Source organism: Chiloscyllium punctatum, chromosome 32 (genome assembly GCF_047496795.1).
Source record: "Chiloscyllium punctatum isolate Juve2018m chromosome 32, sChiPun1.3, whole genome shotgun sequence".
NCBI classification, from domain to species: Eukaryota; Metazoa; Chordata; class Chondrichthyes; order Orectolobiformes; family Hemiscylliidae; genus Chiloscyllium; species Chiloscyllium punctatum.
The window spans coordinates 44,630,716-44,737,875 of record NC_092770.1 but is presented as its reverse complement, the minus strand read 5'-3'; the positions used below and the strand labels follow the sequence as shown (position 1 = coordinate 44,737,875).

The window sequence follows — 107,160 nt, the reverse complement described above, 5'->3', positions numbered from 1 at the left end:
AATGACCTAAGGGCACAAATAAAAATAAATGGGTATGATCTAATTGCTATTATAGAAACATGGCTGTACTGTGAAACTGCAAGTTCAAGAATAATCAAGAAGGAAAGAAGGTGGACTTGCACTGATAATTAAGGAAGGAATTGTTACAGTAGTAAAGAAGAATCTTGGATCAGAAGAACAGCATGTACAATCTAGACAGGACTAAAACAGCAAGGGGCAGCAAACGGTTGGAGGTAATTATAGGCCATCAAATAGTCATGACAGTGTGTGGCATGATATTAATCAGGAGATGAGAGAAGCGTGCTTAGAGAACACAGCAATCATGAGTTACTTCAATCTGTGTATGGACTGGGTAAACCTGTTGAACGGGCTTGTGAAGACCCAGCGTCAATATGGTTGGATATTGAGGCCTCCCATGCAAAGTGTACTCTTATTAGCCTGTTCTTAGATAAATGAAGACAGTTGCAGAATACTTCGTAATCCAATAATTATTAATACTGTCAAAGTGTGGAGGGCAATGCAGCAGAGTGAGGATAATATATCTAAAACTTCTTTTCGTAGCCTAATAGTTGGTATGCCGGGGTTCCAGCCAGGGATAATGGACCCCGGGTTTAAACTCTGGGCAGCTAGGGGAGTCTTCCTTGAGGGTGAAACAATGATATCCTTTGACCAACTAAGCCACAAGTATGGATTATCTAACAGAGACCTTTATCATTTTTTCCAGATTAAGGAACTGCGCTTTTGACTAACTCCTACAGACCCGATACAGAGAAGAGAGTGCTTCATGCCAAGAGCATGCATTTTGGGAAAGCAAATCTTAGCAGGACTTATACACTTAATGGTAAGATCTGAGGGAGTGTTGCTGAAGAAAGAGACCTTGGAGTGCAGGTTCATAGCTCCTTGAAAGCAGAGTCACAGGTAGATAGAATAGTGAAGAAGGTGTTTGGTATGCTTTCCTTTATTGGTCAGAGTATTGAGTTGGGAGGTCATGTTGCGGCTGTACAGGACATTGGTTAGGCCACTGTTGGAATATTGTATGCAATTCTGGTCTCCTTCCTATCGGAAAGATGTTGTGAAACTTGAAAGGGTTCAGAAAAGATTTACAAGCATGTTGCCAGGGTTGGAGGATCTGAGCTATAGGGAGAAGCTGAACAGGTTGGGGTTGTTTTCCGTGGAGCTTCGGGGGCTGAAGGGTGACCTTATAGAGGTTTACAAAATTATGAGGGGCATGGATACGATAAATAGACAAAGTCTTTTCCCTGGGTTTGGGAGTCCAGAACTAGAGGGCATAGGTTTAGGGTGAGAGGGGAAAGATATAAAAGAGACCTAGGGGCAACTTTTTCACACAGAGGATGGTACGTGTTTGGAATGAGCTGCCAAAGGAAGTAGTGGAGGCTGGTACAATTGCAACATTTAAGAGGCATTTGGATGGATATATGAATAGGAAGGGTTTGGAGGGATATGGGCCGGGTGCTGGCAGGTTTGACTAGATTGGGTTGGGATATCTGGTTGACATGGACAGGTTGGACTGAAAGGTCTGTTTCCACACTGTATATCTCTATGACTCTATCTGTTGGGGGGGGGGGGAGATCTCCTCTGAGATATGGGAGGATATTTGTGAAAATGCAAGAAAGATTTTGATTTGTAATAGGACCCATGCCATGCAGCTGAAGATACTTCACAGGGTCCATCTAGCCCCAGATCGTCTCGAAATTTAAGGTGGGTGTATCCTCCGTGTGCCCCAAGTGTAAAATAAGTACTGGTACTCTCAATCACTGTCTGTGGTCCTGCCACAGGCTTTGTATACACTGGAGTGCTGTGGTAGGAGTAGTAGGGAGGGTCTTGGGGTCCGAAGTTAAGATGGACCCAATCTCTCTTCTCCTGGGACTGCCCAATTTATCTTCTTTAGAAATTCACGGGAGAAAACTTTTTAATATCCTTACTTTCTGCATGAGAAAAGCACATTTTGATGTATTGGATGTCCGAAAAGCACCCGGTCCTGTCGGGTTGGCATAAGCTAATCATGGAACATATCCCCGTGGACTTTCTCACAAATATGGTGCAGCAAAAAACTGAACTTCTGTAAGACATGGCAAACCATTTTGGATTACCTAGATGCAGATTTGTCTGCCATTTTGATTAGGGCTTTTGTGTAGCCATGGCAATCTGATTAGCGAGCTTGGTACTCCGAGAGGAAGAATTTTGAATAAGTGCGTGTGTAAAATTCAACACTCTCAAAGGTCGGGAGCTACTGTTTTGTTGCGCTGAGTAGTGTTATTTATTTATTACTTCTACTGGGCTGTCTATCTGCACATGAGTATAGTTTTTGTTTGTTTTGTTCTTTATGACTGATTTTTTAAAAATTTCTTTTTTATAGAGTAATGTTGGTTTATTGTGTAATCTTGTAAGTTTATTAAAAAAATCATTTTTCTCAATAAAAATATTTAAGAAAGAAACCAGTTGAGCATTAAAATTGTGGAAGATGTGTTTCTGGAGTGTGTTCAGGATGGTTTTCCAGAGCATTATATTGAGGAGCCATCAAGAAGATAGGCTATTTTAGATATCACATTATGTGAGTAAACTTTTGTTGCAAAACAGCCTTTAGGGATGAGTGACCACAAGATGGTAGAATTTATATGATGTTTGAAAGTGAGGTTATTCAAACTGAAGCAATGATGTTAAATTTGAATAAGGAAAATTATTAAAGCATGAGGCACAAATTGCTCAGAAAGGTAATCTCTGCTAAAGCTACAAGGAGATGTGTTTGCTTTCTGGTAATCCTTCCATTATCAATTTATTGAAAGTTCAGAGAACAGAATGCCAGTTACAAGAATTAAACTAATATTCCTCAGAGACCACTGGAAGCTATTTGCACTGACCAGTGTCTTCAGAAAGCAAGTAAAATACAATCCCATGTGCCTGTGCAACTGTGCATCATGGAAACTACTTAAGTGAACCTTCCAGTTACTTTTCCTTCATTTTCTTTAATTAATTCCTTACTTGTGTCAGCCTGTCTGTCTGTGTGTAAGTGGGGGCTAGAATCAAAGAAGATCGGTCTTAAATCATAAATTATATTACCTTGTTATTTAACTTTGCTCCATTTTGGCTACTGCACTATTAATAAATTGTGGTCCTTTGCAGAATTTATAAATCTGGTGTCTGGTATTGATTACTCACAAAGCCTGATATTGGTTATTCAAATGCTTTAATTTTATTGTGTGGCGAATGCAGGGATAGGGAGACTGATTTAATTTGGTTGTCTGTCTCTGACCTCCCATGTAACAAAGGGAGGTCAGAGACAGAAACAAGTTCATTTAGAAAAGCAGTGTACATGTTCCTTTCAGAGACTGAGGCTGTGAGTATATCTAGGAATATGGTTCAAAGTGAAAATTAAACCAGTAGATCTTTTTCGGTTTCAAATGTGGAGTAAAAGTCAGATTCAGATGTAGAATGAATAGCTATTGAATAAGTTAAAATAGTTCATAATAAATAATTAAAAATCAGAAATGCAGCCAACAGATAAGTGGCAATTATCAAACAGTCGAATGAGGTGATGGAGGCAATGAGGTGGCGGGAAGCAAAGCTAAAAGATAACCATCAAGTCATAAGAAAGGGATTTTTAAGCACATGGTCAGTAAAGCACGGTCAGAGTGAAGGAGTATTTGAGTGAGACAGAGGTCAACTGAGAATTTCATTCAAAGTTGGAATTTGGTGCTGAGAGGGATGAAAATGCTTTAAATAAGATTTACTGCAAGAAGTAAAGTCCCCAGAGAAATAAGTGAGCAGGTGAGGATAAAAGGCACAGACCAAGAGGCCTGCCAGCAATGGCATGATGTTATGAACCACAATATGATGTGACTGCAAGGAAGACTGTTGATTGGTGAATAAGATTTCTGGACATTTCTAGTCTTTAAAGTGATAGTAAGGTCTTCAGTTTTTTTTCCCCAGTAAAAATAGGTTGTTGAGAAACTGGTGGCACGGAGATCCAAGATGGTGGTGATCAATTAGGTCTGCTCTGCTGAGCTCTGCACTATAACCCAGGCAAGGTAGTGCATTTACCCTCCCTTTTTTAGCTATTTCAGCAAAGATAGGCAGTCTTGGGTCCCCAGAATTGCTGTGTATTAGTTTAATTGATCAGGGAAGATGTCTAAGGGAAAAGGGCTGCGAGGATCGCAACAAGCAGGGCACTCCCCTGCAGCAACTGACATGCCCATGGCTGTAGCGTCGGCCTCTGCCAATGTTCCTGTGAACTTAACTGTGCAGAGGAGCCTGGTCTCAGAGTTCGTGAAACTCCAATAGAAGATTGATTTAGTGATAGAGGAGACCCGGACCAGGTTGGAACCGATCTCAGCCATGCAGCAAAAGCATGAGCAGGAGATCCAGCGTCTCGGGCAGCGAGTGGAGGAGGTGGTGCAATGGACTGCAGTTTCTGAAATTGCAGCAGAATCCTCGGCAGGTCGGATTCAGGCCGTGGAGAGCAGGTACGCACCTTATTGGAATAGGTCAATGACCTCAAAAATTGAGGCCGTGAGAAGAACATCCATCTCATCAGGTTGCCAGAATGGGAGGAAGGAGGCCAGCTAATCAGCTTTGTGGAGCAATGGCTCCCGCAGTTCTTGGAGGTGAAGGTGGAGGCGGGCCGGGCACGAGTTGAGCAGGCCCACCAGGTCACAGTGCACAGGCCTGAATTGGACCAGCGCCCCCACCTGGTCCTAGAACGACTCCAGCACTATATTGATAAGCAAATGATGTTGGAAGCCTCTAGAGCACTGAGGAAGGATCCACTGGCCCTGATATACGAGGGATCAAAGATTATGTGTTTCCAGGACTTTTCTGCAGCTGTGATCTGCAAGAGGAAGGTAAAGAAAAGGCTGAGAGACTTGAATATTCAGTACTCTGTAAGATATCCGGCAGTGTTATGTTTCAGCCACAGAGAGTCCGTGTATAATTTTGATTCGTTAGAAAAGACAAAGGACTTCCAGGGCACTTTAAAATAGACTGGTTGGTTCAAATAATATGGACAATAGTGTTTTCTTTGTTTTCTCTGTGGTTTACCTTGTTCACCTGGTTTTGCTCTTTTTTCTTTTCCCTTCTTCTCTCCCATTGTCTTTTTTATATTATTCCCTTTTCCTTTCTCTTTCTGGGTCTAGGATGGGGTGGGGTTTGGGTTTTTTAAATCAATACTGACTGGGGTCAAAGTACGGGTGGGACGGGTTGAATACCCCCTTCTAATTTTCTTGTCATAATGTCCATGTTTTTCTTTACTTTGTTTTGCCTGGGTTTGGGGCACAGCTTCAGCTTGAAGGAGCCATGGAGGGGGTTAGTGGGTAGTGTGAGTGCCCACTGTGGGCAAGGAAGAAGTCTCCTCTTGTTTTATGTGTTAGTTCATTATAGAAATAGTTTTTAGAAGTTTTGCTCTGGTAGATTTTGTAGTTGTGTTTTCCAGTTTATACGAATCTTATTCGGTTTTCACTCAGCGCATTATAACCTTTTGGGGGGTCATGGGCTGTCTTGGATGGCTATGGCTAATTGCCCGTTTAAATGGTGCACCTGGAATATTAAGGGGAGCCATTCACCGATTAAGAAAAAGAAGATACTTTTGAGCCTTAGAAAAGAGAGGGTCAATGTAGTCCTGCTGCAAGAAACACATTTAGGCAATAAGGAGCATTTAAAGTTACAGCAGGGAGGGTTCGGCCAGGTGCTTTTCTCGTCTTTTAATTCTAAAAGCAGAGGAGTAGCTATACTCATTCAGAAGAATCTCCCATTTCAGCTGTTTGACCAAATTAAGGACGAATATGGTTTGTGATCCTCAAAGCTTTAATACATGGAGAGGAGTATGGGATTTTGAATGTATATTGCTCCCCCGACACACACCTTTAAATTTTTAACTGATGCATTTTCCAGGTTGATGGCCCGTGGAGCACGCAATACAATTATAGGGGGAAACTTTAATAGTCTATCGACCCCAAGGTAGACAGGATGCCCAGGGGTCCTGGAACCTAGACTACTGGTGGACCTGAGTGGGAAGTTGGGGCTGGTGGATGTGTGGAGATGTCTTCACCCTGAGGGTAGGGACTTTATCTTCTTCTCTAATTCACACAAGTGCTACACTAGGATTGACATGTCTTTTGCTCCACCGGCCTTTTTGGATTCAATGCTGTCCTGTAGAATTGGGAACATAGCCATTTCTGACCATGCGACAGTGTATCTGGAGGTTAAGGCCAGAGGCAATGGGACAGGCCTACAGCATTGGCGCATGGATCCTTTCGTCCTGAAGGACAGTAAATTTACTGAGTATTTTTCACGGGAATTAAAATTTTTTGGATATTAATTCAGGTACGGCCAGTAACCCATTCGTGCTCTGAGAGACTGCCAAGGCCTATACAAGGGGTTTGATTATTTCTTACTTGGTGACCCGGAAGCGGTAGAGGGGAGGGCAACAGTATATGCTTGCGGCCCAGTTGAAGGCAGCAGCGACGGCATTCTTTGATAGGCCGCCTGTGACCAAGTTGCAGCGGGTTATAGCCCTCAGTTATTCAAGTATGGTGATAAGCCGGGTAGATACCTGGCATACCTGACCAGGAAGAAGAGTGCCCCAATCTATCACATCCATCAGAGAGTGTGCCGGTACTCTCACTTGCGATTCCAAAAAGATTAACGTGACATTTAGGAAATTCTATTCTGAATTGTATGGGTTGGAGGGCTGTGAGGACAGGTTGGCGAAGATGGAGTCCTTTTTTAAGACCTTGGACCTCCCAGGTGTAACTTTGGAGCAGATGTCTCTTTTGAATGCCCCTTTGACAATCCAAGAGATACTGGAGGTGGTGAGGCAGCCCCAGAGTGGTAAAGTGCCGGGCCCAGATGGATTTCAGAGCGAGTTTTATAAGGAGTTTATAAACATGTTGACCAGGCCAATGTTGGACGTGTACAATTATTCATACAGTCAGGACTGCCTCCCATTCTCTCTGAGAGAAGCTAATATCTCCCTTATTCTCAGGAGCGGGAAAGCTCCAAGGATTGTGCTTCGTACTGGCCCATATCGCTATTAAACATGGATTTCAAAATTCTGTCGAAAATACTGGCGTTGAGGCTGGGGAAGGTCTTGCCCTCCATTGTAAAGGAGGACCAGACAGGTTTTGTGAAGGGTCACAGGTCCTCTAACAACATTAGAAGAGTACTGAGTCTGGTCCAGGTATGCCAGCAGGGGTCAATTCCGGGCTTGGTGGTCTCCCTGGATGCAGAGAAAGCGTTTGTCCAGGTGGAGTGGCCATAGCTCTTTTATGTCCTGGAACAGTTTAGTATTGGGGGTGGGGAGGGGGTGGGGTCTTCACCAGGTGGGTAGCAGTATTATATAGTGACCCTAAGGCAGCAGTTCTCACCAATAGAATGAGATCTGAAAATTACCATATTGGTAAAGGCAGCCAACAAGGGTGACACCTTTCACCGCTGCTGTTTACACTAGTGATTGAGCCGTTGACAGAGGCTATCCAGAGGGACCCCAATATAGTTGCTCCAGAGGTGGGATCAGGGGGCCATAAAATCACCCTTTATGCAGATGATATTCTTCTTTTTCTAACTAACTCGACAATATCTGTGCCCCGTTTAATAAAAGTGATGAATTTATTTGGTTCTTTCTCCAGGTATAAAATCAATTTTATGAATTCGGAGGCCATGCCTGTGGGGGGTCTTGTCAGAGTACCCGATCTTGGGGTTGAAATCTGATTCCCCCTCAGGTGGTCACAATGAGGTTTCCTGTATTTCGGTATTTTTATTGCTCCGGCCTTTAATCAATAATATAAAGCTAATTTTTGTGCAGTTACTGGAGAAGATAAGGCAGGGCCTTCAGCTTTGGGAGGCTCTTCTGATACCTTAATTTGGTAGAATAGCTCTGGTTAAAGTGAATGTTCTTCCTTGTTTATGATATCCCATGTGAATGCTTCCTTCGATGCTACCTAGGCAAGTGCTATGGAGGCTTAACAGATGGCTCAGCTCTTTCATCTGGTGTCACAGGCAGCCTCTTATTAAGCTTGTTAAAGAGCAGCTTCCACAGGCAATGGGGTGGGGGGTGTGAACTTTCCAGATTTTAAGAAATCTCAATTAAGTTCCCGATTATCCTGTGACTGATAGGGCTTGCCACGACCTGAGTTCAAGTTGGCTGGACGTTGAGGCCTCCCAGGCAAAATGCCCCCTCATTAATTGTTGTTTAGGGACAAGATGAGGACTATCATGGAGCATTGCAAAATTTTGGAAAAAAAAGTCAAAACAACAGCAGTTTTGAAAGGGAGAAGAACAGACAAAGGACACACATGGTGAGGACAGTGCAGGAGAGAGAGAGAACCTGCACAGTTACTGCCTTTGCTGTTTTTGAATTCATGTATTACTGGACATCAGAGTGCATCTGGGAAAATTAACAAACAGTGAATTTCACAACTAATCTTGGAAGAACCGGTTTGGGTGAAGTTCACAACGCAGAATCAGATAAGTTAATTGTTGTTTTAAGTCTGTCCAAGAAAAAGGCTATATTAGTAAGTACAGTAGGTTCTTTCTTGATTATATGTTTTTGGAGATAAGTGTTTTGATTAAACTTAAAATATAAGCCATAGCTATTAATTTAACTTGGTGCAGTGTTTTGTAGAGGAATAAGACGGTGTTATTTTCTGGGTCTGTAGATTGTGAAGGAACAAAAATGGCCTTTGCAATGATGTGTACTTCTTGTCAGATGTGGGAGTTTAAAGAGAGTTTAAGGGTTACTGCGGATTATATCTGCCATTAATGCTGTTGGATGTGAATCTTATCAGATCGAGTGGATCGGTTGGAGAAACAGATAGAAGCGATGAGGAATTTGCAACAGCAACAGTATGTGACGGATGGCAGTTATAGGAAGGGGGGAAAGTCTCAGATACAGTCACATAGATGGGTTAACTCCAGGAAGGGTAAGAGAAGTAGGCAGCTAGTGCAGGAGTCTTTTGTGGATATACCCCATTTCAAACAGGTATGCTGTTTTGGAAAAAGTAGGGGGCGATGGATTCTCAGGGGAACGTAGCACGAACAGCCAAATTTCTGGTACTGAGACTAGCTCTAATGCAATGAGGCATTCATCGGCTTCCAAGAGATCAATTGTATTTGGGGATTCTGTAGTCCGAGGTACAGACAGACGTTTCTGTGGCCAGCAGGGAAAAAGCAGAATGGTGTGTTGTTTCCCTGGTGCCAGGATCAAGGATGTCTCAGAGAGGGTGCAGAACATTCTCATGGGGGAAAGGGGCCAGCAAGAGGTCATTGTCCACATTGAAACCAACGATATAGGAAGGGAAAAGGTTGAGATTCTGAAGGGAGATTACAGAGAGTGAGGCAGAAATTTAAAAAGGAGGTTCTCAAGGGAAGTAATATCTGGATTACTCCCAGTGCTACGAGCTAGTGAGGGCAGGAATAGGAGGATAGAGCAGATGAATGCATGGCTGAGGAGCTGGTGTATGGGAGCAGGATCCACATTTTTGCATCATTGGAATCTTTTTTTGGGGTAGAAGTGACCTGTTCAAGAAGGACAGATTGCACCTAAATTGGAAGGGGACTAATATACTGGCAGGGAAATTTGCTAAAACTGCTTGGGAGGATTTAAACTAGTAAGGTGGGGGGGGGGGGGGGAACCCAGGGAGATAGTGAGGAAAGAGATCAATCTGAGACTGGTACAGTTGAGAACAGAAGTGAGTCAAACAGTCAGGGCAGGCAGGGACAAGGGCTAATAAATTAAACTGCATTTATTTCAATGCAAGGGGCCTAACAGGGAAGGCAGATGAACTCAGGGCATGGTTAGGAACATGGGACTGGGATATCATAGCAATTACAGAAACATGGCTCAGGGATGGGCAGGACTGGCAGCTTAATGTTCCAGGATACAAATGCTACAGGAAGGATAGAAAGGGAGGCAAGAGAGGAGGGGGAGTGGCATTTTTGATAAGGGATAGCATTACAGCTGTGCTGAGGAAGGATATTCCTGGAATACATCCAGGGAAGTTATTTGGGTGGAACTGAGAAATAAGAAAGGGATGATCAACTTATTGGGATTGTATTATAGACCCCCTAATAGTCAGAGGGAAATTGAGAAACAAACTTGTAAGGAGATCTCAGCTATCTGTAAGAATAATAGGGTAGTTATGGTAGGGGATTTTAACTTTCCAAACATAGACTGGGACTGCCATAGTGTTAAAGGTTTAGATGGAGAGGAATTTCTTAAGTGCATACAAGACAATTTTCTGATTCAGTACGTGGATGGTGCAAAGAGAAGGTGCAAAACTTGACCTACTCTTGGGAAATAAGGCAGGGCAGGTGACTGAGGTGTCAGTGGGGGAGCACTTTGGGGCCAGCAACCATAATTCTATTAGTTTTAAAATCGTGATGGAAAAGGATAGACCAGATCTAAAAGTTGAAGTTCTAAATTGGAGAATGGCCAATTTTGACGGTATTAGGCAAGAACTTTAGAAAGCTGATTGGAGGCAGATATTCGCAGGTAAAGGGATGGCTGGAAAAAGGGAAGCCTTCAGAAATGAGATAACACGAATCCAGAGAAAGTATATTCCTGTCAGGGTGAAAGGGAAGGCTGGTAGGTATAGGGAATGCTGGATGACTAAAGAAATTGAGGGTTTGGTTAAAAAGAAGGAAGCATATGTCAGGTATAGACAGGTATAGATCGAGTGAATCCTTTAAAGAGTATAAAGGAAGTATGAGTTTACTTAAGAGGGAATCAGGAGGGCAAAAAGGGGACATGAGATAGCTTTGGCAAATAGAATTAAGGAGAATCCAAAGGGTTTTTACAAATATATTAAGGACAAAAGGGTAACTATGGAGAGAATAGGGCCCCTCAAAGATCAGCAAGGCGGCCTTTGTGTGGAGCCACAGAACATGGGGGAGATACTAAATGAATATTTTGCATCAGTATTTACTGTGGAAAAGGATATCGAAGATATAGACTGTAGGGAAATAGATGGTGTCATCTTGCAAAATGTCCAGATTACAGAGGAGGAAGTGCTGGATTCCTTGAAACGGTTAAAGGTGGCTAAATCCCCAGGACCTGATCAGGTGTACCCTAGAACTCTGTGGGAAGCTCAAGAAGTGATTGCTGGGCCTCTTGCTGAGATATTTGTATCATCGATAGTCACAAGTGAGGTGCCGGAAGACTGGAGGTTGGCAAACATGGTGCCACTGTTTAAGAAGGGTGGTAAAGACAAGCCAGGGAACTACAGACCGGTGAGCCTCACCTCAGTGGTAGGCAAGTTGTTGGAGGGTATCCTGAGGGATACGATGCACATGTATTTAGAAAGGCAAGGACTGATTAGAGATAGTCAACATGGCTTTGTGTGTGGGAAATCATGTCTCACAAACTTGATTGAGTTTTTTGAAGTAACAAAACAGATTGATGAGAGCACAGCAGTAGATGTGATCTATATGGACTTCAGTAAGGTGTTTAGTAAGGTTCCCCATGGGAGACTGATTAGCAAGGTTAGATCTCAAGGAATACAGGGAGAACTAGCCATTTGTATACAGAACTAGGTCAAAGGTAGAAGACAGAGGGTGGTGGTGGAGGGATCTTTTTCAGATTGGAGGCCTGTGACCAGTGGAGAGCCACAAGGATCGGTGCTGGGCCCTCTACTTTTTGTCATTTACATAAATGATTTGGATGTGAGTATAAGAGGTACAGTTAGTAAGTTTGCAGATGACACCAAAATTGGAGGTGTAGTGGACAGCGAAGAGGGTTACCTCAGATTACAACAGGATCTGGACCAGATGGGCCAAATGGCTGAGAAGTGGCAGATGGAGTTTAATTCAGTTCAATGCGAGGTGCTGCCTTTTGGGAAAGCAAATCTTAGCAGGACTTATACACGTAATGGTAAGGTCCTAGAGAGTGTTGCTGAATAAAGAGATCTTAGAGTGCAGGTTCATAGCTCCTTGAAAATGGAGTCACAGGTAGATAGAATAGTGAAGAAGGCGTTTGGTATACTTTCCTTTCTTGGTCAGAGTACTGAGTACAGGAGTTGAGAGGTCATGTTGCAGCTGTACAGGATATTGGTTAGGCCACTGTTGGAATATTGCATGCAATTCTGATCTCCTTCCTATCGGAAAGATGTTGTGAAACTTGAAAGAGTTCAGAAAAGATTTACAAGCAAGGTGCCAGGGTTGGAGGATTTGAGCTATAGGGAGAGGCTGAACAGGCTGTGGCTGTTTTCCCTGGAGCGTCGGAGGCTGAGGGGTGACCTTATAGAGGTTTACAAAATTATGAGGGGCATGGATAGGATAAATAGACAAAGTATTTTTTCTGGGGTCGGGGAGTCCAGAACTAGAGGGCATAGGTTTAGGGTGAGAGGGGAAAGATATAAAAGAGACCTAAGGGGCAACTTTTTCATGCAGAGGGTGGTACGTGTATGGAATTAGCTGCCAGAGGATGTGGTGGAGGCTGGGACAATTGCAATATTTAAGAGGCATTTGGATGGGTATATGAATAGGAAGGGTTTGAAGGGATATGGGTCGGGTGCTGGCAGGTGGGACTAGATTGGGTTGGGATATCTGGTCGGCATGGACAGGTTGGACCAAAGGATCTGTTTCCATGCTGTACATCTCTATGACTCTATAAATCAGATTGTCCTTAACACGGTTAAAGCATGGAGAATGGTGCAACAAAGTGAGGGGAATTTATATAAATTTTCCCTTTATACCCTCATACTAGGAATGCCAGGATTTCAGTCATGATCGATAGATTCTAGCTTTAGGCTCTGGGAGGTCATGACACCTTTTGATCAGCTGAGCCAGAAATATGAATTGTCCAGTAGGGACCTCTTTCATTATTTTCAGATTAGGGACTTTATACAGAAAAAGACTACATTATTGGTTAATCTCTATAAGTCTGATGTGGAGAGGACAGTCTTTCAGTACACAGGTACTCTCTCGATCAGTCCTCTAACATTTACTAGGAGGTAGTGACTCAAAGGACATTGAGCAGTTGTGCGGGATCTGGACTCAGGAATTGGGGCTGGAGATCTCATCAGAGGCATGGGAAGATATTTGGGAGAAGGTGAGGAAGATTTCGGTTTATAATAGGACACATGTTATGTAACTGAAGGTTCTCCACAGGGCTTATTTGACACCAGAGCGGCTTGCGAAATATAAAAAAGGAGCGTCTCCAATATGCCCCAAATGTAAAACAGATGTTGGCATTCTTACTCATGCCACAAGCTTTGTAGGTATTGGGGTGTCATAGCGATTATTTTGGAAGGGGTCTTGGGAACTGAGGTGGAGGTAGATTCAAAGTCCCTCCTCTTGGGTCTGCCGAATCTCTAAACGCTTCGTATTCATGTACCCACTCAGATGTCTTTTAAATGTCATAATCACAAGCACCACCCTCTGTGTGTAAAAGTTGCCCCTTAGGTCCCTTTTAAATCTTTCCCCTGTCACCTTAAACCAATGCCCTCTAGTTTTGGACTCCCCTATCCTGGGAATAAGACGTTGGCTATTCACCCTATCCATGCCCTCATGATTTTATAAATCTCAATAAGGTCACCCCTCAGCCGCTGACCCTTCAGGGAAAATAGCTCAAGCCTATTCAGCCTCTCCTTATAATTCAAACTCTTCAGTCCCAGCAAGATCCTGGTAAATCTATTCTGAACCCTCTCCAATTTAGAATATAGAATTACCTTTGTTGTCACATGCACTGAAATCAGTACAGTGAAAAGTTTACAAGCTAAAAGGTTCCAATCCCAGCAACATCCTTGCAAACCTTTTCTGAACTCTTTCAAGTTTAGCAACATCTTTCCTATAACAGGGAGACTCAAATTGGGAATGCAGTGTTCCAAAAGTGGCCTAATCAATGTCCTGTACATCTGCAACGTAATGTCCCAACTCCTATACTCAATGCACTAACCAACAGAAGCAAATGTACCGAACACCTTCTTCACTACCAAGAATGTGGTGCTGGAAAGGCACAGCAGATCAGGCAGCATTTTGCCCAAAATATCAATTCTCCTGGTCCTCAGATGCTGCCTGACCTGCTGTGCTTTTCCAGCACCATACTCTCAATTCTGATCTCCAGCATCTGCAGCACTCACTTTCTCCTACCTTCTTCACTACCCTGTCTACCCGCGACTCCACTTTCAAAGAAATATGAACCTGCACCCCAAGGTCTCTTTGTTTGGCAACACTTCCCAGTATTAAGTTTATAAGTCCTGCCTTGATTTGCCTTACCAAATCCTTGGGACAGGTGAGGAACTTGAAGTGGAAGGGAAGGGATTTTTGTTGTACATGGTGTAACCAATGACATTGACAGGGTTAGAAAGAAGATTCTACTAGAAACATTTGCAGAGTTAGGGGCTAAATGATTAAACAGGGCCTCCATATTAATAATCTTCGGGTTACAACTTGGGGTACAGGCAAATAAAGTCAAGGAGTTAAATATGTACAGTCAGTTCTGCTATAACATGGCAGTTCCGTTCTTGTACAATTCTGTGTTATAAGAAAATCATGTAACAGCAGCACCATTTAAATTAATGGGGCTGGAATTGCGTTATAACCAATACATGCTTTAAAACTTCACGCTTGAGAAACAGTATTCCCAATTCGTCAATCATGTTATAGCAAATTTGTGTTAATGAAATGCGTGTTATAGCATAATGACCTGTAGCTCAAAGATTGGCGGTGGAGAAATGGATTTGAGTTAATTGAATACTGGCAGCTGTACGGGGGGAGAACTGGCATCTGTAGTAGGGTAGAAGGGAATTGTTCTGTTGGGATAGGCTTCAATTGAACTGTGCTGGGACCAGTGTCCTGGCAAATCATATAACTGGAGTTGTGGAGATGGTTTTAAACTAAATGGAGTGGTTGGGCGGGCGGGGAGGGGGGGGGTGGGGGGGTGGTGGTGAAATGATGGTTTCTCAAGGGGGACTACATAACCTACAAAGCAAAGGGATAGGGCAGCATTGCAGATCAGCTATTAATGATAGCCAGAGTTTGACAAGGAAGGACTGAGTATGCAAACATAAGGAAAATAGCAGCAAATAGGGTCAAAGGGAGACAAATAGCAAAACAGCAAAACTAATGGCTATTTACAAATGCACAAAGTATTCAGAACAAATCAAACAAATTAATAGCACAAATAGAGGTTAATAGGTTTGGTCTTATAGCCATTACAGAATCATGGTTATAAAGATATCAAAGTTGCGAAGGAAATAGTAAGCATAACATTGTAGAATTATTTATCATTCAGTTTCAGAATGAGAAACTTGGATTAGAAACAATTATGCTAAACTTAAATAAGGCTTATTGCAAAGGAATGAGGGCAGGGTTGGCTGTACTGTACCGGGAAAGGGGTTTAGCAGGAAACACAGGTGATGAATAATGGCAGATGTTTAAGAAAATAGTTCACAACTTGCAACAAAGATATATACCAGTGAGGAAGCAGGATTCTAAGAGAGGAATAAACTAACCTTAGTTAACCAAGCAAGTTAAGGATAGCATCAAATTGGAAGAAAAAACATTAAAGGTGGCAAAGTTTTGTGGAAAACGAGAAGATTGCAAAAGTTTTAAAAACCAGCAAAAAACTTAGCAAAATGAAAAGGCAAGAACACAAAATTTGAGGGTTAACTAGGCAAGCAATATTAAAAAAGGTGTTAAGACCCTGTCGCAATACATAAAAATGAAGAGGTACCAAAGTAGGTCCCTTGAATGAGAGAATGAGGTTGGGGAAACAATAATGGGGACGCAGGAAATGGCAGAGAAGTTAAATAAGTACTTTGCATTAGTCTTCATACTAGAAGACACTAATAGCACTTGAAAAATATTACATGTCCAAGGGACAAACGGTGGAGAAGTAATTAAATTAACTATCGCTGGAGAAAAAGTACTAGGGAAACCAATGGAAACTAATGGTTGTTAGATTCAGTAGATTAATGGATTGTATCCTAGGATATTAAGTGAAGTAACTACACAGATAGTGGACACACTGTTCATAATCTTCCAGGAATCCTTAGAGACATCCCAGAGGACTGGAAAACTGCCAATGTAAACCCCTTATTCAAAAAAGCCAGTTAGTTTAACATCTTAAATTTTAAAATGTTAAAATATTTGATTCTTTAGAAAGGATGTAATGGCAGAGGATTTAGAAATATATAACCAGTCAAGCAGAGTCAAAATGAAGGGGAAATCATGCCTAACAAATTTATTAGATTTCCTTGAGGAGTTAACAAGCAAAATAGATAGACAACAATTAGTAGGTGCAATCGAATTGGATTTCTAAAAGGTGTTTAATAAATTACCACACATATGGCTTCATAAGAGCCCATGGTTTTGGGGCAGGTATGTCAGCATGGATAGAGAATAGGCTAACTAATAGAAGACAGAAAGTTGAAATAAGAGGGACATTTTCAGGATAGCAACCTGTAACTTGTGAAGTAACACATTGATCAGTACTGGAGCTCCTTTACAATTTATTTTAATCTTTTGGATATGGGAAGTGAAAAAAATGAACTGAGACAAAGGCTTGTTAGCTTGAAGTTTGCTGCTCTGTCAGGTTGCTGTTCTTCCATACTCGTATTTAGTTTTGCAATAGGTTTTGATTTGAGTGTCAAATGAAAGATTGCTGGTGATGTGGAGTCCAATTACATGAATCTACTAATAAACCTCTATTGCTGTATTGCTGTCAAACAGCATTGACAATATCTTGAAATGTGACGTTTGTCTTCCTTGATGCTGATGGTAAAGCCAAATCCTTTACATGCATGCATCTGTAAATTTGCAACTGATAGGTGTTTTATGATGTGTATATTAATGTTGTATTATTGGCATAAAGCATTTATCTGATGAGATCTTGCATTTGTCTGATGAGATCTCATGTGGCCAAGGCTCAATGGCTTTCTGTCAGCTATATCAGTTCTGAAACATTTAATTAGACATTTTTTAGCTGAACTGAAGGCAACAAAGAAAAGCTAATGCCAACAGTGTTGGTGCCAAAACCCAACCTCGTTTAGCCTTGCTGTAGATTGCAAAGAGTTCCAATGTTGTCCCAACATAGCTGACCATATGTTGTCACAGAAAGGGATCATGCTTAACCATTTTGGTGGGCAGAATTTCCTTCAGCATCTTAAACAAGCCAATTCTGCTCACATGGTTGAATGACATAGTGAGAATGATGGAGACAATACACAACTATTGTTTTTGTTCATGGCATTTCTCTTGTTATTTTGACCTGCTGTGCTTTTCCAGCACCACCCTTTTCGACCGAAGTCATGTCTACCAATCGTGCAATTCTGCTAGTGTACTGAGATTCAAGACAGGTCATTCAACCAGGATTTTAAATTTGGCTGCAGTAAACTAACTAGACCATTGTTAGGTCAACTGTCATATCACTTGTCATAAGGTGGTTTCACCTTACCATGTTAAAGAAATAAAAGAAACAAAGAACATGCGTAGGTGATTCAGCCCCTCGAGCCTTTTCCGCCTTTCAATGAGATCATGGCTGATCAGTGGCCTAGCTCTATATCAGTGGCCTAGCCTTTGGCCTATATCCCTTAATATCTTTGCTTAACAAAAACAATTTATCTATCTTGGATTTAAAATTACCAACTGACCTAGCATGAACTACCATTTGTGGAATAGAATCCAAAACTTCTACCAGTCTTTGTGTGTAGAATTGCTTCATAACATCTCTCCTGAACAGTCTGGCCCGAATCTTTAGACTACACCCTTTGGTTCTAGAATTTCCAACCAGTGGAAATAGTTTATTTTCATAGATTATCAAATGTTTATTTTTAATACAAGTGATCGGGACCAGATTTTTGATTGGTTCACTTGGAGCGCAAGACACAGCCAAGTTAGTGAAAACAAAGAACTGTGGATGCTGGAAATCTGAAATACAAATAGAAACGCAGGAGAAACTCAACAGGCTAGCAGCATAGGGTTACTGGACTGAAAAAATGTTGCCAGACCTGTCAGGTTTCCCCATCATTTTGTGTTACAGCCAACAGTTTGTTTTGGTTTGTGTAATTTGATCCTATATGACCCTGCTGAACAAATTCAATATTCTTTGCAATGTATAATTTGATCTGATGTCACAGTGATAAGCAGACCTTGACACTCAGTGCAGCTGTGACTGAACAACGTGACTGAAGAAGTTCAGAGTTATGCATGAACAGTGACATAGAATGCACAAATTTGAACTATCATTAGTTTTGTGAAGATCCATCCCTCTTCTCTCATTTAAAAGCAAAATATTGCAATGTTGGAAGCCTGGCGCAGCTTTGGAGAGAGAAACAAACGTAATAGGTCTGATTTTAACGTGCCCACAACCCATACTTTTATCTAAGATTAAAATAAGACCCCAAAATATCACAGTCACAAAAGGCTAACTTTGTTTTTTTCACCACAAATGTTGCATTTCTGACCTTATGGGTGTTGGGAAAATCTGGCAAGAACAGAAAGATTAGATTCTCAATGTTGGGGAAAACAAATCTCACTGTGCTACCATGTTTTGAACTGCTAGATGAGAATCTCACTCAAGGATAGTGAGGCCTATTTGTAAGCTAATCTTGCCTTATTGATATGCAGTTTCCTATTCTCCTACTCATCAGATAGAAATTAGATGGCAACAGTTCCCAAAAACATCAGTGATTATCCAGTGACTCCAGCTTGCCAGACACCCCTCCAGGTCTCCATTTTGGACAGCAGTCCCCAAAAGCTCGACATGCTCCGCAGGCAGCAAACAACAGGATAACGGGCCAGAAAATGAAATCAAGTAGAATGGCTGACAACAATGCATCCCTCCCGATGAGCTCAATGCATTCTATGCTTGTTTTGAACAGGTCAATGAAATCATGTCACCCGCCTGACATCTGTACCTATAGTTACTGCCACAGATATCAGATTGGTCTTCAGGATGAACCCTGGGCGGCACGGTGGCACAGTGGTTAGCACTGTTGCCTCACAGCGCCAGAGACCCAGGTTCAATTCCCGCCTCTGGCGACTGACTGTGTGGAGTTTGCACGTTCTCCCCGTGTCTGCATGGGTTTCCTCCGGGTGCTCCGGTTTCCTCCCACAGTCCAAAGATGTGCAGGTCAGGTGAATTGGCCATGCTAAATTGCCCATAGTGTTAGGTAAGGGGTAGATGTATGGGTGGGTTACGCTTCGGCGGGGCGGTGTGGACTTGTTGGGCCGAAGGGCCTGTTTCCACACTGTAAGTAATCTAATCTAAAAAAAAACCCACAGAAAGCAACCTGCGAGAATGCAGTTCCCGGCTGTGCACTCAGATCCTGCATGGACCAACTGCCGGGAGTATGCACAAACATCTTTAACCTTCCCTTACTAAGATGTGAGGTTCCCACCTGCTTCAAGAAAACCACAATCATTCTGGTGCCAAAAAAAATCAGGCAATGTACCTTAATGACTACTGTCTGTTGGCTCAGTTGTCCATCAATATGAAGTGCTTCAACAGATTAGTAATGGAATATATCTATTTCAGCCTCCCGAATTGCCTTGATCCACTATAATTCACATATTATCATAACTGGTCCATAGCAGATGCCATCACCCTGGCCCTACACTTATCTCTGGAACATCTGGATGACATGGACACCTATAGCACTTTCCTACTTATTGATTTTAGCTCTGTCTTCAACATTGTAATTCCAATAAAACTCATCTCCAAACTCTGAGATCTAAGACTTTGCTACCCTCTCTACAACTGAATCATCGACTTCCTAACCACAGACTGCAATCAGTAAGGGTAGACAATAACACCTTCTCCACAACAATCCTCAACACTTCTGCCCCATAAGGTTGTGTACTCAGCTCCTTACATTACTCCTTATACATTCATGACTGTGTGGCCAAGTTCAGCTCTTATTCCATTTATAAATTTGCTGATGACATGATTATTGTGGGTCAGATCTCAAACAATGACAAGACAGAATATGGCAAAGAGATAGACAGCTTAGTGTCAATCCAACAATCTCTCCCTCAATGTCAGCAAAATGAAGAATTTGGTCATCGACTTCAGGAAGCAGAGTGGAGGACACAACTTTGCCGATATCAATGGTGCTGAGGTAGAAGTGGTAGAGAACTTCAAGTTCTTAGGAGTAACTATCACCAATAGTCTGTCCAGGTCCATCCACATCGATGCTGCAGTCAAGAAAGAACCTCTACTTCCTCAGAAGGCTAAGGAAATTTGACATGTCCACAAGGACTCATATCCATTTGCATAGATGCATCATAGAAAGCATCCTATCCAAATACTCCATTACCTTGGTATGGCAACTGCTTTGCCCAAGACCATAAGAAATTACAGAAAATTGTGAACACAGTCCAGTCGATCATGAAAACCAGCCATCCTTCCATTTACCCCATCTACACTCACTGCTGGTTCGGGAAAGCAGCCAACATGATCAAAGACCCCTCCCACCTTGGTTTTACTCTCTTTTACCCTCTTTCATTGGGCAGAAGATATAAAATTTTGTAAACATGCACCAACAGATTTAAGAACAGCTCCTTCCTTATTGTTCTCAGACTTATGAACAGATCTCTCATAAACCAGAGTTGATCTTTCTCTGTGTCTTCTCTGTAGCTGTAACATTATATTCTGTATTCTGTTCTATTACCCTGATGTACTTATGGAAGGTATGCTTTGTCTGGTTAGTACGCAAAACAATATATTTCATTATATCCTGGTACATGTGACAAATAATAATAAATCAAATCAAACACTTATACCCTAATAGTGGGATTTTGGTCTTTATTGTTAGAGGGTTGGAGTTTAAAACTGCTGATCTCGTTACAACTCTGCAGAGTATTGGTGAGGCTGCAACTGGAATACTGTGTGCAATTTTGATCTCCATATTTAAGAAAGGATACATTGGCATTGGAGACCGTTTAGAAGAGATTCATTTGGTTGATTCCTTGGATGAAGGAGTTGACTTATCAAGAATGGTTAAACTGGTTAGGCCTTTATATTTATTAGAGTTTAGAAATATACAAAATTCTGAAGGAGTTTTAAGGGAACCTATTGAGAAGATAGTGCACTGGTGGCAGAATCTCAAACTGGAGATATTGTTAATGAATAAGGGAGACTCATTTTAAACTGAAATGCAAAGAAATTTTTTATCCTATAGTAGGGTAGTGAATGCCTGGAATTCTCTACGGAGTACTGGACACTGGATCAAGGAAAATATTTAAAGCAGTTAATAGATTTTCAAATGTCAAGGAGTTGAGGGCTATGAGGAGCTGAGGCCTGAGACAGATCAATTATAATCTTATAGAATGGCATGGTAGAATTAAGGAGCTGAATAGTTGACTCCTCCTCCTACTTCTTATGTTCACATAATTGTAATGCTGCTAAAATAACTTTGCGTGCAGAGACAAGCACCCATCACACGAATTGAACCAGGGTGCATGTCAGGTCTATTCACCTGAACTCTGAGCGCTATTCCCTTTGCACCTATTGGATACTCACAGCCTCTCTGCCCTCTCTTGCCTTGCTTTTTTTGTTTCCTTTGACAGCGCTGAAAGGCTCACTGTACTTTTGGTTTGGCCTTGCTTTTTAGTGCAGGCACAAAACCAGGCAGCTTATCATGACTGTCAGCTGTGATCAGTCAAGGGGGTTGCCATAGTGCTGTAAGGCAGTGTGTTATGTCAATCCCACACTTGCACTGTGTACCAGTAGCTGCAACAAACACATTGTATGTACGTCAACTAAACAGCTATGCCTCAAAGTCTAAGGGATGTCAACCTCAGTCAAGTCAGAGGCTGCATCCACTATCAGTCCAGGAGCTTGGACATGCTTATTCGAGGTGTCCAGGGACAGAGTTCCCTATGATACCATCTGGGGAATGGACCATGGTCAGCCCTGAAGGTCCAGTGCAACCAATCTGGGGAGCTGTAGTTAGTTAGTCCAGGAGCTGCACAGAGGTCAGACAGAGCTGTTCATCCAAGTCAATCAGAAGAGGAGGTGGGGAACAGTTAGTCCTGGGGACCTATATATTAAAAGTCAGGGACAGATTGTCAGGGGCCACAGGTGTGCGAAGAAAGTTAGGCCCAACGGGACCACACCAACCCTCCGAAGAGTATCCCATCCAGACCCATTTCCCTACAACCCCACATTTCCCATGACTAATGAACCTATGGGCAATTTAGCATGGCCAATTCACCTAACTGCATATCTTTGGACTGTGGGAAGAAACCAAAGTGCCTGGAAGAAACCCACACAGGCACAGGGAGGATGTGTAAACTCCACACAGAGAGTCACCCAAGGTTAGAATCGAACCTAGGCCCCTGGCGCTGTGAGGCAACATAGCTAACCACTGAGCTACCATGCCACCCATTGAGTTGGCAGATTCACCATCGACGGTTAGTCCTTCTTGACCCTCCATCTTGACTGTAGTCTCCCCAAGACCAAAATCACAATGATTTGCCCGGACACTTACAATCCCCAACACGGTCGATTCAGGCCTGAGTCAGACTGAATGATCCTGATCCTTCTTTTGAATACAGTAAAGCTCCTTTGATTCTGTCCCCTTTTATAATGATTCATATCAACAGTATAAACTGATCAGACATTTTCCTGTTGTTTATTATGTTCAGAATGTCTGATAGCTAAATAAAAACTGAAAGAACTATGGATGCTGTAAATCAAAAACAAAAACAGAAGTTGCTGAAAAAGCTCAGCAGGTCTGGCAGCATCTGTGAAGAGAAATCCTAGTTAACGTTTTGGGTTCAGTACTGAGGAAGGGTCACAGGTTCTTGATATATTCTGCACAGTCCGAACCAGTATGATCAGTGAAACAATGCAGGCCTTTCCAATAAAAATAGGTCCAGAGCAGTATGATAAGTTCACAATGTTCTTAAACATCTCTCCTGCGTATGGAGATGTAGGACAATAGCACTTGGAACCAAAATGGACAATAGTATGAAATATCCATTTCTCTCTTCAATGGAAACACATCACAGTAACAATGGCCAGTTTTCAGTATAATATAATGTAGTAAACAATTTCTTGATTACATCAAGCAGGTAGACAATGGCATTTCGCTTTACCATTGAGCATAATAGCTGACAAAATTGTATTCCTTTTGCTGAGCCACTGTGTTTTACTTAATATCTGGTTTTACCTGTTTATTGCATTGTCCATATCTGTATATTTGTGCTAAGGGCTGTCTTTCATTTCAAAATTCTTAGGTCCATGTGTTTTGAGGTTTTTCATATTCCACAAAGACAAGTTGATCCCACATTCCCCTCACCCTCACTTCAATATAGCGAATACTAGAGATATTATTTCCGAGGAAATCTACTATGTTGAGGGAATTGCAAGTCTCAGACAAATCAAAATCTAAACATTTGAATCCATTATCTGATACCTTCTTAATTATTCTGCTTTATTTTGCCTTGTTTTATGCAGTTTACATGACAATCTTTACGCATGCTATAATCACTAGTACATGTGAAGCAACTCATATCGAGGAAGGGAATTCAATATTGAAACCAATATCTTAGCAAGGTGCAAAGGCTATTTCCCTGATCTCATTTTCCCATGTCTCTTTTTCTTTTTTTAAGAGCATAATAGTGCTTTTGAGACAGCTCTACCTCCTTAACTAATTTCACGAGATGCTTGGAAGGTTACAGAGTATCATGTCTGAAATGTTGTGTATTCTTGGAGTTTCTGTTACCCACCCTTGATCTCTTCATTTCCAACTGCCACTACAACAAAGACCACCTCAACCTGTCCACCCCTCACCCACTCCAACTTCTCATCCTCGCAATGCTCAGCCTGCCAGTCCCTCTGCTCCAACCCCAACATCACCATCAAGCCAGCAGACAAGGGTCGGGGGGGGGGGGACACGCTGGCGCTGTGGTAGTTTGGTGCACTCTACACCACTGAAGCCAGGTGCCAACTCACAGACACCACATCCTTCTGCCCCCTCGACCATGACCTCATCTCTCATCACCAAACCATCATCTCCAGACCATCCACAACCTCATCACCTCAGGGGATCCCTCACCCAGAGCCTCCAATCTTATAAACTGAGAACCCTGCACCACCCAATTCTACCTCCTCCCTAAAATTCACAAACCTAACTGCCCTGGTTGACCTATTGTCTCAGCCTGCTCCTGCCCGACTGAACTCATCTCTGCATATCTTGACACCATCCTGACTCCCTTAGTCCAGGAACTCCTCAGCTTTGTTCGGGTCACCACCCATGTCTTTCACCTCCTCCAAGACTTTTGTTTCCCTAGCCACCATGCCTTATCCTTACCATGGACATCTGATCCCTCTACACATCTATCCTCCATAACAAAGGCCTCCAAGCCCTTTGTTTCTTCCTCTCACACCGACCTAACCAGTACTCTTCCAGTGACACCCTCATCCACCTGGCTGAACTGGTCCTCACCTTTAATAACTCCTTCCAATCCTCCCACTTCCTCCAAACCAAAGGGGTAGCCATGGGCACCCATATGGGCCCCAGCTATGCCTGCCTCTTTGTCGGGTATGTAGAACAGGCCGCAGCTACACCAGCATCATTCCCCACCTTTTCCTCCCCTACGTTGATGACTGTATCGGCGCTGCCTCGTGCTCCCATGAGGAGGTTGAACAGTTCATCAACTTCACAAACAGCTTCCACCCTGACCTCAAATTCACCTGGCCTATCTCGGATACTCCCCTCCCCTTCCTGGACCTCTCCATCTCCAGCGACCGATTAAACACGGACATTTACTACAAACCCACCAACTCCCACAGCTACCTGGACAACAACTACTCCCACCCTCCCTACTTAAAAATGCCATCCATTATTCCCAATTTCTCCACCGCATCTGCTCTCACCACTAGGGATACATTTCCCTCCCCATCCCATCATCATTCCGGAGAGACCATTCCCTCCATGACTCTTTCGTCAGATCCATGCCCGCCACCAACCTATCCCGGCACTTTCCCCTGCCACCATAGGAAGTGCAAAACCTGTGTCCATACCTCCGTCCAAGGCTCCAAAGGATCTTTCCACATCTGGCAGAAATTTACTTGTACTTCCATGCACATTATTTACTGTATTCATTGCATCTGATGTGATCTCCTTGACCTGGGTGAGACAGGACACCAACGTGCTGATCGTTTCAGAAAACATCTCTGAGATACCCGCACCAACTAACCCCACCACCCTGTGGTTGAACATTTCAACTCCTCCTAGGACATGCAGGTCATGGGCCTCCTCTATCACCAAACCATTACCACCGGACGCCTGGAGGAAGAAATGCCTCACCCTCCGCCTTGGGACTCTGCAACCACAAGGGATCAATGTGGATTTCACTGGTTTCCTCATTTCTCCTCCTCCCACCTTATCCCAGTCCTAAGCCTCTGACTCAGCACCATCCCTTGACTGGTCTTACCAGTCCATCTTCCTTTCTTCCCACCCATCCACTCCACCCTCCCCTCCGATGTATCACTTCCACCCGCACCTTGATATATTTATCACATTCCCAGCTACTTCCACCCCCCCCTCCCATTTATCTCTCAGCCCCACCACATCGCACCCCCCCCCCCTCACAAGCCTCATTCCTGATGAAGGGCTTATGCTCAAAATGTCAATTCTCCTGCTCCTCGAATGCTTTTCCAGCACCACACTCTCAACTTCTTGGAGTTTTAGATGGGCACCGCTGCTGTCAGAACAGTACCAACCCATTCTTGGGCCCAGAAATTGCTGTGGCACTATTCTAGGTTTTAGGGACAGTTGGTAGGAGTCTTTTTCATATGTTACTAGATAGTAGCACTTAGTCTGAGTTATGACTGATAGCAATTTAAATGAATGAACAAATCGTTTTACTGTCATGTGCCCTTTACAGTGAAAAGCTTTTCCAATGTAGCCATGATCCAGCACCATTCTGAACAGTTTAAGAATAAGAAAAAAAAATTGAAAGATTTTGCTTAAGGTCACTTTGTCAGTCTGAGCCAGATCATCATCAAGGATGCCTGTACTGCCATCCCTCCTCCACCCCCTCACTGCTGTTGACACCGGTCCCAACCAATGTTGGGGTCGCCACTCTTCAGGAACCATCTTTTGCCATTGGGCCTATTCTCCTCTGCCACCGCCTTAATGGCACCCGTGCCGGACCCACTAACGCCAGAGTCACATCTCTCACCACTGGGCAAACCTTGGCAATGTCACCGTGATGCCCCTCCACCACCACCAGATCTAACCAATGACATAGTTGCCTCTTCTCATGCCACCCTTTGCTGCTAGACCTACTTCGCCAACACCACATCCGTTGCTGTAACAGCCGCTGGTTCAAATGCCAAGTTCCATGCTCACCCTGGAAAAGTAAGTCAGGGCTCACTCACCGCCCTCAGTTTGCCCTGAGGGTCACCATGATTTGGACTCTCTTCAAGCTATGAACAGCAAATTAAGATGGCAAAGTGTTCATGGTGACTGCAGCTGGCATGGGAATTGAACCCACATTGTTGCCGTCACTCTGCATTGCAAATAAGCTGTTCAGTGAACAGAGCAAGCTATCCACCCACATACAGTGTTTGGAGGATCTGGGAGTATGAAAGAATCTACACTGACTCTAGTCTGTTGTGGTTCTGTTCGCCGAGCTGGGAATTTGTCTTGCAAACGTTCCGTCCCCTGTCTAGGTGACATCCTCAGTGCTTGGGAGCCTCCTGTGAAGCGCTTCTATGCTGTTTCCTCCGGCATTTATAGTGATCTGTCTCTGCCACTTCCGGGTGTCAGTTCTAGCTTTCCGCTGTAGTGGCCGGTATATTGGGTCCAGGTCGATGTGTTTCTTGATAGAGTCTGTGGATGAGTGCCATGCCTCTAGGAATTCCCTGGCTGTTCTCTGTTTGGCTTGCCCTATAATGGTAGTGTTGTCCCAGTCGAATTCATGTTGCTTGTCATCTGTGTGTGTGGCTACTAAGGATAGCTGGTCTTGTCGTTTCGTGGCTGGTTGGTGTTCGTGGATACGGATCGTTAGCTGTCTTCCTGTTTGTCCTATGTAGTGTTTTGTGCAGTCCTTGCATGGGACTTTGTACACTACATTGGTTTTGCTCATGTTGGGTATCGGGTCCTTTGTTCTGGTGAGTTGTTGTCTGAGCGTGGCTGTTGGTTTGTGTGCTGTTATGAGTCCTAGTGGTCGCAGTAGTCTGGCTGTCAGTTCAGAAATGCTCCTGATGTATGGTAGTGTGGCTAGTCCTTTGGGTTGCGGCATGTCCTTGTTCCGTTGTCTCTCCCTTAGGCATCTGTTGATGAAATTGCGAGGGTATCCGTTTTTGGCGAATACCTTGTATAGGTGTTCCTCTTCCTCTTTTTGCAGTTCTGGTGTGCTGCAGTGTGTTGTGGCCCTTTTGAATAGTTTCTTGATGCAACTTTGTTTGTGTGTGTTGGGGTGGTTGCTTTCATAGTTTAGGACTTGGTCTGTGTGTGTGGCTTTCCTGTAAACCTTTGTGGTGAATCCTCCGTTCGGTGTTCTCTGTGCCATCACGTCTAGGAATGGGAGTTGGTTGTCCTTTTCTTCCTCTCTAGTGAATCGGATTCCTGTGAGTGTGATACGACCAGCTATCCTTAGTAGCCACACATACAGATGACAAGCAACATGAATTCGACTGGGACAACACTACCATTATAGGGCAAGCCAAACAGAGAACAGCCAGGGAATTCCTAGAGGCATGGCACTCATCCACAGACTCTATCAAGAAACACATCGACCTGGACCCAATATACCGGCCACTACAGCGGACAGCTGGAACTGACAACTGGAAGTGGCAGAGACAGGCCACTATAAATGCCGGAGGAAACAGCACAGAAGCGCTTCACAGGAGGCTCCCAAGCACTGAGGATGTCACCTAGACAGGGGACGAAACGTTTGCAAGACAAATTCCCAGCTCGGCGAACAGGACCACAACAACGAGCACCCGAGCTACAAATCTTCCCCCAAACTTTGACTCTAGTCTGTTTTGGATCCAGAGTGTCACTATTTCTATTTAAAGGGAAGACTTGCTCTCCTTTGAATTTATGCTGTGACACTTTCATAAGCGCTCATCTGATAAATTATTCATAACCATCCCTCACTGTCACCCTCCACAAGTATTGTCCTTCCAGTCTCTCATCACAGAGCAGGACTCATTGAAAATCATCAGATACAGAATGCCTGTTTATTGGATATGGGAATTTGTGGGTTTCCTAGATACCTGATAAGAGAATCAGAAGTCCTCAAACATTTGTGTTGCATTTTACTGAAGGTCTTCTGAAAATCCCATTTTACTCTTATTAGTCCACAAATATGGTTAGGGAGAATCAAAGGGGTTCCACAAATATATTAAGGACAAAAGGGTAAATAGGGAGAGAATAGGTCCCCTTAAAGATCAGCAAGGCCATCAAAATGTGAAACCATAGGAGATGGGGAGATACTAAATGAGTATTTTGCATCAGTGTTTTCTGTGGAGAAGGATACGGAAGCTAGAGAAACATATAATGACATCTTGAGGAGGAGGAGGAGGAGATGCTTGATGTCCTAAATCGCATCAAGGTGGATAAATCCCCAGGACCCGATCAGGTGTACCCTAGTACTTTGCAGGAAGCTAGAGAAGTGATTGTGGTCCTCTTGCTGAGATATTTGTGTTATTGATAGCCACATTGAAGTGCCACAAGACTGGAGGTTGGCTAACATGGTGCCACTATTTAAGAAAGGTGGTAAGGTAAAGCCAGGGAACTACAGAGCAGTGAGCCTTGACTGGTAGACAAGTTGTTGGAGGGGATCCTGAGGGACAGCATTAACATGTATTTGGAAAGGCAAGGACTGATTAGGGATAGTCAACATGGCTTTGTGCGTGGGAAATCATGTCTCATAAATTGAATTGAGATTTTTGAAGCAACAAAGAGGATTGATAAAGGCAGAATGTTGGACGTGAATTATCGGGACTTCAGTAAGGTTTTCGACAAGGTTCCTCATGGTAGACTGGCTAGCTAGGTTAGATCACACAGAATAGAGAGACAACTAGCAATGTGAATACAGAACTGGCTTGAAGGTAGGAGACAGAGGGTGGTAGTGGAGGCTTGCTTTTCAGATTGGAGATCTGTGACCAACGGAGTGCCATAAAAATCAGTACTGAGTCTACTATTTATTTGTCATTTATGTAACTGATTTGGATGTGAACATAAGAGATATGTTGAGTAAGTTTGCAGACAACACCAAAACTTTGTGATCTAGTGGACAGCCAAGTTTACCTCAGAGTACAACAAGACCTTGATCAGATCAGCCAGTGGGCCAAGGACTAGCAGATGGAGTTTAATTTAGATAAATGTGAGGCAAATCAGGCTAGGATTTATACACTTAACAGTAAGGTCCTGAGGAGTGTTGCTGAACAAGGAGACCTTGGAGTGCAGGTTCATAGTTCCTTGTCAGTAGAGTCACAGTTAGATAGGATAGTGAGTGTGGCTCTGGAAAAACACAGCTGGTCAGGCAGCATCCAAAGAGCAGGAGAGTCAATGTTTTGAGCATAAGCTCTTCATCAGGAATGAAGAGCTTATGTTTGAAATGTCGACTCTCCTGCTCCTCAGTTACTGCCTGACTGGCTGTGCTTTGCCAGCGCCACATTTTTTGACTCTGATCTCCAGCATCTGCAGTCCTCACTTTGTCCTCGATTAGACGGTGAAGAAGGCGTTTGGTATGCTTGCCTTTATTGGTCAGTGCATTGAGTATAGGAGTTCGGATGGCATGTTGCGGCTGTATAGTAAATTGGTTAGGCCACTTTTGGAATACTGTGTTCAATTCTGGTCCCTGCTATAGGAAGCATTTTGTGGAACTTGAAAGGCTTCAGAAAAGATTTATAAGGGTGCTGCCAGGGTTGGGGGGGTTTGAGCTATAGGGTGTAATGAAAAATTATCCATTTGCTGTGAAATTTAAAGACAATGCTTCGTTTAAATCAATGCTGTGCTGAGCTTTGTAAATGATGCTTTGATGAAGGTTTGCAGTTAGCTTATCTCTGTTTGAATTCAGTAAGCATTCAACTGACCTTGCGATAGTCGAACTCAGTGAAAGTTGAATAACTTATGTCTAGGACCAGGGGATGAGAGGATAACAACTTGAGTTTCCCCAGTGTCTGTCCTTGAGAGTGTGATAAGGAATGCTATAAGGCAGGCGTCTGTGTAATTTTTCGGTACTCATTGCATTAAGGCATCTGACTTGGTGTAATGAGTCAACCTTACAAGATTTTTAATAAAGACCTTTGCTTTGCTCTTGCTAATTATTGAGTCAAATCGATTTAATTTCCATGACAAGGGAGAAGCTGAATAGGCTGGGTAGCAGAGTCCACAACTAGAGGCCTGGGGTTTAAGGTGAGAGGGGAAAGATTTAAAAGGGACATAAGGGGCAACTTTTTTAAGCAGAGGGTGTGCGTGTATGGAATGAGCTGCCAGAGGAACCGGTGAAGGTTGGTACAATTACAACATTTAAAAAGCACCTGGGTGGGTATATAAATAGGGAGGGTTTAGAAGGATTTGGGCCAAATGCTGGAAAATGTGACTAGATTAATTTAGGATATCTGATTGGCATGGACGAGTTGGACCAAAGGACCTGTTTCCATGCTGTACAGCTCTATGACCTCAATTTGTCTGTTAGTTATCCAATCTAGGTATATTAGTTGATCCTGTGTCTGTTATTTTTATTCCATTTGATTAGCAGCCATGTACTGATAATCCTCAAATGGTGAGAGTTATGGGATGGATAATAATAGAAAGTGAGGACTGCAGATGCTGGAGATCGGAGCTGAAGAAGGGCTTATGCCCGAAACGTCGATTCTCCTGCTCCTTGGATGCTGCCTGACCTGCTGCGCTTTTCCAGCAACACATTTTTCAGAGGGATAATAATCCACAGTGTGACTGCATTTGGTGAAGAGACAATAGAGTCACGAGGAGGACCTTAACATGCAGCAACGGATGGAGAGCTGCAGCAGGAGCTACGTGATCTTGGCTTGCTTCAGAGAGCAGGCCTCCAATCCTTGGCCTTGCCCAATGCCGCTGACTGGGTTTTGAGATGTTGAAAGTGATGCGCGAGAAGGCGGAAATGAGGTAAGTGTGGAGGAGTTCTCGGCTTGCTGCAGAGACCAGGCTCCCAGTCCTTGGCCTCGCTTGATGCCAGAAGGCAGGGAAGCGTGGTAAGCATGCAGGAGCTCCTGCTAGGCTTAAAACAAACCCTAGCCAACCAGCTCTCTCATCCATTCTGCTCTCCAATGTCTGCTCCCTGGACTGGAATGCATCCGACAGTGGCAGACATCTCAGCATGAGTTGAGAGATTGCTGTGTCCTTGTTTTCACAGAAACATGGCTCAGCAACAGAGTTCCAGATACTGCGACCCAGCTAGATGGGCTCAACTTATTTCGTGCCGACAGAAATGAGCTCAGTGTGGTAAGGCTTGCGGGGGGGGGGGGGGGGGGGGAGGAATGGTGCAAAGACTCCGTGCTAGTCTTCAGTTACTGCTCATCACTGGTGGAGTTTGTGATTAGACGCAGACCATTTTATTTGCCACGGGAATTCACTGCCATCCTTATGGTTGGGGTGTATATTCCTCCCGCTGCTAATGTGAAGAAAGCACTCTGTGAACTATATGGGGCTATTGGTGGACTGCAGAACGCACATCCTGACAGTCTGTTTATTGTGGTTGGAGATTTCAACCTGGCAAATCTCAAGACTGTGCTCCCTAAATTCCATCAGCATATGGTCTTGGCAATGAGAGGGGAGAACACGCTGGATCTGGTTTACACAAACATCCCCTATGCATACAGGGCCGAACTCCGGCCCCAGCTCAGCTCCTCAGACCACATCTCTGTTAATCCCAGCGTGCAGACCGCTCATCAGATGTGTCAAACCAGTTCTGAAGCAGGAGAAAACCTGGCCAGCAGGAGCCATTTCTGCTCAAGACTGTTTTGAGCATACTGACTGGCGCGTGTTCAGGGAAGAGGCAAACAATGGTGATTCCATCAACTTAGAGGAGTACACGGCGTCGGTGATTTGCTACCTTAGCAAGTGTATTAATGTCACTGTGTTCAAGACCATCACGTCTCGCCCCAACCAGAAGCCGTAGATGACTGCAAAGGTGTGCGCACTGCTAAAGACCCATGATTCCGCCTTCAGAGCATGTGACAAGGTGGCCCTAACAACAGCGAGGGCCAACCTGACCCAGGCCATCAAAAAGGCAAAGCGTGCATACTCACAGAGAATACACAGCCACTTTCAGGACAGCGCTGATACACTGAGCATGTGGAAGGGCATCCAGGCCATCACCAACAACAGAACAGCATCGCCTGCTTGTACTGGTGATGCCCTCCCTCCTGGATGAGTTGAACCACTTTTATGCATTGTCTGAGGCACAAAAGTATGTGGCAGCAAGGAAGTTCCCCCCCAACCCCACCCCAATGACCACGTGCTGAGCAGAATCAACCCATGGAAGGTGGTTGGACTGGATAACATCCCTGGTAGAGTGCTCAGAGGATGCTCTGACAGACTGGCGGATGTTCTCACGGACATCTTCAACATCTCCCTGAGCGGGGTCATAGTTCCAACATGCTTCAAGGCCACTACCACTGTTCCCGTGCTGAAGAAGTCTTCAGCGTCCTGTCTCAACAACTAACACCTTGTTGCACTTACACGCATCATCATGAAGTGCTTTGAGAGACTCGTGATGAAGAATATTAAGACACTGCTGCCCTCCTCACTGGATATCCTGCAGTTCGTGTATCGACCAAACTGCTCAATGGATGTTGCTATTTCCACCACCCTCCATCTGGCCCTCATCCACCTGGACAAGAAGCATATCTACTTGCAAGGTTTGTAGCTCAGGTTGAGGTTTAGGGTGAAGGTTTGCTCACTGAGATGTAGGTTTGATATCCAGACGTTTTATTACCTGGCTAGGTAACATCATCAGTGGCGACCTCCAAGTGAAGCGAAGCTGTTGTCTCCTGCTTTCTATTTATATGTTTGTCCTGGATGGGATTCCTGGGATTTGTGCTGATGTCATTTACTTTTTGCTTTCTAAGACTTCAAATTAACACTAGAAAAACGTCTATCATTTATTGTTGTTCTATTACACTCGAACTTGTGTGTTTTGCACTTCTTACGCACTTTATGCCATGTAAGAGTATGTAGTTTGTGCTGTTTATGTAGTACCCTTTGTCCTGGAGGAACACTGTCTCGTTTTTACTGTATCAGTTGTATATGGTAGAAATGACAAATAAAAAGCTACTCTATTCTAAAAATTATTGTGTGAGAGTACGGTGATGGCTGAAACAATTGAGGCATTCAAGACGGAATTGGATTATTGTCTGAACAGGGAGAATGTGCAGGGTTATGGAGAGAGACGGGGATGGCACGAGGTGCATTGAGACTGGCAAAGAGACAGCAAGCTGAAGAGCCTTCAGTAACAACTGTGTGATTTTGGGTTTGTTAGGATCCAGCTATAGATGAAGCAGCTTGAAACGAAAAGATAAATTCAGCAACTTAAATTAAGAAAATGAGATTCAACCTACAACAGGAAAACAGAAGAGAACATTGCTTGAAATTGAATTCCAGGGTCTAATGCTTATGCAGATTGTGTGTTTTTTTTATACTTCTTTAACTAAAATAGTCTTTCTGTTGGCTAGACTGCATTATTCCAGCATAGATGAAAGTTGCATGGGGACCTTACAGAAACCCACTGTCGCACTCTCTAAAGGAATTGCCTGGGAAATTCAACTTTCAGCTGTCAATTCTACTATGCCATATAAACCTGAGAATTTAGATAGTTGCAATGAAATTTAGCAAAATAGTTACTCAGAACTGTTAAATACGTTGCATAACTCCTGACCACACATTAAACAGACCCATACACAAATCCGAAACAGCTTACACTTCAACCCTAGCTAAACACTCCTTCGAGACCTGACACCTCACACCTACTGACATCCAAAAGCCAACCCTTTTTGGCCCTGACAACCCTTCCCCAGACTTAACAAATGTCCTTTCACCAGGTCTAACATACCCCTCCCTCAGGACCCAGACCTGATATCCCATTAGGTCTATCTTCCCAAACTGGCCACTGGCATGCCACTGCCACTGTACTCGACCAACCCACTCCCTACGCTGCCTGATGTGATTATCCATTCCCCTGTGCCCCACTGGACTGGACAAGACCTGAACCCTTCTGCCCTCCAGACACCCTAGCCCTTCCCCACTGCCAGCCCCGAAGCCCGAAGGCCAGACACGTTTCTACCTTGCGCTGAACCTACTCATGTTGACTTACCTTGTACATTTATCTACCCCCTTGCCACCTGGCACTCTGACCTAGGAGACAGTTGGGACTACAGATGCTGGAAGTCAGAGTCGATAGATGTAAAGGTGGAAGAGCTTCGCCTGCTGTGCTCCTCCAGCTTCACATCAACTAGCACTCTCGTCTACCCTAGCTGAGATCCTACCCAGCAGGCACCTTACTTAGCTGGCACCCTGTGTGGAGGCACCATTTTGGCATCCTACCAGCTGCGACCCAACAATCCTAGTGTCTAGATTAGAGTGGTGCTGAAAAAACACAGCAGTTCAGGCAGCCTCCGAGGTGCAGTAAAATCGACGTTTCGGGCAAAAGCCCTTCATCAGAATGTTTTTACCCAACAATCCTAGCACCCTGACTTCACACTTGACAACAACTATCAGGATCTTTAATTTTCAAAACAGGGTAGCTGACTGCTGTGAAAGTGGACCACTATGAGAGAACTGTCAGAATGGAAGTATGGCTCCCCATTTCTGAGAGGCCCTGAGTGGAATCTCTTTCTCCCATAACAGAAGGGCCACGCTCCTCGGAAAACCAGGCCCTCACAAAGTGGGGCTTGCCTCTTTCAAATTTCTTCGTGATTTGTCGCTTACTATTAATGCATAACATCATACTGTAGAACTACATTCCATCTTACAATTTCAACACAAGGTGTTCACGTCTTCCTTAATTCCCTGGTACACTGGGAGGTTGTTGTACGCAGCCAGCAAACATACTAACAACCAGAAAATATATATCTCCTTATGGTGCCATTATATACAAGATATGATGTAGGTTGTGATGATAAATGACATCGTATCTACGTTACAACCTGCCGTCTCCTGTTTTGAAATTGAGGATACAACAACTTGACTCTGCCATCCTCTGCCCAATCGCTTTCATCTCGTGCGCATGCGCTCGCAGCCTCCGGAAAGTACCGAAGGCGACCAACACTCTTTTCCGGAAATTACCGATTACATTTTCCCGGCGGATCCGGGAGTCAACAGTTACCATAGAAACCTGGACCTATATTGTTATTCCTCATCTTCGTCCTCCCTATTTTATTCACGGTCTGATGCGTCTTTTTTTAAAAAAATCTTTTCATCTTTTACATTCTTGACCCCGTAAGCAGGCGGACTCTGTGTGATCGGAACGAGTGATCCACAGCGGGGGGACGGGACGTGGCGCTCGTGTGGTTTTTCTCCCCCCCCCCCCCGGTCTGTTCTCTCCGGAAGTATCGGTCAGCGTGTTCTGGAGACGGCGTGCGCGGCCACGAGCTCCGGAGGAAGCTTGAGACCCCGAGCCTTTTCCCCCGGAAGTGGTGGCGCAGGGGCCGGTGGGAGGCCCCGCTGTAGCCGCGCGGTGACTGTGGTGGATAATGGCGGAGGCAGCGGCATCCATGGGGACGGCGGCGGCGACAGCAGCACAAGCAGTAACAGTAACTCTTGCTGGGGGAGGAGGTGGCGGAGTTGGCTGGACAAAGCAGGTCACTTGCAGGTAAACGAAAAACGACGGTTAGTTTTTCTGCCACCACCTAGCTTTTGTAGAGCCGAATGTAATCAGCCACAGAACGATAAAAGGCCTTTCGCAGGTGAAGTGTTTTAACATCAATTGACACTGCGCGTAGCAACAATAACAAAACGATTGGCACTGTTCCCAGTTCGACTTGTCCCCGAGATGAGGCTTTTAGGTATGTTTTACATCAGGGTTTTCTTGGAGTAAAAGAAATGTGTTTTGTGAAACTGCCTCTTGATTTCGGAATTCCTGAAGTGTTCTGAATCTTCACAGGTTTCTTTCAATGTAATTTTTAGAAGGAATGTATTTATTGATTGTGAAGTGCCTTGCAAAGTTGTAAAGAAACTTTGGTCATTGTTGTCGACTGAAAACTGCAGTGAATTTGTTTTCTCGATTTTCGTAAGAGCTTAAAATGTATTGTACATTTACGTTTTAAATTGTAAATTATTGTGAGCGTTTTGTATAACTTTTAGGAAAAAAATGATTAAAATCTTCATCGTTTCTATTTTACTGCAGATTCGAGAGCGCTTATGGGTTTATCGTTGAACTTTTTTTGCATCTCCACTCAAATTGCGAATTTGTATGATTTTGTATGGTCTTCTGGATTGATCAGTCAGATGCTTTAACTTTGGATACCTGAAACAAGTGTGTAGTATAATGCACAAATATCTTGGAGATGTTGTTTGAACATATTTGGTAAAATTGCAAATGCATGTTAGAGTGGGCAAGATGGCAGAAATGAGAGGAGATCCACCCAATTTGGATCTAAGGATGTAATTACAGTATATAAATGGAAAACTGAGTGCAGAGATTTGTGGGTCCAGCACAGTGAGTTGGTACAAATGTAATACTTCTGTCATTTCTCTCAGCTGGCTGAAATGCAAAAGGGTGGAAGTTGTATTTTTACTGTATAGGACTCTGGTTTAGACACCAGCTGTTACGTTCTGTCCTGAGGACTGCATCTCAGAAGGCTATATTGATTTGAAGATGATGAAGTACAGATTAGAGACTTTGCAGCACTAAAAGAGTTGAATTGTAAAATACAGTGGGGTAGGGCGTATCCCTTTAAATATAGAAGGTTGAGCACTTCCGTTGAGGCATTTTAACATAACCATAGAAGTTGGTGATTCCTATCCTTTCCTAGCTCAATTCTTCAGGAGGGTGACTCCAGAACAACATAAACTTTGAGTTCATATCATCTTGGTGATGTCAGAAGACACTTTTTCAAATAAAATACAACAGAAATCTTGAATAAAGCTGTTGAGGTATGCTCAGTTGAATATGTAAAAGCTGAACTTGTTAGATTTTTGTAATATGAAGAAATGTGGATGTTAGATTTTTGTACAGCACTTGCTTAAAAATATGGTATTTGTTCATAATAAGTGTACATTACTGGCATGGCCAGCATTATTACCTATTTCTTGATGAAGTGCCTTTTTGAGTGGCTGGAGTCCTTGTGCTGCAGATGTTCCCATGTATTATGAGACAGGATGCTCCAGGAATTTGACCTAAAGATAATGAAGGATTCTTCTGAGTCAGGATCATGTGTGACTTGTTAGAGAACTTGCAGGTGGTGGTGTTCCATACATCTACTGTTTTTGTTTTTCTAGGTTGTAGAGGTCACAGGTTTGGAAGGTGTTGTTGAAGAAACTTTGCCAAATTGCAGTCAAACTTGTAGATGGTACGTATTGCAACTGTAGTGTCCTCCTGTTACAGGGAGTAAACGTTTCATGGGTGGCTCGTGTTGATTAAGAGGTTGCTTTGTCCTTGATGGTGAGCAGCTTCTTGAATGGTCCGAAAGCAGAAAGTATCCCATCTCACTCAAAACTTGTACTTTCTAGATGGTAAGGAACTTTTTTTTTAAAAAGTATAAGAAACGCTGCCAATGTCCTACAAACCAGAAACTAAACAGGATCAGCTATATATATGGCAATAGAAGCAGGTCAGAGGCTGGAAATTCAGCAGCAGGTAAAACTTATCTCCTGACTCCAGAAAGTGTGTCTACCATCTACAAGACATAACTCAGGCCTATGAAGGAATACAATGGAATCTCGATTATCCAAACATGATGGGTGGGCGCGATTTCATTTAGATAATTGATTATTCGGAAAATTGATTTAAATGCCTTTCCTCTGGGGCTTGGAGTTTTAAAGTCTGCTCCTTATTCAGGAGACTGCAGCAGTGGACTGTCCACCAGCAACAAGACTGCTGCTGCTGTCTTTGTGTGCTAAGTCTTCAAATAGCGCACAGGTACGCACACACCCACGACCCCCACTCACAACTTTTTACTACAAATTTTTGACAGGTTCCATGTTTGTCCTGTACAGGACAATGTCAGAGAGATTATTCCTGGGAAGCTGGGTGTGTGTGTGTGTGTGTGTGTGTGTGTGTGTGTGTGTGTGTGTGTCAGGGTACACCCCTCTGTAGATCTCCAGGGAAAGTGTGGGGAGACAGACAGGACGGGAGGTCAGTCATTTGGAGAAGGTGCCTGTTTAATCACTGTAAACAAAAGATGCGATCACTGCTGGAAACACATCTTTGATGTAATGTTTCTATCAGGACCTCGAAATCTCTTTCGGATAATCCGATTTTCGGATAATTGGTATTCGAATAATCGAGGTTCCGCTGTATTCTGCAATTGGCAGGATCGGTGCAGCTCCCAGTTACATTTAATAAACTGCATGCAATTTGGAACACCAAAACTCGTTTGATTGGTACCACCAGTGCACAATGGCAGTTGTGTGTACTATATGCAATTACATATATGCACTGCAGCAACTTAGCAAGACTTGTGCAATAGCATCTTTCAAACTTATGACTTCAATCATCAAAAACTACAGGGGCAGCAGATGTATGGCAATGTTGCCAATTTTAAGTTCCCCTTCAAGGTGCACGCAATACTGACTTGGAACCATTTTGTCTTTCTTTCACAGTTTTTCAGTCATAATCCTGGAACTCCCTTCCTAAGAGCACTGTAGGTGTACCTCATGGTCAAAAAAGTGGCTCACCACTACCTGGCAAGGAAAACTAGGACTGGCTAACAAATGCTAGCATAGCCAGTGATGCCCAAGTATTGTAAAATAGGGGTGAAAGTAGACCATGAGACCCATTGATTCTGCTCTACCTTCAGTATGATCAAGATTAATATTTTGCCTTGACTCTATTTTTCTGTTTACTTGCACATCCCTCGAATCCTTGAGAGATCAAGGTTGGGACATGAGTTATGTGCCACCGGTCGCTGAGTCTCTGACTTGCTCTTGTCACTACAATATTTCAGCAGCTTGTCTTCTTGAGTTTCTTATCAATAGTGACTCTACCTGAATGTTGGTGTTGGGAGATTCAGCATGATAAGCTTGTTGAATGTTATAGATAAGCTATCTTTTACTGAAATTGGCTATTGACTGGCACCAGTGGTTCTTGCCACTGAGCAGCCCAACCTTGAATGTTGATTGGGTTTCTCTGCTTGTGGTCTTGGACTGTCTCATAATGAGTTTAGAATGATGCACATGTCAACAGTCAAATCATATCCCTACTGCTGAACCTATAATGGAGTGAAGGTCATTAAAGAAACAGTAGAAAATTTTGGGCCTATAACAGTGAGCTCAGTAAATCCCTGCAGTGATGGCCAATCACATCAGCCGCACAACTCTAACTACTACCATCATCTTGCTTTATAGATATTGCTCAACCCGTGGAGAGTTTGACATCAGTTTTACTAGGGCTCCTTGAAGGCACACTTCTTCAAGTGCTGTTTAATTTTCATGTCAGTCACTCTCTCTTGACTCCTGGAATTAGATTCTTTTATGCATGTTTGGATCAAGTTTGGAATGAGCTTTTGAGCTGCGTTGCACTGGCAAAACCCAGCTGAGCAGGTTAATGCTACATATGTGCCACTATTGCTGACGGATGGGCCTGTAATTGGCTGGATTGAAATTGTCCTTTTTTGAGGAGAGGGCATTTTCTTTTAACGTTGCCAGGTAGATGCCGGTGTTGAACCTTTATCAGGGAGATGGCTAGTTCCTACACTTCTATTGTGGACTGTGGAATCAAGATGGGTAGATGGAGTTTAGATACAATAATTGATTGAATGATGTAAATGGTGCAGCAAGTTTTGGCTTAATAGTCTATTCCTGTGACCATGTTCATAGCCAAAGAAATGGTAGTATCAAAGAGAGAGAATTTACAACATTGCAAGTGATTTTGTATTTATTGAAGTTGCTTTGCAATGTAATATATATATATTTTCACAAAAATCGGAAATGTAGAGATGGATTTCTCCCAGAACTTTGTGATACCTTATCGTTTTGTTTTCAACTCTGGCCAGAAATCGACTGTCACAGCAAAAATAAATCCCAATTTCAAGCTTGGGAATATATTGTTTGAGTTATGTAGATACTTAAAAATTAATTTAAATTTAATATTGTCCCTGCAATTTTTTTTAAGGGTGAATTTTTTACTAAAAAATGTTGGTCTGTAGGGTATTAATTAGACCTGTCCAAAACCAAGTTAACGTTATTTGTACTTAAACTTAATATTCACAGTAATATTCAATATTCCTCAGAGCTGTGAAATGCAGTTCCTACAGGTTGTTCCTGATTGCATACTTGCCACTCACTCATACCTTTTTATCATTTGAGTGTTACTTGGTCAGCTTTATATGGTTGTGTGAATTTTGTCATCCTGTTGACGTGACACTTTTTTGCAAACGCAGATTGAATGCAAATTGATCTTAAATACAGTCTTCACATCTGACTTGGAACTTGAAACTAACAAGCAATATCCCAGATTCATATTTGATCATGGGATGAAATAATGTGGACCTGTGTTTACTCCACTTTGTTGCTTTAAGAGTCATTTGCTAGCGCAAAATTAAAAATCACACAAGACCAGGTTATAGTCTCATCAGGCTTATTTGGAAGCACTAGCTTTTGGAGCACCGCTCCATCGGGTGGTTTTGGAGGTTCAGATCATACTCACAGAATTTATAGCCAAAGGAGTCTAGTGTCATGGATATGTCATACAGTAAACAATCTTAGATTAAAACTTTCATCTTTCATAATGGGATATGCTGGTTTGTATCACATTGAAACATTCATCTTTTATAATCTAAGATTGTTTACTGTATGACATCTTCATGACACTAGACTCCTTTGGTTATAAATTCTGTGAGCGTGATCTGAACCTCCAAAACCACCTGATGGAGTAGTGCTCCGAAAGCTAGCGCTTCCAAATAAACCTGAGAGATTATAAACTGATGTTGTGTGATTTTTAACTTTGTCCACCCCAGTCCAACACCAGCACTCCCAAGTCACTAGCACAGTAATTCTTTGTTATATTCTATATCTTTTGGAATTTTGAATTATACATGGATAAAAATCATTCAAAGTCATTCTTGCAGGAAGACTCTAATCCTCGCATCACAGCATATGGTTGCAAAATAATGTCAAAGTTTTCAGTCCTGTGTCCTGCCTGAAAGTTCTTTGTGTGCTTATCTTTCGAAGTGTATAGGAAGACTTGCTAAAATCAGTCCTAATTTTGTCTCTTATTAACTAATAAGTTACCTTGCCATTGTCACAGGTTAGTTGGAAGAAATGTACTTCTGTAAGGTAATCTTTTCGGTTGTTCCCTTTCTGTTCTGAAGTTGAAAAGCCAGTTTCTGTAGTTATTCAATTTAGTTCTGCAACTCTTGGCTGAAACTGCTTTGAAGGCCTCAACATCTGTCTTGTGTGTCAATAACTAGAACTAGGCACGTTTTTTTAACGAAATCACTAATCTGTTGGTTATATGTTCACTGTAGTTGAATTGTGACTGATAGTGTTCAGGAATTTACCAAAGCAGTATGCACCTAGTCTAAAGGGGGAAGCTTTGTTAGACCTAGTTCTTGGAGATAAGGTAGGCAAATTACAAATGTTATTTGGTGAATATTTAGGCGGACAATGATCATTATATCATAAGGTTTAGGATGATGGTGAAAACGAAACAATGAACAGTCCAGAATAAGAGTGGTTAACTGGGCATGATTTTGATGGGCCAGATAGGCATGCCAAATGTTGGTGAGAAAAATTGTTCCTGAAAATAAACGACTTGCAAAAAAATCCAAAGATCCTATGATGTAATAGTAGATACAATTTTTCTTCATCTTAATTTATGTTTACAGCAGATGTCAGGGAGAAAAAAATGAAAACCTAGTCGAATGCAAAGTATTCAGAGAGGAGGCACAATAAAATAAGATAAGCAAAGAAGAGGGGTTATGAATAAAAACAGGCAGTTAATATAAACTGGAATATCAAAGTCTTCTCTGTGTGCATAAATAGTAAACCAGTGGTAAAAGGAGGAATATAAGGGTAAGGTTTGTTCTCTGGGACTATGGCATTGGGCTGCTCTCTCATTTGAGAGAGGCACCTGGTGGTGGTTCAACCGAAGAGTTACTACATCTCAGGCGAAGTTGAGAAGATGGGATCTCAGCTGGTGCAGGAATTGTACTGGTGTTGTTGGTCTCATTCTTCATTGCAAACCAACTTTCCAGCCAACTGAACTACTGACCCCATGCAATGTGAGGAAAAGCATTTTTGCACAGAACATCGTAGTGTGTTGGAGACATGTTCAATTGAGGCATTCCAAAGGGTGTTAGATGATTTTAAATAGAAGTAATATGCTGTGTTACAGAGAAAGAACAGGAGAACCACACTGAGTCATGAGAGCTGGTGTAGACACGATGGACTAAATGACATCATCTGCATTGTAACAATTCTGTGAAATCTGGGATCAAATCTGTTAAAACCATTTGAGCTTATTGTAACCCTTGTAAGTTTGCTTCCATTTATAAAGTACTTTGTCGTCATGCATTGTCGTTTTTCCTACAAGCAAAATTTGTATCAGTAAAGTGTTTTCTTTATTGAACATCCCAAACATTACTATGCTACCAAACACTTTAGACATCACACACTGAAGATAACACCGAACCATAGAGTCAGTGTCATACAGCATGGAAACAGACCCTTCAGTTCAATTAATCCATGCCAACCATGTTCCTAAACTAAACTAGTCCCATTTGGCCGCACTTGACCCATATCCTTACAAACCTTTCCTATTCATGTACTTATCCAGATGTACCTGCATCCTCCACTTCCTCTGGCAGTTCATTCCACACACTAACCACATTGTGTAAAACTAAAATGTTGTCTGTCATGATCTTTTAAAAATGTTCTCCTCTTACTTTTAAAATATGCCCCCTAGCTTTGAACTCCCCCACCTTAGGGAAGCAGTCTTTGCTATTCACCTTATCTCTGCCCAGTTTCCAATCTGCAAAGTTTCTTAAAAAAATGAGAAGTGGAAGCAGAGGTAGGCCATTCAGCCCATCAAATCTGCTTCATCATTTAGTGAGATCATGGCTGATCGATCTGATAATCCTCTACTCCACTTTACAACTTTATCCCACAACTGTTGATTCTACTACTGATTTAAAATTTATCACAGTCTCGAATATACTTTATGACTCAACTTCCACAGATTCATAACCCTCTGAATACAAGTCCCTCCTCATCTTTATCTTAAATGTGTGATCCCTTATTAAGATTATGCCCTCTGGTGTGAAACTCTTCCACAGGTGAAGCAGCCTTTCCACATCTACCCTGTCAAGTCCTGTAAGAACCTTGTATGTTTCAATAAACTTGCCTCTCATTCTTCTATATTTCAACAAGTACAAGTCCGGTCTATTCAACTGTTTCTCATTAGACAGTCCGTCCATATCTTGAAACAGCTTAGTGAACCTTCCATGGACTGTCTCTAATGTCACTGTATCTTTCCTTAGATAAGGGAGCCAGAACTGTTCATAGTATTCCAGCTGTGGTCTGATTAGTGGCTTGTTTAGTTTTAGCAAAACCTGTCCACTTTTATTCTCCATTCCCTTTTGAAATAATAGAACTTAATTGTACTTAGTTTGAGTTCCATTATAGATGAGCAATACCATGCGGTGCATTTTATACTAATTAATAACGTTCCTACTTGACAGCGTGATTTTGATTTCATGTGAGCTGATCTTTCAATGCCCCTTTAGTCCTGTTGTTCAAAATATTGATGCCGGATGACAAGGTATCGATTTAAGCCCTACTTATGAATTACATATTTAAGTGGGCTGACGTTTTCAATGGAGTAACTAATGTGGTCATATTGCATTGACACATGAAACTGAAGGAGTTCTCTGCCTGTTTTGCTAATAAAGATTCCGTTGCACTATCTAGATTAATTGGTCATATATTTGCTCTGACGCTTTTTGCAAAATAGCATCTGTGATTACCCACAAATCATTGCACATATCACTCACTCTGGTTGAACCGTTTCTCGACCTTTTGAGAGATGAAATGTGATGTGCATTTTTTTTCCTTGTGTTTGGTGGATTTGTCGCATTCTAAATGTTACACCAATGCAAAACCATTTTTTGACCTGGAAACTTGCTGATCTGTAATTAACCTAAAAAATTTACTTCGCGTGCAACTGTTATCTGGACTCCCACAGGGTGTGGTTGAACAGTGAAGCATCAGCTGGGTTAACTGCTAAACATAGTAGTTGTTCTCCAGAAGTTCGCATGACCTGAGAACAATACTACAGCTGATTTACTATATATTATAAATGTAGAAAATGTTTTTTTCATGGTAATTAAGTCCGTCTTTTCTAGCTTGAGCATTTCTACTTATAGCTAGTGTCTGTTTCTTGCCTTCAATTATGCACAGTTACTAAGAGACGAATTTATTTTTTTAAAACTATTTTGCAACCATGGCGTTACACATGCTAAGTGAAACTACTATTTTAAAGGATCAGGAATGTATTATTCTCCATAATGGAGTTCTCCAATTTCAAATAACCTCTCTTCCCTTCCCCTTTTTCCCCTTCTCAGTCCGTCCCCTTCCACTCCTCCCAGCCACCTATCGGATTCATTCCTCCCATTGGCAAGCCAGGTTGTACCCTCTGCCTGTCTTCACCTACCCCCACTTCACCAACTGCCCCCGCCACCCCCTTTGTCTGCAGCTCTCCTTAAACCCACCCTCAGTTCTGAAGGAGGGTTACACCCGAAGCTTCGACTTCTCCACTTCCTGATGCTGCCTGGCTTGCTGTGTTCTTCCAGCCTACTGCCTGTCCACGTTTCCTCTGGCAGTTCGTATATGCATTACCACTGAAAAAGTTGTCATTACGTTCCTTTTTAAAATCTCTTCTCTCTCACTTTAAACCTATGCTGTCTAGTTTTGGACTCCCCTACCCTAGGGAAAAGACCTTGGCTATTCACCCTATCCATGCCCATCGTGGTTTTATGAACCTCCTATAAGGTCACTGGTCAGCATCTGATGGTCCAGGGAGTATAGCCCTAACCTATTCAGCCTCTCCCTTTAGCTCAAAATCTCCAACCCTGGCAACATGCTTGTAAATATTTTCTGGATCCTTTCAAATTTCACAACATCATCTTTCCAACAGCAGGGAGGCCAAAATTGAATGCAGCATTCCAAAGGTGGCCTAACCAATGTAAGTACTTTGGTTTTGCAAGATATCTCCTCTGAATCCTTCCATATTCACCAGCTGTCAGTCTAGTATTTGATTGTATTTTTAGATTATGAATTTCTATATTATATGTTTGAATAATTCATACTTGAAATTTTAGGAAACATCCAAGATTAGAACAAATTCAATTATATTCATGGTGCTGAAATCTTGTTTGTGCTTTTTTAGTGCTTTGCCTTTTCAGCAAGTTTGGTCAGATTGTAAATCACCAAAAATAAAGGTAAACTGTTTCTGATGTAAATAAGTTCTGCCTGGCTGGTTTGCGTTTCTTCAGCAAATATTAATTTGACCTATTTGTATCTGCAATGCAGGCTGAGCCTTCAAATAATTTACTTTTAATTGTGTTATAATTTACAATGTTTTAAAACCCTATTTGTTTTGCAGCAATAAAGAGTCTTAGTTTTATAGTTGTAATGATGTGGTTGGTTTTCGCTTGTTGATGTGTAGTACAGATTTACCATTACTTTGTGCTGTAAAACGTCTCTTATAACTTCTCATTGTTAGTATATTGCTGTAGTTTGCAAGAAAGGTTGAGCTATTTGAAACCTTGTTCGGTGTTTTAGATATTATTAGGAACTTTGAAGGTTCTATCTTAGCTCCTGTCATAAGGTAAAAATAGGAAATTGATAGCCCTTTTAGGGAAAAACAAATTGTCTTATTTCTTGGTTTTTAATTATGCTACATTGGAAATATTTTGCTCCAGGAGTGTGCCATTACATCTCTGAAGAGGTTGATTAAAAATATCTGAAAATGCTACTTTTAAATTGTGTATAAATCTGAATGGGTCAAATTCATTGAATTGGGAAATGCAGGTGATGACACACATTAGGTCTTTGAACCTTCCTGGTGCTGTGGGATGTTTCTATTTATGTGAGCGAGCCTTGCTGACCATATATGCTTAAAATAAGTATGAACCAGTTTGACTATCAGGCCTATTGAACTCTTAAGAAATTGTAGGTTTTGTCCTGTGAATATGCTGAGTACAGAAAATGTTGTAATTGGCCATCAGCTATGTCTGAGGATTAGCCTTGACTATTGTGGGGAATCCACTTCTCTTGAGCCGAGACTCAGAAATTTGATAGAAAAGCCTTGAAGAAACCCATTATTAAGGGTAATGCAACATATATTGATTTTCTTGTTCTAGGGTTGGTTAATTTGATTACAGCTTTTTGTACATTTATTTCTTGTTTTAAAATGCTGCAGCTAAATGATTTTTCACACTAAAATGTGTCAATGTACCTTAAATAAGATTCTAGAAGTGCACTCGACCATGTTGTTTAGTTCAATTTACATGTCCATGTATTGATATGGCTCTGTTAGATTACACTTAAATGTGGGGGAGTTGAAGAAGTTTTGGACTACTTAGCTAGAGAATTATCAAAGCTGTATCACAGGTTTAAAGTTTTGCATGACATGTAAAGAGCTGCCTTAAATTACTTGCTAATCAATCTGCTCAGAGTTAAAATTACACAACACCAGGTTATAGTCCAGTAGATTTCTTTGGCAGTCCTAGCTTTCGGAGCGCTGCTCCTTCATCAGATGGTTATTGTCCACCTCCTGTGGTAGTGTCCCTATTATCTTTGGGGCCAGGAGACCTGGGTTCAAGTCCCACTTGCTTTAGAGGTATGTAAAACAATTTCTGAGCAGGTGGAACCTGAACCCAGACCTCCTGGTGCAGAGGTATTGACACTGCCACCGTGTCTCGAGGGCCCTTGTATCACAGTTTTTGTTTTGATCAGGCTGTTCACCTGAGACAGTTGGATTTTGAACCCAGGCACTATAGCTCAAAGATGGGGACACTATCACTGTGTCACAAGAACTCTCAAAGATGTTTTCCTCCTCAACCTGTTCAGTAACAGTGACTCTCCCTTTAAAACTTCAAACCATTTCACACTATTTTTATAAGTTGAGTAAGCATTCTGGTATGAAATATTTTTGATACAGTGAACTTGGGTGTCATTTGGGCACTCCATGAGTGCTGCTTTTTGATTTTATTGTATCACTGACTTTTGCATATTGCTCAAAAATGTAAATATTGGAGCGCAATCTGGATACAGCAAGATTATGTTTTGTAAACATCAAAGCTGTAGTATTGAATCCTTATGCTTCAGGACTATGTCCCAAGTCAAGCATTTCAGGACAACTACAAAAAACATTTGAAAACAACAAATGCTGAAGATCACAGCGGATCAGGCAGCATCCCTGGAGAGAGAGCAGCTAACGTTTCAAATCTGGATAACCTTTGTTCAGACTTCACATCAGCTCTGATGAAGTGTCACCTAGATTTGAAATCTTAGCTTCCTCTCTCTTCATGGATGCTGCATGACCTGTGGTCTCCATTTGTTTTCAGTGCCGATTCCAGCATCTGCAGTAATTTGCTCCTATAAAAAGCATTTGCTTGAGTGTGTGGTAATTACTCAGAAAGCTGTATCTAACAAAGGCAATCCAATTTGGCCAGTAACCAACCATCAACCTATTTACCATTATCATTAGAATGCCGTTATTAGTGCTATTTATCAACAAAGTCACTGCTGCTCAGTTTGGTTCTGCTAAGGTCAAATTATATATTGCCCATACAGCCTGGTGCAAGCATGGACAAAAGAGCTGAATTGCAGTGGTGAAGTGAAAATGACCATCCATATCAAGGCAGTATGTATTCGAGTGTGTTAATAAGGAAGCCAGACAGAATTTGAATGGGAAGCATCTTTGGTTGCAATCTTGCTTACACAAAGGAAGATAGTTATTGGAGGTCAATCCCCTCATCCCAGGACAATGCTGCAGGATTTCCTCAGACTGGTTTTCTAGTCTTAACATCTTCAGCTGCTTCATAAATGACTTTCCCTTCAGCATAACATCAAAATTGGATATTTTTGATGATTGTACTGTGTTCAGTACAATTTGCAGTTAGATTCTGAAGCAAGCTCTGTCCAACAAATCCTGGACAATATTGAAGTTTGAGCAGATAAATGGCAACTAACATATGTGCCACAGAATTACCAGGCAAAGGCCATCTCTTATTGCATTCAAAGCATTGCCATATGCCAAATTCCCAACCTTCAGGATCATGGGGTCCCAGTGACCAGAAAATGAAATGGACAAGCTAAATGAATACTATGTCTACAAAAACCGGTCAAAAACTGGGAGTTGTGTTGCACATAACTCACCACCTGATTGCTTGAAGCTTGTTCTTTCTCTACAAGTCAAAATGTGAATCCAACAGAATATTCTCTCGATGCTTATGAACCTTGAGAACAACCAGGATAAAACAGTTGATTAGCATCCCACCCAATACTTAAAACATTGACTCCCTCCACCATCATTGAACCCTGTGCCACCTATAAGCTGCCATGAATCCTTTGACAACACGTTCCAAATTGATTATTTTTACCACATAGAAGTGCATGGGCATACTACCACTTACAATTATTCTTAGTATTCCTTCATTCTAACTTGGAGCGATATTGCTACTCCTTCACTTGCTGTGTCAATATTCTGGAATTTTAAATCTATAGGTTTGAAGATTGTTGCATGTGATTGGATTAAGTGAATACAGGAAAGTATGGAATGAGAAAATCAATTCCAGATTATTTTTCAGATAAAATAGTCTTGAATGCGTCTCTCTCTCTCTCTCTCTCTCTCTCTCTTACTGGACCATGTTTGCATTTGTATTCCCTTGATTTTACCCCAGATGAAATGCCAAAAAAAAATCCATAAATGACATTCAATCCTGGTAATTGCCAATGAATGTAGACATAGCTGGCATCTTTCTCCCAGCTTTGGGAGCCATGGTAGGATGACTTATAACACTTTACAATGTAATTTTATCGTAAAAATACATATGACAATAAATTCTAATTATCTGGGGCAACACAGACCTTTGTAAATACTTTATTGTTTGGAAACTGATGTGGTATATTTCCCATAGTGATTGAATGGCCTAGCAGGAAGACCCAACCTAGCTAGTCTACCTCATAAAATGTGTGTTCATAAATGAGGTGCCATAATGTCCAATATGTTTTAGTAGAAAGCAGAAGGTTCCTTTTGCGTAAAAACAATTTCACTAGAGTCACTGCCTTCAGTCCAGTTGCTTTTAATGTTTTCCAGTTCTTCAACACTTGAAATTTCTCCTGCCATGATTGCTATAATTAATCATACGTAACCCTACTGTGATATAACAGAAAATAGAAGTCATATCTGGAAAGACAACATCTATAATTGGATATTTTCAGTGTTCAAGTGAGACAATTTGAAAGCTTCATGCCTCCTATTGTGTATGGCTAAAAGCAGAGTGAGTTGCTTAAAAGCCTTATTTCTGCCTCAATATATTATTCCATTGAAACTAGTTTAAGACTAGAATTGGTTACAATTCATGAAACCATCCTTGTTTTTTGTACTCTGAAATCCTAACCATGCTGCAGATTTTGGGTTTCTCCCAGTGTCCTTTCCAGTCTAATAGCTCTGATGTACATCGCTGCACTCTTTCAGACTTCTGCTTCAAAAATATTCAGTGGTACTTTGTTCAGTGTTGGCAAATAGTAGACCTGCTTATTATCTCTGTTGCAAATATGGTTTTCGTTATGTAATAATGTCAATTCAGCAGGTAATTTAAGATCCATGATGGATGTTCATCTTCTAGACAAATGGATCTTAGCCACACAAATCAGCAGTAACAGTCAGTTTGAGTAATACAACACTTTGAGCCAGTTCATCAAGTGGCTGAACATAGAAACCAGTAAGGTGAGTATTTTTGAAAACATGTCTTTTGCAGGATCTACAAGCCATGTGCAGTAACGTCACATTAAATGGGTCCACTACTTAAATAATAAGCAGTCATTCTCATATTGCATGTACAAAGACACAATGACCAACTGATGACTTTTTCTGGAACTGTACTAATAATACTAGCTGTTTGCTGCATTTTAATTCCAGAAATGTGGGTTGTTAATATCAGCATTATTATTTTGGCACCCCTTTTGTTTTTTGACACATTTTGAAGGACAATTAAGAGTGGCAATTTCAAGGTCTGTTTCTTTCTTAAAAGTGCTTGTAATATGGCAAGCTGACTAACTACGGATAAAAAGTCAAAGATCCCACATCTATAATTGTGAAGTCTTCATATGGATTGAGCAGTGGTGACTGTAAAGTTAAATAAATTAATATGATTTGATTGCCCAGTGCACTAGTATTTGACGACAATCGATTTTGAACATAGGTGATGCTGAGGAGTTACAGAATCTAATCAGGGAGGATTGGAACAAATATTTGAAGGCTTATGGAGAAGAACCATAGTTTTCTGTCTGTATCTAATCATTTATATGCTTGTTCTGTTTTTGTGAATATTTATTATATGTCTGCTCTGAAACTATACAATGCTAAATTCAGATCTTTCATAACATAAGAGGAAGTACAACACAGTAATGTAATCTGCCCAGTCTCTCTGTTCAACATTGACTCTAATTCTATTTCCCAATCCCATTCCAGGATGCTTTTTTATACTTCAGTCAAATATTTATCGAACTTACTTTTTACATTTTTTCTGTGATGCCCTTTTTAAATTAATTTTAACTTTAATTAGAAAGATGAATTATTCTAACTTTTCCCAGTGTTAGTTATCTACTTGCAGTTTGTTAATGAATAATCAGTGAAGATAATGTTTCACTTTTGCCCGCTTGAAATTATTTTTCTTTACAATCTTTCAAAAGAAAGCTGGATTTATATTTGAAAGTGATGAATTTAGAAGGCTGTGGTGATACACCTGGAGAATGGTACCAGCTGGCTAGCTCTTTCATACTGTAAAATTCTGACTTTGTTTTTTTAATTTCCTGTTTTAGTAAAGCATCCCAATTCTTTGAGCTTTTAGTAATGATTGCAATTATACTATAAAGTAACATTATAATTAATATTTGCATGTATTCACAATTGTAAAGATAGAAGCAAACAATGTGGCGTAATTGTGGCATGAACAATGCATAATATAAACCAGCATTACCTTAGAGGTGGTAAATATAAAAGCACTATCTGAATAAACAGATTTGTATTTTCTTCCTTGAACTACCATTTTCTTCTTGTACCTGGTCTTTAAAGACCTATGCGTTTGCAATTCTAAATCTTGTTCTTCCCCTTGATTAGAAAACTTCCTTTCAGTACACTGATTTATTCTTGGAGCCCTTCTTGGTAATTTAATATCTCTAGTTTAAATTGGTATTTAATGTTTACAAAGTTTGACATCATGCCTATTTTATCAATTAAAGAGTAATAAATGATTAGTTTGTTTCAGGCTTTAGTATTGTTATATTTTGTAGCTTTACTTAGTGGTGTAGAGGGACTTCATTAATCACTTCAATAGATATATCTGCATCATCATATTCTATCATACTGTATTGAAAACTGAAGAATGATTCTTTGACTATAAGCATACCATTGTAACAATGACTAGTGAGGAGATAAAAAAAAATTACGGGGAATTAGAAAGTGCAATTGATTTTACTGAAATAAATAAGAACTTTTGATAAATACAAAAAATTCCAAAGATGTTTAACTGGTCTTTCTGCACCTGTGGAGGAACAGAATTAATTCTTCAGATCGAGGTCTTGCATCAGATTCATAAACTAATAATAGCTATAAAACTCTACTTGTAGGTACTTCATGCATGGTGTTTGCAAAGAAGGAAACAACTGCCGCTATTCCCATGACCTTACAACCAGCAAGCCTTCACTGATTTGCAAATACTTCCAGAAAGGATGCTGTACCTATGGAGATCGCTGCCGGTAAGGGCCACCTTGTCGTGGGAATGTCACCCCTTTTAATCTTGAATGATTTAAACTCTCAAACTTTCAGAAGTGAAAGTGTTTTTGTTAGTCGGTAATGAATTGTAATGGTGCTTTAGCAAATTATAAAATGGTACAATATTACACACATTTGTTCTCATTTAAAAAGCCAAATATTTTTAGCATTTACTTAGATATTTCTGTAATGCCAAAATCTCCATAAGTTCCATTCACTCCACGTTGTACAAATAAATATGTGCTGTTGGGCAATTGATATTGCTTATTATCAAAAAGGCCGCTTTCTTATTAATTTAACAAATTTTTCCAAGAACCCTCTGTCTCCTTGTCCTCAGCTAAAGAATAAGCACTAAATTGAACTGTAGATTATAAGCACAAACTATAAATACAATTTAATAGCAATAATAATTGCAGAGGAAAATCAATTCAGATTTCACTTGGTTGCAAAATATTCAACTTGTAATTTGGCTGTATGAAAAAAATACATAATTTCTAACATTGAGTAATGCCAAACCTTTGTATAACATTTCACCATAACAGCAATGACATCTTTAGCTGTGTGTCTCTAGGGAACTGTCAAGTTAGAAATGTACAATGCCAAATATAATTCTCAGTTAAAATTAAAATTCAAGGTAGTGATAAAATAAAAAAATTCTTAATGTAAGATGACTGATTTAAGTTATCTCTTAAGTTCTCAATTTGAAGGTGAAGAACACAGCCTGTACTTGGTGTGATTATTTTTGTTTTGCTGTAAAACTGTGCTTGCATTGAAAATTGAAGCTTTTTGAAGTGATGCATTGTGTTCTGTGGAATAATGCATATTCTATCCAGGTGTAAAAAGGAGAATGTAGTATAGTTTTGTCCAAATTTCTGTTTTTCATTCATGAATTGTGGACATTGTAGGTGAGGCCAATATTTATTGCTCGTCTCTAATTGCCTTTGAACTGGGTGGTTAGCTGCACCATTTCTGATGGCAGTTAGGAGGTTGGTTAGCTCATTTGGCTGGATGACTGGTTTGTGATGTGGAATGATGCCAACAGCTTGGGTTCAATTCCTGTACCCTATGAGGTTCCACAAAGGTCCTGTCTTAACCTCCCCCTCCACTGAGGTGTTGTGACCCTCAGGTTAAACTCTTGACCAGTTGTGCCTCTAATGAGAGAGAAACCCTGTGGTTCTCTGACACTGTAGCAACCTTTCCTTTACCTTTAAGAGTCAACCACATTGCTGTGCGTCTGGAGTCCCGTGTAGATCAGACCAGGTAAGGATGTTAGGTTCCCTTCTCTAAAGTATATTATTAGATAACCATATGGCATTTAGGCTATTCATAGTTAGATCAGTGTTTAACTTCAGACTTGTATTGAATTCAAATTTCACTATCCGCCATGGTGGGATTCCAACCTACATCCCTAGAATATTAGTTTGAAATTTTAGATTATTAGTTTAGTGACATTACCATGACCCTGCCCATAGACTGAGACTGCCAGATTTTGGATTACGTGCTAGGTCAAATGAGAGCAGGTGATAAAAATATTTAAAGTGATTAAATACATTTGCTAAATAGTTTAACAACTATTTGTGGAATATATGTAGACTTAGAATTGAAATTTGACAACCCTTTTTGATGCAATGTGTTGTCACTAAAGCATGTTTTAGAATATTTGAAATTATCTGTTAAGTTTAATGATAGACTCTTAATATTTTAGTTACGCAGTATAAAATTAGATGCCATTTTTGCAGAATAGTGAAGAAGAAGCTATTATTAGCCAAGAGTTAATGGTATTTTCTTATCAGAGTCCTTTTTGAATGTTGTTTCTTTCAATACTTCAGGCAATTTGTGAGTCTGGAACCATGGGTCATTTTCTTTCAATTTCTAATACCTGATTTATGGCAGAACTTGAAACACCTGATTCATTTCAGGGAAATTGAATAGGCCTACAGTCCGTGGCTTGCCCATTTGAACTGTTCATTGCCTGTGATGCATGTATTCTGCATATCCTTAAGTATAAATATTGAATTTCGACAAGGTAGACTTTTCAAGAATGAAAATTGTGTACAATTTTCTAACATGACACAAAGGAATTAACAACTAATATCTCATTATTGCTTACATGCACTGAGCATGTTGTATTATTCAATGTATAAAATAAAAGATGGTTGTTTGAAAAGTAACTTGCCGGCTTTTTCTCTCGAATTAAATAATGGCTTAGATGCTTTATTATATGTGTGTTGAATATGTGAATAATAGAATACTGGACTGTAGCATTTTCAAATTATGAGCAATAGCAATTCTATTCAGTTTCACCTAGTTATTAAAGTATTTTATGCTTTTCCATTGAGCTTGTCATCAATGGGCATGAGAGGCATAAAGTTCAAGCTTCATTTTCAGTGAAGGGTAAGCAATCAAAATAAAATTCTCGAACATGCACAGTACACTTCAGCTCTTGAATAACCATTTTTAAAAAAACCCTTTAAAAAAGATGTTGAGAAAGCCATCAAGTGCCAGTGTAGTTTTCCATTTTCCTCCTTTTAGCAGCTTAACCTTTACGTTTTGTTTCCCATCCTGCAATTGACAACTAATGGGATGGGAAACAAAATATAAAGTTTAAGTTGCTATTATCATATGCCTTCAAAGCATTATGAAATAACATGCTACATGAATGTTCTTTGAATAATTAGATTTATTATGGGTTAGCAAAAGTTTGTAGATTTTGCATTTTGCTTTTTGGTGATAGTTTGTCACTTTCACTGATAAACTAAGATGGATAAAGTGATAAAATAATAGAACAAATAGCAAAAAGGTAATAGAAAGCACAAATGAAAACAGTCAAATGAGGAACCCAGCGACTAGGAGTTGTAGTAAATTGAGAATGAAGTAGTAGTGATGGAAACAATAAAATGTAAACAGTCATAAATCAGCAAAGAAACAATAGCAGCCAAGGACAAGAATTGAGAAAAGTGGTGAAGCAAAATATAAAGCTGTGTGAAATTAGGTTTGTCTAATGCCTTTCTTTCACGATAAAAATAGGAACTGGGAATCAGCAATCGGTCTGACATTGGCAGAGACAGAACTAAATCAATGGCTTTGATAGCACTTAGAACACAGCCACTGACCTTTGTGCCTAAGGTCTGCACTTTTTGGTCTATAGTGTGTATTTTTCATCTTGCACAGATAAAGACATCACTTAGAATACAATCTGTTTCAGTAAACTGGAATGCACTGGTAAAGACCACTGGTTAATCCATAGGTCTACATGTACTTAATTATTAGGCAGATAATTGTCCAATTCATATGCACTGTGAAATTCATTTACAGGAATGCTGAACCCACGTGTAACAGTTCCAGCATAAAAATCTGACACCAAAGCTCTTATAATTACACACCTGGGATCCAATCCCAATGAATTCAAAAATAACCATTGAACCAAAGTACACATTTGATACGGATTATGCTTTGCAGCATTCCTAAGTTCCATGGCCAGCTGCAGCTCCTTTGCCTGACATGATATCAGTAATGCCTGGACTGCCCCTGATACAAAATCCCAGCACTTTAAAATGCAGCTCTGGCTGACCATAAGTCATTGACATAAGCTTGTTCAGATTCCAAAAATACTGCCATACTCTTCAATAATAAACTGTTTCTGTCTTCCCCAAGGCCTCTGCTTGAATGTTGAGATTCTACCTCCAATTAATTTTATCTTGTGTAACGTCTTTTTGTATGCTGAGATATAAATTCATACCTTGGATAAGGTGACAGCATTTCACTCCTTTTACAGTTGATCCATTCTGTAATTAGTGTTTAACTATAGACTCAATCCGTTTTATAGGAGACATGTTATATCAATGTGCAGTATTCTTGTAATATTGAGCAGATGGAACACCATGTTATTCTTAACTACACCCTCTAGTGAAAGTTGAGCTGTTAAGTCAGGGAACTTTGCAAATTGTCAAGTCATTGTTATGTTGCTGTTAGTGCAACTTGTTGCATGTGAATTGGCTTTGAAATTTTCTGTATTAAAATTTTCAAAAGTGCATTGTTGGGAACTTTAGGAAGTCTTGAACTTTGAAGGATGCTATATAATACTAGTTTTTCCTTTATGATTTTCTTTTGATTTTGAGTGTTTGGCTAGTTGTTCGGATAGTACTGTCGAAAGGACTTCCAACTGTTTTGAAATTGTCTATTTGGTAGTCTAAAGGATTTTGCTTTGGTTTTCTGTTGCAATACTCTGTCTCAATGAATTGGTTCTCATTTTCACCATACACATTCGCAATATTTGAACTTACCACTTCTATCTGTATTCTGCAATCACTACACCACAGCTGAATATTCTTCTGTTTTTATTTGTAATATCATGTAAGTCTGGTGTTCTAAAAAGGCAAGAGATATAATTGAAGCAAATTTAAAAACAAACATAGTAAACCAGGCAAATAATTTACAGTTTACTCAAATGTACAGTCACAGCATTTAATCTCATTTCATATAATTTTTTCCCAGTTACAGTAGATCACTTGTATCAGTGTAATTTAATTCACCACGTGTCTCAGTGTCAGAAATCATTGTACTATCTGACTCACCATAAGCACTCCATTTTCAGTTTGAGTATGTTTCTTTTACATGCAGTACTTGGATTCAGGAGAAATTGAAAGCTTTAACTATTTGTAGTAAGCATTACTCTTGCAGTTGGTGCTTTGATAGGTATCTGTAAAATTCATGTAACATATTACCGTGCAACTCCTGTGCTGTTTGAAGTGAAGATATTTGCCCAAATTATATAATTTAGCACTGCCTTCCCAAAAAAACTCAACAATTTCTGCAATTTTCTTTCAGTTTTCCTTGTGTAACTGAAAGGTTTTGCAGTGTTCTCCAATTAAGGGTTTAAACCGATCTTAAAAAAAATTATTTGCAACAACAGGATTCTATTTATTCATCTAACATCCGTCTTATCATGTTGTTAAATTCTTTCATTAAAGGTAAGTTTGATCCCTAACTGACTGTCAGTTTAACGGGAAAGTAAATTAAAAATCCTGCAATCTTTTAATTTACTTGAAAAGTAATTGAGAGTTTGAAGTCCAGCTGCCTCATGAAGCAAATGTAAAGTGACAAATTGAAGAGCAAATAATTGAAATTCACAAGTCAGTGTTTTGCTTCCCAGACTGCTGGCTATTTTCACATTTAATGATAGTGTATGCAGTTAATCTGGCTGTTTTGTTCTGACTCATGTATTTTTACCTGCAGCTATTTTAGGACACCTTGTCATGCATTTGCTCTATCCCTTCTGATCTGTGGCCCCTGTTATGGGAACTGTTCTCATTAACTCTGCTCATGCATTCTTATCAAGTCTGTGTCTGATTCTGAGATGCCAATCCTTTCTGTAGCAGTGAAATATGAATGAAGATGAGTAAAATGCAAATTCGGCAAAAAAAGACTGTTAAGAAAGCAGGTGAACCTGAACTCCAGAATCCAATTTTGCATGCATTTTGGGCTTGGCTTTTTTACTAACCAGGAAGTGATTCATATTTACTCAGTTTTACTAAAGTGTAGATCTTATTTTGAAAACACGTTTTGGAGCCATACTTGTAGGGAATCTAATCTAATTTAATCATATCAATGTTCCTAAAGATCCTGCCTTCAACTGTGTGTTCTTGTTTTGTATTTGACCTCCGAAAATGCATCATCCTACACTTGTCTGGATTAAACTTCATCTGCCATCTGTCTGCCCAACTTTCTAACTGATCTATATCCTGCTGTGTTGTTTGATAAACTTTGTCACTGTCTACAATTCCACCAATTTCATGTTATCTGAAAACTTCCTAATCGGATCACCTAGAATTTTATTCAAATCACTTCTCTATACTGCATCCAACAGAGGTCACAATACTGATCCTTGTGAATCATTACCAACCTCTACTCTGAAAAACATTCCTCCACAACTGCCTTCTGTCTTCTATGGCCAAAGTGATTCCTTAAATTTATTTTCTAGTCCAGTCATTCATCCTTTTAGTCTCCAAGATTAAAGCTGTACAATTACGAGGTATCATTGGAAAATACTGATTTAAGACTTTGAGTGATAATAGGTGGATTTTTGTCTGAGGCAAATTGACTATGAATGATTTGGTTGGGATATGGATTCCAACCATTGTTCTAAATCAACTGTGGTCCCAAGTATTGATTAGCATTAGAGCTCATTGGAAATGTTGAGTGAATCCCAGGTGGAAATTCTGCCCCGCACACACCAAATTAAACAAGCAAACTCGTCGGAAAGGAGGATCAGTTCAAGGGAATAGAAGTACTTTAGAAATACTTTCGACATGGAACTTGCCTCATTCAGAGGCTTTCAAGTAATGATAGCTGCATACCTCCAATAATATCATCAGGGAACATTAGACCATAAGACACAGGAATGGAAGTAAGGTCATTCGGCCGATCAAGTCCACTCCGCCATTCAATCATGGCTAATGGCCATTTCAACACCACTTACCTACACTCTTCCCATAGCCCTTAATTCCTTGCGAGATCAAGAATTTATCAATATCTGCCTTGAAGACACTTAATGTCTCAGCCTGCACTGCACTTCGTTGCAATGGGTTCCACAGGCCCACAACTCTCTGGCTGAAGAAATGTGTCCTCATTTCCATTCTAAATTGACCCCATCTAATTCGAAGGTTGTGCCCATGGGTCCTAGTATCCCCGCCTATTTCATGAGCATTTGTAACTATAACAAAAGATTGCTTGCAATATAGTGAAGGAAAATCCAGGCCAAAATGCAAACTTGAATTTAGTTGCTTGCCAATACAATATATATTGTTTGCCATAGGAATACCTTGGGAGCGAATGGTCCAAACAGAGTACTTATTACTGATTACTTAATTATTTCTAAATGTTATCCAAAAAAAAAGTATTGTTTGATATCTTTTGCTAGTACAGAGGGCAGATAGCTGACATCCACTCTTCCTTGACTTAAATTGTTTTTCTCAGTCAAACAACATGAATCATTGAATCTAGTTGGAATGTCATGCTGCAAAATGCTTGGTGACCAAGTTTTCTACCTACATTTAAAAATGTTCTCCTTGATCTGCTTCATCCTACAAAATTGCTCTGCAATGTAAAAGTAAAGTTGAAGTGATCTAGTAGTATAAAGTGATCTGCTATGAAACTTTCCTGGAGTTACAAAATGTTAATTGCATTTGTTCATGGATCTGCCATTTTTAACTTTGCATTTCAGTTTTGTTGGTAGTTAAGTCAGGTCAGATCACATTTGCAAACATTGTACAGATTCCCAATGACACCTTTTATGGTTCAGAAACAGGTTTGTGACACTATATGCACTTGATTCCAAGTCATTTCGGTGGCTTCAAACTACAAAGTTTGTGTTTGCATTATTTCTCCTGTTGTCAAGCTCGGCCCACAATTAAATGAAGAGTTTCAATATCAGTGAGAACTGACACTGTTACATAAAGCAGTTCACTTCTTAGGGCATTGGGAAATTATTTGATTGAGCAATTTAGCCTGAAGGATTTATAGAAGCTAATATTCATACATCAATTTACTTGGGTATTTTTACATCGATCATGGATCATCGTCAATACATATTCAGCACGACAGCATATCACAGAAGAAATTTTGTACTTGATAGAACGCAGGGCCTAATTTTTGAGGATTGAAAAGGCAGAGTTGTAGGTGTTGAGAGGACAAGTTTCCTATTGGCGCTCTTATCAAGAGTCTGGTACTAAGCTGTTGAAAGGCAAAGAGTAGAATGTATTTCAAAGTAATTGGCCCTTTGGGCACTCCCCTAGAGCTCTGGAACAAATAATAGAAGTTTCTGATTGGCCTTACTGTGCCATTGTTTGCCAAATGTATTATGCACAGTAGTAGAACTAAATAAATAGTTGGTGCAAGCAAATTTCCTTGTGATCATAACTTGATGCTTCAAATTTGATTTATTCTTTTGTTGGGAGCAAGAATTTTGATGCAGATTTGGATATATCAAATTTCTCCCTCCATGCAGTTCTTCTGCATATCATTATACTTTATATATAGAGCTGATTCCACTGGAATTACTTTTGTAAGATAGCTGAATAATGCTTGATGGCAGGTTTGCTGTGTTTACTTTGTAGGGTCAATTTGGCAAAATTAAATCATGCACAAACTATGTGCTTATTAATGGCTCTTGTGTCACAGTGTAGCATCCCTACCTTTGAGTTTGAAGACCCATGTTCAATTCCCACCTGTTTCAGAGCTGTTTAATAATATCTCTGAACAGGTTGATTGGAAAAATAGGTTCAAGAAAAATTATAATGCAGCTGATTACAAACTAACAATATATTTTCCTACAAAATTATGTTCATGACTTTACTATTCTGAATGTTCGCCTTTTCTACAGAGGAAAACCGTATAGGAATTCGTAGAGCCAAAACTGCGGCCAACTATCTTTAGCTAAAGCATAGCAATGTATTTGATCTCAGTAGCTGCTGGTGACTGTCCTTTACTTTTTACAGTGACTAAAAATGCTTGAGGTATGGTCTGCCTTGATATTTAAAAGTATTATATGTCAGCACTGCCTCCCTCGAGAGTACTTTGTTACCTTTTGAGCAAAAATATAGGTAAACGCAGGAGACAAACCTTGATTTACACTGAAAAGTCATCAGAAAGATTTTAGTGTTTGTGTTGGGCTGTTACTTGGATTTAATACTGCTGATAGTGAATTACTTCAGTTTTTGAATTTAAAGCATCCACTGGGCAATTACTTTTAGTTTTTGCAGTTATTGATGATTTGCAGATTTGACACACAAGTATAGGTGAAATTAATACATTGTACAATGCAGACTTGTTTTGTTTTCCCAACATTGTGCACATTAAGTTATTCATGGTAAAGATTTTGAATAATCACATAACTGCAGTTTTTTTTGGATTTTTTTTCTATATTCAGCTGTCAGTGTTTTGTAATGATCTAGATAAAGGAATTGCAGAAACAGATTTTAAGCAGAACATGCAAGGGATAGCAAAACGATCAGCTAATTGTTTTATCAATACGTTGAGAGAGAGAGTTTGGTGAAACAAAATGGAACTCTTTAAAGAACTTAATGGATACTGAAGAAAAGTCAGAAATTAAAGCAGAAAATGCTAACAATCATTAGATCTGGCAGCATCTGTGGAGAAAGAAAATACTTGTTTTATTTCAAACTGGAGAATGTAAACTAGTTAAATTAGTAAATTATATTCATGGAGCAAGATCCAAAATAATTGTTAAAAGGGAATCTAAAAATCAGTCAAGGAAAGGATGGGAGGAAGTACAGTGTAAAAGAAGGTTATGTATCAGATAATTGGGAATGATTTCCAGAGGGTTCCCATTCTAATAGAAACTGAGCAGAGGAATTTTCCAAAGTTCTCTTCATTTGGAGTTCTTTTGAGTAGGGTGGGGTTATAAAATTGGAAGTGCAACTTCATCCTTTAAGGAGGGAAGGAGAAACTAAGATAATAGCAGATCTGCTAGTTTAACGTCAGCTGTGATGATGATGATACTGCAGTTTACAGAGAGAGTTGTCTAAGTCGTCAATAAATACATCCACTGATCAGAATCAGCACAGATTTGTGAAAGGTCAGCCATGTCAGACAGGTGAGTTAAAACTTGAGTGAGTCATTACAATAGTGGATAAATAAGGATCTGTTGATATCTAGGTGGATGTTCAGAATATTCCATGTAAGGGATTAGTAGAAGAAATTAGAACACTGAAGTGGATGTGACTTCATGACATGAATTTATACAGATTCGTAGAATTATACACCATAGAAAGCAGGCCCTCAGACCCAACCTGTCTGTGTCAATCAGGTTTCCTAAACTGAACAAGTCCCATTTTCCTGTGTTTGGTCCATATATCTTTAAATATTTCCTATCTGTGTGCCTGTCCAAATGTCTTTCAAAATTGTATCTGCCTCTCAGGGAGGGCCACTCAACATGAAGCGTAAACTGATTTCTCGTCACAGTTGCTACCAGACCTGCTGAGCTTTTCCAGCAATTTCTATTTTTGTCTCTGATTTACAACGTCTCAAGTTCTTTTGGTTGTACCGGCCTCTACCACTTCCTCTGACAGCTCATTCCATAAATGCACCACCCTCTGTGGAGAAGGTTGCCCCTCAAGTCCCTTTTAAATCTTTCCCTTCTAACCTAAAACATACACCCTCCAGTTTTGGACTCCCTTACCCTGGGGAAAAGACTTTGGCTATTTACCTTATCTATGCCCTTTATGATTTTGTAAAGGTTACCCATCAGCCCCCTACGCTGCAGCTTAAAAAAAAAAGTCCCAACCTATCCAGCCTCTCCTCCTAAATCAAACTCTCCAATCTTGGTAACATTGAATCTTTTTATACCCTTTCCAGTTTAATAACATACTTCATATAGCAGGGTGACCAGAATTATATGCAATACTCCAAATATGGCCTTACCAATGTCTTGTACACCTGTAACATGCTGTCCCAATTCCTGTGCTTAATTCTCTAACCAATTTGGCGAAAGTGCCAAATGTCGTCTTCACCACTCTTCTACCTGTGATGCCACTTTCAAGGAACTATGTACCTGCACACCAGGCCTCTCTATTCGTTGACACTTCCCAGAACCCTACCATTAACTGTGTACGTCTTGCTCTGGTTTGTCTTACCAAAATGCAACACCTTGCATTTTTCCGAATTAAATTTCATTTTCCATTCCCCATTCCTTGGTCCACTGGCCCAGTTGATCAAGATCCCATTGTATTCTTAGAAAACCTTCTTCACAGTCCACCATACCTCCAATTTTGGTTTAATTATGCCTCCTGATCCAAAGTGTTCATATAAATAATGAACAACAGTAGCCCTGATCCTTGCAGCACACTGATCACAGGCCTCCAGTCTGAGCAACAACTTTCTAACAACAACTTTATCTCTTACCATCAAAACAATTTTGTATTCAGTTGGCTTGCTCCCCCTGGATCCCATGTGACCTAACCTTTACTAAGCAATCTACTTATGCAGAACTTTCTGGAATCCTTTCTAAAGTCCATGTTGACAATGCCAACTGCTTTGCCTTCACCTAACCTCTGTCACCTCTTCAAAAAACTCAACAATTTTCCATGCACAAAGCCATGTTGACTATCCCTAATCAGTTCTTGCATTTCCAAATGCACGTAGAGCCCTGCCTTTCAGAATCCCCTCAACAACTTAACTACCACTGACATTAGACTGTCCAGTCTGTAGTTCCTTGGCTTTTCCTTGCAGCCTTTGTTAAATAGTGGCACAGCATTAGCTATCCTCCAGTCTTCCAATACCTCATCTATGGCTGTTGATGATACAAGTATCTCTGCTAGGGGCCTGGCAATTTCTTCCCTAGCTTTCCACAATCTCCTGTGATAGACTTGATAGATTTGGTTAGTTGTTGAGCATGATGACTGGTATTCTGTAGGGATCTCTATTGGAATCTGAGCTGTTCACTATATGTACTAATGGGTGGAGGCTAGTACAATTGCAACGTTTAAAAGGCATCTGGATGGGTATATGAAAAGGAAGGATTTGGAGAGATATGGGCCGGGTGCTGGCAGGTGGGACTAGACTGGATTTGGATATCTGTTTGGCATGGACTGGTTGGACCGAAGGTCTGTTTCCGTGCTGTACATCTTTATGACTCTATGATTTAGAAAATGTAATTTCCCCTCTATACCGTATAGCCAAGTTTCAGATAATGTAAATTAGGAGGCAGTGAATTTTGTGGATTAAAACTGGAAGTTACAGTTGAGCATAGGCAACCTAAATTTGTGGACAAGGTATGGCAAATGAAGTTAGAGTCATAGATTCTTAGAGATGTACAGCATGGAAAGTTTGAGAAACTGAGCGATTAGTTGCTTTGCATTTGAGAAAAATGAATCAGGGTATTTTCTTAATAATCTGGGTACAGTGTGTGAGCAAAGGAATTTAGATTGTCATGCGTACCTGTGCACAAGTGTAAACGTAATCAAAACATTTAATGGATTGTTTGCTTTTATCTCCGTGATTGGAATTTGAAAGTGAGCAAGCAATCTTTAGTTTGTTAGGGTCTGTCTAATTTGTGTAACCGCATTCAGTTCTGGGCACTAATCATCAGGAAAGATATATAGACTTTGGAAGGCGTAGAGGCCTCAAAACTATACCACTGCTTAAGGAATTAAATTAGCCTCCATTTCTGTGAATTTATAAGTTTGAAAGTATTTAAAGTGAAAGAACTATTTGCTTTGTTTATGCAGAAGCTATTTCCTCAGGAGAAGCAATCCAGATCAAGAAAACATGAGTGAAATCAGGAAGCAATTAACTGTACAAACAGTAGTATGTCTATTGAGTTCTTTGTCCAATTCAATTTGAGATTATGAAATCTCTGCTCAGTAAGACTTCGTATTGTATAACACTGAGGGATGTGAAACTGGAGATTGTGATCAGTCACGCTCTCATTGATGGGTAGAGCGGGATCGATGGGCTGAGCAGCCTACATCTGTACCAGTGTTCCTAAGAAAAAAGTTGTTATTACAGGTTAATGATGTTGCATTAATTGTAACATCCCTAATTAATATACAGGTATGACCACGTGAAGCCGTCAAACCAAGGATTGTCAGAGGTTCAGAGTGGTCCTACGCCATTGATCTCGAAGGATTCTGCCACCGCATCAGCTTCTAAACTTACTCCACTTACCAAATTAAATGGTGAAATGAGCACAAAAACAGTGATTGAGGAATCCAACCCTGCAACAAGTTCAAACCTGGAGGACTGGGTTAATGCAGCAGAATTTATACCTGGACAGCCATACTGTGGACGAAGTAAGCTGATTCGACATGTTTACGTGCTTGATACTTAACAAAATAAACAAAAACACAAAACAATCCACTGTAGTATTTCTCAGTTTACTGCATATAGCCTTCCGTGTTCAAAATGATTTACAATAATTTGTACCAAGCAGTTCCCTATTACCTCTCAAAATGAGCAAGGGATACCTATAAGGAATTGGTAAATGATACAGCTTTGATTTCTTTTTTCAAAAGTACTTTTGGTTTTGTCTTTGTTTTGCTCAGATTTTGTGAAAATGGAGGTTACAGTGTTAAAACTAAAACAGCACTATTTGATCTAAGTTAGATATATGAAGGTAAGTTATGTTTCTGTGCACCACTTCCTACACACTCATACGTTATTAGTGAGACACACTCAATTGTTCTTTTTAGGCGCTGGTTTTACAGTGCTCCTGGAGAGGCCATCACTTTTTTTTTCTTTTTATTAGTTCTCCTGTTTTCATTCCTCTTCATTATTTTGCATAAATGTGATTTTAACATTTTAACGTTGATTCAAATCATAGCCATATGCCACAAAATGCCATGAATTCTTTCGGAATAAAATGATAAATCAATAACTTACCTAAAATCCACGTTTGAAATTTTCTCAGCAATGTTTAATTATTAGGAGAAAGAAAAATGTGTTTAGTTTCATGCTTACACCCTGGTATTAATTCTGTTGTTTGATATTTTGACTGATATTCTGTAAGAATACGGTAGGAAGATAACATAGGAAATACAATGAGAGGTTACAATAATGGTGCAGAATACATGTTATAATCAAGAACGAGGACAGACTGCATGTCAAATACCTTTGGGCTAATGGAACTTACTTTGCCTTGTTAAAAGGTTTTGTTAAGTAGAACCTATGAAACAGCACAATTTGCATTGCAGTAATATTTACAGCATAAAGTTTTAACTACCAACGAGTGTCATGTAGAGCTTTTTTTTGTGAAGTGCTGATAAATCAGATTCAGTTTTAATTCTGTTCCCCAAAGGACTTTTCTTTATTCAACTGTTTCAGAATGCAGCAAGGCCTGAAATTTGCTGTTTTTTTTTAAAAAGGACGTGGCATCATGTGCATATGTGTCGTATTATGAAATGAAGAAATTCATTCGCCTATCGTTTTTTTAAAATGTAACTTCAAACTTTGTGGTATCTCAGAGCCACTATAAATGTCTGCAGATTTTACCGTTTAGTGAAGCTGCTGTATTTAGTGTTACAAGTCATTAACGTGCCAAAACCTGCTCTGGTCACGATATATGGGATAGCCTAAGTTAGATTTTAACTGCTCATTTACAATGTCACCCAGTACAGTGGAACCTAATATGAATGTGATGATCTTGCAAAACGTCTGGTCTTTTGCTGAAATTTAGCAGCTATTACATAATTATTGAAGATATCTTGAATTTCTCCTTGTTTGTGATAATGCCTTTTTAAATCAAATGCAAAAGTTTTTAAAGAAGTTTCCCAAGTAAATTAGATTAGATTCCCTACAGTGTGGAAACAGGCCCTTCAGCCCAACAAGTCCACACCAACTCTCCGAAGAGCAACCCACCCAGACCCGTTCCCCTACGTTTATCCCTGACTAATGCACCTAACACTATGGGCAATTGAGCATGGCCAATTCACCTAACCTGCACATCTTTGGACTGAGAGGAAAACGGAGCAGCTGGAGGAGGCTCACGTAGATAGAGGGAGAATGTGCAAACTCCACACAGACAGTTGCCCAAGGCAGGAATTGAACCCAGGTCCCTGGCGCTTTGAGTCAGCAGTGTAACCACTGAGCCACCATGCCACCCAGTAAAAAAACACATTTAAGAACCCCTACATTTAAAATGGTATCACTTCTTAAAATGTCAATACTTGGGAAGAAAGGCTAGTTATTGACAGTAATGTGTTTACATTAATAATTTTAGTAATGTATCATCAAAGCACGTTCATTGTGCCAGGAGATCTCATTATTAAAAATCCATCGACATGTGCAAGTCTAATTTTTGTCCAGGAGTATTAGTGTAAATGAACATGAATGAGTAGTTTCAATGCACTTTCTTAAAATTCCTCATATTTCCTTTCTCCCAAAAGGATTCTCAAGTGCCTGATCCAGTGTGACTGCTTGTGGATGGTCAGGTACTGAAGCAAACCTGGTTGTAAACATATGCTGCTGTTGAAACCTGGAGGGGAAACTGCAGCTCCATCTTTCCATTGTTGATCTAGTTTCAAGATGGCAGAGTTGCAGCAGCACTGTTGTTATTTTTTTTGCTAAAACTTAGTTTTCTATTTGTCATCTAATGATAGAATTCTCCCATAACTATACGATTTTGGCAGAGCAGTTTTTTCATTCTTTGAAGTTTACTATCTCTACAAGGAGTGCGCATCTTTCATTTTTGGGTGGAATCTTTTTGTGCATTGTATTCTTGCCCCAAATAAAAGGAAGCTCAGTTCCTCAAGTGCCATTTTTATATTGGCGACCTGGATATGTAGTTACTCAAGGCTTGGTTCTTCATCTGTAAAGGACATCTTGAAATTGAAAGCAATTGTCTCAATTTACATGTCTGTAGACACTATTTTCATGCAGTTTTGATGAATTTAGGTCATGTGACCTTATGGAATTAGAATTCTATTATGAAGAGACAGTGTAGTTATTTTCAAAGAATAAACTTATTTAAGAGATTTTTGTTCATTTTGACTATATTCTAATCCAGACGAGATAGGTGCAATATATTTACAGTGGAAGTACTTCTCGCTTTAAACAACTAATATTCTACTTTAAATGTTGAGGGAGGGATCTATAGTCAGCTAAACTTTGGACCGTTTAGTCTGATGTACCTGTAGAAATCACTGAGGCAATCCAAAAGGTGAGTCATTATTGAAATATAAATATCACAAAGTGGAAATAAATTCAAATCTACATATTTTTGGTATTTTTAAACTTTATCTTCAAGAACATTTGCTTTTAACTAACTCTGGTTATGCAAGCTTGACGAGTATATTTTTCACTTTGACAAAACTTGGTCAAGTCAAAATAAAATTAATTATATTTTTCCTTTTAACAGCCAATTGTAATTTATTGGGCTATTGATGTTTAATTTCATTAGCAGGATACTTAAAAAGGAATTAGTTTCCATTCATGTCACAACTATGTAATAATGCACAACCACGTAAACACCTTTGGTTGCATATATTTAGTAGCTGGTATGAGAGAAGCATTGTTTCATAAGCATGATTGCAACCTACTGTGCACAAGAGGGAACAGCTGGATCGAAATAGAAGACTGCAATCAAGCCATCATCAATAACAACCATGTGTTATTCCTGTTCAGTCACACTTTGCCCCACTTCACCTCTTCTCTGAAATATTTCATGTTACTCTTTTCTCTTCATGTGGTAAGTAGCAGGGTTTCTTTACCTTGTGCTGCGGTTGAAAACCACAGTATTTTGTACTTTGGAATGTTTCTCAGTGGAGCTATTGAACTTGCTCCTGTAATTTTGCAGTGCCTAGATATTACTGTTTGTTGTTTTGTTTAACTTACATTGTAATTTTAGTAGCTATAACATTATCAGCATTTAAAATGACTTGTATTTTTTATAAAAGATTTGACTTAAGAGAATACCGTATGTCAGCACGGTCACAATTGTATAAAATGCACTTGGTCATACTTTAATCACTTAAAAAGTAACATGCTTAAATTAATTATGTGCTATCTTTCCCTGTGTTCCTTCCTCCCATTGTCTGTAGACTGGGTGAAACAGATTTACTTGCAGATGGTTTATGAGCTGTTGTTTGTGCTGCTGACTGATCAGGACTGAAATTCTTGTCTGATGTAGACATAAATTATTTATAGAAAGCAGCCATTCCAAATTTGTCTGATTTTCTCTTGTTTTATGATAACATGTGTATTTGTTTTTTTTTGCATTTTTAAAAATGCTTCTTTAAAATAGTTCATAATAAGGCTTATTATTTTATATTTTCTTCATGGTTTACTTTTTTTTAAATGGTTCATCTCCGTCTGCTATCAGAAAGGAATTGTATTTTAATCCAGTTAAAGGTGAAAGTGTTTGTGGATGGTTTCAACACCGTATGAGAGAGAGGGAGGTTGAAGATTGATGTACGAGGTTTTGGCACAATCCAGATGAATGTGTGTGAAATCCCAGAAAAGTTATAAAATTAGAACAAATGGTTTTGATATTACCTAGAAAAATGGGATGTGTACAAAAGGATTTGGGGAGATGTTGCTAAGTTTACAGGAAGAGTTAAAGCTCATTTCATGCCTGTTTGATTTTATTTTTGCTTTTTTTCTTGTAAAGCCAAATGCTATTGTATAAAATCTGTTCACTTGTGATTGAATCCACTTTGCTGACATTAAGGTACAATTTTGAAATACCGTTCTCCTATGTAAGTTTAATTCTGCAATAAAGAATGCAATCATCCACAGTGTAGATTTTTATTTAAACCATAAAGCTGTAGTGCAGGATTCTTAAATTACTCTATATTTAGTATGATATAAATACTAGATCACTTCACTAAAGCCAACAGTAATCAAAGGAAGTGCTAATGGAAGTTCTGCTTTTCAAGATCTGGTCCCTGTTCTTATCCAAAAGATAACTGAACTTTAAACAGAATTCAAGCCCACACTTTATCTGAGAACTTTATTTCAGTAGGCAACCCTCCATAAAACTCTTCCATTGTTGATTACTGGCTGCTTATGTTTGCACAACCAGTTTAAATGCAATTACCTTTTAATATATCCATCTCCTGTAGCCTCATTCCTTACATCTCCGTCAATCCTTCAGACCATGTTTAATAACCGTATTTTAGCTATATCACAAAAGGGACAATTTTTATTAATAAATATTATTTGAAGTGCTATATTCTGTTGAAATTTTACCAGAGCTACTATTTGGATTGCTATGATTTATCATCATTTAATTGTTGCTTTTTTTAAAATGATGACACTTTAATTTAATACCAATGTTGAATTCCATTGACGTGAGCTGTTGGGAAAGTAATAAGGCAGCAGGTCAAAATCTGAATTTCAGCACATAAGGTTGCAAATATATATTTGTAATGAACAATTTGTCTGAAAATTATTCTTGGAGTTCAGTTGCCACTTCTTTTTGTTGTTACTTTCTTGGTTTATAATTTTATTTTGAATTCTTTTGATTTAGATTAGTTTGAACATTCTATTGTTACTATTGCGATCTGCTGATATTTCAGTAAAAGATGCCCCCTTAGAACACACACAATTCATTAACAATTATGTGTTTAGAATTTATGCATATTAATGACCAGGCATTTTTATTGTGCTTGAGCTGTTTTAGGTGAATACCTGAATGCAGGCATGCAGTCATTTATACAAAATTGATGAGATTAAACCACATGAAGTCCTTATTCTGTGGATAAATATTAATATTAACTGTGTTAACTTTCTTGTACAAAACATGAATATTTGCTTTGATATTTAAACAAGTACAATCTTTGTAATGTTCCAAAAAAAAGTTTCACTTTCAATTTAATCTTCACTCATGGCTAAAATAAAAATCAGTGGATGGAAGAAATTATAAGCCTTGTGTGCACTGTGTAGTTAATCTTGCAGTATGATTTGCTAAGTTTAATATTTGAGAGATAATTTACACTCTTCTAGACTGTCATCAAACTAAAAGAATGAGTTCTGAGTTCCTGTTGTTGGATGTCAAGTCAAAAGAATCATTTTGCCTGTACATGTAATTTGATGTTCCACTTAGATGAGAAAACTACATTGGTGGAAGAAGAAAGTTATTACTATTGTACATCTTTTTAGACAACTCAAATTTTCTGATCACTGACTGCATATCGTTGGTTGAGGCCCATACGGGCCAGAACATAGTCCAATGAACATCCTTAAAAGAGTGAAATGATGGTTGCACAACTATCTTAAAAAATAGTGTTCACCTGAAACTGTAAATCAAACTGGCAAGGTGAAAGATTTCTGGCAAATTGATTGAAGTGATTGTGCAGTTGTCTATTCTGCTTTAATATCCTGGGCTTGGGAGTCTGCTTCACATACAGGGTACTTGAAGTTTATAAATCCATGTCCTTACATACCAGTTTTCTTGCAAGCAGTGTGTTGGAAAGACCATATACATTTTTTTGTGGCTGATAACAGAAAACAAATTCCTACCTATGATATACTTTGCAGCGATGCAATGAGTCCAGTCTGAAATAAAGCTCCCTAGGTCTTCGGATCAAAACTTGACAAAAACTCTGGCCTTATCGTGAAAGGCTTGAAGACAACACTAGTTCAGTCACTGGCTTCAGTTGGGAGAGGAATGGAATCGTAGAAACATATAATACAGGAAGAGGTCATTAGTTATGTCTTGTCATTTGTTATCAATTTCCTGACTAATTCCATGTACAGCTGACTCCATTTCCTGAATGTCAACACCACGTATTTTCCTGTTAAGGTTTTTGGGCTGATTGGTATTTATCTTTCAGATTGTTCATAGTTTCTAGATTTTATATCTATTAAAAAAACCAAAGTTAGGTTCAATAATGACACAACAATATCGGTATTATTTCTCTATTAGTATATTTTAGATTAACCTATGTATTGTTTTTGAAATTGATTAGAAATCAATACAGCTGTTTGGAAGATTGCTTACTATATGGTAAAACCTATGTGTATGGTTTAACATAAACATACTAATTCTTTGTTTCGGCTATCATGTAGTATGGCAAAATTAATTCAGGTATTTCAAGATATTTTGTAGGCCTAATTTGATCAGTTTGCTCTTCCAAAACATTATTCCAGCTTTTCACATGCATAATTACCCTAGCTAAATTGGATTGCCTCATGGAAGAAGCATAACAGTTTAAAATATCCAGGAAACTGTTGCCCAAATATGTGAGCTTAACTGTATAATTTTGTAAGTGTGGTTCTAACAGGTCCGCCATAATTCTCTCCATTTATGTAATAAATAATTGAATTAAATGTTTCTGTGTATATTTCTGCTTTTGGAGATTTCTATAATATTGTAGAGAATGATTGAGATATGGAAATAACTAAGAATAGAATAGAGAAGAACTTTTGAACTTGGTTTCAATATCTTTTTTGCAATGTGGTTGCTTATTTTGAGAGATATGGGTTATCTCAGTTCATAGATGCTCTGTTCAGTTATGTTCAGATATGGTATTAGATGATTGAAGTGATTAATCCAATCTACTCATGTGAAAGAATGCCTCAACTTGCCTCACTGTTTTAAAACGGAACTTCACAGGAATACTGATTAATTACATTTTGAAGATTACTGTTTTGAATGTACACCAGGCATGGTAGGAGCAATTTCAATCCCCAGTGTCACTGAATTTCCTATCATCTTGGAAAGAGAAAGCATTATTTGAAATGAATGTTTCTGTTGGGCAGCTGTTTTGTTGGATTCCTACTTACTAAAAATATAATCATGCCTGTCCTTTAGCAAAACCATTTGGAAGGTCCAAAGATTAAATTTGAGTTTCAAAAATGCATGCCCTTATTGAAGGTTAGATACTCTTGACTGTTCTACACATTATATTTTCCCGCAATATAAAAGTTGAGTTTATAAAGTTTAGATAGGGTCACTGACACATTTTCATAAATGCATTGTTTAACTGGAGGAACTTTAGAATATCAGATTTGATGCTTAACGGAATGCAACACACCCGTTTCCCGAGTAAACTATTTAAAGGTACAAGATGCAATATGGTGCATGCTGAATGATACATTTCAAAATGCATAGGGCATAAGTTGTACTTGTTAATCTAAACTGATCTTCTGGTGCCGATACGGTGGCCACCTTCTGGCATAATTTGTGCACTTTCTTGGGATGAATAGTCGAAGGCAACTCGACTGTCTAAAAAGAACTTCTGTTGGCATTTGAAACAAATACATGTTTAGGTTATTAGTAATTCCCAGATGGTCTGCAAATGCATTTTTATTTAATGCAATATGTTACAACCACTAAAGTTGTCTCAATGTTTTGTTTAGTCAGGTTTTTTTTCTCTGTCCTGTATTGATTACTTAAAGGAACTCTGAATGTCTTCACAAAGCAGTAAATAAATAGGTATCCATTTGCTGATATGTAAATAAGTTTCTAGCCACAGCTGATCTTTCATTTTCAAGTTAAGCCATTGGATATGTGCTGTCCCATCACTTCTCCTCCCCGCTGTTCCATCACTTCTCCTCCCCACTGTCCATAGCCCAAAATTTGAAAAAAGATTAAGTTACTATGATATTGGGGCTTAGGGTTAAATTATAAGAACAAGTTGCATAAACATAACTTGTATAGAATATCAAGGGATGCTTTGGGTGAGATGTTTAAGAACTCTATAGAGAGGCAAACTGTATTTCCTCTGGTTAGAAGAAAAGCAAAATTGAGAACAATAATGCAGAACCAGATAACTCGGTTGGGTAATTAGGAACATCTTTTCACACATACAGATGGTAGATTACTGGATTTCTTTCCCACTAAAATGCTATGAATATTGACATAGTGCTTCCTAAACTGATTTTTTTTAAAAATTAGATAATGGGGATCAAAGGATATGGAGATAAAACATAAACATGTTTCCGGTAGAAATCAGCCAGGAGTGATGGAACAGGAACCTGATTGGAAAGGTTCTGATGTAGAGCTGTGGGATAAGTGGGTTGAGTCTTCCGAGAAAGAAATTTAGTGACTTTGGTGTGAAATGGGAGGCTGTAGATTAGTAAATAGCTTTCAAGGACTGTGAGGGTGGTTGCTTTGAGTTGATGAATGGTAATGGCAGTTTTAAAAGGGAACAGGGTATTTCCCCAAAGAATGGAAGACCAGCGACACTGAATACTAATTAAGTGGGGAACCACTGCAGAACAGAAGGATTCGGGAGTCCCTGCACGAATCACAATAAACTTGCATCCAGTTTCAGTGGGTAAAATGGAAGGCAAATGCCTTTTATTTCAAAGAGAATAGTATAAAAGTATGGGAGTTTTACTAAAACTAATCAAGGCACCAGTCAGACCACAGCTGGAATACTGTGAATGGTTTTGGATCCATTATTTAAGGAAAGATACACTGATGTTGGAGCCAGTCCAGAGAATATTCACGAGGCTGATTCTGGGTTTGGAATGATAGTCTTGGGAGAGGTTGAGAAGGTTGCCCCGTATGTGTTGGAATTTAGAAGAATTGAACTGATTTTGAAGCCAACATGATTCTTGGGGGACTTGACGGCACAGTGGCTCAGTGGTTAGTACTACTGCCTCGCAGCGCCAGGGACCTGGCTTTGATTACAGCCTTGGGCGATTGTCTGCATGGAGTTTGTACGATCTCCCTGTGTCTGCATGGGTTTCCTGTGGGTGCTCCGCTTTCCTCCCACAGTCCAAAGATGTGTGGGTCAGGTGAATTGGCTGTGCTAAATTGCCCATAGTGTGAGGTGCATTAGTAGGGAGTAAGTGAATGGGTCTGGGTGGATACACTTCGGAGGGTCACTATGGACTTGTTGGGTCAAAGGGTCTGTTTTCGCGCTGTAGGGAATCTAATCTTGAAGGTAGATGCAGAGAGGTTGGTTTTCCTTGGGGAAGAGTATAGGGCCAGAGGGCATAATCTCAATAAGAGGTTGCACAGTTAAGGCAGACATTCATGAATCTGTAGTATTCTTTACGTGGAGAACTTTCATTAAGTGAGATATCATTTTGATCCATAACGGAATCAAGGATTATTGGGAAATATTAGGAGAGTGAAGTTAAGGATTATCAGATCGGCCATGATTTCATTGGATGATGGAATAGACTTGATGGGTTGAATGGCCTACGGCTGCTGTTATGTCTTATGATATTAACTGTTTATAATGTCAGCTAAAATGGAAACCAGCGAGGGAAGTCAGTGAGTCATCAGTTTAATGGGAATATGGAGGGAAAAGACTGGTCTCCTGGTTAAGATTAACTTAGAGGATATAATTGAAAAAGTCGAGAAAAGGCACAGGGTCAGAATCTGAATAAAAGGAACCTTGAGAGGGATGTTTGAGCTGGCAGTGTGAATGAGGATGCAGCTGAGTAAATGCTCTCTTTTCAATAATGATGAGTTCCGTGCATTTGCTTAAGGTCAGGGGACCAAGGTTTAAAGAAACAGTGGATTCAGAATGCTAATATAATAGTATTTATCTGATCACTATCAGCACTGCTGCCTCACAGCACCAGAGACCCGAGTTTGATTCCAGCCCCGGGCAACTGTCTGTGTAGAGTTTGCATCTTCTCCCTGTGTCTGCTTTGGTTTGTTCTGGTTTCCTCCCACAGTCCAAAGATGTGCGGTTTGGTGAATAGCCCAAGCTAAATTGTCCATATGTCCAACGATGTGCAGTTGGTGGATTAACTATGGGAAATGCATCGGTATGGGATGCTCTTTGGAGGGTTGGTGTGGACTTGATGGGCTGAATGGCCTGTTTGGACATTCTGGGCATTCTATATGATTTAACAGAGGAGAGTGGAGGCCAGATGGAGCTTGATGTTGGAAAATCAATGACTGAAACAGCTGTGCACCAGTTATGTTCAAATATAATTTCCTTGGATTTTAATTGAAGTTGACGAAATGGCAGTTTGGGAGAGCATAAGTACAATTTTACTGAAGTGAAAAGTATCACATTTTGAGTGAGTGCCTGAACAGATGACCAATTTAGAAGTGTTGGGTAATGGATGACCAATGACGACTGCTGAGAGTTTAAAAAAGCAGTTGTAAGTGGGTGTCAAGAGTTTAGTTATGATACAGAAGGAAGGAGAATCCGAAGGTGAGAGTACATGGAGATGCTTTTCTTATGATTATAATTAAGATGGCAAGCTGGAATGATACTTCTCGTTTTGTGCTTTTTGCCAATTTTCTTGATTTTATTTTGATTGTTGAACTGTACTTGAAAAACACTACACAACAATAGTCTTTGGGTCCCTTTGCATGCAAAGGGGCATGCAACCTGGTTGTAAAGAAATTATGAAGCTATAAAAATACAAAATTCAAGAACTTTAGATGTAAGTGAAATTGTATTTGAGAGGAAGCTTTAGTTTCATACTGCACTCTTGAAATAAGCTGGGTATTTTAGTAACTCCTATCACTTGAGTCAACATCCAGCATGCCGTGTGGGAGTTGTTGTAACCTGCTGAACTGAAATATACAAGATGTATTTTGCAGTCAGCAGTTGAAGCAATTGCATTTTCCACTAACTTTAGTAAAAGTCCCAGAAAGGCCCTAATGATTTCTGTGACATTAGCTTTTTTTTTCCTTCACTTTCCTGATTGCGATTTTAAGCTGACATCAAGTCAATAGGATGTGCTTAAATAGAGAAAAGAAGTTTACAGTAACTTCTAAATTTTCAGATACAGATGTAAATTAATTTTAAAATAAAGCAAAAATGTCTTAAAATATTTTTAAAATATTCGTAATATGGAATATTTCATGGAAAAATTGGACATCGCAAATACAAAATTAATTTTCAGAGCTAGTGATGGTATTTGTGCAGCAGTTAGCAGTAGTTGTGAAATTAATATGCCAGTTACTTATGTAATGATATGACTTTGAGGTTTGACATAAGATTAACCACTTAAGAGGAGCTTTCCTCCTGTTTTCAATGTTGACAGAATAGTCCCAGAGGAGTCTGGAATCACTGACAGCAATTTCTGGACTGCCACATTATTCTGTGCATGTGTGGAACTCTGAAATTGATCTTAATTTCATTTTAATACTGATGGAAAAGGCCTACAGTTTTGCCATTATTAACACTAAAAAATCTAGGTCATTACTTTTTAACTGTAGGTTTCCTTTTTATGCTGATAACTAAGTGGATTTTTGGGAATTGGCTGCACTCAACTTCCAGTTAACACTTTGCCAGACTTAACGTTTAACAGCAGCTTGTTAGTAGGAAGAGGGAAATTTTACCGGAAGTTTTTGATACCCTGGTGTTCACAGTGCTGCTTAAAAACAGTTATATGAAATTTACTGATTAGACCAAAGTAGATTAGGTGTTCAGTGGAAAGGAATTAGGATTAACTGTGTGGATATGTAGCATAATTTGAATAGTCAGTGTGAATTATGTATACAATAAAGAATTTAATTTAAATAAAAGATTGTTTAGAATAGGTATTGCACTGTTCTTTTTAGAGAATGCACAGTGTTTCATGAGTTCTTTCAGGCCACCAGTAAGTTAATTGTCAACTATGTTTTGTAACTTTATTAATTCTTGTGTAAGGCTGTGGAAAATTGCATTATATTTTGAGTTTTCAAAAGAAAAATACATAATATTAAACAGAGTCAATTTCATTTGTTTGGTCCATAATTGCTACCAAATCAGCAATAAGCATATTACATTTTTTTAAAAAAAGTTTCCTGTTGGTGTCATTCCCTGCAAAGTATTTTATATGGTTTAGTTACAGTAGCAGAACTAGAGTGTAGCTTTAGCCGCACTGTTATATTACCTCATCAGATATCTGTTTAAATAAGAATAAAATGACCCTGGAGCAGCTATACAGGACTTCATAGTGATTAGTGGATGTGATTGCCCAAAGAATTCCCCAACTTGATGTCCAGTCACAGACGGCAGTGCTATTTGGAGGAACCATTCAACTGCTCATTATTCCTCAAACGTAGATGGTGTATTTGCAGCTAATATGTGAACCATGTGAGGTAAGAAATGATACTCCAAATATACAGTAAGGTTTACCTTTCATGATTAAAATTTAAACCTTTGAGAAGACTGTCATTTGTTTAACTGGATAGCACATATTAACCTACTCTATGCTAATCGCATTCACTGGTAAATGTTACAACTCCTCCAGTTCCACATATTATGTTAATTTCATTATGTAAACACATAATATTAGCTTTCAGAATATAGTGACTGTTCATATTATGAATATTGGTAGGAAAGTTGGGAATTCATAACACAGTTTAGAGAGAATTTTATTATCTTTTATCCAAAAACATTCATTAATGACTGGGTTGTATTCAGCTCAGGCTTTCTTTGATAAGGATGATGTAACCTAAGTTATTGAAAGCTGAACTGTCAGCATCTTGGATAGGACCAAAGTGCTAGTTACAAACCAACAATAACTATAGAGATAGAATGATCTGGAGTGGTATTCAAGTCCACTTTTAGGTTTTTATTTTCCTTTTTATTTAAAAAGCTAGTTTACAATCAATGATTTAGAAGACTGGATACTTCTATAAAATGTTAAACTTAATGCAGCTTGATATCTTTACTCCCAACATTTTAAACATAGAATCAAAAGTCTCAGATTTTATTATGAAAAAAGATAATATTGTGTGATCTATGTTGCTTGTATGGATATTTTATTGAAAGTCTAAAAGGCCTAGGCAGCAAAGACCTGGGAAATTTTGCTTAGAACTTGGATCCTTGTAAATTCTTTGTGGAGAACTGCTGAAATGTGGGTGTGATGGAAATGAAGGACCGTAACACCAGTTGGTTACAAACTTGTAAAAGTCAAAACTGGTACATACAATATTTGGCCACTTAGTTTTCATTTGTGATGTTATGTAAATTGTAAATTAGCACTTTTGTCACCAGTGCACTTTGTTCTACTCTCCATTCTGCGTTAGTGAATGTACAGCAGACTTATTTTGCAGCAATCATCCATTCTGGAAGAGATGTTTGGAAGTTGCTTTCCACATTGATATAACACACTTTATTTTGAAGTCTCCTAAAATAATATTTCATGCAAACATGTCTGCTTGAACTTTAAACAGAGGAAATGAATTCAAAGAAAACATTACATCCTATTGGTATAGATGAGGAACTGGTCTGGGCGGCAGAAGGAGCTGCAACAGGCCCTTTAGGACGTGAACCAACAAGAAATTATAAAGTATTGAAGATGAGGGATTAGTTTTTTCAGGCTGAAATATAAGTAACTCGCCTCTGGCTAGTTGTGATTGAAATTTTCCAGCCCTGGTACACGCGGACAGGAGTAATATACACGCCAAATGTGATTGAATTCCCATCTTTTTGCCTGCTGTGTACTATACATAGAGGATTTGAAAGTGAGACCTATCTGATTCGTACAATATTGGATGTGAGTGAATTTGTCACCTTTTTATCTGGTCTATACTAATTATGCATGTACTTTTAGTAATAAGAAATAAATCAATTCATTGTTTTTGTGTTACAGAACATTTAAGTTGGCACAGAGACAAGCTTGTACATTGCAATTGTATACATGGGACTAATGTCTACACTTTATAGCTTATTAAAATTCATTTTAAAACAGTTCTGACAGATTGAAAACAATAGCTTTATTTATCTACTTTTCAGATTGCTGATTTTCTTCTGTGTAAAATGATTTGTAGAAATTTCAAGGATAATATTCCCATCTTCCTTGTGGTCCCTCTTTTTCTTCTCCCACAAAATATAAGAACAATATGAGAAAAGGTTCCTATCTTTTCTGGCTTACTTCATTGCCAATTCTTAACTGCCCAAGAGTGTTGTGAGTATCATACCTTATTCCCTTTAGCAAGGCCTTCACTTTCTCTGTGATGATGAGGAATGTGAAAGATAGCATTAATAAACCACAGCTTTAGGCCACCAGCCTCTGCATACGGAGGGAAAAAATATAGTATTTAATTACAACAGGAGTAAGGCCCTACCTAGACTCCAGAGTGTTCATTGACTCCACCCATCCTGAAACCACTATTAATTAGATATTTTCATTTAGCGGAAAAGAAACTTGAGCCATTTTAATGTAAATGGCCAATTACTAAGAGACCATTTTTTGGTCTTTTTTATTGGAAGATTTACTCAAGCAACCTTTGCCATGGATCCATTATTTCTTGCCAAGAATGTATTGGTATGCATAAATTAATAAGCAATGGCGATTAGTAATATACTGATTCTTGGTAGTGAAAGTTGCTTGATGGTGCATACACTGCACATGTCACCTGAGCAAGTGTTTTTCCCCCTTTTCCCTAGACAGGTGACAGTCTCATGTCGGTTTCTTTTTTTATTGAAGTGTTTGATTAGTAGAAACTGTAAATAACATTTACTGAAGTTAAGGGTGAAATTTCAGAATGAAAACTTCCAAGATTTCCTAAGAACATCACCTCCCTTATAAAGATTTAAATAATGCTGCATTTTAATTTGTACACACTCATAATGTAATCTGGACAGCGATCAAATTTTAACCATATGTTTTTGAGATACAAATATAGAATCGTATTGGTAATTAGTTATAGACCAATTTAAAAACTCTCGTTACAGCAACATCAGCTTACCCTGAAACAAGAAATGAAGATCTAATAATAGAAGAAAACTTTGAGGGCTCACAAACTGAAGATGTGAAGAAGCAGATGTGTCCATATGCTGCCTTAGGAGAATGTCGATATGGTGTTAACTGTGTGTACCTCCATGGAGATGTGTGCGATATGTGTGGTTTACAGGTTCTCCATCCAGTTGACGCCTCTCAGAGATCAGACCACATAAAGGTAAGTACTCAACTATAAGGAAGGGTATTACATTGTGCTTAAAAAATTTTGGTTGTTATGATGATGGTGAAACAGTATTACAAGAAATTTTGTCGACATGATCAATAGCAGCCTTAAGTTATTTTGGTTTAAATGGTAGTTTATAGGTAAAATGACTTCTATACAAGATGCCACCTTTTAAGTGTGCAATTTGCACTGCAGTCAGTATTTTCAATTCTGTTTATCCATGCTCAATATTCAATGATAACATGAGTCAATATTGTATTTGAATTTATTTGAATTTCCTTGACTTGATTTAATTGTTAAATAAATTTAAACTCCACATGTGGTACAGCACGTTTTGTGGTCAACTTGTCCAAGACTTAGTGTATAAATGACGTAATGGCATTATGTAACTATGATTACTTATCGTTCAGTTAATTCATAGTTTGCAGACAATATTTCTGTCAGTTTTTTTAGGTTTATTGTATAATTTTTCTATTTTAGTTATGATGTGTCATATGCAAGTCCTTTAAGTTATTCTGTTTTAATATATGGTTTACATTACTTCAGTTTGAACAATATTAACCTAGCAAATTTGAGATGTGGGCAAATTCAACTTGTCATAAATTGCTATGCTAGTAAGTTCTTTTGATCTGTGTATGTTCTTTATCATAGGCATGCATTGAGGCTCATGAAAAAGACATGGAGCTATCTTTTGCCATTCAGCGTAGTAAGGATATTATATGTGGCATCTGTATGGAAGTAATCTATGAAAAAACAAATGCGAGTGAGCGACGTTTTGGAATCCTGTCCAATTGCAGTCATACTTACTGCCTCAATTGCATTCGAAAGTGGAGGAGTGCCAAACAGTTTGAGAATAAGATTGTTAAGTAAGTGCTTTGACTCTAGATTTCTAGAAATTTAAGTTCATTTTGTCATGTTAACCTATATAACACATCTTTGTTCCTCTTTTTAAGGGTTTAGTTTATTAGAAACCTACTTTGCTTGACTAAGGTCATTTTTGAGCATGGAAGTCCAGCAAATCACCTTTTCCTTAAGCTCATGTTAAATGAAAACAGTTTGTCTCCCAGTACCAGGATAACAACGGTATCCCTTGCTATATTAGACATGACTGCCTAAGCTAATTTACAATAGTTACTGAAATGAGATTTGTTGCAATTCTTGTAAGTTTATATATCAGTGCAGATTATAGTTTATAATAGATACCTTATTTGATGCCAAGATTAGTGAAAGGCATCTGAAAATCTTTTGAACATGCATCTTTAGTTACAGAGGCCTTGAACCTATTTTCCACAGAGCCCAATAGTTTTAGTTTTTTTTTAAAGCTGTTAGTATTTTGTCTCTCCTCTCTCTCTCTCTCTCTCTCTCTCTCTCTCTCTCTCTCTCTCTCTCTCTCTCTCTCTCACAACCTCAACTATATGATTAGATATTCAGCACTTTGGTTGCCCCAACTTAATTTGGTATGTAGCTAAGAAATCAAAATCAGTTTCTTAAACTTTATTTTTTAGGTTAGAATATCGAGGTCTGATTTTTTGTTTTAACTACCAAACTCTCTCTTTAAAAGCACTGAGGGTGGCAAGGGCATAGAATGTATTCTGGGTGGTGGACTTCAATGTCCATAACCTTGAGTTGTTAAGTTGCACAACTACTACTTGAGTTGGCCAGGTTCTAAAGGACAGACTGTTAGACTAAGCCTGCAACAAGTGTTGAGGGAAACAACAAGGAAAACTTTATTTGACCTCATCTTCCCCAAACTATCTGTCACAAATGTGTCCTTTTATGATTCTATCAATAGGGGTTACCAGCGCAACATCCCTGTGGAAACAGAATCCCATTTTCACATTGATTATATCCTCCATGTAATATGGCACTACCACTATGTTAAATGGTATAGATTTCAAACAGATCTAGCATCTCTGCTCTGGGCATCTACAAGGTGCTGTGGTCAGCAAGCAGTCTGTAACCCTAATGGAGGAGCATATAGAGTCATAGAGCTGTACAGCACAGGAACAGACCCTTCAGTCCAACTCGTCCATGCCAATCAGATATTCCAACCCAATCTAGTCTCACCTGCCAGCACCTGGCCCATATCCCTCCAAACCCTTCCTATTCATATATCCATCCAGATGCCTTTTTAAATGTTGTAATTGTACCAACCTCCTCCACTTCCTCTGGCAGCCCATTCCACACAAGCACCACCCTCTGTGTGAAAAGGGTGCCCATTAGGTCTCTCTTATATTTTCCCCCCTCACCCTAAACCTATGCCCTGTAGTTCTGGACTCCCCCCACCGCAGGGAAAGGACCTTGTCTATTTATCCTATCCATGCTCCTCATGATTTTGTAAACCCCTATAAGATCACCCCTCAGCCTCTGATGTTCCAGGGAAAACAGCCCTAGCCTATTCATCCTTTCCCTGTAGCTCAAATCCTCCAATCCTGACAACATCCTTGTAAATCTTTTCTGAACCCTTTCAAGTTTCACAACATCTTTCCGATAGGAAGGAGACCAGAATTGCACGTAATATTCCAAAAGTGGCCTAACTAATGTCCTGTACAGCCACACCCTGACCTTGCAACTCCTGTACTGTATACTCTGACCAATAAAGGAAAGCATACCAAACGCTGCCTTCATTATGCTATCCACCTGCAACTCTACTTTCAAGGAGCTGTGAACTTGCACTCCAAGGTCTTTGTTTAGCAACACTCCCTTGAACCTTACTATTAAGTGTATAAGTCCTGCTAAGATTTGCTTTCCCAAAATGCAGCACTTCACATTTATCTAAATTAAACTCCATCTGCCACTTCTCAGCCCATTGGCCCATCTGTTCAAGATGCCGTTGTGATCCGAGATAACCTTCGCTGTCCACACACCTCCAATTTTATGATCCATTCTGTCATTGTTATCAAGCCAAGGAGTCAAAATTGATTCAGTGAATAGTGCAGGAGAGTAAGCACAAAGAGGACCAGGCAAACCTAAGAATGAACTGTCAACTTGGCAAAGCTACATCACAGACTGCTTACATGTCAACAGCAGAAGCAGCATACAGTAGAAAATGCTAAGGACTCCTGCAATTAATAGTTCAAATCTAGGTTGTGTAATCCTGCCACATCCAGTCGTGAATAGGGATGATCAATTTAACCACTAAAAGAGGTGGAGGTTTTACAGTATCCTCATCAAAGCCTGGCACATCGCTGCAAAAGATGAGGCTGAAATATCAGTACTTCTGTCTGTGGATGGTGTATATTGGTATCCTCTTGAGATCCCCAGCATCACAGATACCAGTCTTCAACCAATTGAATTCATTCCATGTGATATCAAAAAGTTGTTGAAGGGACTGAATACTATAAAGGCTATAGATCTTGATAAAATTTTCCACAATAGTACTGAAACTTTTGGTCCCGAACTTGCTACACCATTAGCCAAGCTGTATAAGTACAGCTACAACACTGCCATTTATGCACTAAATTGACCAGCTATGTCCTGTGTACAAAAAGCTTGATAAAACCAACTTAGACCATTTACAACCTTGCCATTCTACTCTAGGTGATGGAAAGGGTCATTGTTAGTGCTGCCAGATGGCACTTGCTCACAATAAACCTCAGTTTTGATTCTGCAGGGCCACTTAGCTGTTGATCTCACTTTTTTAAAAAAAGATTTAGGTTAATCCAGCCTAGTTTTCCAATTAACCTTGTTCAGAGATGATATTACATATCTCTGAGCAGGTGGATTTGAACCAAGTGCTCTTGGTCCAGAAGTAGAGGCACTACCACCATGCCACAAGAGGGTCCTGCTGATTGCAAAAGCAGTTTTGGTCTGAACAATCTTCAGCTACTTCATAACTACCTTGCTTCAGTTGTAAGGTCAGAAATAGGCTGTTAGTTAACAATTGAACAATATTCTTCATTAGCCACCAGCCAAGATAACGGAAACAATTTATGTGCATATGTGGTGCAACCTGGCCAAAATTCAGACTTATCCTGATACGTTGCATGTAACATTCATATCACCCAAAAGCCAATTACCATCTTCAAGAGATTCTAATCACTACCTGTTAATGTACAATGATGATATCTGTTCTAAAGTCTCCCACTATTAATATCCTCAGTTATCATTGACTAGAAATTTAACTGGACCAGCCATGTGAATTCTGTGGCAAGTCAGAGGCGAGGAATTCTGAGCTAACTAGCTCACTTTCTGTCGCCCAGTGCCTGTGCCAGTTACAAGGCATATGTCAGGAGTGTGAGGGGATACTCCACACTTGTCTGGTTGGGTGCATTTCAACAACATTCAAGAAACTTGACACTATGCATGACAAAGCACATTTGGTTGGTCTTCCGTCTACCACCTTCAAAATTCCCTCCCTTTACCACTATCTCACAGTAGCATCAGTGTGTACCATTCATAGGAGATGTGTGGGAAGTTCCCCTCCAAACTATCCCAACTTTGAACTATACCGTGAGTCCTTCACATTCACTGAGTTAAAATTCAGGAACCCCTTGGGGCCAAACAGCAGTGAGGATGTACTTTCCCTCCATTGACTGCAGTAATTGGGAAATCAGCTCCATACCACTGTCCCAAGGACAGTTAGAGATGAGTAATAAATGGTGGCCAGGTCAGCAAAAGCCCACATCTCTAGAACAAATATTTAAAGATATATAGTAATAGGCTTCAGACAATGGAAAGCTGTTGGACGTTTTTGGCGTGAGTACAATGGGGTGCTGCCTGACAAAGAGAAATATAGAGAATAAAACTTAGAACTTTATTTTGTTGGATGATATAGTAATGCATAAAACTAATTAAGAATGGGACACTATAGATGGAAGCAGACTGTTTCAGTTGCTAAAGATACATAAGGGCACCACCAAGTTTCCCTCCAATTCACTTGTCATCTTGACTTTGAAATATATCACCATTCCTTCAGTGTCTGGTCAAAACTCTGGCATTCCCTCCCTAATGGCATTGGGGATCTGTCGACAGTATGGACTGCAGTGGTTCGTGAAGGCAGGTTACCATCACATTAAGGGCAACTAAGGATGGGCGATAAATGTTGGCTTAGCCATTGCTGCTCATGGTGGCTTAGTGGTTAGCACTGCTACCTCACAGTGCCAGGGACCTGGGTTCGAATCCAGCATCAGGCAACTGTCTGTGTGGCGTTTGCTCTTTCTCCCTGTGTCTGCGTGGTTTCCTCTGGATGCTCCAGTTTCCTCCCACAATCCAAAGATGTGCAAGTTAGGTGAATTAGCCTTGATAAATTGTCTATTGTGTTCAAGGATGTGTAGGTTAGGTGCATTGGTCAGGGGTAAATATAGGTTAGTAGGGTAGGGTAATGGGTATAGGTGGATTAATCTTTTTAGAGGGTTGGTGTGAACTTGTTGGGCCGAAGGGTCTGATTCCACACTGTAGGGATTCTATGATTGCCGCAACAATTAACACATCGCCCAGCCTTTTAGCATCTCTTGCATTATGTGCCATATTTTATCTGCTCACTCTCTATCTGTATACCTTTGCAGACACTTGGTTCTCTTCACAACCTACTTTTTACCTATATGTTTTGTCCATTCATCCAAATCATTGACATAAACAGTTGAAGCCCCAGCACTGATCCCTGTGGCACTCCACTCATTACATCTAGCCATTCTGATGACTTTGTACTAATTGTACTTTAATTTAATTTTACAGATCCTGTCCTGAGTGTCGAATTACATCAAATTTTGTCATTCCAAGTGAATACTGGGTAGAAGACAAGGAAGAAAAACAAAAACTTATCAAGAAATACAAAGAGGCAATGAGGTAATGTTATTCACCTCTCTAGACTCTACTAACATCTTGCCTCTTCAGTTTATATATTTTCAACATTATGACATTTTTGGGCAAATTTATAATCTATCTTTACTTCCTCAAAATGGCATTTTGGAGAGAATAAAAACTCACAGCATTGATACTGAAGAAAAACCAGTCCTTATGGAGTTGCAGTTTGAGGGAATTGTGCAATTTTGTAGTTTCTTTTGCTGAAAATTTTAAAGCTAATATTGACATGCTTAGCACCCTGGCAGGAATTTCCTCAGTCTGATTTTTCATTTCATCAGCAAGATTGCTTATGGTACCTTAAACGAAAACCTTCTAAGCATCAGATCAGTACATGCAAGCATATAAGAACCAATTGTAAAGTAAGTGGAAATCAGCCAAAGCAATTAGTACCTGAGAAAAGCATGGAGTAATATTTTGCTTAAGTCACAGTTTATTGTATTGATCTGAAAATTATATTTTGAAGCCATCAAAAACTCATGCTTTTAGCAAAGCACATATAAGAGCACAATTGTGGAAACTTTACCCATTTTAACGCAGCAAACTTCGTGCAACGCATTGGGATGATGTTTAAAAATATTAAGAGCCAAGTGAAAGAAGCCTTAGTAGGGAGAACAAAAGGAAATTCACTATAATGCACTTCAAATGGTAACTTTCAGTCATGCTGTGCTTAAATTTTCAGTGTAAATTTACAATAATTCAGAGTTAATGAAAATGCAGAAAACTTGAAATCCTACTTCATTTACCGTTGGGGTACAGCTGAGTTAGAGACACATGGTTGACATTGGATATAGTTTGTGAGATTGATGCAGTTCGTTGACCACCATGAAGCAGTGGTGTGAATTTCTTTTGTAGAAAATTCAGTGCATTTTCTTCGTGTTGTAAATTAGTGTCTGGGACACTGTAAAAAGTCTGTAATTTCAGAGAAAACATTCTTCAAATATTCTCTCTTTCTCCTAACAAAGTAAATCAAGTAAAATCATAGAAAAGTTATCTATTTTGCAATATTCATTTTGAGCAGTTTAGTTTTTTGTCACATTTTCCAAGCTTCTATCTGTTGTATTAGACCATTCTATTCATTAGTTAATCTCAAATCATGTTACATTCTCGACCAGTATAGGCACACACCTATGATTAATATTGCAGTATACTTTTGCCTCTGGATGTACATTAAGGAAGTTCTTCCTGTGCTGTCCATACATTTTAAATTAATTAATTGGTTGAAGATCAACATTGATCTGATTTGGGAGCGTGTTATTACTTGGCACTAAACTAAAGGGGAGAGTGGAGCATAGTCAGAAATAACTGACAAATACACATTTAAACATTAATCACAAAGAATTCTATGGATTCTGGAAACTGAAGTAAGAATGGGAATTGCTTGGAATAGTTGGTCAGGCAGTATTATGGTGAGAGAGAAACAGACTTTTAAGTTTAAGGTCAGTCAACTTGAAATGTTAACTCTTCCTCTTTCCACAGATCTACTATTTCCTGTCTTTCTTGCACATTTAAATATGTTATGTTATGTTATAAATGCTCTTGTTAATAGTTTTCATTATTTGATAATATCTTATATGCAGCAACAAGGCATGTCGATACTTTGATCAGGGGCGTGGCACTTGTCCCTTCGGGAGTAACTGTTTCTACAAACACGCGTACCCTGATGGTCGTCTGGAAGAACCACAACCACCAAGGAAACCAGTTGCATCAATGGGGAGATATCGGGTAGGTACATTACCATATATGAAGTAAGGTTTTATGAAGAATGTTACATTTATGCTAATTTCATTTAAAAGCTGTATTGAATGAGTTAGATTCCCTACAGTGTGGAAACAGGTCATCGGCCCAACAAATCCACACCGACCCTCTGAAGAGTAACCCACCCAGACCCATTTCCCTCTGGCTAATGCACCAAATACTATGGGGAGTTATGGTGTAATATGATGGAATATAATGAAACAATAATTTTATAACAGAAAAGTTCAGTTCTGATGAAAGGTTATGACCTGAAACATTAGCTGTGCTCACACCCCAGAGATTCTACCTGACCTGCTGAGTGATTTTAGCATTTTCTGTTTTCATTTCAAATTTCTAGCATCTGCAATATTTTGGTTTTATAACTTTTTACATGCTGGTCTTGATGAGGATACATTTCATGTTTTGCATTGTTGTGTTCTAATTAAATGATTTGGGATCAAATTAAGAATGAGTGGAGATTTCCTAATGTCTTCTCCTGCAGGTGCATTTTGATACTTCTATATTCCCTCCCTCAGACCATTGTGGGTCAACTTACAGCATGTGGACTGCAGAGGTTCAAGAAGCAGCTCATCATCATCTCGAGCAACTAGGCATAGGCAATAAATATTAGTCTGGCCAGTGATGCCCACATCGCATGAGTGAATAAAAAAAATTAATTGTTTAGGATTAGTATGTTAGTTTAGTAGAAGTATTGGAAAAAGGGTATACAGCTTGTGGACTTTAGTAAAATTTTAATGGAATAATGTCTAGTCAACTTGCTGGAGTTTTTGAAGAGGTGACAGAGAGTTGATGAGGGTTACACGGAAATGGTAAGAAATTAACTGTCTCTACTTCTGCACTGGCTGTCTGAGTGCTGTTGGACCATGTGGCTAAATACGGAATATACTTGCAAATCAGTTGATCCAGTTTATACCTGAGGCACTTCATTTTTTATGCCACTGTTTTGTCAGTACAACCTGAAGACAAAATTGAAATTGCTTCTTTCTATTGACTCTTCCTGGTGCAATTATCATGTAATCTCTTGTCCTCAAACATGCACGTATTACAAATAAAGATTTCACTTAACTTTGCCTATCCTTGCTAGAAAATAGTGTAGAAAGCTAGTGAAATGCTGGCCTTCTTATCAAAAGGGCTGGTGTATAAGGCTGCAAATGTTACGCTACTCTTGTACAAAACTCTAGTGAGACCCTATTTAGAGTACTGACAGTAGATTTGGACACCAGACCTCGGGAAGAATGTTTTGGCCTTAGATCGAGTTCAACGCAGATTCACGAGGATGATACTCAGATTTGAGGGATTATGATGAGTGATTAGACAAATTATACCTTTGTTATCTAGAATTTAGAAGATTAAGAGGTGATCCAGTCAAGGATTCAAAATGTTACAGGGAAAGACTGGGTGGGTAAAGATAACCTATTTCCACTAGTTGAAGATTCTGGAACCAGGGGATATAATCTAAGAATTAGGGCCAGTCCATTCAGGGGAGATACTAGAAAGCACTTCTAAATACAAACAGTTTGGAACGCTATTCCTCAAATGGCAGTCGATGCTAATTCAATTGTTAAGATTCATCCATCTCAGATTTAAATTTTATTAAGCAGGGGTATCAAGGGATATGAACCCAAGGCAGGCACATGGAGTTCGGCACAGATCAACCATAATCTTACAGAATGATGGAGCAGGCTCAAGGGGCTGATTGTCTATTCTTGTTACTGTGTGGTAATATCTGTCTATTTAGGCTGAAAATACTGATCCTCAATAAATCTGCGTGCATTTCTTTTTTGTTATATTCTTGGGATGTAGATGTTGATTGCTGGCCCTGTATTTATTGCCCAATAGCTAGTTGTTCTTGAAGGTGGTGTTGAATTGCCTTCCTGACTCCAGTCCATTGAGTGTAAGTGCACCCACCAATATTTTTAGGAAGGGAATTCCAAGATTTTCAACCATGCCATTGAGGGAACAATAGCATATTTCTAAGACAGGATGGCATATGGCTGATGATGCTCCTGTGCATGTATTGTCATTATCCTCTTAGCTGGTGGAGATTGCTGTATTCAAAGATGCTGTCAAAGTATCCATGGTAAATTGCTACAGTACATCTTACAGGTGCTACACAGTTGTCACTCTGTATTGCTAGTGGAGGGAGTCAGTTTTTAAAATGGTGGGTGTCGTGCCAATAAAGTGGGCTGCCTTTTCCTGGACAGAGCTGCACTCATTGAGGCAAGTGGAGCATATTCCAACACATCCTGATTATCTCTTATAGATGGTGAACATGCACTGAGGCAAAAGGTGAGTTGCCCACCACAAAACCCCTTGTCTGGTGTTCCTTAATTTTTTTCTCAACTGTGACTGAATTTTGAGGAATGAAAATTGTCACTATGTGAAAACTGAAAGGTCGAGTGTTAGCAGAGAAGACCTATAGGCGAGAGAGTACTATAAGAATGTGGAGAAGTAGGTGGAACTCTTGGCTGCCATTGCTGCCTGCAAGCTTGCGACCCCACCTGGGGTCGCAACTTCCACTATGGGAAGCTCTGTTGCGACTGCTGACCCATTCTTGTAGTCATGGTATTTATATGGCCAGTTCAGTTTGTTGCCACTGGTAATGCCAGCCAGTTGGGGAATACAGCAATTGTCTCGAATGTTCGGGATTCTCTAGTCCAAGGTACAGACAGGTCTTTCTGATGCCAGCAGCGAAAAATCAGAATGGTGTTGCTTCCCTGGTGCCAGGATCAAGGATATCTCCGAGAGGGTGCAGAATGTTCTCAAGGAGAAGAGGTGCCAGCAGGAGGTCATTGTACACATTAGAACCAATGACATAGGAAGGGAAAAGGTTGGGATTCTGAAGGGAGATTACAGAGAGTTAGGCAGGAATTTAAAAAGGAGGTCCTTGAGAGTAGTAAGACCTGGAATACTCCTGGTGCTATGAGTTACTGAGGGCAGGAATAGGAGGATAGAGCAGATGAATGCATGGCTGAGGAGCTGGTATACGGAAGAAGGATTCACGTTTTTGGATCTTTGGAACCTGATTTGGGGTAGAAATGACCTGTATGAGAAAGATAGATTGCACCTAAATTGGAAGAGAACTAATATACTGACAGGGAGATTTGCTAGAGCTGCTCGGGACGTTTTAAACTAGTAAGATGAAGGGGTGGGACCCAGGGAGATAGTGAGGAAAGATTTCAATCCGAGACTGGTACAGTTGAGAACAAAGGCAAGTCAAACCGTCAGGGCAGGCAGGGACAAAGCAGAGAACAAGGTAGGACTGATTTAATTAAACTATTTATTTCAATGTAAGAGGCCTAACAGGGAAGGCAGATGAACTCAGGGCATGGTTAAGAACATGGGACTTGGGAAATCGTAGCAATTACAGAAACATGGCTCAGGGATGGGCAGGACTGGCAGCTTAATGTTCCAGGATACAAATGCCACAGGAAGGACAGAAAGGGAGGAAAGAGACGAGGGGCAGTGGCGTTTTTGATAAGGGATAGCCTTACAGCTGTACTGAGGGAGGTTATTCCTAGAAATACATCCAGGGAAGTTATTTCGGTGGAACTGAAAAATAAAAAGGAATGGTCACCTTATTGGGATTGTAGTATAGAACCCCTAATAGTCAGAGGATAATTGAGAAACTAATTCGTAGGGAAATCTGTTATCTGTAAGAATAATAGCGTGGTTATGGTAGGGGATTTTAACTTTCCAAACATAGACTGGAACTGCCATAGTGTTAAGGGTTTAGATGGAGAGGAATTTAAGTATGTACAGGAACATTTTCTGATTCAGTATGTGGATGTACCTACTAGAGAGAGTGCAAAACTTGACCTACTGTTGGGAAATAAGGCAGGGCAGGTGACTGAGGTGTCACTTTGGGGCCAGTGACCATAATTCTATTAGTTTTAAAATAGTGATGGAAAAGGATAGACCAGATCTAAAAGTTGAAGTTCTAAATTGGAGGAAGGCCAATTTTGACAGTATTAGGCAAGAACTTTTAAACATTGATTGGTCGCAGATGTTCGCAGGTAAAGGGACGGCTGGAAAATGGGAAGCCTTCAGAAATGAGATAACAAGAATCCAGAGAAAGTATATTCCTGTCCGGGTGAAAGGGCAGGCTGGTAGGTATAGGGAATGCTGGATGACTAAAGAAATTGAGGGTTTTGGTTAAGGAAAAGAAGGAAGCATATGTCAGATGTAGATAGGATAGATCAAGTGAATCCTTAGAGGATAAAGGCAGTAGAAGTATACTTAAGAGGGAAATCAGGAGGGCAAAAAGGGAACATGAGATAGCTTTGGTAATTAGAGTTAAGGAGAATCCAGAGGGTTTTTACAAATATATTAAGGACAAAAGGGTAATTAGGTTGGGAATAGGGCCCTTCAAAGATCAGCAAGGCAGCCTTTGTGTCGAGCTGTAGGAGATGGGGGAGACACTATGTGGGTATTTTGCAGCAGGATTTAGTGTGTAAAAGGATATGGAAGATATAGACTGCTGGTGACATCTTGCAAAATGTCCATATTACAGAGGAGGAAGTGCTGGATGTCTTGAAACACGTAAAGGTGGATAAATCCCCAAGCCCTGATCAGATCTACCCTAGAACTCTGTGGGAAGCTAGGGAAGTAATTGTTGAGCTTCTTATTGAGTTATTTGTATCATTGATAATCACAGGCGAGGTGCCGGAAGACTGGAGGTTTGCTAACTTGGTGCTGCTGTTTAAAGAATGTGGTAAGGACAAGTCAGGGAACTATAGACCAGTGAGCCTGACATTGGTGGTGGGCAAGTTGGAGGGAATCCTGAGGGACAGGATGTTAAGTGATAGTAAGATTCTCTCTTTATGAAGATGATCATTGTCCTGCACTTGTGTGATGTATGTATTACTTGTCACTGGACCACATTCCAGCTTGGGTTGATCACTTATTAGAGTGGAAACAGGCCCTTCAGCCCAACACCGACCCTCCAAAGAGTAACCCACCCAGACCCATTACCCTATCCCACATACACCCCTGATGAATGCACCTAATGCAATGGGACAATTCAGCATAGCCAATTCACTTGGCCTGCACGTCTCTGGGTTGTGAGAGGAAACTGGAGCACCTGGAGGAAACCCACGCAGGCACTGGGTAGAGTGTGCAAACTCCACACAGACAGTCGCCCAAGATGGGAACTGAACCCAGGCCCTGGCACTGTGAGGCAGCGGTGCTAACAACTGAGCCACTGTGCCACCCCTAATCAGCCTAAGTTGGAATGTTTTCCAGAATTTGCTACAAATGGACATAAACTGTTTTAATATCTGAGCAGTTATTGTGTAATTGTCAGCAAATATCCAGACTTCAAGCGTGAGAAGAAAGGGAATTGTGCCTAAAATAGTGAAGTTACCATCGTCTTACCAGATCATAGTGATGCTCTCTCATTAGAAAGGGATGACTGGTGATGGTTTAACCTGAAGGTCACAATGCCTTGAGTAGGGAATGAGGTTGAGAAGGAAAATCCTTCATTGTAATCTCAGGTAGTCCAGGAATTGAATCCATGCTCTTGGCATCACTTTGCAACACATACCAGCTGTCCAGCAGTAGACTTTTTTAAAAGCTAACCATTTTATTTGAAGGCCAGTTCAATACTGCTGATATTTTAAAACAATGTTTTAATTTGTTTAATTACATATGTTTTATCACAGAACCAACGGAGGACGCATTTTTGGAATTTCATTGAAGAGAGAGAAAATACTGATTCCTATGAAAATGATGAAATGGTCACCTTTGAACTTGGCGAAGTGTTACTTATGCTTTTGGCAGATGGCCACGACGATGACTTTTCAGATACTGATGATGAGTGGGACTTGTTTCATGATGAAATGGATGTTGATTATTATGAGTTTGACCTATAGCACTCATTGTGGATTTTGGACTGTTGTTCATTGTTTTTTAGACAATAGCTTTTCCTGTGTTGTGGCAGTGCCATATATCTTGGGCAGGCCAGGCATTCAGGGTGCAGTTTCACTTTGGACATTTGTGCAGAGTTCTTGTCGATAGTGCAAAATATAAGTTAAACTAATTTGCTTTACCCAAGATGATAACTTGGAAGGTAAATATAGCAAGTGGTTCCATGTGGATAAGAGTTGAGTTTAGGTACTTGACCTGAATATAGGTGTCTGTCCTTGGTTATCAAATCAATATGACCACTTGTGTGCATGAAACCAACAAGGGCACCTTGACTCATTTTACAGGTTGTGTTATTGTATACAATGTCCTCCCCACATAATTACATTTATTTTAAAGAGGGCATCATGCAGTCAATGACCTTTTACAAGTCAAAGTGCAAAATAATTATGATTAACATCTGTGGTTTTTTCCCGTCTTTATATTTTTTTAATTTTATATAGTATGCTGATAGAGCTTAGGAGAACCTGACTTAGTGACTGAGTCCTGCTTATGAGGGAGCTGAATTATCCATATGCTGTTAAAATGACCAGACCACTTTATTTTGTTTCAGGAATTATTTCTTACCTCATATTGTTCGACTCAGTAACTCCCTCTCACTGATTCTCTTCAATAATATTAATACTCCGTTTATCCAAAAAATATTTTTAAAATAAACTCACATCAAAAATAAAAGACTGTTAATCAGAATTATTTTCAGTTCAAGTTTGAAAAAGGATCCTACTGTTAAGATTCCCTCTTTAAATACCCTGTTTGAGAGAAGTTGTTTGCTATGGTCATGTGAAGTGATGACATTTCTAAAAGCAAAAAAAAACATGGATATAGCACTATCAGATTCCACAAGAAATGTGAGGTTAACTGTTCCGTATATTATAGGTGTTTTTTTATTTATTAACTATTGGCTGTTCTGACTGACATTTCTCAGTTAGTTAGCTTATTTAAATCTTTCATCTAATCTAGATAAAATAATGACACAAAATTATGGGAATTACCAAAGTCTTGTTATTTATCCCTTTTTCATATAAATCTCATTTTATATCTTGTGACAAGTTTATCTGACTGATTTCAGTTCAGATTTCATTTGGATTCTTAACATTAAGAAATAGGTGTTCTTGTGATACTGGCTCAATCTGATGTTTGGGAATATTCAGGGTAAATCTTTTGTAAAGTAGTAAATTCATCAGTTGCAGGTTATAAGTGTGTAAATTTATGATTTAGGCAGATTAACTGCCATCATTTTCTTCTTTACAAATGCCCACCTATTAGTTCAATATACTGAGTCATAATGAATGATGTTCAATTGAGCATACATATTTCTACAACCTACTATTATAAGAATTTAAACTCCACATGCTTGGTCACTGGCTTCGTGGGTATCTGCGCATTTTGAACTCTGCAGACTGAAAACTGGGATACCTGTTCCTATTCTCCTTTACGGGATATTAGGATTCAATTAAGTTTTAGTGGAAGCATGGGAACCTGAGTATTTGTGGTGTTTCTTGGATACGTGACAATGCATATTGGCCCTGTTTTCCTATTTGTGGAACTGCACGTAACTGCACATGAGGTCTGAATTTGTTGAAGAGGTTTGCTGTTGAGAGCCTAATCATTTTGGCAATGCAAATGGGAGGAAATGTAGATTCTCAATGCTGTTTGAGAGCAGTTGCATATTTTGGGAAATGTAGCTGGAACAATTACTCTTTAAACTGTCATATTACAAGTACAAAACAGCATTTTTCTAAATAAATACCTTTTTGCTCTAAACCATGTTGTAAATGTCCTATGTGTATCTTGGATTAAAAAACTAAGATGGTCAAATACTTAATGAAGGTGATGTATAATGAATATTGTATGTGGAATGATGAGTATACTATCTTAATGAATTGGCCGGAAAATTTGTAATTAAAATTACTGGAGTAATAGTCAAGTAAGCAGTTTACGGATGCACCTTTTATGTCTAATTACCTAGCATTCAAAATTCAACACTCGTCACAAAAAATTGTTGGCTGTTTAGTATGCTGTTTGTGATATACAATATTGTGTAGCAGCAATGTGTGCTTATTTTGAGTTGTATAAATTTAGAATCTTGTATATTTTTAAATGCTAAGCTTGCACTTATGAATAGGGTTAAGTGTTAGAACTGCAGATACTGTAAATCAGAAACCAAAATGAAATTGCTGGAAAAACACAGTAGGTCTGGCAGCATCTGTGGAGAGAAATCAGTTAACATTTTTCCAGTCAAGTGGTCCTTCCTCAGAAGCACGTGTGTATAAATGTCAGAATACCTCTTTTACCTGGAGACCATAGATCTAAATCTTAACTGGGCCTGAGCTGAAATCATGGAAGTTTTCACCATCTGACAATTGGAACGGTCCTATATGGAGTGCATTCCAAAGGTGCATTATGTGCACAGGTTTAATTGAATATGTTCCACTATTTAGTATTGCTGAAATCTAATGTCTTTTTGATATTTAATGAGGACCATTATAACGAATTGTTAATTCAAGGAGAGGAAGTACAAGCATTGGCTCGCTCAAAGCAATGCTAGACTGAGGTGTGTCTTGCATTCCACAGTCCATATGTTGGGTTTGTTCAGAATATAATGCAAATCCAAAATGGGACTTGATTTTTCTAGAATCAGTTAATACCTTTGACCTGGGATTTCCTCCAAATGTGCTCACTGCTACCATGTATAATACATAATGACAAATGTCCAAGGAAGGTTGATAACCCATGGGATGCAAACTAGGTAAGTTTGTGCATGTATTTATAATAATTGCGTCAGTACCTTCTTAAGGTATAGTTCACTAGGAAGTCTCTTCAGTGAGAAGACTGAAGAATTATTTAACAAACTCCTACAAATTCAAATTTCCAGATTGAAACTCTGCTCCTTGATATGTTACCTTGAAGGAGGGGACACAATTATGTTTTCCATCTCCCCAAATCAAAGAAAACCTGTAGAACTGTTCTGATGAGCAGAGAATTTCTTCACAGTCACTTACAGAACCGTTCACAATTTTGAAAATCTGTCAGGCTTTTTTAATCTCTCCAGCTAATAGAGTGCTTGGCTGTTGGCAGTGTTTCCTGATAACTGCATTACTCAATTCTGATCTGTGTAAATCTTCTCAGCACTTTGTAATATCCTTTTTGTAGTTTTCACACTGTATTTCAATTGTGGTGTTAACAAGGTTTTATATAATTTATAGAATTTCTCCCTGCTTTTGAGTTCTCCTTCTAAAGAAATACGCTCCAAAAATGAAGTGGGGTCCTTATTCCCCCGACCAAAAAGAAGTGCATTGTATGAATTTAATTTGGTGTATATTTGACCAGTCTGGAAAGAAATATACTTGTCCGTTCTGACTCGAATCATCCCATTCTTCTTGAGTTCTTACTTTCATTAGGACCAATATTTAGTATAGCCTAGTCACATTACAACATTCCTGACACAGCAGTGCGTTCAGCAATTTCAAATCATTACCTCTGCACCGTTTGTTGTTTCTTTGCTCTTCATAATGATACTGCATTTTCCCATTTGCATCACCTATAAATGCAATGTTGTTTCTTGTCTCATTATTGACTCTCTGCCTCATACCATTTTCTCTTAATATTTTTCCTGGCTTCCATCATATTAGTCATTCCTTCCCTCTCTTTCTGCCCCTCTTCTTTTAAACCTGTTATAATTTTGAATGTCTGTATCAAGATGTAAGGGGTATGGACAAAGTAGATAGGGAGCCACTTTCATTTTGTAGAAAAATTGAAAGCCAGAGGTCACCAATTTAAGGTGGTAGGCCAAAGATGCTGGGGTGATATGAGGAAAGACTTAAGCAGAGAGTGGTTGGGATATGAATGCACTGCCTGAATGTGTGGTCAAGGCAAATTCATTCATGGCTCTCGTAAAAGAACTGGTTTATTATCTGCAGAGGAAACATATCTGGGGATATTTAGGGGAAAGCAAGGGAGGCACTGGGTCAATTGGTCTTGCTGTAGCACCTATGATATGATCTCTCCTTTATTTCTATTTATTCACTTCTTCCCTCCATCCATCTGTGCAGATGATGTTAAATGGATCCAAGTCAAATGCTGAAGAATAAATCTAGATACAATCTATTTCTTGATTGTACATTTGTTGCCATGGGAGTGGCTGTCGTCTTAACCCATTACACATTGTATATATTCCTTTTGGTGATAAAGAACACATTTCATTTCTTTTCCTCAGTGAAAAGTATGTAGACATCCAATCCTGTTATGACACCATGGCAATGCATACCAATTAGAATGACTAGCCTGATTTGCATTTAATCATTTATCTGAGGTCGTTAACTGTTCCTACTACATATGTATGTTAACCATAGTTCATTCAATCAGAATGCTCTTTTCATGCTGTATAAGTTGTTTTTTTCTAAAGTTGGTTTGCTTGTGTTTCAGTCCTGAGTGCAAGACGCTGGGTGCTTCAACTTCACATCTTTTAGCTGAGTTTAAGCTTTAAGAACTACCAAGGTTCCTTCACAGATTGCAGCATTCCAAATTTCTGCTTCCCAGCTACTAGCTAAACCAATAACCCAACAGTCACTTATTAGTCCTCTGTAAAACAATTAAACAAATGAATTAATTAACTAAACTCTTCCTGGACGTCCAGGAATCCTAGCCACTCTCTTCTACATCAAAGACATCTCTGAAATGACTGCCAGACTACTCATCTCTTGGCATCAGGGTAGCCCACTAACAGACTAAAACAGCAGCTAATGAACTTGAAAGACCCTATAAAGACGAGCAAAACTAAGTCATTTACAAATTACCTTGCAAGAATTGTAACAAACACTATATTGGGCAAACAGGCAGAAAACTAGCCACCAGGATACATGTACATCAAGCCATAAAAGGACATGACCCACTCTCACTAGTATCTTTACATACAGATGAGGAAGGACACCTCTTCGAGTGGGACAACACATCCATCCTAGGACAAGCCAAACAGAGACACATGTGAGAATTACTAGAAGTATGGCACTCCAACTATCAACAAACACATTGATTTGGATCCCATTTACCACCCTTTGGGGGAAAGAGAACAGGCAATGACATCACCAACCCAAGGAAACCTAAACACTCAAACAAAAACAGGCCATACAACCAATGCTTTACCAGAAGCTCACTGATGATGTTACCTAGTATGGTGATGAAATGTCTGAAAATGGACCTTCCAGCTCAGTGAGCAAACTTACATCCAGAACCTCATCCTGAGCTACAAATCTTCTCAAAACTCGCAAACATACTAGTAGAAGAGCAGACAGCTGGCCCAAGAAGCCACCTCAGCTATTCACTGCCTGGACCTGTTAATGGCCAGGCTCTGGCCTATCTACCTATCCTACACCACATTAGCCAAAGATAAGAAATAGAGGACTAAAGTGTAAACAAAGCCTGCTCTACAACTAATGAAAGAGGGGGATGCACCTCTCAATCTATTTAAACCTGGAATGCTGATTCCTCAAGACCACAGAAAATACAGGCAACTAGAAAGTTTGTGAGCCATCATTATCATTTATTACATAGGACATGGCATACAAAAGGGTTGTTTTTGTTTGGACTGGAGGCCTATGACCAGCAGTGTTCCATGGGATCACTGAGTCCACTTTTGTCCGAAATTTATATAAATCATGTAGATGAGAATATAGAAAGCATGGTTAGTAAGTTTGCGGATGACACCAAGATTGGTGGTAGAGTGGACGGTGAAAAAGTTATCTAAGATTACAATGAGATCTTGATCAATTAGATCAATGGGCTGAAGTGTAACAGATGGAGTTTAATTTGGATAATGCAAGATATTACATTTTGGTAACAAGCAAAGACAAAACTTATACAACTAAAAATAGGGCTTTGGGTAGTGTAGTAGAACAGAGACAGTTATAGAACAAGAAAGGTTATTAAGCTGGAGAGGTTCAGAAGAGATTTACCAGGATGTTGTGAGAATGGAGGGTTTGAGTTGTAATGGTCGGCTGGGCCTTTTTACTGAAGCATAGGAGGTTGAGAAGTGACCTTATCAAGGGTTATAAAATAATGAGAGAGAGAGAAAGGTGAATGGCAGGTAGGAGACTTCAAGACTAGGAGGCATATATTTAACGTGAGAGGAGAAAGATTTTTAAAAAAGACACGTGGGGTAATTTTCTCACACAGTGGTTTGTGTGTGGAATAAACCTCCAGAGCAACTGGGTGCAGTTTTAAAAGACATTTAAATAAGTACATGAGTAAGAAATGTTTTGATGCATATGATGGAGCACTTTAGTTTGGGATTATGGTCAGCATGGACTGGTTGGACAGAAGGATCTGTTTCTGTGCTCAATGACTCTAGGTGTATGTTTTTGAAAATTGGAGTTACCTTGCCCTTATCTCCTCTTTATTTTATAGATATTTTGAGCTTATATTTTTGCTGTCCAAATGATTAACTAGTTGAAATATTAAACATTCAATTCAAAGGGTTTTGTGAGCATTCGAGTGAATGTCATCTGCTTCATGAGATTTTATGTATTGACATCATCTCTTGGCAAAGAACTGAATGGTTCTGTTTGGCACATTGAATGAATTTGTACAGATTTTTCTGATCCCCGAAGATTGGCATTAAGTTCGTTTTCTAACTCAAATTCATTATTTAGATTTAATACAAAACCGTTGTAATGGAGCCTCTCAGCATCAGGAGTCAATGGTGAGGGAGGCAGTTCAAAGGGTGGGCCTAGACCTTCAGCATATTTATGATGTTGCAGCAAGGCTCTAAGCGAGGCAATTACAGAAGTCAAACTGATCCTCTGGAGGAAAGAATCTTTTTGGAGGGAAAAGGTTGCAAGGGGAATTGGATCACCTAAAAGATTTCTTAGATTGTATATAAACAATGGGTTTATTTGCATATAACGCTCATTTAATCTTCATTTCCCTTCATATTTATAATGAACTGATGTCAGTGGAGTAAAGAATCCCTGCTTCATGAGCTTTGGGCTATTCCTATGTTCAAATCTCATATCACATTTGTGGTATAGTTAGCTGGATTTTACAGCACAGACATCAATTCATAAAAGGTGCCTGGCAGAGAAGGAGTAGATGGTGGAGAATTGAAATTGGTAATGTCTGCAAAGGAGGCTAAAGCTAGTTTGATTTCATTTGTGGTTGGGGCATCGGTGGAGGAAGTTGAAACTTTAGGCTAATCCCAAGGTAGCAGCACCCCCTCCCTTGCTGCTACAGAGGAAGGAAGTGGTGGTACTCTTGGTAGAATAGTCTACTTGCCTATGAATAGGAAGCTGCATAGATTTGGGGAAGATTGAAAACACCTGATGATTTAGTGACTGAAGACTGGATTGAGCAGGCAAAGCACATAATGGCATTCAAGGGCCTCACCAGAGTTAGCAGATAGCATTCATGATGGAACATCTTTGAAAGATGGATCTTTGAGATTTCAGGATAGCAGTAGCCTGACATGACTGTAGTTGACGTTTTATGAGTACAAACAGGCTGAAAGGGAGTTTGAACATTAATCACAGAATCCCCACGGTCTGGAAACAGACCCTTCAGCCCAACAAGTCCACATCGAACCTCCAAAGAGTTACCCACCTAGACCCATTCCCCTACCCTATCCTACTATCCCCACCCATAGTCGCCCAAGGCTGGAATTGAACCCAGGTCCCTGGCAACGGTGCTAACCACTGAGCCACCATGCTGTCCCATAATCACAATTTCGTGATCACTATTTCTGGAGCAAGTTATTTGATCAGTCATTGTCCTGAATTTCACTTTAAAACTCTAATACAATGAGGGGTACATCGGGTTCCAAGAAATCAATTGTGTTAGGGGATTCTCTAGTTCGAGGTACAGACAGATGTTTCTGTGGCCAGCAGCAAAAAAGCAGAATGGTCTGTTGCTTCCCTAGTGCCAGGATCAAGGATATCTCAGAGAGGGTGCAGAATGTTCTCATGGGGGAGAGGGGCCAGCAAGAGGTCATTGTCTACATTGGAACCAACAACATAGGAAGGAAAAAGTTTGAGATTCTGAAGGGAGATTACAGAGAGTTAGGCAGGGATTTAAAAAGGTTCTTGAGAGTAGCAATATCTGGATTACACCTGGTGCTACGAGCTAGTGAGGGCAGGAATTACAAGATAGACCAGATGAATGCATGGCTGAGCAACTGGTGTATGGGGGAAAGAATCACATTTTTGGGTCATTGGAATCTCTTTTGGGGTAGAAGTGACCTGTACAAGAAGGACAGATTGGACCTAAATTGGAAAGGGATTAATATACTGGCAGGGAGATTTGCTAGAACTGCTTGGGAGGACTTAAAGTAGTAAGGTGGGGGGGGTAGGACCCAGAGAGATAGTGAAGAAGTTGAGAACAGAAGCAAGTCAAACAGTCAGGGCAGGCAGGGATAAGGTAGCACTAATAAATTAAACTGCATTTATTTCAATGCAAGGGGCCTAACAGGGAAGGCAGATGAACTCCGGGCATGATTAAGAACATGGGACTGGGATATCATAGCAATTACAGAAACATGGCTCAGGGATGGGCAGGACTGGCAGCTTAATGTTCCAGGATACAAATGCTACAGGAAGGATTGAAAGGGAGGCAAGAGAGGCATTTTTGATAAGGCATAGCATTACAGCTTTACTGAGTGGGGATATTCCTGGAAATACATCCAGGGAAGTTATTTGGTTGGAACTGAGAAAAAGAAAGGGATGATCACCTTATTAGGATTGTATTATAGACCCCCTAATAGTCAGAGGGAAATTGAGAAATTTGAAAGGAGATTTCGGCTATCTGTAAGAATAATAGGGTGGTTATGGTAGGGGATTTTAACTTTCCAAACATGGACTGCCATAGTGTTAAGGGTTTAGATGGAGAGGAATTTAAGTGCGTACAAGAAAATGTTCTGATTCAGTATGTGGATGTACCAACTAGAGAAGGTGCAAAACTTGACCTACTCTCGGGGAAATAAGAAGGGACAGTGACTAAGGTGTCAGTGTGGGAGCACTTTGAGGCCAGCGACCAGAATTCTATTAGATTTAAAATAGTGATGGAAAAACATAGACCAGATCTAAAAGTTGAAGTTCTAAATTGGAGAATGGCCAATTTTGACGGTATTAGACAAGAACTTTCAAAAGCAGATTGGGGCAAATGTTCGCAAGTAAAGGGACTGCTGGAAAATGTGAAGCCTTCAGAAATGAGATAACAACAATCCAGAGAAAGTATATTCCTGTTAGGGTGAAAGGAAAGATTGGTATGCTGGGTGACTAAAGAAATTGGGAGTTTGGTTAAGAAAAAGAAGAAAGCATATGTCAGGTAGATAGATCGAGTGAATCCTTAGAAGAGTATAAAGGATGTAGGAGTATACTTAAGAGTGAAATCAGGAGGGCAAAAATGGGACATGAGATAGCTTTGGCAAATAGAATTAAGGAGAATCCAAAGAGTATTTACAAATACATTAAGGACAAAAGGGTAACTAGGGAGAGAATAGGGCCCCTCAAAGATCAGTAAGGTGGCCTTTGTGTGGAGCCGCAGAAAATGAGGGAGATACTAAACAAGTATTTTGCATCAGTATTTACTGTGGAAAAGGACATGGAAGATATTGAATGTAGGGAAATAGATGATGACATCTTGCAAAATGTCCATCTTACAGAGGAGGAAGTGCTGGATGTCTTGAAACAGTCAAGGGTGGATAAATTCCCCCCTCCCCAGGACCTGATCAGGTGTACCCTAGAACTCTGTGGGAAGCTAGGGAATTGATTGCTGAGGTATTTGTATCATTGATAGTCACAGGTGAGGTGCCGGAAGACTGGAGGTTAGCTAACATGGCATCACACTTTAAGAAGGGTGGTAAGGACAAGCCAGGGAACTATAGACCAGTGAGCCTGATGCCGGTGGTGGGAATCCTGAGGGACAGGATGTACATGTATTTGGAAAGGCAAGGACTGATTAGAGATAGACAACATGGCTTTGTGCATGGGAAATCATGTCTCACACATTTGATTGAGTTATTTGCAGAAGTAACAAAGGGGATTGATGAGGGCAGAACGGGGTGGATGTGATCTATATGGACTTCAGTAAGGCAGTGGACAAGGTTCCCCATGGGAGACAGATTAGCAAGGTTAGATCTCATGAAATACAGGGGGAGCTAGCTATTTGGATACAGAACTGGCTCAAACGTAAAAGACAGAGGGTGGTGGTGGAGGGTTGTTTTTCAGATGGAGACCTGTGACCAGTGGAGTGCCACAATGATCGATGCTGGGTCCACTACTTTTCTTCATTTATATAAATGATTTGGAAGTGAGCATAAGAGGTATAGTTAGTAAGTTTGCAGATTACACCAAAATTGGAGGTATAGTGGACAGCGAAGAAGGTTACCTCAGATTACAACAGGATCTTGATCAGATGAGCCATTGGGCTGAGAAGTGGCAGATGGAGTTTAATTCAGATAAATGTGAGGTGCTGTATTTTGAGAAAGCAAATCTTATCAGAACTTATACACTTAATGGTAAGGTCCTCGGGAGTGTTGCTGAACAAAGAGACCTTGGAGTGCAGGTTCATATCTCTTTGAAAGTGGAGTCGCAGGTAGATAGGATAGTGAAGGCGGCGTTTGGTATGCTTTCCTTTATCAGAGTTTGGTAGATGTCTTTATCAGTCTGAGTACTGAGTACAGGAGTTGGGAGGTCATGTTACGGCTGTACAGGACATTGGTTAGGCCACTGTTGGAATATTGCGTGCAATTCTGGTCTCCTTTCTATCGGAAAGATGTTGTGAAACTTGAAAGGGTTCAGAAAAGATTTACAAGGATGTTGCCAGGATTGGAGGATTTGAGTTATAGGGAGAGGTTGAATGGACTAGGCCCATTTTCCCTGGAGTGTCGGAGGCTGAGGGGTGACGTTATAGAGGTTTACAAAATTATTAGAGGCATGGATAGCATAAATAGACAAAGTCTTTTTTCCCTGGGGTTGGGGAGTCCATAATTGGAGGGCATGGGTTTAGGGTGAGAGGGGAAAGATATTAATGAGACCCAAGGGGCAACGTTTTCACGCAGTGGGTGGTACATGTATGGAATGAGCTGCCCGAGAAAGTGTTGGAGGCTGGTACAATTGCAACATTTAAGAGGCATTTGGATGGATATATGAATAGGAAGGGCTTGGAGGGTTATGGGCTGGGTGCTGGCAGGTGGGACTAGATTGGGTTGGTATATCTGGTCGGCATGGACAGGTTGGATCCGAAGGGTTTGTTTCTGTGCTGTACGTCTCTATGACTCCAAATCATTACACTACCACACATCCACAATCTATCGGATTATCAATTAAAGAAGCAATTGGGCTCATTGATACTCCACTTAATGGAACGAACCATCATTAACTTCAACATCCTGATATGTTTATTTGATGAAATTATCTTTCAATATGCTTTAATCATTTGACTTTTACAGGTTCTAGTTCTTCAATAGTAGACTGTATCTACATGCTTTTCAGATATTTTCACTCTCAAACTGCAGATTTTAATGGAAGTGGTTCAAAAGGAAATTGTGACTTTCTGAGAATCAGTAACCGAGAGCACTCAAATCTTTCTGCACGTTTATCACTGCAAGAGACCCTCAACAAAGCATGCTATCTGAGGGCTGGGATATGATCATTATGTGAGAAAAGCACTCTTGCTAATTCTGTTACATTAAATAGTTCTGTGTTACCTTCGCTAGCTCAATTCTTTTGTGACTAATTGCTTGAATTACACAACAGGAAGGTGGGTGCTAGAGGACTTATTATTACATAGCAACAAACTGGGGAGAAAGTATTAAATAAAGAAAAGTATACACATCAAAAAGAGAAGGAAATAGTAGTTGTCGGTTTTCTTAATATTTTCATGCAGAATGGATTACTGTGAAATGCAATGATTGTTGGTACATATGCAAACTGATTAACTGATTAAAAACATTTGGTGGCCCAAAAATTGAGGCTCCAATTTATACTGAAACATAAATTAAGTACAGCAGAAGAGACCATTCTTTCCATTATATCCATGCCAACCCTCTGCAATAGCAACGCTCCTCGTTCCACTCCCTGCAATTTCCCTGGAAGCCTGCAAATATTTTCAAATAATTATCCAATTTGCTCTCAATCTCAATTCCTCAATTGAATTTTCCTCCACCAGAACGTTCCTCTACCAGACTCTCAGGCAATGTATCCCAGATCCAAATTATTCACTGTGTAATAACGCTTTTGTATTGCTGTAAACAGCCATGTTTTGTTGAGGCTTTCATCTTGTAATTATGAAGACAATTGAGAAGAGGACTAATTTAAGGGGAAACTAACTTCTATATGTGTGAGAAGGAAATGCTGATTGATTAACAAATGGACTCTGATTGGTAGAGGAGTTACCATGCAGAATGTGCCAGCTGTGATGACACTATCTGTCAGTTTTAAACCAGGTAGGTTCACTCTGATTGGGTAAGACATTACCCTGAGAGATAGCTAAGCAAGTGGCTGGCACATATTTGTTGAGTTGATATAGGTATACTGCATACTTGTTTTTATTCATTAGTGGGATGTGGGCTTCATTGACTGGGCCAGTATTTATTGCCCATCTAGTTGTTCTTGAGAAGGTAATAGCGAGCTGCTTTCTTGAACTTCTGCAGTTCATTTGATACAGGTACAATTGCCATGCTGTTACAGAGGGAATTCCAGGATTTCAACTTAGCAATATTGAAGGAAGAGCACTATATTTGCAAGTCAGGATGGTGGGTGGCTTGAAAGGAAAATTGCAGCGGTAGTGTTTTGTATTTGCTGCTCTTGTCCTTTTGCATTGAAGTAGTTATAGTTTTGCAAAATGATCTTTAAGGAGTCTTGGTGAATTTCTGCAGTGTCTCTTTTGCAGCTGCTGAAGATTGGTGGTGGAGGGACTGAATTCGGGTGTAGGTTTGTTCGCTGAGCTGGAAGGTTCATGTTCAGACGTTTTGTCACCATACTAGGTAACATCTTCAGTGAACCTCCAGATAAAGCATTGTTGATGATTCCTGCTTTGTATACATATGTTTGGGTTTCTTTGGGTTAGTGATGTCATTTCCCATTGTAATGTCATTTCCTATTGTTTTTCTTCGGGAGTGGTAAATCGGGTCCAACTCAATGTGTTTGTTGATAGAGTTCCGGTTGGAATGCCATGCTTCTAGGAATTCTTGTGGATGTCTCTGTTGGCTTGTCCTGGGATGGATGTGTTGTCCTAGTTGAAGTGGTGTCTTTCCTCATCTGTACGTAAGGATATTAGTGAAA

General features: G+C 39.8%; 1 protein-coding gene across 2 annotated transcripts; it reads left to right on the top strand.

Moving 5' to 3' along the window:
• The first annotated feature begins 35,496 nt into the window (after positions 1 to 35,496).
• On the top strand, positions 35,497 to 95,653 carry mkrn1 (makorin, ring finger protein, 1). 2 transcript variants are annotated; one of them, XM_072552237.1, is made up of 9 exons: positions 35,497 to 35,772; positions 37,401 to 37,471; positions 51,978 to 52,106; positions 64,693 to 64,931; positions 80,175 to 80,398; positions 81,056 to 81,270; positions 86,081 to 86,191; positions 87,787 to 87,931; positions 93,628 to 95,653. In XM_072552237.1, exons 3-9 carry the CDS (start codon positions 51,985 to 51,987, stop codon positions 93,835 to 93,837), a joined length of 1,266 nt encoding a protein of 421 aa, XP_072408338.1. In that variant the 5' UTR covers positions 35,497 to 35,772; positions 37,401 to 37,471; positions 51,978 to 51,984; the 3' UTR covers positions 93,838 to 95,653. The 2 variants fall into 2 exon arrangements, with proteins under 2 accessions (XP_072408338.1, XP_072408337.1); XM_072552236.1 differs by lacking the exon at positions 37,401 to 37,471 and having other exon boundaries at positions 35,559 to 35,772.
• Positions 95,654 to 107,160: the final 11,507 nt, after the last annotated feature.

Bases quoted from the DNA above. Each gene is read 5' to 3' on its own strand.
- mkrn1 (XM_072552236.1), top strand. From the start codon at position 35,654: ATGGCGGAGGCAGCGGCATCCATGGGGACGGCGGCGGCGACAGCAGCA. The intron at 35,773-51,977 runs GTAAACGAAAAA...CTCTACTTGTAG, and splicing joins ACAAAGCAGGTCACTTGCAG to GTACTTCATGCATGGTGTTT. The intron at 52,107-64,692 runs GTAAGGGCCACC...ATTAATATACAG, and splicing joins ACCTATGGAGATCGCTGCCG to GTATGACCACGTGAAGCCGT.